Source organism: Ammospiza nelsoni, chromosome 4, assembly GCF_027579445.1.
Source record: "Ammospiza nelsoni isolate bAmmNel1 chromosome 4, bAmmNel1.pri, whole genome shotgun sequence".
Classification (NCBI taxonomy): Eukaryota; Metazoa; Chordata; class Aves; order Passeriformes; family Passerellidae; genus Ammospiza; species Ammospiza nelsoni.
The window spans coordinates 16291216-16408124 of NC_080636.1; the positions used below are offsets into that span (position 1 = coordinate 16291216).

Genomic DNA, 116909 nt, shown 5'->3' on the forward strand with positions numbered 1-116909 from the left:
CCTAAGTTGAAAGTAGCTAAACTCATAATGATTTGTGCTGGTTTTAATTAGTATATTCTATAAGAAGCTGAATTGGAATAAAATATTAATAGATATTATTTTCATTGTTCAGCAGGCATGATAGGTTTTTATTTCTTAAACAGTGCTAAAACTTCCATCTGATTTAAGTCACACTTCTTGACAGCACAGTATGCAGATTTCAAAGCTTGTGTCTCTGGGAAAACAAAACAAAATTAAACAAAGCCCATGCAAATGAGCATAATCAGCAATGAAAACTTGATTTGTTACCAGTCAAAACCTTTATAATTTTTTCAGTAAATTTTTGTACCTCACAGACAGACATTTTTTTGCTATATGCAAATATCACATTTCTAATCAACTTGGAGAAAATGAGATAACTTCAATGGAAAGGAAACCAGAAATACTAATAAATTTGATCAAAGTATCCTGGTGTAAAAATAGCAAGATTTATTCTGGTCAAGAAAAATAATTCTGTACTGCAACCTCACCTGATCAGTAATTAAGCAAAGGCTCCCATAAGGCTTCCCTGGAATTATGGTCTTTTAATTTAGCTTTGAAGAAGAATACCTTTGGATTAAAAAGATATGCTCTAACCTCATTTTTATTGACAGAGTTGATCTACTGCTGTAGAGTCTGGGACCTTGATAACACATACATATTTTGGATATGGACATGATCTCCATTCAAAAAATTGCAGAGGCACATTGCACAAAGAGCTTCCCCACCGGATACACCAGCCTTATTTATATTAGCATTTCATACAGGAGGTTCTGGCCTTGTAAGTGACACTGAGGAATGTATAAAAACAAAATTGAGAAGCCAGCAAAATGCCTTTTAAATAGAGGGGCATTCTTTGCTTTTCAAAGCAGTATTATGAGCAAGAGTACGGTGAGAACTGTCTATAAGTGATTGAAAAATCACCTTCCTAGAAAGGTTTAATTACAGTTCTGTAATACTACAAGCACATTATTATTGCTTCAGGGAAGAGATGCAGAATAAACATGTTCCACATATACTAGAAATTCCATTATGGATTTACCCATAAAAGTATCCATAATCAAAACATAGCTCGGAAAAAAATTGGGTGAGCAAATATTGTGGGTTTTTTTCACTGACCAAAACACAAGGACAATGTCTGTCAGACAGGATGTCATCTGTAGGGGCAAAGCATAAACAGTGTATAAACAATAGGTTTTGCCCTGCTTTTTACTAATTCCTTTCCTCAGCACAGGGTTTGGATGAACCCAGGTAAGACAGGAGGTTCCTGCTAAGCACTCATGCTTTTAAATATTTTTATAACTTTTCACTGAAATTGGAAAAACAAGTTTTCATTCCATTTATCTCAAAGCTGAGTTTATTAATCATCCAAATTTTGTTGTAAAAGCTGTCTTTTTGTGTATACCTTCCCATTATGATTGTATTGTTAGAAAACAAGTTTGGCGTTTCTGACATTTCATCCTGTGCTGGTGGCTGCCTGTAATATTTAAGAATGTGAAGGATATTCCCATGCTGTCATGACTAACAAGATAATTAACTAAACAGAAAAACAGAAGATGCAGAAATTAAATGAAGTAAATTGGAGATTTGAATGTAGGACATTTAATTCTTCATCCAAGAACAAAAGGGGATAAATAGAAAAGAGAATGTCTTGCAACTCGGAAGAGTCAATGTTCTCCCAACCAGAAAAGGCAAAGTAAAACCCATTCTTCTCTCTGCCTCATAGAGAAAAATGATCTTTGCCTTTATAATTCATGAAAGGGCACTTCTATTGGCTCTGTCAAGCCTCAGCTCTTCAGTATGGGAGAGCTGTAAGGGACAGGAAGCCTCCTTTCCAGCACAGGGGAACTTGCAGGTCCAAGGCTGCCCATGGGCACTGAGCCTGTCCCCAGGCAGCCTGCAGCTCCACCAGGGCAGCCACGCAGATGGAGAGCTGGCAGGAGGGGAACCATGCTGTGTTTACATCTGTCCTGGGATGCTGCACTTTCAGAGGCACAAAGACACAGCCACTGAGTCCCTCCACTGTAAACGAGACATTTTCCCACAGTGAACAGCTTGGGTATTAAAGCAGTAATGTACCATTTACCAGGCAAAGTACTACTGATGTTAATTATAAAGCTAAAACAACATTTTCTGAAGAAAAGAGACTTTGAGGGACTTTAGAAGCTAACCATTTCCAGACCCTTAGAAATTTTCTAGGGAAGTTAGATTTTTCAAATTCCTCTCATTGAAACAGGAGGTCAGCTCTTGCACATTTTAGCTTTTATCAATGTCTGTTGCTGGAATGCTGGTTACACATTACCTTATTGTTCAGCCATATAAAGGCACATATTTGTCACAAACATTTTACATAAAAAGTCATTCAGGAACATTTGTTCACTTGTAATCAAAAAGTTCTTTTATAAATGGTACCTTTGTGGCCTTTCTGAACTTAGTCTAACAAATGTTTAATATCAAAAATTTCAAAACAAATTGTCTCAAAATGGCTGGGTTTTTTCCCCCACTTTTTCTTCAGTTGAACTATTACTGGATCCCAGTGTTAACAGAGTCTGCAAGCAGATGTAGATGAACTGAAATTATTTTTATCAACAATTAAAGCAAATAAGTCTCAGCAAAAGAATACCACAGTCATGGAGTCATAAGCATAGCACAAAAACACTGTCCTTCAGAAACTGCCTCACAGCTCCAGAACTTTCTGTTCTGCAAAACATGAGCAAGAACAGACTTGTGGAACAAAACCAAAAGTCACATTATTACTGCTTCAGCCAAAAAACAGACAAAAACCCTGACCTGAACACAAACCAAGCAGATCTGGAGGCACTTCTGCAATATACACCACAAAGGTCCATCCTGCAGCAGACAGTGTTGGTGTCATCACTACATCAAAAGTCTTCCTAAGAATTCCTGTACTTACTCCTCCTCAGCAGGATGGTAAGGACTCCCCATAGCACAGCAATAAAAGGAAGAAGAAACTTAATTTGCAGTGGTGTTTTACAAAGGAAGCCATAATGTGCATCCTCATTCTCTAACAACAATTAATGAGAATAATAGGACTCATGTTGACTCCAGTTTATGCTAAACTGGCACTCTGCAGTTTTACAGACAATAATTATAAATGTGTTCATTTACCATAATGATGGTTCCATGCAATATTTTAATTACAATATTTTATTTATGCACAGAGCACTCTCAATGTTATGGCTTAAAATGTTTGCATTAAAAATCCAATTAAAAATATAGTATGCTTTGCAAACACAGAAAAAGTATCTATTGGTTTGGGAGTCATAGGCTGCTTTGATTAAGAATTGGAAATACCTACTCTATTTTTGACTGATTTCTTGAATGGAAAGCATATTTTCAGATAAAATACACATTTTTTTTCATGAGAAACCCAATAAGCCAGTATAAAAGCTGTTGAAAGGGAAGTAGCTTACAACAGAGGTATTTGTTTCAAAAATTCTATCAACAATGTTTATTGGGGCTATACTGTTAGTGGCCCATGCATTCTAGATTCTGGGCTCTCTAAAATGCTGCCAATGTTCTTGTGCTGGGCACGATTCCTGTATTCTATGGACTGATGTTTTCAGGATATACATTTTTTTTCCCACAGCAACACTGACATTTTTTACAAAATGTTATTTTTAGTAGGAAAAAATATTTAATGAAATATATCTTTAGAAACCTCATACATATTTTCTACTTACATATTGGTCTTATGTTTTAAAATACAAGGAAAAAAAATTCTTCATGCTCTCCAAAGTAATCCTATACATAGGCACAAAGATTTTCTGAAATCCCTTGAAACCATGATGTAAGAATAAGGACATTGTTCCCAAAATATTAATTTAGTTTTAAGGAATAGATAATGAAAATAGTCAAACATACCTTGAAATAATATGTAAGCTCTTTTAAAAGATTTAGAAGTTGAGAAAATTTAAAATCAGGAGATATATTTTTCCCCATTAAAAATAAGCAGCTGCCTATTGAAACAAAAAATTTTTCTGTGTGTTAACATTTGAAATGGCTATTGCCACCCAGATAGAGCTGCTGAGTATGGGTTAAGGCAGATGAGAATGAGAGAGCATGTTGTCTGTCTTAGCTCACTTTGAGGTAGATTCTTTGAGAGGAAAGGATGAATATCTCACAGAGCTGATTGGTGCCAGGGCTGTTGTGGCTGTCCACAGGAAACTCACCAAAACCCCACAGAATATTTGTCCACTTGCACCATTTCAACCTACCAGTGCCTCTGATCTTCAGAAAGCTTTGTGGAGCATTTAGCAAAGCTGCAAAAATTTGTTTTACAGGGGAAACCACCTGGGCATTGTGCTGGCTCCAAACCCACGCTCCGTGAAGGAAGAGCTCTGTGAGTTGCCTTTGATTCTTCCTGTGCTCTTCTGCTTTTAAAAGGTTTCTGCTGAAGAGTTTTATCCAAGGGATTAGCTTGTGTTCCATAGTCTGGTTTTGCTCCAACAGATGCCTATTATATCTTGAAACCTGTGAATGTCATGGGATGAGGGTCCTAGAAAAAGCCTGACACCTTGGGTGGTGGCTTTTGCCTTGTTTAACAGTTTTCTTCTCAGTTAAGAAAAACTATAGAGCCCTTATTAAGCAACTGTATTATTTTTGCCTAATTGCACCGCATGTTTTTTCTGCATTGCTAATTTATGTTTCTGGGTGAAAGTTAGATATTAGAACTGCATTACAAAGTTACACTTAATAAACCAATGCAAAGAGTTTCCTTAATAACTGTCTAAACAGAGAGCTTTGGCAGCTTCTATTAGAGATATATTTTGTTACTGTGAAGCTTCTGGTTACATTTCTGGCAAGATCAGGAATCAAATTAATGTGCTATTAAAATAAATTGAGCAACATGCTAATTATTGCCAGAAACGAATTAGTGAAGCCAGATTGTGTTCATTTAAATCAGATAAATAAGTACTTCCTCCTACATGTAACTGCTTGTTGTTGCTGTAAAGACAGCCTTTGAAAAAAAATTTTGACAATGCCTTCTGACAACTGCTTTTCACTTGCTGGTGAAATGACTATTTCAGTCTCTACCACTGTTTCCTATTGTACCAAATACAATTGGTCTGGTACTATAAAGTGCTTCAAAATGAGATTGAGCAGCATAAAAATTAAGCTTCCCAAGAATTCCCACACCTTAACTGTAGTCTAATTTTTCTGAACCAGAAATATGCTCGTGTCTGTGGCAACTCCTACTCATTTCCTTTAATCATTAATGAGATAATACAGATAGCCAAATAAGCAAGAATACCCAGTGAAAAGTTTCCACAATGCCTCTGTAGTGTCAGTCTCAGCATGAAGATCTGGGCCCTGGCAGACATTTTTAGCTATTTATAGGTTGAGTTAATGATATACAGAAGTGAAAACCAAATTCTTCAGTTCTTCCTTCAGAAGTACTTGACAAGGAGTCCAGCTATGCTGTCAGTAGATTTTCAAATCCAGTTTTCAAAGGTGTCTAAATGATTTTAGAAGGCTATATCCCATTTTCCGTTTCAGAAGCAAGTTACTTGTTTGTTAACTCACATTTGATTGTAAGAAAACTTGGTTTTTTTCTGCATCAACTCCATGTAGGCTTGGTTTTGGTTATTTCCTGTTGGGTTTGGGTTTGTTTGGAGTTTTTAAAGAAAATGTAAATGTCCCCAAAAGCCTGTATATTTTTTTCTTAGTCAAATAACAGTGGCAAAAATCCTTAAAGCACTAACAAGGATGTACTGTCTAGCAAGATATTAATAGAACAAACTTGCACTAACTATCCAAATCAACAGAGAGAGGCCTTCTCAGTTATAAAATGAAACATTTTAAAATGCTCAGCTTTTTAATATACTGGGTCACCCCGAGGATAATGCAGGTTCCTCTGATTTGCTCCAGTCTGATGTTTGGACAAACAACTCATGAAATTTCCTGCAGGGCCCTGAAATTTGTTTGCACTGCACATCCCTCTTCTGAAAGTAAAAGCCCCAGGAAATCTGCTGCCTTTTGTGCAACAGAGCTAAACTAAAAGCAAAGTTACACATCTTCGCTTTTCCCTGACTTTCATTTTGAAATTTCATTTAAGTAAGTATAATTGAAAGGTTTTGATTATTTTTTATTGTTCTTGGCAAGTAGTGCTTGGCTGAATTTTTAACTGTGCTTCATATGTTGACTAGTCAATTTTTCAGACAGCACATAAAAGCTAATTCCCATTTTCTCATTACCCTCAGTTACGCTTTTTACAAACTCTTGGTGGCTTGGGGCCTTTTATTTTTCTTGCTTCTTTTTAAGTTGCATAGAAGCACTCCTCCTGAGCCTAGTTCATGGGAGACGGGATTTTTTTGTTGTTGTTATTTTGAATAAGATGGTCCTTTAAGGACAGGGGCATGACTGGCATGTGCCCTGCTTCAGTTTGCTTGGCAAGGGGCCTCTGTACCACAGGGTTTTAGCCAAAAGAAACAGCCAATCTCCCCGACTCCTGCACAATGTGCTGCATGTCCTTGTGCTCCTGTGTTTGATGGGCAGAGGGAGAAGGGCAGTGCAAAGCTCATCATGAAGTCCCAGCATTTTTCTTGTCTGCAAAAGACTTTGTGTTGCTGATGAAAAGCAGATATACAATTAAGATTTGTTGTCAGTTCTCCGTTCATCCATGGAACATCTACATTTACACCTGGGCCAAGCTTGCTAGTTTAAACGGTTGCAAAACCTTTTCTTAATCAATAACAGGCGTGGTTGGTAGTTTTACTAGTCATATTTATTCCAAGGATTTTATTTCCAAAGGCCCCCACACCCACAGTAAAGGCAGACATCCAAACTCAGTAGGTGTAAACTGCTAGAAAAGTCACTTACCACAACACCTGTGTAGAGAAACTTAGTGCAGTGTTACTTCTGCACCCTGGCTGATTTCCAGCTTGATTAAGATATAAGAAATAAGGAGTTATGTCTGTGATCCAGTGAAATAGGAGTTCTCAGTTGAATCTGCCAATTTATTCAAAGTTTTCTCCCTACTACATTTTTCATCCCCTCTAATGACAACTTCAGTCTTTTAATACTCTCAAAGCAATTTAAAAAAATAAGGGTCTTTTTCATGTGAGTTTTCTCTTTTAGTCCCCCTCTAACATAGACCTTGTCTTTTAAGATCCAGTCTCCATCAAAATGCCCATAAATTTTCCAAAAAAGGGATTATTGAATAACTATGTAATTATTAAATTCATAAAAACACACACATTTGGAATATTGTGAGTTATTAGTAGTTCACAGTTTGGCTCATGCCATCTTTGAATACTTTGAAATAGGTTCAACAAGTGCAAAGACACAAAGAAAATGCTGGCCAAACTGCCTCAAAAGCGATCACACATTTGATAGCAAATTTTCAGGTAGCTTTTTTTTTAGAATACAAAGGGCTTTTCAGATGTTTGAAGCATAATCTTCAATATTTAAGGCAGGAAAAATAGCCTTCATTCTTGTAGTATGTGGCAACACAAGTCTACACTCGTTGCTGAACTTTTTTAAAATAAGTTTTTTTGGGGAAAGTGCTGTTTCTTGCATATCTTCCAAAATTTTAATTAATTCTTAATTTTAAAAATTAATTAAGGAATTATTTTTCTCAGATATCCATCTGCTTTACCAACACTGGTTATCAACACTGTAATTCACATGTCATCATTGGTAATTTCCATTATCACAAACCCATTATTGTGAGTTCAGAGAAAGAACAACCTGCTCTAGAACTCTACTAAGAATACCAAAACCACAGAATAAATACAGAACAACAGCAGGAGAAAATTAACTGTAGAAAAATAAAACAGTTTGGTTCACTACCAATATGATTCAGCGACAGCTAAAACTGGGTTAAAGCATTTTAAAATAAACTGAATGTGCACACTTATGGGTAAATAGAAAGCTTAAGAATTTTTGTCTGTAAATGTATGGCCAATTTAAAAAGAAAATGTAAAATAGGGTGAGGATAATAGAAAGATCAGAAACAGTTGATATGCATACAGTTGCAAGTCCCCGGCATTTGACAAGTTGCTGCACATTAGGAGAGCAGACAATAAGACTATTTTTTACTCTCACTGCAGTTATTAAGCTGAGAGAAAGTAATGGCAGTGGACAGTGATAGAGACAGAGTAAATGGAAAAGTTATAAATTCCATTTTTATGTCTAAATTATGTGACTACTGAGGCATCTATTAGGAAATATCAGGCAGAGACAAGCAGACAATTGGAAAATTGATTGAGTCATCATCTTAAAAGTCTTGGCAATACAAGAGCTGACAACTCTGAAACAGCTTTTAGAATTCTAGATTTCTTCAACAAAATGGTAAAATCAAACTTTTGAAAACTGTAAGTCTGTGTGTGTTTGTTTGTGCATATACATAAGTATTTTAATTCCCTCTTTTGTGACGAAGGAGTTTCACAGACCCATAGTGTTTAGATTTGGCTTTCAGAGATACTTTTCAAAATTTATGCTTGGTTTTTAAAATTGAAATTTCACTTCACAAATTCCAATATAAATGCAGATCTGTATGTACAAGTTCCATTAATGACTGCACAGACAGTAATGGTAGAACAATGTGTGCAATAACTGAAAATTTGTCCATGTACAAATAGAGATATGAAGGCCACTTTTAAAAACATTATCACAGTCATTATCATATCTTCAAACACCTGTAGATTTACACCTGCCAAAATTGAAACATTTTCTCCTTAGAATAGAGGATAATTCAAGATAAGTTCTTTTCTACTTTAGCAAAAATTCTTCTGAAAAAAAGATGTAAAATTACTGAAAATGAATACATCTAGATTTTTAAGTCTCTAAATGAATAGTATATCTATTTTTTCACCACAGACTATTTGAATATGTGCATTTCCCTGACTCAAGAATCATGAAGAAGTAAGTACTGTACTTGAATGTTTGTCAACCTCTCTTTGCCACTCAATACTTGGTTGTTATTGCATTCAACTATTGATTATTGATGTTAATTTTATGCTTCCCTCATGCTAAGGAGTACATGGCATCAGTCACAGTCTTTCCACATCTAATCTGTTACTGCCTTCTACTTTTATCCTTTCTGAAACTGCCATGTCCTACTTTATCTCCTGGTTCTCAAATCACCTCTCCAGGATGATTTCTGAAGGGTGACTTTAATCCCACTACACCTGCCTCTATATAAACTGAGCATAAACCTCTAAGGATTGAGTATATAAACTTCACCTGTCTTTCTGGGAGGGCATTTCAGGGCTTTTAAAGAAGGCTAAAGAGCCATCAGCCCCATGCAACTCATCCATTGAGGGGATGTGTGGGAGGAAGGGAAATCACAAACAAATTTCACACATGCAACTAAGGATCTTCCAATACCTGAGAAAAACAGATGTGGGACTCTAGACTCAGCTTGTAGGGCACCTTTTTCCCCTACTCACCTCTAGTAGGGCAAAAAGATGAGGCTTGATTTTGAAGCCAGTTAAAATCCATTGAATGCATGACCAGACCCAAGCTCATACAGAGACTCAGTAGCATATCCTGTCAAGGACTGCAAGCTTTCCAAATCCCACTTGGTTGTCCTTCCCTGTGAAACACTGCCTCCTGTGTTTCTTTTCAACTGGGGCCTTTGAACACAAAGTTTTTCAAAGCAGTTCCAGAGTCATATATTAGTGGATAGCTTAAGAATATCTTTTTAATAATCTGGAGCCAATGGATTTTTTCCATGGGTAATAAGTGGACTTTAAAATTATTATTGTGCACTTTATCCCTAAAAATACTTCTCGTGTATAAGTATCCAAAATTAACAACTCATCTGGGAGATGGACTCAATAACTTTTCACTTTCTTCATATGTTTTTATTTTTTCTTTTGCATACTTCTCCAAATTTATGTCTGCTTCTTGCAAAAATATTAAGACAGAAATGGAAGGCAAAGACTGAAAGCAACTTCTGTGTTTGCTTTGAGATATTTTCCCCAAAGGAGATCTAATTGTCTAACAAGGTGACCCATTTTATTCTACTATGAGGCATCTTGTCTTTTACCCACAATGAGTACCTGAACTTCTGCTCAGGTTACCTCACTTTCACCACTTACACTGCTGTTGCAACACTGTACCATGGATGCAATCCCTTTATCTTCATTTTAGGGTGGCTTTGCTTCTGGGTAGCATCACAAAATTACTGTCCATTTGCTGCACTTAGCCATCCCCACCCTCTTCTCCTCTGTAGCAAACATCTAAAGCACACTGACTCATACCAGCTGCCTGGGAAGGTATGTGTTGCATCAGGATTCACCAGCACACCCAGAAAGGAAATATTCAGCACTGAAATATATTCCCTCTGCTGCAAACCAATTCAGTTATAAGGAACAGAGCAATTCATAGGCTGCTGGGAATGTGTGTTTTATTTCAAAACATGTCTCAGGTAATTGAGAGCAATTACTAAAATTGACAAAGGAAATAACTCCCCAAATCTGTCTTTTGTTTTAGATCCTTGTGTCTCAGACTTAAAAGCTTTACCTTCTTTCTCCTTTATATTTCTCATGCCCTACCCTTTGACTGTCTTTCCACGTGCCTCCTCTCCATGGGTTTTTCCACGTTTCCTTCAGTGCTCCCAAGAGATGGGAGCCCACCCCACAAGGCCTTCCTTTAAACACAGTTTAATTCCCTTAACAGATCCTCTGATTACTAACACAAAAATGTATTTTTGACACGTGGAAAGCTTTAATTTGATGTAATATTTAAGTGAACAAATCAGAGCATGGTTGAGGTTGGAAGGTACTCTGAAGTACCTCTGGAGGCTACCTCGTCCAGCCTCCCTGCTAAAGCAGGGTCAGCTATAACAGCTTGTCCAGGGTTGTGCCAGTTGAGCTCTAAATATCCTCATGGATAGAGACTATAAGAAAGCTGTGCCAGTGTTTGACCACCCTCAGAACAAGGACATTATTTCTTGCATTTAAACAGAATTTCCTGTATTTTAGTCTGTGTCCATTGCCTCTTGTTCTGCCACTGCACACTACAGAGAAAAGCTTGGCTTTCTCTTTACTCCTTTCTGTCAGGTATTTATGAACACTGCTAAGATCCCCCCAGGCCTCCTCTTTTCCAGAGGGAACAGTACCAGCTCTCTCAGGCTGTCTTTGCATGAAAGATACTCTGGTCCTTTGGTTATCATCATGGTTCTTTACTGGACCTGCTCCAGCAAGTCCATCTTTTTCTTTTACCAGTTAGCCCCAAATTCCATACTCAGGGGGAGGCTGCACTGGTGCAGAGTCACCATCCTCAGCCTTGCTGGCAACCCTGAGGGTACATCTTGCCTTCTTTACTGCTTCGTGTTCAGTTTGGTGTCCACCAGGACCCTGAGTCCTCCAAGCTGCTTTCCAGCCTCAGCACGGATTGGTGAACAGAGTTGTTTCCTCCCATACACAGAAGTTTGAATTTCCTCTCTGGCCATTTCTCCACCCTGCCCAGGTCCCTCTGAATGACAGTACAACTGAGTGCTGTATCAACAGCTCCTCCCAGTTTTCCATCTCCTGAAAGCTTGCTGAGGCTGCACTCTGTCACTTGGGCCAGCAATGAAGAAATTAAAGAGTGGTGGCCCCAGTATGAGCCCCTGGTGTTCACCACCAGTGACTGCCTCCAGCTGGAACTTGTGCCACTGATCACAATCCTTCAGGCCTGGATATTCAGACAATTTTCACTAGAATCATATATGTATATGGCACATTCTATTATGCTGTAGCTCTTTTTTCCTATTCTTTTCCCATTCTTCTAACATCATGTTAAAAAGGATATATTATCACATCCTGCACTTACTTTAATGTCCCTGACGTTCCCCGAGTGGGGCTTGATAGAGCAATGCCTGTGACTGGTGCAGTTTGGGGAATAGTAATTTTACTTCAAGTATTGAATTTTGCTAATTTGCAGTTTTCTTCCAGAGGCACAGCCACATTTCACTTTTTTCATCTGCTGGCTTCAGGGAAGAGCTCAAATTCACAGGGAACATAAAGGAGGCCATGTAATTTCCTGCTTAAAGGTTTGCAAAACCCTCAGGTTTTGCATGTCACAGAGGCTACAACAGAAGCTATACTTCAGAAGTTGTTATTTTTGGCAGCAGCAAGAGGTCATAGTTTGGGGAGAGGGTGGGGTTACTGAAATCTTTTAAGGTATGGCACTCTTTCATCCCAACTTGGATTCATCACACAGAATCGCCTCACAACATTTCTACAGAGAAGAGGGGACCTGCAGCTTCTGCCTACCACCCTAACAGGAATTATAACGATCTGTGAAAAAGTCTAATTTTCTGTAAAAAAGCTCAGCATCAGCTTCATTTTCTCTTATGGTTATTTTTAGGCACCCCTGACACCAAGAAAATGTCACTGCAGAAACATCCTACAGCTACCATGACTTGTAAAGAAACAGCTAATTCAGCTTAAACTAGACAGCTCACTGTGGAGAGTAACATAACGACAGCAGCTCGCTGCTTGATGAAAGCAGTCTTGGAGGATTTACCTCCATGAACACAAAAGGCTCTCAGTTCAAAACTAGCTCTGGCAGATTCACCTTGACTGAAGTCCCTCTGGTAACTAAATTAAAGATATGGAGGCAGGTTTTATGCATGAAGTTGAATTTGTGTGTGTGTAGGAGCACTGACATAAAACCTAGTACAAATTGGTGTTCTGGCAGGTAACAGGGTTACCAGCTGATCAGCTGGTCAGCTCCTTACAGAACAAAAAAATAAATAAATAAAAAGGTTTGTGTACAACACCCAGTATCAGGTAATTCTGTCTGAGAAATGATACCTATGCTGCACTTGCAGATATTTTTCTTCAGATGGGGAAAGGGAGTGCTCGGGTTTAGTTAAATGAACTAATTCATAAATACTAATTTTTGAGCTATCACAAAAAATATACTTCATTTTTAGGATGTTAGAGTTTCATGGGGCACTGGACTTACAAACAAGAAGGGGCAAACACAAATTAAAAAATTAAGAACCATTTCTGAGGTACTGACACGTTTATGTATACTTTATATAGATGTCAAATATGTAACTAGACAGCTCTCCATCCTAGCTTACCCTTGTTTTTTAAACTGTGATCCCTGTGGGTCCCTTCCAACATAGGATATTCTATGATTCCATGACTGATGAGTGGCAGGACTCACCCAGTGTGGGTCTATAATTTTGAATGCTTAACAAAATCCAAAAGAATGGTCATGTGCTAATTTACACCATGACACACGTTCTGTAAATACAGAAATGTACTAATCACTGAATGAACTACTGTAGTTCCTTCAGCTGGCAGCAAAACACATGGCTGTGGACCTGCCCAGTATAACTTTGGTGGAAAAATCCCATGTGTACAAAGTCACTTAGCATTTATCATATCAGAGTTACAGTCAGTAAAATAATACAAAATAAGTGATGCACATGTTTTCTCTCCTATCATAAGAAAAATAGGAAGATACTCCCAAAACCTCTCAAAACCTTGCTACAGTCAGTCCTCTGGTACAAAAAGCAAAGACATAACCCATTATTCCTGACATTTTTAATTAAGACAACAAATGAAAATAATATCTCAAGCGAAACTTTCTTTGTACATCATAAAACAACATCAAAGAGCACAAACAACCTTTGTGGTTCACCCTTCCACATACTCTTGCTCTTGCAGTGCCCTACAGAAATGGGGTTAACACAGGGTTTCTGGAACAGTGCACTCATCCTCCTTTCTGTTTTTTCACTTCATTTTCTCACAAAGCTGACCAGAGGGAAGGAACACAGTGCTGCGATTACTCTCTTCAAGGTCTAATAACAGCCGTGCAATATATCACTTTAAAATACATTTTTTTAAATGAACAAGTTGCCCTCGAGCCTGAAGACTGGTGAAATCTCCCATGTTAGATCAAACCAGCGCTTCTGGTGTCAGCCACAGCCCCTGCTGTGAGTGCTCCTTTGAAGTGCTCACAGGTAGGGGCAGCTCAGCAGAGAATGCCCTGCTGTGCTAAACCAAGGAGCTTGAACCCAGAGATCTTATTTTCTGCTTCTTCTGGAAAAAAATCCCGCTGAGCTGCAGGCATATGAATTCAAATAGGAGGCCTATAGGTACATTAGAAATATTGCAATTGATTAAATGACATTTTGCATGGGAAAGGAGCTCAGATTTAAGCCAGGGTCTTTTTGTCTAAGTATAACATAGCTATAAACTGAATTTCAACCTGTTTTTTAAAGCTGGTGGCTTACTTTTGCTGTGGGAGTGGGTTTTAACTACATCTGAGACTGAAGATGTGGCATCACCTGCCTCTAAAGTAGATACAGAGATGTCTCTCTGCATTGAGAAACAACTCTTCAAGTCAAGTTCCAGCTAAGCTACAGCAAATGTAAAGCCAATGTTTTAAGACAGTGTATTTCTTTGTCTGCAGAGAGGAGCTTCAACCCCAGCTGTGAGTGCTTCAAAGGCATAGATTCCACAGCTGGTACTAGAGCTAGAATTAAGATGCCAGCTTCAACATATGCTAGATTTCATGATCTGAAGTTTTTCATCATCATTTTTATCAATGTATACATTTTAATAAATTGGAAGACATCTCTAACACTAATTTGCAATTTTAAATACAGCTAGGCTCAAAAATATTATTTAGACGAAGGAGACATTTTAGAATTTGTGAATTATTTACATTTTTCAGAAGTTATCCTTTTCAAAGGATCAGACATATACCTCCTGTAGTTTGGTAAGGTGCTGAATGTAAGAAAGACTTGCCTTTATTAGCACATCTAGGTAGAACTTTCCTATGATCAGTCAAGGCTCTGAAATATTTATGCCATATACTGAGGAATGATTCATATCCTAGCCAAGTACAATGTTCAAACTGCAAAAAGGCCAGTGCTACTATACAGAAAGATAGCATTATTTCCCAGAATTTGTTCTGAAATAACTAAAACACTTCAAGCACACAGCTTGGCATGTGAAGGGAGAGCCAAGAGTGAGAGTGCAGCTTTTGCCACCCTGTAAGAGTGGCAAAGCAGGTGAGAACAGGCTCCTCATCACAGAGTCACTGTATCCAGGGAAGCTTGGCTCACGCTGGGCTAGAGCACAGATTTCAGAATATTGCTTAATAGAAATTCCACTGATACATGCTTCAATAATATCTCCTAGACTAATCCAGAGACACACCCCCCCTCCCCTTATCCCTGACCCACAGATAATGTGGTTCTGTCGTTCTCCATCTCCTGAGTGTGGAGCCTAAACAAAGGATGTAGAGGTAGGCAAGGGACAGAATAGGAAAACTCCTGCTGGTCCATTGTCTACAGTGTGTATTGAGCCAATAGGACTGGAAAAATATGTTAAGAACTGGCTTTTTTGGAGGCTATCAATTCCATTTTTAGTCATGGCATTCGTTTCATCTGAATTGAAGCGTACTTCAGAGTTTGCCCTTTTATTTTTAATGAAAAATCTAAGTCAATAATTTACAGCCTTACTGGCAAAAAGATATCTTAAAAAAATCCTTAAGGTTTTCTTGGTGAAATAGCTTTATTTTGCCTTGTCTGAATTATTTCATACACAAAGCATTCTTGTGCATTTGGTTTTGTTTATGTGTTTCCTGTCCTTCAAAATGAAATTAAAAGGGACAAAAATGTAGAGAATGAGATGAAATCAGGAACAAAAGTGAAATTAAACTGGAGGCAGCTCGAAGCTTCCTGAGAATCCTTTCTGCATACTCATTACACCTCCCATTTCCTCCCTCCTTCTCTAGGCAAGAGGGAGCATTCCATTTTATTAGCCCACAATGAGAAGCAATACAATGTTTGCTATCTGGCCAGGCTGGAATTATTGTCAATTCTGCTGCTCTGTGCAAGAGACATTAAAGAGCATCTCTTGTTCCATACTGGGGTCTACATTTTGTCTGCAGCTATGAAGCTTTTCCAGTCTTTTTAACAAGGGCAGTACAATGTCTTTGGAGGGATTATATGGTTGCCCTTTTCTTACTGCAACTTAAAGTATAATAGAGAAGCATGGAGTAACTATAGTGCTGTAATTAACTGGAGTGGCTCTGCTGATGTTATTAACCATGAGCATATAATTCAAGTGACTTCTGAATAGCCATAAAGCCCCAGGAGTGACATACAGCTGCATATTCACTTCATAACCATCTGTTATTATCAAAATATGTTGGATTTTCCAGTTTATGGTGAAAGTTTTAAAGTAATGCTCTCTGTGAGATGTTGGAAAATGCCAGACCATTTTCTAGATGGTCAGTGACTGGGGAATTAGGCAAAAATTATAATACATTTGTACGAAATATTAGTTTTTATTTTACTCTATCAAAGCAAATACATGCTTGTAATTCTTATTATCCTTTTTTCCCTCTCCAATGCAATATTCTTTTTCATTCTAATTCTTCATTCTGGGCAATTTACGTACATCTGACATAGCTGTAGCCTGCATTAGGGAGAAGTGGAAAACACAGTTCAAAGCCATTATGACTCTGCCTGCCCTGTGGTGCAGAGCTCAGCTTGTGAGAGTTGTCATGGCTCTATTAAGGTCAACATTCCAGCAACTGGTAGAGCATCTGATGCTCCTATGGTTTTGATCTGAACACATTCATTATGTCCTTCCCATCTGCTTTCCTTTACATGCTAAACATTTCTATTTCAATAACTATGTGCCTAGAATTTTACCTTTTAATTCACACAAGCACTTAAAAGTGGGACACAATCAGATCTAGGACTGGAGTTTGAGCCTAAAGTAACCAGAACTGGTTTATTACAGGTGTCTGAAGGGTGTTTGAGGTTAAGTGAATGCTGCTGCTGCTATGGACAAAGAACCTGTGTGGTTTGAGGCTGTATTATAATTATTACCAGAATCAGAGTTAGTGTAAAATTCTCAGAGAGTAAGCAGTAAGAAGATGGTTGATGAATGACAGTGAGACCCATAGGGATGACAAATGTGACTCTACAAATGGATATGGTTTGTTGAGACACAGTAGTGTCTGGGGCAGAGGTAAGGAATTAAATGAGCATGAAGTGAATTAAATATCATGGTAAATTTTATTGGACTGGTAGAGCTTGGATAAAAACTGCCCCAAGGGATGCAGAATCAGGAGTCAAGGGAATTTATAGAACTGCCAGAGCACGGGCTTTGCCAAGCAGTGACAGCCAGATTCAGGGTCCAGATCAGACAAATTCATGGCAGTGAGGCAGGGGCAGGGTTAACATGGGGGGTCAGTTTTCTGGTCAGGGTTCTGACCTTGTCTGATGGGGGTAGGAAGGGTCAGACACAGCACCGTGGTTATTGGGCAGGATCAAAATCATGCTGGGAAGTCCTTTGTAGGATGGGGTATCAATCAACAGGGTCCATGAGCAGACATTGGCATGGCCTTGGCTGAGCTGGAGCCTGGAATTTCTGTGAATTCATTGTGCAGGGCCTGAGAGCCCCCTTGGACTGAAATGGGATCCTGGGCCAGGGTGGTGGGCTGGTCAGAGCTTTAAAGGACTATCAGTGTGCTCAGGGTCCTGCAGCAAAAGATGAGTGGTGGCAAGAGCCTCTGACAAGAACCACCTTTTGGCTTCAGAATTGGGGTTGAGGCTAAAGGCATAGATTTATGAGATAGCTTTAAACTGTGTCAGATAAACCCCCAGAATTAGGATGTGGGCTGACAACAGTAGCATGGTGGTTAGGTCTATGAAAGGCTTCACTCAAACACAGTTAAGGCTAAGTTTCACTCAGGGAAAAAATAAATATAATAAAAGGCACAGTTTATTTCTAGATCAGTATACACTAGGATGAGAGCTGTGAATTAATTTAGCTGCCTGTTGGGTTGCACAACAATGGCAAAAAAGAAAAATGAAGATAGATTTCTTGAGTTTTTTACTTCTGGGCTTGAACAGGAATAAGTTGCAGATTGATCTAAAGCAAGGATGAAGGGCTTACCTAATCTTCTTCCTTCAGAAAAATAGATGGGGTTTTGTTTGTCAATTTAGCATGGGCAAATACTGAACGTGGATCCCCCTTCCAAAGAGGTTTTGGTTGTAATTGACATTATTGAGTGTTAGATATTAGTAATACTATGTTTGAAGCTGACACCAAAGTGTCAGCTTTAGCAAATCTGTTGAACTAGATGGAAAATTATCCAGTCTTTCACAGGACTTTTCTGAAGCCACCCCTTTGGGCACACAATCACAGTAAGGCCAGCTGGGTACAGGAGCAGGGATCTTGGCCTCGAGAGTAAATCAGCTGGTTTCATTTGGAACAGCCTCAGGGACAAGCAGCAGAGGCTGCACTTTTACTGTGCCAGTGGGTTAGCTGAAAGTAGGACGAAGAGTGACACATTCATGGACAGTGAAGAACCTCTGAGTCTGGTGTGGTAATAGGCAAGGCAGAAGAGGATAAATGGTGCCTTCCTTTTGACTCTCCCAGATGTCTTTCCCTAGGTTTCGTCCCATATTTTAATGGGAGAAAGAATACCAACAATATTAATATTGGACGTATATTGAATGAAACTTTCAATTTTTTGTAAATGGATTAAGTTTGACTCCAAAACAGAGCATAACTCTTTTCAGCTTTCACCAAAGACACTGGTGAAGTATCTTTTTTCCTGCAGTGGAGCCTATCTGTTCTCATTTGACCGACTTTCCCAGCATAAGTTTCTATTTGCAGATATTTTTCACACACTTTTTTGACATTGCATGGATGAAGTCCCAGGAAGCCAGGAGCTGGGGTAGCCAGCAGCATGAGCAGCCGTGACTGCTGCAGCATTTACACCTCCAGAGCCACAAATGTGGCCAAAAGTGAGGAGAGGCTTAGTCTGGGATTAGTCAGGAGCAGATGCCACTTGCAATGCAGGACAGGTCAGGAACATGAGCTTTTATGACAAGATGGATAATTGAGAGGGAGGAAGGGAGAATTGTTCTGAAGAGGAGGACTTTTGTGGGTTTTTTATTTTCAGAGGCACTTAGCTACAGCCAGAGAAAAGCTACTCTTCTCAAACATGAGTGCTGACACTGAGTCAATAGCAGGTTAATTCAGCCATGTAATTTATATTTTAAGACCCCCAGCCTGAGTGATATGAATGTTTAAATAAGTAAATATAATCTATTCAGCAAAGTCTCTTCACTTCCTCCCAAATTAAGCCTTTCTCACATTTGATTTTTCAGTGTGAGTTCTACAGATTGCTAGATCAAGACATCAAAACACTATGAAATTTACATATAATTAATAAACACAGTTTTCCGGTCAGAAATCCCCTGCAGAAACCTCTGGCTTATGAGTTGTTGTTCTCCCCAAAGAAATTTGTGTTTAGGAAATGCCAGCAGCTGTTTTTCTAAAAAAAAATACAATGAGGTAATTTAAAAAGGAAAAATAATAAAATTAATTATTTTTGTTTGTGTTTTGCTGATGATCCAAAAACTCCATCAATATGCTTATTAAAAAAAAAAATGAAACAGCTTTGAAGGTACTTTCTTGCTTTCATTTCTACTTGGAAGAGTTCCCGCTATACTTACCTGTAATACAGCATGGGAGCCATTCCTGGGATAACACTTGAAGCAATCATTTTTATCCTCGCTTAAACTGGATTTCATTGGCAACCTGTAAATACAGTGTGACACTGTTGGACGCACAGATACTAAGGATGTGGATATAGGTTTAGGGGACAGTAGCTGTGCCAGTGTACCCTGCTCTTTTCACTAGGCACATATTTCTCCCCAACCTTGGGCAGGGTAATTTTATTCTCCCTGGACACTAAGAGTCACATTCTAGGCTGTGTTCTGTGTCTGTGAGGGAGGGATCAAGGACTTACATTATTACATTTATATGCAGATTAGTCCACCTTGACTCAGAGTGAAATTAAATTAAAAGCTGCTTACCTGCTAGCTCCTTCCTGACAGCAGGTAGCAAGGAAGAACAGAAATGGCATTTTCTTCAAGTTCTGCCTCGTTACTTGCCTGTCATATGCAGTAGGTAGGCTCAGGTTGTTTCATGATTTGCTGTGGTAGAGAAGCAGTAAGCCACCGACATGATGGGAATAAGGAGGGAGTTTTGATCCAGGCACTTAACTCTAAGCCAGTGTCTGCGGAAACAGTAGGTTTGCCTGGGGCTGTGGGGCAGATTGCCAGACTCTGGCCTCTGGTATGTGCTAGAAAGATCTATACATGTAATGACAGCACCCCTGAGGTTCCCTGGCGCCCATCCCCTGAGACACAGTCTCATCTGCTGACTTCTTGTTTGCTCCCGGGATGTCGCTCATCCATGGAAGAGGGAGATAATAAACTCCTCTGACTACTGAGGCTGGGATTCCTGGGTATTCCTTAGGTGGGTGAAAATAGTAGAAAACTAGAAGGCTTCAACTTCCATTTTCACATGAAGCAGTCCCCAAAATGTCTGCCAGGTCATAACTGCAAGATTTCAAGGACTAGTGAGAGACTTAAAAAGTTAAATATTTTTCCCTCTGATTTCCCCAGGTCATTTGGGGATTTGCACCCTCCATTACAAGATGCAGGGACAGAGATCAGTGATATACTCTACTGTACAAACTTAAAGAGTAAAAATAACTTGGCAGGTTAGAAACAGAAAAAGTCTGAAAACTGTATGAGAGGGACAAAACAAAAAATAATTTAAAATACATATATGACCATTCAGAAAGACATACACTGTAGGTAGAATTATCTTTAGATGGCATGTTTTCAAATTTTTTTTGTGTCTTCTGAGACTGCTTTTTTTACAAGGATCTTCATGAAAATTAAAACACATTTGTTGCCCATTCACATCTTTTCTCTTCATTCCAGAAGAAATCCTCTATGATTTAGATGTGAAATATCTCAAGGGTTTGCACAGAAGCCAGGGAAGGCAAAAATTAGTGTAGTCATAGTGATGCAACCCTAAACCTCTACAAAGTGTTAATATCATCCCAGGAACAAATTCAGACGAAGCATTGTAATTCAGTGACTTCCATTTCTATGATCACAAACCACCAGTTCTTCAAAGGCATCTTTTTTGTTGTTTTTACTGTTATTATGTTACTATAAACCACTTTACATGCATAAAGAATTCCCTCGGTCATGTCCAGTCAGTTTAGTATTTACCTGCTTGGACTGGAAAATGTGAAAACATTGTCCATATGATAGATTTGGTTCTTTTGTAGTCTTACTCATCTTCTCATAGAATACATGATTTCCAATGAGTTTAGCAAAACTTACTGAGAGGCAATTTTTATTCATTCTTAATAAACATTTTTCTTTCAATCCACTGTTTGCCTAATCTCTCTGCTCTATGCTGTGCCATGGCAGAGCTGTTATTTTAGATAAGAAAGTGCTTGGCATAAGAAGCACAGTAGTACAAACAGTAATTACAGGTACCCAGGCCTCCCAGCAGCATTCTCCCAAGTGCCAAATATCTGTGGTTACCTTTCAGGTACCCACAGACCCTGTCTTGCCTGACATCCCTTCAGCCAGCCAGTCACTGCCTGACAATCTACCAGTAGTTCAGACCTTTGCAATAAAGCAGCTGAGACTCAGTTTATTCTTGCAGAAAAGTCCCTTTCTTTATTCACAAATCTCCTATTTATAGGAAATATCAGAAGGCACTGTTAGACCCAACTGGTTAGCAATGACGCTCAGTTCATTGGTTGGTGAATGGCCAGGGCGTACCTCTGTCAAATCTCTCTATATTTTTAGTTTGTAGGGGGATACAGTATGGGTAAATGAAGGTGGTATAGAATGTAAATCTTATCCCCCAACGAGTTGCAGCTGGACCAGTTACTAAAGATTAGGAGCAGGCCTGATCTTAACAGGCCACACCTGTAGCCAATAAGAACAGTGGTATAAAAGAGTGGGTTGGTGGGATCCAGAGTCAGATGGTGATTACTGTAAGGACCAGGAACAGGCAGTGCTTAGAGGAGCTGACTGTGAGAAACATTGAGGAGGTATGAAACTCTGGTGATATGGAATCCTTGCACTATAATGATAGTAAAACTCTTGATATATAAGACAACATAGTTTATGTGTTTTGTTCGCTGATTCCCATGGAATAGATTTCTTGTTTACAGGTGCAAACAGTTTTCTTACCAGAATAGCTTGTTGTATTAACTGCTTTCATTCTTATGATTTTTCACATGGGAAGTTAGCTAGCTGCACTTAGAAGAAGTAACAGGCCAGCTGGTAATTTAGCAGAGTAAGGCCTGATTTTATAAGACCTTTCTTTCTATTTGTATGCAACATCAGGCTATAGGAACCTGACTAAATTTGGGTTGTCCTGTGGTCCAGGAGTTTAACTGGATCATTCTTGTGAGTCTCTTCCAATATGCTGTGGATTCTTTAAAAGCAGGTTGGTCTCAAATGTATGGACTTGAGGTGAGAGATGCTGTCATTAAGCAAGTACATATTATGAATTAAGCAATAATACTGTCTTGTGCAATGCATACCATTAGGGAAACACACAGGAAGGGTAAAGCAAGGAGGGGGCAGGCTCATTGTTCTAACCACCTTATTCAGAGGCAAAGTTTTCATGACGCACCTCCCCAAGAAATCTGTGCCATGTGGTTCAAATTATATTGCAGCGTTTGGCTTGAAATGACCCATACTATTCCACCGCTGTGTGAATATGCTTTATCTTAATCAGTACAAAAGTTGTGGGAAGAAAACCATGCCAAACACTGAATCTTTTCCTGGCATTTCTTTGCAAGGCATGGTGCCATGCACAACAACAAAACCAAATATCGGTTTCAGAGGAGCAATGGCCTAAAGTGACATTTTTCTGTCAGAATTTGCAATTGAGACTGAGTGAAATATTTTCCCCTCCTGGAAGATTTCAGGCTTTTGGCTTGAAGCATACCTTGTAGAGAGTCAACCTTTACTTCAGCCACGATGGCTTACCATTTGTTCTCTTTTTCTCTCATCCAATGCAAAGTCACCTGTCTAGGATTCATTACAACACTTCCACGTGAGATGATGCTGTATTACAAAAAAAGTGTATTCTGTGCATCCTAGCTGTCAGCCTGAATACTGTCCTAACCAGTAGTAGAGAAGTGGCATTCATAACATTCACCAGGCACTTGACTCCCTGATAAAGCTAGTTTCAATGTCTTCTACAGTTGTGTATGTGGAAGTAGAGTTCTGCACCCAGCTCTGGAGTCCCCAGCACAGGAAGGACATGGACCTGCTGGAGTGAGCCCAGGGGAGGCCTCCAAGATGAGCAGAAGGATGGAACCTCTCCCACAAGGAAAGGCTGAGAGATTGGGATTGCTCAGCCTGGAGAAGAGAAGGCTTTGGAGTGGCCTAATTGCAGCCTGATGGAGCCTACAAGGAAAATGGAGAGAGACTCTTTACAAGGGCATGTAGGAATGGGATGAGGGAAAATGAAATGGCTTCAAAGTGAAGAGAAGAGGTTTAGATCTGAGATTAGGAAGAAATTTTTTAGTGTGAGTGTAGTGAGGCACTGAAATACATTAAGTATTTGTGGATGCCCAATCCTGGAAGTGTTCAAGGTCAGGCTGGATGGGGTCCTGGGCATCCTGGTCTAGGGGAAGCTGTCCCTGCCCACAGCAGGTTGGCTGGCACTAGATAATCTTTAAGATCTCTTCCAATCCAAGTGAGTCTGATTATATGATTCTTGCAAGGAGTTGCCACTTTGCAGTTTGGTACTACAGTATCTTGTTTCTACTTGACATTTCTAAAATCTGAATTTAACCATTACAACAATTAATGGCTGTTCAAAATGTTTATGTTTCTGTGGAGTTATCTGAACTGAGGGCATGCAGATTGGTTTCTGTATTTACATATAGCATTGTAAAGGTTGCCAGGGAAACCCAGAGCACTCTTTTAGGAAGAAGAGAGTAGAAATTAATTGTGCCAATCATAAATTCTAATTAGTTTTGCAAGTGGTCAGTTACATAATTTTGCTAACATAATAGAGCCTTTAATATTTATTATTGTGTTCCTAGCATTTACTTTAGGTAAAAAGAACAGCACAAGTGTCCTCCAACATGGCACACAGAGGTCTGTAGTAGTTTAAGTGTGGTAATCAGAAGAGCATCTGTTTTACAGAGTATTTATTGTAAATCCCAATAGTGAGTACAATGTTGCCATGGATGATCTTATTACTGATTCATAGAACTGACCTTTAAAAATTAAAAGAACAGAAAAAGCTCCATTTTAAGGCAGTAGTTGGGATTATATAAAAGTGGTCAGGCCTTTGTCTTGGACCTGGATGATATTTTTATGCCAGTGTCAAAACTGTGATCCTGAACCCTCTGTGATCAGCTGAAAGGTCAAATGGCTCTTTCCCTCCTTTCCTGTAATCCCTACCTGCTGCTGTGCCTGCAGCAGGCTGCCCCTGGCTGGGGAAAGATGGAAAGCAAATAAGGAAGCTTGTGGGCTGAGATAGACATGGTTTAGTAAGTGAAGGAAAGAAAAAGAAAAAAAGCCTGAAACAAAACAAGCGGTGTGAAGGCAATAGCTGAGCAGTGGCTGTCTTCCAAAAAGAAAAAAAAAAAAAACACTTGTTGTTTTGTTGGTTTTTTGTTTTTTGGGTTTTTTTTGTTTTGTTTTTTGGGGTTTTTTTTTGTTTGTTTGTTTTTCTGAGTACATGCTGCGCAGTGTGGGATATCCCTGCAGACTACAGCCAAAAGAGAGTCTGTTGTCAACACTGCTCTGGTCACAGATCCACAGTACAGCACCCAACACACTGCTCTCAGCACAATTAACTCCATCCCAGCCTGAGCTTGTACAGCAAAAAACATCTGACATACCTGGGGAGGTAACTGTGCCTCTCCAAAACTCTCCTGTTGTCCTCCTGCATTCAGTTGCAGCATTCAGGAACAGGAATATTTGGGCTCACCTTTTGGGAGCTGCAAGCCAGAGGATGAGGACTGCAGGGTATTCTGGTGAGAAGCCTTCATCACCTGCCTAGGCACTGTGCAGGAAACCTCCCCTCCTCCATCAGCACATTAGCAAACTGTAAGGGAAGATCCAAGGGGTGCAGGAGCCCACACTGGGTTCCTGCACCTCTTTTCAGTGGACACCAATTAGCTAAGGAAGACACAGTAACAGTCACGGTACAAAAGCTAAATACCTTCTCTGACTACTAGATTATTTCATACAAAAGATGGTGGATAGCTGTCCTTCATTTTTCCTCAGAGGAAAGTGTTTCCAACGCTCCCAGCTGTGTACTGCAGGCACTGGCTGCACCTCCTCTGCAGCCTGAGCAGCCACCAAGGCTCATTTCAGGCAGCTGCTCTGTGCTGACTGGAGGCAGGTCCCTGTTCAGCAAGCTTGAGATTTCAGACCCTGCTTTGAGGTGTCCAAATTGACAGGCACCAGCCAAAGAAGTTCAATCCAAGATCTGGAAAAGACCTACAGCCCTCTTGAGCAGCATCTCAGGCCAGGCAGGATACACCAGGCGCCCAAAACAGAAAGGCACACCTGTGTTCAGCCAACTTTGAAATCCAAGCTCATCAAGAGTGACCTAGCCCAGTGAAGCCAGGTTCCTAATCTCTCTTACTTTCAGGTATCATTTTCAAAAATGAACCCTTTTCTATGCACTTCCTTAGAAGTTCTTGACTATGTTAACTGTTGTTAGATTTAAACTATTTCAAAGTAAATTCTTCCCTCCTGATTGCAGTTTTGCTTAACCTGGTCCACAGCAAAGGTGGCTAAACCTCCTCCCAACCCAAACCCTGCTATGAAGTAAAAGCATCTACAGATATAGATGTGACCAGAAGACAAAATGAACAGTACAACGCACTTTCAAACCAACTGAAGGACCTTGTGATTGCCAAGTGGCCCACAGTCCAATCACACCAACATATATGGTACACGTATCACCTTCAGTAGCTGTTTCTGAATGAGAGCATCCCTTAATAGCCACCCTGGTAAAATTTATTTAGAAAATAGCTATAAGCAATGGATTGGTATAATCAGAGTGCTAAATAGTATGATCTTTTTGTTGTTTTAAGTAGCCCATAAAATATAATATTGATCTCTTTCAATAGTAGTAATGGAAATGCAAATATGAAATACAAATGTGGTTTTCTCTCCACAGACCTGAGAGGTGCCTGTTTTTCAAACTGGGGACTGACCCCCTTTAGATGTCTACAGTCAGCACAGAGATGCATACTCCTTGCTTTATTCCCTTCCTTCTAGAAAAACTCCTTTTACCTTCAGCTTGTTGTTTTATCTCCATTTTTCAGTTGCATCCACCTATTTTCCCTTGGTTTCTGAATCCTTTGGACGGGGACTAATTTTACAATTGTGCCTCATCTGTCACAGTAGGACTGTTCTATGATAGGAGCACTCAAATATATCTGCAAAACCAAATAAATATGCAAATAACTGTAAAAATAAGTAGCAATAAAACCAAATAACCAAAATGATGTTTAAGCAATTCTGGCTATTTTGGGCCAGATTAGGCAATTTAAAGTCTGTCATGAAGAAGGATTTGACATGAATACAGCAGAGCCTTTGCAATGTAGCAACTGATTGAACAAAACATCAGGCAATATTTCAGTGTTTCATGCAGTCAGAGGAGAGCTAGTAAATATGATCACTACTTTTCTTCTTGTTGTTTCACTGTTGAAACAGAAGAGAGACAATCAAAATAAGAGGAAGTGGATTTTTGTCTCTTTTTATCATCTGTACTTAGCCAACTTTTATTCTTAACAAGTAAAATTTACTCTGGTAACAATCCCCTTAAATTCTGTGAAATAAATAAAGTTTCAAATTGAGTATCTTAAAATTTACCTAATAACTTCATGGTTCTTGGAAATTATAAGATCTTTGAAACAGACACTTTTATCCAATCAATTCATCATAAATTAAGCATAACATTGCAACAGAACAATAAAGATGAATTCAGTTGACTTAAATGTAAATGTTATTTCTGTTTCTCTAGGTGCTCCATAACAATTGGTCAGCATTTAAATATGAGTCAATCTTGGCCTAAAATGAAGTCTGTCCTCACTTTTTTGCTCCAATATTTCTTCTGGCTATATATAATGTCATTGAATCTTGAGAGGAATGGGTATTGTTGCTCTGTCTATGCCTCTAGTGCGCACTATCACAAACACAGCTTAGAATTTTGTATCTGGTCAGTCTGGTATGAGTGTCATAAATGGAAAAACTTATAGAACGTACCCAGCTAAATGAAATTCTACATTTTAAGTAAAAAGAGAGGAAAGTGTTCTAAATTGCATTAAAGAAAATCCCACATTTTTGCAGGAGGAAATAATGTTGCTGTGGTGTTGACCAGAGAATGAAGAAAATTCCATGAAGGAAAGATGCTTTGACCCTATAATTAGGGGATTTTAAAAATGGCATAACAATATTCCAAATAAAAATGGTGAAAAATACTTCTTTTAAAGCAAGGTCAGGATTTTATTAACATCGAACATGCAGAAGGTCCTAAATGTCCTCATGGCCTTAGTCATGAGAAGTTTTTGATAAATCCTGAGCCATTTATGTTACTGGTCACCAGTAACATGTGTGTATTTCTGACAGACTCACAGAGATCTCAGTCAAACCTCAGTGCTGCATCTCACAAAAGACAAAAACTACCAAACAGACCAAAGGAGCTCCCTGCTGCAGGCAAAGGAGAACCTGCAGAAGGTCACTCTGCAGGTACATGTTGGGAAATTTGCCATAGGAAGGGGCAGAGAGGAATGAAGTCAATTCAAACACGCAAAAATTATGTTCACCGTATGTATAATACTCATGCAACGGCCTTTTGCAATTGTAATACAGACTGCCTTGGGGGAGCTGCAGGAAGTGTTTTGCAAGGAATGAAACTGTTCTTTTAAAAGACAAAAAATTATACATGAATGATAAAGAGCACTGAGATGACAGAAATCAGTTACCTGTTCATATTCGACATGCTCCAGAGGCATATCACTGCAGTACAGATTTAACCACTAATACAAAATTCTCTATAGCTATAGCAACTGCTCAGGCACACCTCTCCTGCTAAATCCACAGCTGAAAATAAACATATCTTGTATTTCTTGTAAAATTTGCATCTTTGCATTTAAGCCCTTTAGTATTTCCATAACAAACTGTCTAACATGACAGTTAAAAAAATTCATTAGCAATGTGTGCATTTAAATATTGATTAAATTGTGTGTGGGTGGATGGTTTTTGTCTGGTTGTTTGTTTCAAATAGGTTTTGGAGCATGTTTGGAAAGAAAAACTGAAATCTGACTTGACAGCACTGATTATGGGATCTATGAATTTAAATGAGTTGGGTAGGTCCAAAAGGACATGACCACCTTTGCATTTGTAGGAATAATTTGCTGGATAATCCTAACTCTTTTTGCTGAAAAGACTCAAATGTCCAGTAGTCAAAAGGTAAAAGCAGAAATCATCTCAGTTTTTGTTTCAAGGATTTATAAATCAGTATTATTTCATCTGAGTAACATAAGGAGTTCTGTTTCTAAGAGAGGCTCAAGGGCAATCAGAACCAGAGAGGCCAAGAGAACTGAGCTCTGTTGTTTTGGTATCTACACTGCTGGTGTTTAGCAACTATTTTACCAGCAATAGAGATCTTGGATAGGTGCCCCTGGGTTTTAATTCCTATTCAGTTGAATTCAATAAGTACCCTATTCTAATGTAACCAAAACAGTGGATGCAGGAATTCAGTTTCCAGCTTTTCATTCCCTCAGCAGGAAATCATTGCTCTTTTTTCCAAATCGCTGAAAAGAAAAAAAAAAAAACATCAGGAAAATATTCAGAGAATGAAAATGTTTGAAATAGAGAAGAAGGAAATAATTTACATATGTGCATTGAAAAGTTTTGAAACTTAGTTTTGGAGCTCTGCTTGCAGTTGCATTTCTTTCCCACTTACTGTTGCTCTCTAACAGCAAACTTTGTTCAATTCTGTCAGAGCCAACAGGAAAACAGTAGAATATCACCCAGCAGATTCAAACAGCAGGAAAACATCTTTGCCAAAAAATAAGTAAGTAAATAAATTATTTTTTAAATCACTGATAAGTAATATAAATAGAAGTTTTATTATTGATGTGTCCATGCTATTATCACACACTCTAGTACACAATCTTGTGTGGTTTACAGCTTGTTCACTGAGCAGGAAACCATTCAGCTTCACCCTGAGCTCAAAAGCTGCTGCTAATCTAAGTTATTTTGTAATGGTAAGAGTGGGCTAGTTGAAACTCTGAGATTTGTGGTGGTATTTCCCAAACTTTAGGCAATTCCAAGGGTGGATGCTTAGCTATAGCTAAAATGAATGTGCATTAATGCAGTCTTAATGCGATCCCTGGCCAAATCTTTGTTGCAAAATAGCTTTTGATGTTGCTTCTGAATACTAAGTACTGCTACTGCAGTGATCCACAAATATTGCTGGGCAGGCTGATACAGAGCTACAGTCTGGGTAAATTCCAGGGGCAGTCTAGCTACAGTCCAGTGGGTAAAGAGGGTCATGTTGAGAGAACCAGCACCAGAGTAGGGCTTATGTGGTTCTTCCACACCCAGTATATCTCATATATTCTCCATGGCAGAGGAATAAGAGGATGCAAGAATACCACATCAGGTCTAGGGAAAGTGTTATACTTATTTGGCAGAATGGGAAGGGAGCCATGTGGAGCAGCACAGCTGCACATGGAAAGAGAGTTTTAGCTCCTATCTCCCTAAGGAAATTCATCCCTCCAATAATACACTGAATATGTAAAGCATCAATAAGGCTGTTACAATATTTATGTCTACAATGAATGTTTGCAAAATGAGTAGAGCTCTCTGCAACAAACTTGGAGCTGTAAGTGAACATAAAATGTAAGGTTTGACCCAAGATTGTTGAATTTCCAAATCTGCAAAGTCATTTCTCAAATGCACTCTTTATCCTTGCAACTTTCACTCATTAATTTAAACTGGATTCTTTAGAAGTTTCATAGAACAATGGAAATTTCTAGTATTTAAGGGGATTTTTTTTTCTGTTTTTCTGTATTTAGATCTTGGCCAAACATACATGAAGTAATGAATCCAAATAGACATCGGAAAGGTAAAATTCGTTCACTGCTGTAAAAGGAAGTACTGTAGCCTGTTTCTTACTCAGAGCCAGTAAAAGTCTGTGATAGATCTGAACATTTTAATATCATAAAAATTAAAATGAATTGGTAGAAAAAATGAAAAGTAATGGATATCCACTAAGGGGATACCCACTAATGCAGACAACTAAAACATGTTTGCTTCCACTGTGCACCAAAAAATGTTTGGCTTCATGATGGTATACACTGCAAAAAACTAGGAATAAGTTATTCTCTTCATGCAGACTGAAAACATTAGCTTGGCTGATGGCTTCTAGAAAGAAACTGAGGGAACTTTCTCTTTTCCCTCTGCTGCTACCTTTGAAAGTAGGTATTTTGCTGTTTGCTGTTCCAAAACAACAAGACAATGACATAGGATCTCTAAACCTGTTTCCCTGACAGATTATCGTCAGTAGCAAGCATGTGTTTAAACTACATTAATTTCAAAAGCAAATCACTTCATTTACTTAAATTCTTTGTAAATGATACTGCAGTTCACAACTGTAGCTGAGCTGAAACATTTAATGCAAAGCATATAACATTATCTAACTAAAAAGTTAGATAGCACAGCTAGCCAGATAAATTTATTTGATGTACCATATCTTTATAGTGCTAGTTTGCTTAAATGCATTCAATATCCATACAATATAGAAGATTTAGGTTTATGGCTGGAAAAAGGTGTTCTTGGAAAAATAAAACCCAGCAATCAATCATCTAACTGTAAATCTTTTATTGTTGTGGATAGCTGGCCTTAGCCCAAATGCCCACCATAACTGGTATTTATTCACACGCCTTTTTCATGTCTCTGAAGTGAAACCTGCCTAATCTTTTACTTGGTACTCCAATTAAACCTGTATTATTCAGGAGGCTTGTTTGTCTAGCCCCTCTTTATGCTTTAGGGAGATGCCTGCATACCTGAGCAGGACAAGGCTTTGCATCATAATTTTGGGCAAGACAGTAAAAAAAGTCACTCTGAAAACATCTACACAGCTCTTCCTTGCAGCATTTCCAGCTTCAGGGTTTTTTCTGCTGAAGTGGTTAGGATACACCCTTGCAGGATCACAGAGTTTATTAAATCACAGCCCACAATTCTTTATCCCTTTCTGCCACTGACTGAAACACCACAGGGACTAAAAAAAACTGTGCACTCATAGATTCAGAGAAGCCAATGGGAACAGATTTACCTTCTGCTTTCCCACTTAAAGGGTCATATTTTTGATGTTGGATTTTTGTTTTATTCCTAACCTGCCACCCTTTTAAACAAAACTTTTTTAGGTTACCATGAAACGTTAATGTTCCCACAAAATGCACACACTGTTTTATTACATTGCAAATTAAAGGGAAGATAATTTTTTCCATTTTGTCCTTTGACTTCAGGCATTCTCTGTCAACTGGCAGAAACACACCCACATGTGTGCCTCAGAAATATAACATCTTACTATTATTATAAGTGATAGTCTCTATATATCAATTTCCCAGGCAAAGCAATGAAAAATTTCCAGACTGAATAAAATATGAGTCCCCTATAACTTGAGGAGACTCTAGCCTGTGCCAGCTTTAAATATTTAGCTTGCAGTGAAAAAAATTATGCCAGAAGGTCCAGCTGATTGCAGCTACTATCTTCATAATGAAAATTATATTCTTAAATAACAGGAAGAGTGGTTTCTCACTGGTTTGCACTCCTCAGCTAGCACACAGCAAATATTTGGGCAGTTACCTTATGTAGAGGGCAGACCCATGGAAAAGCAGCACCAGGGCTGCTCCCTTCACTGGCCCAGTGCAAAGCAGGCTTAAGAAGAAAGAAGGCAGATGGAGTTCATCCCATCTCCAGTGATTCATGCAGAACAGAAGAGATGATAAACTGACCTGGACATCAAATTGTAAACTGATATTGGCTAGCAATACATCACCCCACAGGCTTGTGTTGAACAGTCCCTTTTTAGCATTAAGCCATGAAATGCATGGGCAATAGCATTGATGTTTATCACTGTAACTCATTTTTTATTGTTGAGGATAAATCAGCCACACTTGTTTTATGAACAGAAGTACAAAGGCTACAAATTAAGACACTGCATTTTTATTATTATACTGGTATCACCTTTAACTGGGTTTACTTCTGATTAGCACCAGTATAACTGAACAGAAAATCAGACAAGTAGCTTGCATGAATAAGTCTCCTTCCCCGTCACCCAGAAATGATCCTGCAAGCAGAGATTAAAGTACTGCCTATACTGAATAAATGAGCATTCAATGCCATCTGCTGGGGTATACAAAAATATGCAGTACCAGGCTCACAGGACCAGAGGGACAAATGCAAAAAGGGTGTTTAGGCAGAAACTTGCTTCTTCTAAAACACAGCTGTAAGGGAGGGTTGTGGGATGCTGGCTGTCCTTAATACCCTTCAGCTATGGGGTACAACCCCTGGACAAGAAGTAATTCTGATTTTAACTCTCTCCTTAGCATAAAAGTGTTTCAGGGCACAATTATCCCTTTTTTCCTAAGCATTACAACATGCGGTAATTATTTGTTATTGGTTGATTGTGATAGAAAGACTTTCATGCTCTGCTTTTGAAATCAGGTCATTATCTAGCCAGAGATTCAAGATTTGTGAGGTTACAGGCAGGCTAAGGATTGAAACAGTCCAGAATGAGAGCACATACTGGGCAAGGTCATACCCATGGCTGTTTTGCATTAAAGAGTCACTGGGTTAAATGTGTAAATCAGGTGAAGTGCAGAGGCTGGGAGTCTCTGTTGAGCAGCTCTTTGGCCCTGTAGCTCATGCTCTCCTGGCTGTACCTTGGGACAGCTTCATGGGCACACAAACACCACTGAGAACAGTTTGTAGCCTGAGAGCTGGAGCGTTCCCAGATTTGGGATTTTCTTCTGCTTCGAAGAGAACAAAACACGTTTCTATTCACAGAGGGATTTCCAGACCAGGGGTCCCAGAGGTCTCAAAGTTCTGCACCAAGAAGCAAAACTCAGGAAAGGGACAGGAGTTCAAGCACATCCTTTTTTGGGTGTTTCTGGGGGGGCGGGCTTAGATGTGCTCATGGTTGTGAATCCCATTTCCACGCAGCTACTTCCTCATGCACTGTACAGGTCCACAAGCCCCTGGGTGGACCTGCTTCATGTCCTTTTTTCCATATCTCTAAAATATTGTAAATAAATACTCTAAAAACTGCAGTTGGCAGACTTTATTCCTTTATATAAGTTACTAGCTACTGCTATAATTTACAACAGAATGGGACCTGCTGACAGCTTTTCTCCTTTTTATACAGAAAAGAGAACTATTCCTGCTAACACCTTTAATTCTGTAAGTACCACATGTTTTTCCTAAAATTTTACTTTTTTTTTCACTTCCTGATGTATGTTAATATCATCTTGGCTATAATACTAACAAAAATGCAATCATCACTGGTTTTTAATGCAAAATAAGGCATAAGAATTTTAAATTATAGATGAGAACTTTTACCTTTTTTTAGTGGAATCTAGACTGGTGAAGTGACTCACCAATTCTCCATTTATGGGCTGAATCTAAAATACACCTTTATCATAAGATCAGGTAAAAATAACAGGAGTCAGGCTGAACAAGGATGTAAGTCATAAATCTCAAGATTAAATATGTAAGCAATACAAATGAAAGCTGAAAAGCAAACAGAGGACATTTCAATATCTTTCCATTTGTATTTGAAATCTGGGTTTGAGTTTCAGTTCAGGCGCATATGAAAAGACTGAAAATACCTTTTAAATCACAAAAATATGAAAATAAAGCACTGTAATTTCTGTGTTTTCATAAGGAAGTTGGACAAAGGATGACTAAAGAAGTTTGATGCAATCAATACTTATCTTCAGATTTCACAGAATGATTAATAACAGTCAGATGCTCTATGGCATTAATTCCGAATAGAATGCAAAAACAGCACAGAGCAGAATTAGGAAAGAATGGTCAGGAAATTATTTACTTATGCTAAGACACTTAAAGAATTATTTAAGAAATTTCTGAGATATTAATTTATTCTCTTTGGGAATTCTCCAGAGTCCTGAGTTTCTAAAATTATGGAAAAGAACAGTGGTAACCACAATTTCTTCCAAGAAAGAAAGCAAATGCTGAGGATTTATTTGGACCTGGAAAGATTATTAAACAAAGTCAATCTGAAAGCATATTTTGGAAATAATAGGTCTGATTATGTAAAGAATTGTCAATATGACATGAAGAACATCTCATCAATTCCTCAAACTAAAAGTAATTTCCTTTCCAGCAGAAATACGACTACAATAATGAGAAAGAAAACAGTAAATATTATATATATTGCTTTTTATCAGGCCTCTGAAATTTCCCAGAAGACATTCTCACAAGTACATGCCTGGTCTAGATGAAAGTGATTTCATCTAGATGAAAGTGCTCGCACAGCTGATTGAAAAAATAGCCACTCTCAGCCTAGCTGACAGTACTGATATTGAACTGGAAAGAGTGGTGCAGAGAAGAACCTGAAAACCCAGGTACCTGCAGGGTCTGTCCAGGGTGTGGTGACATTTTTGTGTACTGTGATAAAGACAAACCTCACCCTGCAATGTACTGTAAAGAACACTTCTGGAAGGTCTGCCTCATGTTGTAACAAAGATGTTTACAACATAGAGTGTGCTCACAGGAAAGTAACATTGGGGATATGAGATTCAAAGTCTTTTAAGTTGGTTGACAGTCCAGGAAAGATTTAAAGTATATTTGCTTAGTGAGGATAATAAAAAAGTATATAATTATAGGCATTAGTATAATAAAATTTGAAATAAGGTGGATAGTAATCAATTTATTTCGTGTCCTTGGAGAGTAAAACAAATTGGCTTCAATTCTAGCACTCAAGAGAAAAAGCATGAGCTGAAAGGACAGTTAACTGAAGGGTAGAAGGTACATCAGGAAGATATTGATTCCCCATTATTAATGAGAATAAAACAAACATCAGGGAATAAATTTGAGAATCAAATAAATTTGAAAGGTTCAATGAAAAACAAATTCAGAAGAAACATCAAAGAAGACCCAAGTGCATGGATGCACCTACGCTGTTGGTAACAAAATGTGACTTGTAGAGGCATGGGGTACCCCCAGTTGAGATTCCTCAGCAGCAACATTGGCTCTGTGCTGAAGGAAGGCAGCAGTTGTGTTTCAGTGAGTGAACAGTGAAGATGAAGGATGCAGCAGCACTCCATAACACAACCTTGAACAAACCTACACAAGTGTAAAGACACATCCAGAGACATCCTGAGTCACTCTCAGCACCATATTTCCATGGACTCCACTCTTCAATACATAACTCACTATCACTATCACTTGAACTGCACATTTGTTAGCACAAATTCCCCAAAACACTGAATGTTTTTATTTTGAAGTGTGACATTTATTATGAGCTAGTTAAGATATTCTTGCAAGTAACATATGTAAACAGTCAGTACAATACAAATACCACATGGATAATATTATAATAAAAGATACAGTTTCAAATGTCTGCAATGATCATAAGTTAAACACTCTCATTATATTTTCAAGAGCAGAGAGGCAAAATTCAGAGAAACATTTAAGCTGTCTCCCAAATGGCAACTTCATGAATCTAAATTAAAAATTGAGGCACTCAAACCACTTCCTCAACCACTTTCCAACCTTTCAGTTTCTGTCAGAAAATTTCCCATGCACCAAAATGTCTGGTTATGGCAATGATGTATTTCCACACTGAAATCAATCTTGAACTTAGATCTATTTGTATTATCTGTATTTCTCCTCTTCTCTCCAGAGTGAATACTTGACAATGAAGGGCAAGAGTGACTTCCAGCTTTCCTCTGAGCTATCTGAGGAGGAAGACAATATGTATGAGACTGTAAATTCTTCAGTGCTGGAGGCTGTTCACTCTTTGAGAATCCTTCCTGCCAAACCTCTACAAGAATCTGAATATGCAGGTAACATTTTCTGTCTGGGGAATCTCAGCAAAACCTAGAGTTGAAGAGGAGCAGTACAGACCTGGAGTTTTCTGTCCAGATTTTTTTTTTAATTAAATGGTTCAACTGGAAAATAACACTGGTAGGTGGAAACATGGGAAGAGCTTTGTCTGCTTCTTCATATTCGAGTTACCCTGATCTTCATTAGATTATGCTAAATTAATAATTACACATTGCTCTTTAATTTTAATATTACCTTCACAAGATAAATTCTATTGTCCCATTCCACACCGAATGTGCAAAAAACTGGCTGATCAGACCCACAGCCATTTCACAAAATCTCACTGCTATTTAAGCCTGGAAACCTTTAAGATTGAAGGCATATTAAAGAACACACTAAACTTTCCTCCAGATGATAATGTAGTATCCTTTCTAAAGGAGTTCTCTGATGCTTTAAATAGCAGTAATAAGCAATTACTGTGAGTGTATTTCTCAAGCATTCTTAACTTTGTAAGGTAGCTGCTTTAATCACCTTCTGGTTTACTGAAGATTTTCTAAGTCACATTTAATGCCTAAACATACAGAGGCAATTAATATCCCATTTATGGAAGTGAAATGTCATCCTGGCTGTGCATTGCTCCAATCCAATATAAACACTCTAAAGGTTTTAAACAGATTTAGAAAATAGGGGGGAGTCCTAGATGAGAAAGACTGGAAACCATAAACCTGACAGCTTGCTTCAGTTCACATCAAACTCAGCAAACACATTTTCTACTCATTTTTGTGGGAGTTTGTTTGATGTCTAAACAAATAGATGTCTTTTAAAGTGAGTAAATTCATCAGTGTGTGAAAGGACCACAATCAGTCTGAAAAACAGATATTCTACATTATGTTCCAAGACTAATTTGTCCATTTTATTTGGAAACTTGAAGTAAATTCCAAATACAGTTTTTATCTTGGTTAGAAGTAAAAACCTTCATTTAGCAGTCAGCATCTTATGTTGTTTATGTAAGATTGCCCTGAACTGGCCAAAAGGCATAGTTCTTGTTTTGTGATTTAAGGTAAAACACATTAAACAAAAAGCTACTTTTTGCCTATGTATTATGCCCAGTAACTATAATGTGGCAAGATACAGGAGCGAAGAAAGGACTGAAAATATTTTTCAAAAGGGTAAAATTCAATGCTAAAATTTTTGCCATCTTTAGATAAATACAAGTGCCCTTGAGATATAAAATTAATGACTGAAAAACACATGTTAGCATACAACCTGAGCATTTCTTTTTGATGGCCAGGGATGCAGTTTTTTATTAAAAGCTAAAGTAAAACTTGAAATACTACCTAGAGAATAAAACCCCTACAACCCTCACAAAACCAGAACATCATAACAGCATTGCCAAGAGCAAAGGTTCAAATGAAAAACAAATTCAGTAATCTAACCACAGTTAAGGTCAAATGTCTGCCTTAACTGTTTACCAGCTTATGAAGGCTTTTATTTATAACCACAGTGGGGACATTAACCATAAAGCTGTTACCAGGATCACGCTCATGTTCTCAATATAGCTGCTATAATGGTTGTTAAGTTCTGAAAAAAAAAAAAAAAAAAGCTGTATAAATGATGAGACCTGACCTGAAAAACACATTTTGAACATTGAAACCTCTCCTTCTTCAAACATTATATTACTGAATTACTCAGGCTTGATTTTTCTTCCTCTTTTGCAGATACACGGTGCTTAAGGCCTTCAGGTACCACTTCCCCAGCGAGTGAGAACCCATCTCAGCCCCCTCAACACCCAGCTGTAAGCAAAGATACTAAAATTTTTCCACAAACAGATTTCCCCTTTTCTGTAATATCCCCCAAAGTGCAGTCCATTTAAAGTGCTGGCCACATCACGTTCATGTGCAGCAGGCAGCCCAAGTTCCTGTGAGCTGTTCCTGTTTCACTTTGCACAGATGCCCCTGTCTCTTCCTTTCACTCCTTGGCTGCTGGGCTAAGACTCAGAGGCATCCCAGCCAGGAGCAGCACCCTTTCCACTGGCCACAGCTTCTGGAATTATGGCTAACATCACACCTTTCTTTTGGTTTATTAACAGATTCACACATCTGATCCGGAGGGGAGAACAGTGCCAAATGTAAGAGGTATAATTAAAAAAAAAAACCTCACCCATTTCTGCGAACAGAAATAGTAATTTCTACTTCTATAATTAACTTTTGTACATAGGCAGAGATTACAGGTGACAGAATGGACACGGTTTTCAGAACAGCAGCTGGTTTCCAAAATAATCATCCTGCAAATTTTGCAGTACTCTTTCAACTACCTGACACTGAAGTAATTATTTACAGAAGGAGATCTATTTTATCTCAGGAGTTGTCTGCTCCTATGAGGGGAGAAAAAAAGGCCCTTCAGTTTAAAATCAGATTTTCCTTTTTGCTATGTTGTAAGGACATAAGGGGCAGGGAGAAGCCAATGTCTCCTGAACTCTTTCACCAAAAGCCTGCAAGATGTCCGCTGGGTTTTACTTCTAATAACATAATGATTTTTCACTCCCCATCCTTCTCAGTGGTTTTCCATTAATATATTGTAAAACATAATCTAATAACCAATTTTAACCAGTAATACCAAGTTTACCAATTCCCACTAGGGATTTACATCCTAGGGTGACTACTTACAAAGGCTTTTGGACAATGTTCTGACCTACTCAGAATATGCCAATGGTGGGGTACATCACCTAGCTTTTTTTTTTTTCTCTGCTGTTTAACCTTCAATCCTAAATTTGCTTCAAAATTCTTTAATTTACAGTCAAAAATGTACCTTTAATTTTTGTTCTGTTTCTTGAGGTGAAATCAGAGAAAGGCAATCTTATTCTTCAAGAACTTCATGAAGTCTCCAAATATAAAATCCTCTGATTGACAATTTCACTCAATTGTAGGATTGTTTTAAAAGTAGGTTTCCGTACACTTTTTTGCATTTCATTTACTTTGGCTATAGCAGTACCTCATGAAGTGAGCTACTGAAGGATTAAATATATTATTATCTTTGAAAAGAAACTCAATTTTTTATCTTGCCATTTTCAAATCTTTCAACACAAGGTAATATGGTTCAAAAATTGCAATTGCCAAGCCAAGAAAATGTGATCCTTTTGTGTTTGCTGTAACAGCTGATTTTTAGAAAGTATTATAATTTGACCAGCCAGAAAAATAACTCAATGTAAAACAGCATTTGCTTCCCCCCCCCTTATTTCACACTGTAATGCAAAATGTAGAGAGTAGTAATTTCTACAGATGATGAGAAAGCACTTTATAGGTTGAAAATGAAAGGTTAGATTGATTCTTGTGAGCAAATCCCCATGTAGCCTGGAAAAAAGCTGAATTGAGATAAATTCGAGTAAGCAAGCTTCAAAATCTGCAGAAATCAGTAGGCAAGGACAGTTTGCCAGTTTATCTAAAGCTCTGAATTCCACCAGGATTTAGTAGGTTGGATTTACATGTCTCCATGTGATGTGTGCTGGTGTTAAGATGAGCCAAAGCCAGTACAGGAAGGTAAATTAAACTCTGGTGTTTGAGAATGCAACTGATACATATTTTTAGTACTTCTTGAGTGAACAGTGCTTATAGAGATCACTGTTATTTTTACATAATAGTTACACTGTTTTTAAATATATCCAAACATTTTTTCATATGCCCAGTGCTATTAAGTGGCCTTGCCACAAGATGGCATAAATAGCACAGAAGACTTTTTAAAACAGTATTTTCTAGAAATGTTGAACATTTAAGGTATCATTATTTTATTCAGAAAAATTTGTTATGGTTTATTTGAAGGAGAGCTCGAGATCTGTTGCATGTGCCTTGCATTATTTAGGATTTCAGCATGTAGAACTTAGAAAAATAATTTCAATATAGCAAAAATAAAGAGATTTTTTTTAGTAGTAAGATGCTAATTAAATAATAAGTCATATTTTGATATATTTGAAAAAATAGAACTGAATTCATTGGTTTTCAGTATTTTTATAAATTTCTATACAAAAATAAAAACAGACAAAAAATGCATCCCCAACTCAATAAGCATATATATATACATATGCATATAAACTCTCTGGAAAATATTTAAATTTACTATAACTGAATAAATATCACCCTCAAATGTTTAATTCTGAAAGCAAGAGCAGAGTTCTAGAGGTAGAGCCAGGGGAAGGCAAGGAATGGGGTTGGACTGCCCATAATAATTACAACAATACCAGAATAAAGCTGCAACTTCATTTGTGAATTATTGGGTAGCACTCTACTAAGAATTATTTGCAATTATTCTTAGGAGGAAGAATGAAACTACATGGATACCAGGTAAGCAGAATCTCTCATCAATTCAATTTTTTACTGGTTATTTTGCCATTTAATAGATTTTTTAAAGCAAGCTGCCATTTTGCTAGCACTAGGCAAAGGAAAAGAGAACTCCTGTCTACATTACCTCACTTGCATGCACATGAGGATGTCTTTTGCTCCTCAGTGATTTTAAAATGCCATGTTACAGAATGATGTTTTGTGCTGTAGAGCACATAAACCCTTTGACTCTTGACACAGGCATGCCTACTTAATCTAAATTCCCCACATTTCTCTCAGGTAAGCGAAGTGGGGGTGAAAAAGCTTACAGAGATTTTTGTTTCCTCTCTTTTCCAGGAGCCAACACCTCCCCCACGGTAAGAGCACATCAGAGATCACTTACCTGTGCTCCCCGGAGAACTCAGTGCTAATGGAAGCTCGCATCCATCTGTGCTGCTCATGGTAATGAGGTGGCTGGAAGTGAGCCAGCATCCTTCCACTGCTGGCTGTCTTTGGACTTAACAGGTTCTGATGTGGAATTAGGGAGAACAAAACACGAGCTCTGAGCATTCATAGCAGGAGCTCAGGCCTGCGCCTTCAAAACCAACCTGGCTGTGCCTGCAGACAAGTCAAAAGCCCAGAAATATTGAATCTGGTTCAACCCAGGTATAAATTGCTGGGGAAAAAAAATATTCCACCAATTGAATTCGTGCCTTAGGCTCTGTTCACTGTGATAATATTGACTTCATTCTCACTTAAATCAATTTGCCTCTTTTTTTTTGCTACATATCTAAATCATGTATGGAAATCAACTGGAATATTTCCATTACTCCCACAGAAGACAGATCAAGCCTCATTCCACAAATATATTTTTCTATATATATTTGTGGAATATGCCCACAAATAAAAAATTAATTACTTCTTGATTTGGTCAAACTCAAATAATAACTGCTATAATTAAAAAATCCTTTCAAAAGGTCATCTAGGAATGGCAAGTTTATTCCTCCATGACCACACTGACTGCCCTAAAACATAAAAAGAATTTTAAAATATTATTAGCATTACATATTTATATTTGACTCTAAAAATATGAAATAGCATAAAAGGGCAGTAAATCTTCACAAATTCAAAACCGTATTAATGCAGGAACAAGAGCATTCTCAATCCATTATTCTATAAAATTTCAAAAATTTGTTTCTGTTTGTATTACAGTGGCCAGAATGGTTCTTAATTCTCTCACTTGACTTAATTTGGGTAGGTACTGTGCGGGCACACAAGGCTCCCTCCCCAGGAGCCCACCACTGAAGGCAGCTCTGCCAGGCGCTTTGGATGCCCCTCCAGTTCTGTCCAGCCAACCTCTCCATGCTGCAGCTTCCAGCTGGAGCTGGGCTGTGGCTGCCTGGTCTCAGAGCACAGACAGGGCATGTCCACATCCCTCAGAAAACACCAGGCCATGGCACCTTTGAGTTTTCTGGGATGAAGAACATTTTTTCCTCTGCGTCTGAAACTGGATTGTGTTCCGTGGACCATACACAGAGCCATACCCACCTGGAAATATCCACACTGCAGAGCTGTACTTGGCACACAAGAGCACTCTTTAGTGGCACACACACAGTGCAGTAATGTCTTGCAAATGTAGAATATTATCCAACATTACTGTTGCTGTTGAAGGGCCCTGAAGAGCTCCTGGATCTGAGCTTGGCTCAGCACAAATACATGGAAATACTCTCAGAAAATTCCAGTCTCTTACTTCCAGAACTTGTGCTTAAAACACAGTCCCTGCACCTCCTTTTTTCCCTAATAGCTCTTCAAGGTCTCTTTTGACTTCTCTAGGCCTCTGAAGATGCTGCCAAAGCAGTATCAGCCCCTTCCTCCAGAGCCAAGAATAAGCAGCCAGGTCTTACCCAAGAGGAACACGCTCAGCCGAGACCCCACCTTTCCAATATCAGCAGAAGTCACAAGGTACAGTGCATTCCTCACTTTGTTCCCTGAGAATCAAAACACTCTCGCTGCTCAAACCACAAAATTTTACTTCTGTCATACCTCTGCTTTGCTTAAGAAAGTTATTCTTTAGACAGCTGTGAATAATTGAGAGAAGTGGTATTTAGTGTAATGTGACGCTGGCATTTTTTTTTTTTTTAAATGACAAAATAATGGTAAAGGAGTAGAAAAGCACACAGAATTTTCATGAACACTTCGTTTAAGATTTTTTTCCTTAATAATATTTAGAGGTCTTGCAACCACGTTTAAGTACAAAAATGCTATTTACTTAGCACAGTTAGTGAATCAAGTGCTGGGGAAGCACACTGACTGCTCCAGAGATACAGAAACTCACTCCACATCCCAAAGACATTACATGCAGCAAAAGAAATGACTCATCTGTAGGCAGAAGTCTTCAGCCCATGGGACCAATGAGTCCAAGCTACAAATCACTTCTTGCCCTTTGCATTTTGTACTCCTCAGCCACACAACACCCGTGGGCATTCAGCATCCTTGCACTTGCCTATTTTTTTATAAAGACCTGGCAGTGAGGATGAGCCACCTGAGGCACAAACACGCGTGCCCAGCTGTATGACCCAGCACATGCTCATGCCAGGCTAGGAGTCCGGTTGCTTTTTCCACAAAACCCACACCTGGCCAGATGAGCAGGAACACACTCTGCTCACTGCCACACAAGCAGATGCGTGCCTGCTGTGTGACCAAAATTCACATTCAGTGTTGGACATGCAGGGAACAGGCATGACACAAATCCAGGGGTTATGATGCTCAAATGACTCCTATAGCAGCCAGAAGCTGTGTCAATCTTGTCCATCCTCCCTTAAATTATTTCAATTTCAGCTCATCAGGATGGAATTTTGCTTCATTTTACAGACGTCACTTCAAATCCTTTGGGGGGAAAATAAGCTTAGAAATCAAGAAAATAATCTTTGGCTTAAAGTATGTATTTAATGAGTGAGCTCTAATTATGGGTTATTGGGTTGTGTTTTTTTCCTGAATGGTGCTTAAATTTTTTCATGGCTTAGGTTCCAAAATATGTTGTTTGCTAAGACATTTTATTAATATGAAGTAGCTTCATATTCAGATGCAAGACCTGACATAGAGCTGCAAAGTTCCAAATCCCACAACTGATCCCCTCCCTTGGTAGGGCAGCACAGATTGAAAGCTTTTTGAGAAATGTTACAATCCACGCTGCCAGCAGATATCAGTATGCAGAGCACTTGGATTTAAAAGGTCCTATTATAAAGCCAAATTCTGTAATATAAATACAGGTCATGGCTGTTGTACTAGGGAGTTTTATTACATGAGTAAAACAGAAGTGGAACAGAATAAGACAACACAATATCTGGGGAAGGCACTTGACAAATTTCCTACAAGCAGTTCACTCAAAATATTTCTCACCCCTCCTCAGTCCAGTTACAGCTTTGTAAGGAGAAAACAGACCCATGAGCTGCAGAGGGAAGGACAATGGCACCACAGCTTACAGCCCTTTGCTAGACTGAAAGCAAAGCTGTCCCACCAAATATGTGATTTAGGAGTGCAAGTCTTGTTTTCCAACAAAAATTGGAAGACTTATAAGATTTAACACATCATTATTTATACACTCTAAAAAATAGCTTTATAAAAAAATAGGCAAGTGCAAGGTCCTGGAATGTATGTTAGAAGCTCTGATGTGATTGAAACTTGGATATGCCTGCGGCAAGCAAGCCATGCAAGGGCCATGTCCCTTGGAGGTGGAGGCCAGCCCTGCAAGCACATCTTTAATGTCATGGAACTTTACCACACACCCAGAGTCCCGAATATGAGCTTTCACACACTAAGGAATGGCCCTGGAGACCACACTAACAAATTGAAGAAACTAACACAAAAACAACTATCCAAAGCAAAACAGTTCCTCTCCTTTCTCCTAGCCTTCTTGAATAGTACTGATAATCTCCAAATTTCTTGCCTCAGGCCTCCATGTTGGTTGATGTTTTCAACACAGACATGAGGAAGAGAGCCCTTGTCCCTGTTGAAAAATAGCTCCCAGGGTTTCCTATACCAGATCTTCCTTTTGTCTTCTGACTGATTTAGCAAAATATCTCACTGTCATATTTTTTCAGTCCAGGAGACAGGCTAAACAGGGACTAAATCTCAGAGCCTTCCAAAAACTACTAGATGCTTATTCACACCTTATGTTGCTAAATAGCTTGTAAAATCTGGTACCCTGCCTCTTTCATTAGGAGATACAAGCTACTAAAAGCTGCCATAAGCTTTCATCATAACCAAAACATCTAACAGAATTTGTCAGACTCAATACCTCATCCATTTTTTTTTTGAAGGAGAATATTTCCTTCCCAGGAAAGGATACTTCTGTTGATCAGGCATATCAGGAGAAGGCAGAAAAATACCTTAACACCTATTTAACCAGGGCCATGAGGAACATTCTCCACTCATCTTTCCCTGTTTTGCACCTCCTTTCCTCTACACTTTCCATTTCAGCTCTGTAAATGTTTCACTTTTTAAATTCTTCAGTCTTTAAGGAACTTACTTCCATTTATAGCTGACTCTAACATGTGTAATAAGACTTTTTGGCATGAGATGAGAAGTGCTGAAGTTGATACTCCTCTTTTTCCCTTCCTTTCAGTATAAATCCTTAACAAAGTTGTCTTTTACCATAATGAATTCAGTGGATGCTATTCTTTTTTTAGGGAGGTCCAAGATAATTCTCCTGAAAATAATTCATGTAAAAAATAACCAGCCTCTGAACTTCTCTAGCAATAGCAAAATCCTTCCCTTGTCAAGACGTAATCATCACTGATGATGTACTCAAAGTGATTTTTATTTTATCATAATTAAATATTTTGTTTTTATTATTCTTTCTTTTCCAGACATTCATCTGTTAGGAAATCAAATACAGTAAGTATTCATCTTTGTATGTATTAGGACCATAAAATCCAGACACATTCCATGGCTATGTATGTATATGTAATAGTATTTTAGCCTATCAGGTTAAAAAACCTGTAAGAGTCACATTAGCTTTGTGTCATAAAAGTGTCCATCTTTAATGTGTGTTGCAATTTCAATACTGCTACTTCCTGAATGGATGGGGTCAGTTTCTGAATTTGTTTGCAGAAATAAAAACAAAGGTACAGTGCAAAGCTCCCTGTCCAACTATCCACATAAAGCATCTCTTGTAACTGCCTGATGGGGATGCCTGTGAAGAGGGAGGCACTCTCCTTCAGACAAACAGAGAATCCACATACATTTTTACAAGCAGAAAACTGAAATTATAAGGTCAATAGAGGAGTATAATAGCATTAATGTAATATAAATACTTGAAATATAAGATGACCCATTTCAATATGAAACAAGAACGGACAAATTTTAAATCCAGTTTTAACAGTGCCTGCTATCCCCCAGCTCCCTTTGGCCTCTCCTTCCCCACTCACTTTCTACTCAGACCAATGAAGTAAAGCAGAGGTTTTTTAGCAATAAAGGAGTTTAGTTATGACAAGTGGTTTCCTATAAAACTTACTAAGAAATACAGTCCCTACAACCATGCAGAGTGTTTGTAAAATTTGGAAAGAGGTTATCATTTATAGCATTTTGTGCTTCTTACTGAATGTTTTAGTTGCTGCACTAATGTGTTCCTACTGAATTGGTTTTACTTTTCTCTCATTAAAGGGAACAGAAGAAAGGAATCTAGGGTAGTTAATCCCAACTGTTTCCTTCTACAGCACGTTGAAGCACAAATCTACAGACTTGTCTAAATTTTAAATCCATTGAGTTTTCCCTCCCCGCAGCTCTGACTGAGAGGCTGTCCCAAACCTCACTCCTCTTGGTTAGAAGCTTTAGTTTGAAAGATGGAAGATGGTGACAAAAACATGGTTTGATAGCAATATTGTAGTCAACACTTACTGCTTAAAAAAAATGATATATTGGAAAAAAAGACACCATTTAAAAAAGAAAAGGTTTTTCTTCTCCTGGATGCTGACTCATTACAAACCAAATATGAAAACACTCCCAAGAAAAATAAATATCTTACATCTGTAATTAATATTTCTGGCTGAACACTGTACAGCTGCACAAATACTTCAGCTCTTAACAGACTCTTAGTTTGGTTACTTCTTAAGGAGAAATAGTGTGTCTCATGACACAGAAAAGATAAAATTTAATTTTGGTCCCTTCCCATTCCTATAGATATGAAGGCCTAGACAGTTTCAGTGTGACCTGGAGAAGAGAGTGTGCCCTTGTCAGGGTTTCAAACAGCAAAGAGCAGGTTTGAGAGAGGGACTGCCCCTCACCACAACCCAGCCAGGCTGCAGGAAAGGGTACTGAGGGGCCTCTTGAAATTGGAAAGAACAAAGGCAAAATGCTACCCAAGAATGAACTAAACCTTCTGCTCAGCTCAGAAGGACCTGGGGACCAAAGGCTGAACACGAGCCCCTGGTGTATCCTGGATAAAGGCCAAGAGCATACCAAGCTGTGTCAACAGAGGCACTGCCAAGAGAACAAGGGAAGGGACAATTCCCTTTTTACTTTACTCACCACTCACTGGACAGCACCTGCAGAACTGCTCAGAGAGGGTCAGCACAGGGTCTCCAGGACGTGCAGTGCCTGTGGAATGAGTCTGGTGGGACTGGGCTGCCCTTGCCTGGAGAGGGACGGCCCTGGGGGAGCCCAACAGCTGCCAGCCGGTGTCTGAGGGATGGTTGTCCAAGGCAGAGCATGGTGCACCACCGAGTGCACAGGGGAAGTACAAGAGGCAACAGTCTTGAAATGATGAAGGTTTCAGTCAGAAATAGGGGAAAAAATAATTATGAGGGTATGGAAAGAGGTTTCCCAGAGAGTTTTGCAAGACCTGGTTAAAGCTCTGAGATCCCAGGTCTCATCTCACAGTTCTCCCTGCTTTAAGCAGGTCCTTGGGCTAGGACCTGCCCAGGTCTTGTTCAGCCTGAATAAAACTTAAAATTTCTAAGTAATCAGTAAACATTATTGGGGAAGTAACTTATAAGGAAAGTTCAAAATGCAGTACCTACCAAAAAAACTTTTTTTTTCTCTTTAATAGTTATGCATTATAGTCTTAGATGCATCAAATTAACAATCAAAATAATTTATATTACCATTATTTTTATCTGTGAATCAAAATAAAAAAGAAATACAGTGAAAGTTTAGGAGCCAAACTCCAATCTTTAGAAACCTATCATTCTTAATTTTAACATAATGTGTTGGATTAAGACTCTCCACACAGTGATTTTGAATGAAATACCTGCCATGACAGTAAAATAATTGTGCTGTCAGTTAAGGAGCCTAAAAAGAAGTGACTGATTTTAATCTTTGGGTCTCTCCAGTCAGCCATAATCAATCTCAATTTAATACAAGATCAAGGAAGGAAAACCATATTGTAAGTTGAATTGATACACAGTAGCCATCATGAAATAGTGATCTTTGCAGTAAACCACATGTTCACTTACACCCCTAAAAAGCATAATTCTCATTGTTGCTAGCAGACTGAGATCAGCATTCAGCCCAGGTTTTTGACAAAGTGATCAGTTATTAATGATTGAATGTCTATAAATGACTTAAAACTGGTGGACAGTTGGATCTGTAGTTGGGGTAAATTCAAGTTACAAATCCAAAGAAAAATATTTACTATGTTATCATTTTATACAGGTACCTGGAAGACAGCAAGGTCAGTATTCAATATTATTATAATAATTTGTTGTCTTTTCTTTATATTCCAAAACTAAAATATTATATCATTAAAATTCTAACTGAAACAAGAGACATTCCCCAGATATACATCTGCTACGCATGGAGAGAGTTAGAAACCTCAACAGTTGCTGATAAGCAGCAGAAAAAAGGAAACTTAACTTGGCCTTAGCTACAGCTATTTGGGGAGCCAGGGTAACACATTTGTCCTAAGCAAATGTCTTATGGTTTTGGGGAAAATAAGAGTGTTGGTGCCTAAAAAAAACTCCAAAAGAGATCTGCACAGAGGACATCACCCTTCTGATAATCTTGCTGCTCTACCATTATTTGAGGGTGAGAATTTTGGAATAAAGTTTTTTAAAAGCTTTAGGCTTTTAAAGCTAATTTTTTCTTTTAAAATTTGAAACCTCCAATGTTTTAAAAACATGTCAATTCTTTAAATGTACATACAGGTTTGAAGAAAAGGCTTAAACCACTCACTGTGTCCACATGCACAAAGGTCCATGACAAACAACATTACTCCAAAATACTTTGAAGATAAATACAGGTTACATGGCTTTCATGCTGCTTATACTTTGTGTTAATTTAATAAGTTCATCATTTCCTCTGGCTTTTCCTTTTGTGGATTAAGGCACCATTTCCTGATTTTCAGCAAGAAATAGAATCGACTGCTTTAATAAATTCAATGCCTATCCTGTCCTATAAAAAGGATTGATGAACTCTCCACATACTTCTTGTTCAACATTCTACATTATTTACTATTATGTGAAGCCATATTTGGCATCAGCAAACCCTGTAATGTCCCCCATGTAACATTCAGTCCTAGTCCAAATGTTTCCCACTGAAATCATTAGCTGACTCATTCAAGCCAGACTGATTACAGCCCTTTAAGGTTTTCTATTGAACTGCCTCACCCTGATGTACCCTGAATTTACTTAATTCATTTCACAGGAGATGCTAGGTGCTCTCAGTTAGACCAAAGAGGAAATACTAAGTTCTTATCCTTTTTACTAACAGTTACAAGTTTGGGGAAGAAACCTGAAGTACCTTTTCAAGCACAACATCGTCCTCCTGAAGCCAGGTAGGAATAGAAGAATTTAATCAGTTTGTACTGGATGCTTCAAAGACTAAACATTCTGCCCTAGAAAATTGCAGTTCACTGTGCAACAACAGCAAAATGATACCACTTTCTGATGCCATGCAGTGATATCTTTTGCCCTGATGTATGTCAAGAACATCTTTGGGAATTTCTTTCAAGCCTTTGTAATTGCACAGCCAATTTTTACCTTTAATAGCATGCTGCTGTATTACATTTCTGCTGCTATTTCTGTGATAGGTTGTTAAATATATTGTATAAAGAAGTTCTGCTATCTCCAGCCTCAGAATTTCCTCTCCCCCTCATTTTCTATTTTTATTTACAAAGGATACACACCTGGCTCTCCAAAGGCTGATTATTCTTCCACAGAAATATTCCATAGTTAGACCTACTTTGTTTTTCTAACCTATACAAATCTTTCCTTTCTAAATGTCTGTAATCTCTATTCCACTGAAATATGCAACAAAACACAAAAATATAGGAGACAGCATAGGAAGTGTATGAATGATTTAACATCCTCCCTAGACAAATACAGTATCTCTCATGCAACATTGTTTACAATAAAGGCATTTCACTGGGATAAAATTACTGTATGGAGCAAATATGACCATATTTGTGACCCCTAGCATTCTCTTTTTTATGCTTCTGTTGTGAGAAGTTATTTGGTCAGTATTCCTCCTGGTGTAACACAACAAAATACTACCTGGCCAGCCACTCAGGAGTGGTCTAGAAAATCAGAAGAGGCAGGGAGGAACTGCTCCCTGGGCCTTCCTATAGAGGCACTGGGAACATCACCTGAAATTAGCACTGCTTTACTACACATGCAGTGTATCCTTTTATGAAGACTAAAAACCCCTAAAACTCTATGCAATTTGGAAAAGTGGCTCAGAAAATAAGGAAAATCTGTCAAAAGACACTAAATACAAAATTACCACCCAAAACCTGGGAAGGCCCAAAGCTGCCATCAGTAAGAGAAAGGGGTATTCTGGGGAAGCACAGCTATGCATTGCTCTCTAATTTGACTCTTACACTGCCACTATAAGAAATATTTTTCTGACATTATTTTATTCATTGCTTTTTCCTAGCCCTCAATGTACACGGAGCTCTAAAAACATTTGCAGATCAGGTAAGAACCAGAGATTGCTTTGAAAGCCAAACTAAACATGGAAAAATCAGAATAAGAAAGAGATTCAGGTTGCTATGCTTGTATGTCTGCACTGAGGATTTTCAATGCACTTCCTACTGCCCTTGACTACACAGCATACTTTTACTCTCCTGTAACTGTCTCTGCAAATGTCCTTTTTGATCAAAAAAAATAAACCCCTAAGCTGTGCCAAGAACCTATGATTGCATAACACAAACTTATGGTAAAAGCAAATACCACCAAGAAGAACCTATGGACTGCATTATGTGTTCAGGTCAAGTAGGATTCAAATTAACTGTGGTCACTGCCAGGCAAACCAAGCCCAGCTCCCCCAGCTTTGCTTCACAGGCCCCAGCTCCCAGATTCTGGAGGGCTCCCTCCATTGAGCCTCTTCCTTCTTGTGCTGGGGTGCAAACACACTCTCCTCTGGACACCTAAAAACCCTTCTCTGGACACTAAAACCCCTTCTCTACAGAATCCATAAAGCACATCTAGGTGTCTGTTTGCTGCTGCCACTGCAGACACTTCCTACCGTCCTTACCAGGGCTTTTGCTCCTTTAGGCTCTCTGGGACAGCAGAGTATCTTTTTTCCTCTGTCAATTCCTTGCCCTCCTAAAGCAACAGGGGGAGAACAAATAAGTAGCCTTTCCCCTGCTACTCTATAATTGCCTTTAAAGTCTATATTTGGCTTAAAGAATATTGTAAGAACAAATATTAATTTTATTAAATCTTATTTCTTGACAAGGTGTCGTTAGCTCCCTCTCAGCCAGACTTGGTACATAAGCATTGCAAGAGAATTTTAATTTTACCCTTCTTATCCCACACCTTAAGACACACCAGGAAAAAGATCTGCAAAAAATACACAGCACAGGTCCAAAGCAACTATGGCTCTAGCAGAGGGGTCTCTTTAAAATAAATCTGGGGATGCCAGCCACTAAAAATGCAATGCAAACAAAAATGCAAAAATCATGATCCAATAAGCTGAACGGTAAGAATATACCACATTTTGACAAGTCAAAGTGATTGCAGAAACAAAAGGTTGATGTCTGGTGCCAGGCCCTTTGAACAGTGGTTTCATTACTGAACAGACTGACTGCCTGCTAAAGATCATGGCTCTTTGTCTATTGCTATCTTGTTTTAAAAGCAGAAGTAACACAGTTATAAATCAGAACAGGGAACAAATATGAACAAATATGAATGGAACGGTGAAAGGCAGTGAAAACCACTCCCCCTCTTAAAAGAAAGTCATCCTAGTAAAATTTAATATTGCTATATGCTACACACCAGCATAACAATAATAAACTGATAAAGCATGAGCAGATAAAGCACAATGAAATACCACCCTGACAAACAGCACTGTCTCTGGTGAGAGTAACCAGAAGGAAAAGATGGAAGCCATTGATAAACACATTTTTCTCATTTACTTTTAAAATAGACACTGGATCATTTCTCCCACAAGCATTGCATGAAAAACACAAAACTGTTTTCCGTTATACAGCAGAATATGGTGGTTTTTATCTTCAATTAACAATTTTTCCTCATGTCACATATCTGAAAATTACATTTGATCTTTACATTGAAAGGAAGCCCTTGCTTTTCTGAGGCTGTTTCTGCATCCTCACAGTCAGCCCAAGCCTCCTGTATTACATGACTTCTTGTGCTCCTGACCCAACCCCTGCATTTCCTTAGCTCCACAGAGACCTGGGTAGCTGGGTCCAGCTTGTAAAGACAGCAAATCACATTTGCTGTGGGAGAAGGATTTCAGCTACTCCAGGCCCCTGTGCCAGCAGCACTGCATGGAGAGGCACACTCAGCCAAAGACCAACAGCTTCTCCTTAATGTGAGAGCAACCTCAGCCCTTGGTACTGAATTTGTTAACTCAAACAAGTCACAGAGAAAACTGAAACTCAGCAGCATGGCAGAGCTTCTGAATCATCTGAGGTTTCAACAGCTTGGTAGAAACAATCCTAGTTGGCAATGGAATAATGGGAGGCTTTCATATGATCCAATGTAACAGCAACTGGGATCCAACACAAATAAAAGGACTCAAAGGTGAAAGTAGAACAGAATGAACCACTATCCTTGTCCTACATTTAGTATTTTATTTAGCATTTGCTGTTTCATTTACAGTTTATTATTTTGCTATGTCCACGATAGCCTGTCAGATTGAAGTCAATTAAAAACCATCAGGAATCTTATGTGTTAAATCTCTGGGGGCATTAATCTGAAATCATTGATGCGGCATTAGCATAAGACCACTCTTAACAGACAGCTCTAAATTTTAAAGGTTAATATCAAAATACTCTAAATTAAAAGTACTATGCTCAAAAATACTAAGTAAAACATAGTGTAAAATTAAATTATAGCTTTTAAGAATGCAACCTTTTTCCTTCTGAATTTACTTTTACAGGTTCCACATTAAGTGTAGATAATTTGACAGTGAAGAAGCCACCACCTCCTACATCATACGCAGCATGCAAAAACAAATCAAAACATTTGCTTGTAGAACAGGAAATGCAATCTCTTACCAAACCCACTGAAAAGGTAAAGAGCAGCTTTGCTACATAAAAATACAAGTCTTTATGAAACAAGATTAACACTATATGGAAACACCCCTGATCCCCTCTTAAAGCTGTGGGTGTTCAGCATGACTGAGAAAGTCCAATATGAGCTCTTGAAACAATGGATAAGACTGTAAATGTCTAATTTAATTAACAATTCCTAACAGGACTTCTCAATATAGATGCATTACCATTATATACTGTGCTGCATGTGCTTTAAATGCAGATTAGAGAGAATCTGGTTTTTATTCTGCTTGTTGTTAATTTCTATACACTGATTATGCTATCTTAAAATTAAGGATTTAAACAAATGTGAGTGGTATGTTGGAGAATACGATCGCCATAAAGCAGAGAAGATCCTGTTACAGAAAAACACTGTAAGTACCATTTATGTCAAAACATGGGATGTGAACTCCTGGGGGAAAATTTCTGTAAGCTGTCCACAATGGCATACAAGTTTTGTTGTGAACTAATCATACAATCTATAATTTAAATCTGTATCATTCAGGATGAGACATTCTTGGTTAGAGATTGTTCAAAGAAATCAAAGGCTGAACCATACGTGTTGGTTGTTTATTATGGAAGAAGAGTATACAACATTAAAGTACGGTTCCTGGAAGAGAGCCAACAATACGCCTTGGGAACAGGGCTCAGAGGAGAGTGTGTAAGTAAAATCCCATCTGCTGTTACAGCCCATGGCTTTTATGTTAGACTTCACAAGTTCTTAATACTAAATATTAGTTACAAACTCTCCCACATAACAAACTTGCTGTTTCATTAAAGTTTCTTTTACAATACCCGAATTTTAAGTGTCTCAAAATTCGAGCAGCTTCAACATAATTTAATACCAAATTTTGCATACCATGCTGAAATTCATATTTTCATCAATTTTAAAATCTTCTAAGTACTTACAATACTTCTATCTATTGTAAGTAACACCTGCAAACTAAAAAGGAAAGAGAAGTTCTATCTTTTCTGGTATACATATTATTTTAGCATATTTTTAAACTTGTGATAATTTAAGCAGGCATTTTCAAATATATACAGCTCCACATAATCTGACAGCAGGACCTAGTGCTATGAAGCAATAGGATAACAGTTGTCATGGATATTCAGAAGCAATTAAATCATGTGGGTCCCTAGCAATCAGTCTTTCAGATATGGTAAATTTCAATTAGAAAATCCCTTTAGATGAGCAAAGCTTCTTTACATAATTAAATTCAATTATAGTCATGATAAAAGTCTAATTCTTATTCTACATATATGGTTAAATGATAAACACTGTATCTTCAAGTCTTTCACACAAGAAAAAATTCATTAAAACTGAAAGTCAACTCTATAAAAATGTGATACTTGCAAAACAAAACAAAAGAACCAAACAAAGATTTTAAAAAAGACAAACACAACGTAAAATTTAAAGAATGCTCAACTACAGACCAAAAAAGCAAGGCAACAAACTCCTATGGGTCATTAGCTATGTAAATCACTAATAGAAATCCAACTCAGGTGAACCAGCAAAAACTCTGCAGCTGAATCTTCAATTATACCCTTTTCATGCATGTAAACACTTTTCAGAACTTACCTTTTGTATAGTTAGACTTTAAAAAGCCTGAAATCACAAGTGACCTGAGATGATTTAAGGCATTTGATGGGTCCAAAGTTTATATTAGAATTTTTATTAGAAAACATGGGATAGGATCCATAAGCTTTCACAAGAGGAACAATGTTTACTGGCAAGTTGTTCTTCGGGGACATTAATGATAAAGGAGGAAAAATCCTTCATTAGGCAAGCACAGTGAAACAGTTTGGAAGCTGGAAGGTTGCACAAATCAAGACCTGTACTGCATCATCCTGGTGCTGCTGTAGTGACCATCAGTATTCTGTAAAGCACTGGCTTCATTAATGAACTGAAACTCCCAGATGATTTCCTGGAATTTTAGTATGACTTAGGAGAAAGCAAGTTTAGTTTTCCATGGTTCTGACATTGTTTAGTCTTCCTGTAATGGCTCTAATACAAACAGGCTCAGAACAGGCACAATGACACAAATAAGGCATGCTACAGCATAATGTAGTATATGTGTATTCTCAGTAGAGAACAAAGATCCAGAACTAAATTTTCATTAGGTTTAACAATTAGGGTAACTGGAAAATTACTTGAACAGTGCATGAACAATTTTTACTGAACTAAAAGGAAAGAGAACACAATCCCTCCCATCTCAGGAAATACCAAAATATATGACTTTGTTGTTTGTTCCAACTTCTGCACAGACAGTACATATCTTAAACAGTGGGTCGGGACTGACTAGTCAAATTGCAAAGTACAGCTCCAAAATAAGAATTCCAAGCATCCAGTTAACAACACACAGAACATCCAAGACTTGGCTCTACCAGGCCAAATCTGTAATCATGACTGCCTACCTTATGCCTTCTTCTTGGAGGATTCTTTCTCTTTAACTCAAATCTTCCCCTGGATCAAGCACAACAGAAAAAATCAGAACTGCTTTGCTGGTCAACTAAGTGTTGCACCAGGGAATCACAAACATGGCAATCTTCCACTCCTATGTATTATTTTCAGCAGTAGACATGAAAATAGAACAGGGCACAAAGGACATATGCAGTAATGAACAACCAGTGGCACCAACATTGCTCAGAAGAGCTTCTTCCTTCTCAGGCATTCTCATAGGGTTCTTCAGAACGGTTCTTTCTTGAAAATTCTCACCTCAATTTTTGCAGCTTATCTAAGGGGTTTTTTCCAAAGAAAGTGACAACACTTTGTAAGGCTGTGAATTACAGAAAATTGCTGCATGTAATTTTTTAGTACCCATTAAAAAGCTTTCCGGAGCATTCTGCTTTGCCCCTCTGCAGGGATATCCTTTGTTACACCACATTTTGCAGTGCAGCCAGACCTTGCTGCTCCATCTAGATTAGCTGAATATTCCCTCTTCAAGCCAATGAGAAAGAAAACTAAACACCAACCAACATGTGCAGACCTATTACATTTTTCCACATTTGTTGATTATATTCAGAGGTTTGGTCTTGCAGTGTGTTTTCACTTTTGAATTAGTCTATTTTCATCCATTAAAAACGCATTTTTCCTCACACATAAATATAATTATTCATAGTTTCTGTATCTTATTGCAACTTCCGATTTTTACTATACAGCCTACAAGTTGTTAACATATTGTATCACCAAATAAGATTTTAAATTAACAGTTACTTTTCAAAATGTATTTCATTTAACTCTCATGAGTGCTTTTATTATTAGTTCCCATGTAGCCCTGTAAGGTCATAAGGAGGGAAAAAAGGGATTGATCATCAGATTTTTATGGTAAAAGTAACTGAAGCTCCATGCAGCCAAATTAGTATCAAACTCAAATATAAGAAATTGAAGGATAAAAAAAAGAAAATAATTTAATCTCTTAGTGGAGCTACATTTTTGCTATTTAGCCACAGATGTTCACACCTACATATTTAATATACCATATTGAGCTTTCTAAAGGCCAAATTACATAAAGCTATAAAGTTCAGATCCCCAAATGACACATACATGGAATTTAGGAACTTATATTCAAAACTGAGCACCCTTTACTTGGCTGTTGCTTTCCTCTACTCCAGACAATGTCACTATTAAAGACCCAGAGATCCCTGTAACACTGGCTTTTTTCATCTGCATAGTTCTTTTGAAAATGATGAAATACAAACCTTGCTCATATTTAAAGCTGATCATGACACAGAGTTTACATACTTTTCTTATCTCCTTTTCAAAACTAGATCTGCCACATGCAAAATACATGGTTTTAACATCTCTGTAGTATCAGTCTCAAATCCCAGTGCAGTGAAAAATGTGTAAAAATGAAAGACAGAAGTAGGCTTCTCTTTATCTTGGTGCCTGCTTTACACAGAAGATTAGAGCAGAGCCTGATGTGTATCTCTGGATCTCCCTATTCCAGCCACAGATACTTTCTCCATCATCACCACTGCATTTGCAGTGACCTTTCATCTTCAAACTGTAAGTCATAACAGTCACATAATTTCACTCAATTAATTTCCATGTGAGCCAAAAGGATTAGCTGCACCCACCTTCAGCAGCCACCAAACTGGCCTGGCCCATGCCAGCAGATCAGGGAGCATTCCCACATTGCCTCCCAGTGACAGGGTCATGTCAACAGTTACTGCAGGAAAAGTGGCACAACAAACAGCCAGGACCTTCAGCTCAGTGAGGTTTACAAGATAACCATCTTGTCCACAGCTTAAATGACAACTCAGGGATGAAAGGTCTCCTTCAGGATGTGCAACATAGCCCAGAGTTACACCACCCCCCCCAACACAATTGAGAGCTACACCTTTCACAAGCAACCTTGAGACCCTACTCCCATCTCCCCAGAACAGTCTGGAGACCTGCAGATAGGAAATTCCTACAGCAGCAGAGATGGGCTGAGTCTCTTCACACAGCGAAGGGAAACCAATCAAATACTGAATTTTCTTCATCTTTATGTCTTTAGGTGTCTTTACACCTAAGAAAACGTGGAGTTCCATTAAAAGAGCTGAGAACATAAAATTCTGAGACATTTTTCACCCATTACCAAAGAGCTAGAAAAATGAACAATGTGGCATTAACCTAGTGAAGCCTAATTAAATTTCCAAAGCAGATGAACAATCATTGTAGACTTTCTGACTTCCCAACCAGAAAACATTCAAACACAGGAAAAGAACAGGCACTGGAAGTGTTAATTTAGAATAAAAAAAAGTAATGAGTACTTTCATAAGGCATGAAATACAGACCACAGTTTTGCCTCAGTTTTCAGTAGCAACAGTGACTCTGAACATAAGCAAAGACAAAACAAATGCATACGTGTAAAAATTATCAAAACAAAACTTGAAAAAATTACCATACTAGCTTTGAGATGAAACAATTTTCATCTTAATACAGGAACAGTTTGCCCAGATCACATCCTTAATCAGATTCTGTTGTTATAAACTAGGTGTCAATCAGGTGGGGGTGATAGACACTACCATGAGACACCACCAAGTGTAGAATGAAGAGCCATGCTTACAGCAAATGTTATATAAATAGGTGATAAGTATTAATGGTCAAAGTAAGCTTTCATTACTGTGTGCAGTTCGGGTGGTTTAATACAATGAGTAATACAAAGGCTAGCTCAAGAGGAAAACACTGATATGATGAGAGCTTTGTGGTGTGATGAGAGCTTAGAAGGTACACACAGGGAACAGAACTCTTAAACTGAAGGACTGCTAATCATTGGAATGGGATTCTTTCACTAGGGCAGATGAGAATAAACACCTTGTGTAGCTTTCTCTTGCTGTTTGATCAGGTCAGCAACCTTGAACCAGACCTTTATCACTTGAGGAGTTGCCTGGAGAATGTCATTATTTGAGCATGAGAGAACATGATGCTTCTTGTTCCATACTTCAAAGGGATTCTATAGCAACTGTCTCAATAAACTGAATGGGAAAACAAAGTGTAATTTAATAAGGTACATTGAAGCTTGCAGTGTAAAATATCATGTACTGCTAATTAAGTGTAATTGGGGCAGGGAAAAAAACTAATAACAATTTATAGTTGCTTCATCATTTCAATATCTATTCTCACATCTGCCATCACAACCTTTTATATGTGATACTGCACTACCAGGGCTTAGAAATGCTTCCTTTCCCTAAGGAGCTAGTTGCTTTGTCCTGCATATGACAGAGACACAGAAAAGAAATATGAGGATCAAAATATGGTGCTTTTTCTTTTAGAATTGCTTTCATCTAATCATAATTCCATGCAAAATGTTACTTATTTTAATACTATCATTTGCAAGTCTTTTACTGTTATAGATTAAACCATCTAGCAACTTCACTTTCAGTCACTGATTACTATCTTTCCCCCCCACAGAAATTTAATTCCGTGGAAGAGATCATTGACTTCTACAGATCCGTTCCCATAACGCTCATTGACGGAAAGGATCAGTCAGGAAACCACAGAGAACAATGCTACCTCACACATCCATTCAAGGCATGCTGACATGGACAATGCTACCTCACACGTCCGTTCAAGGCAGGCTGACCTTTGCCGCCTCATTGTCGCTGATTCATCTGTACAGATATAAACAGAACACTTGAAACGTCTCAAAAATCAGATTCGCCTCTTGAGCAAGGAGCTCCCCATAATATAATGAAGCATTCTACAGATCTACTCCATTTTTTGTTTGTTGCACTTTCACTTTGAGGGTACAAGTAAAGAATATGTCGACATATTAATTCACAGGAAGGCATTGAGACCGACTCCTGATATCTTGACAATGACTGAGCAATTTGCTTATCTTGCACTCTATCTTCTTATTTTCAGATGAAAATGAAACTTGCCCCTGCTTACCTAAATGTCACTTAAACTCTGCTAAGTAGCAAAACCTAATAAAGTATACCACAGTCATTAAATAAATATTCTTGCTTTTAAAAATACACATGAAACACTGTGTGTCACAGTTCTCACTGTCTAACAATTTCATGTGGTGTGCATATGTTTGCTCAACAACAAGCTGTGCTCAGCTGCCACTGAAGTTAGTGTCAGTTGATGCTTACAGGCACTGGAGATTTTAAAGCTAGCTGTAATTATGTAAATTCTATTATTCAATGAGCACTTACTCTCCAACTTAAGCAGCAGATACTTGTGTGCCATACCTGAGCCTTCAAACACGTACATGGTAGGACCATTATGCAGTCACTTTGAATTCATACCATATGCAAATGTAGAGATAAAAATCTTAAGTAGAAAGAGTAGATGTACTTCAAACCCAGCAAGAAAACATGCTTTAGTATGTATGAGCAAAGAACATGAGAATGTGATTATTTTTCCAGAAAAAAATACAGAAATATTTATTCATACAATTCTGAGTTTTGGAAGCCTACCTAAATTCTGTATGTATATGAAGGCAAACTACAGTTCCATATGTACATGAAGGGATTTTTCTGTACAGCATTGATAACCTGCCTAACCACACTAGAAGTTTGACTAGGTTATTGTAATATACCAAAAAAGGTATATTACAATAACCTAGTTACTTTAGAACCTCAGTTACTCTATCCTTTTAGAATAGGAACAAGAAGAACAAAACCACTCAAGCCCAAAACCACAACATTCCAACCCAATTTATGACATAATATGTAGTGGTACAAACTAGCTCTAAAAAAATTCAGCAGTTGATTATTATTTTCTTTGAATCTTTTTATTTCTCAATGCTGAGTCAAAGGGGAAGAAAACATCCACTTTAAATTATTTCTCTCAAACTGATGACACTGTTAAACTTGAAGGAAATTATTCTGACATATTTTTATCTAATAAAAGTAAAAAAACAGAAGCTGCTAAAATGGAGTTTAGCAGAGTTCATAACAAAAAGCATGACATAATCTGCTTTAAGAATTTCATAACCACAATACAATTTAACTTACAAAAGGTTTTCATGTTGAAACAAAAAAAAAAATCTACATTAAAAACCATAAAAACCCCAAGGTTTAACAATTTAGATAACAGATTATGGCAGTGACACACAGAGCTTTGCAGATGTCTACTAAAGTAAACTTGCTTACAGAAGACAAGCATTACTAGTGTACTTAAATCACCCAGGATCCACAAAGCTGAGCAGCAACACTTTCTCCATTTCCCCCAGTACAGCTTTCATGAGCAATGTTCTGATTTTGCCAGTGATAACTCTTACAAAGCAAATTCAAAACTATTTATTTGGTAGCTTCTACAGAAACAAAGTTAATTCAAGCAGTAACCTCTATTGAAGGAATTAAAACAAAAGAGGAATGCTAACCATGGGGTTTTTTGTGTTAACCATTTCAGTATTCATTTTATATGTTATGCTATAATTTTAAAACTGCAACTATTTTCACCATTGAAAGTGCAAATAGCACTGTTAGGTTTGGCATCAAAGCGTATGAAGTGGGGAAAAAAACCCTCAAGTGTACCCATCTAAAAAAATATAATTCCATTTGAATACAAAATGAGAACTGTCATTTCCTTATTATTGATGAAACAGGAAAAACAAAGTTTGTTCTGTGGAATAGTTTAGTCTGATACAAATGATACAAAAATTTTCCATGTGTACACGATGAAAAGATCTGACTTAAAGCACCAGCTATCGGAAGGATTTTAACACTGTATTGCAAAATTATGGGAAAGCAATAAGTGGTTTTGAAAGTAAACTTCAGTCAGATGTAGTTTTAAAATATTTACATTCTAATGTAGATATGATAAATATTTTATCAAAACAATGTATAATCTGCTGGAGTATATAAAAAAATATTTCCAGCTAAACTGTTTACAAAAATGCACCATCAGTGAAAAGATTTAGGGACTACCAGTTTACCAGAGAAGTCCCAGTTCAAACATAGAACACACATCCAGCATTAGAGTCAGTATTGATTTTCATATTTTTAAAACTGTAACACATTATTTTAATTGTAAGTATGTGCTTCAATATACTTCATTCTATATGATTCTAAAATGATTTAAAATTGACAAGATGAAGAGAAACATCCACAGCTCACATACAGAAACAGTAACTTCAGTGTCATCCATCCCTCTTTTGTCCTAAAAAGCTGTCATTTGGCCCTGATTTAGAGAAGTGTTTAAGCAATTGAGCAATGTTTACACTGCACTGAAGTCAGTAGACATCAGACATAATCTGTAACTAGGCACATGCTTGTATGAATTTGAGGCCTACAAAAAATAAATTGTAACAACATCTAAATTCTTAAATACGATGAAAGATTGCACTGAAAATCGGGTTCAACACTGTCATGTAAAAGCTGTGCAACGTGGCTTTTCAGTTTGAAAAGTCTTCAACAAGCTCCCTAGTAAATCAGCTCACCAACTAGAGTTCTAACCAAATACTGAGTCTGTAAATGCTTCTATCACACACAAGGTGGTACAGAGTTTATGTCTGGCTAATACTATTTTAGAACAGCCTTGAGGCCATTTAGAGAAGTGCTTTTCACTATCAGCCCAAGCGTGAAGGTATCTCTGGCTTGATGGCACCGAATCCTCCCGGTGTTCTGCTCCCTCTCATCTACACAACACAGTCTAGGTAAAGACTCAGTACTAAACAAAAGTAAATTTTTTGTGCTATCTGATCTAGCAGGAGTAACTGATTCCATAGATTTTTTCATTTACACCCTTGTACCTCCTCTGAAGACAGCAGAAGTGTTTTTATTCCACTGAAACACAGCACTTGCATTTAAATTTTACTTTTTATGTGTAATGCTTAATTTGCCACTAAAACCTATGACTTACACTTGCTGTCCATGGAGGACCAAAAGTGCATTTCCATACAGATGTGCTCGATCTTTGAAACACCATGCTGTAATAAAGCAAACTAATCCTGTTAAATTTACACAGATCTCATCATCTAAGATTTTAATCCATACAGACCCAGCACAAACCACGTACAGCATAGTATCCTAAGGTAACTAGAAAGATGTTTGCATAGCAAATCTTCTTCAAATTTTTCCTATGGAACAGATGAAGCTGGTCTCCAATACAAATTTCAATCACAAGAGTGCAAAGTGGTGCTTAATCCTCACTATCAGCTTCTCTATCTCTCTGTACCTCTACTCTCTTCTTCACTTGGCTAACAGCAGAGGACTTTTGGCAAAATAAAGCAGTTATTTCCATCCTCCATTTTAGGCAAGTTAGTGTCACTCATTAAAAGCAAGAGGGGAAACCTCCCCTAGGCTCTCACTTAACGTTTTCTTGCTTGAAGAGAAAGAACATCCCAGCCCTTGGTTGCCTCTATTAAGTGTCTCTGTCCATGACTTATCCATTCTTCTTGGTCCATATATACTCTCCCACAAAACCAACACTTAAAGAGACACCTAAGTGCTTCAGCTGGTGAAGTTTCCACCACTTGATAGTTGTTTTTGTGGGTCTTTTTTAGCTTCATTTTTAGCATACTCCGCTTTTTTGCTTGGTTTCCTGTCTCACCATCCTGAAGAGTAAGACGCTTTCGATAACGTTTGACACCAAGACAACTACTTGTCCTTTCTGACAGAACTACTTTCAGGACTTGACCTTTATACTTGTTGATAGTCTTCATGACATTAATTATCTCTGGTGAATCAACATCAGGATGGTTTAGTACCACAACTGGCTGATTACGACGAGGGCATTTTATCAACTGATTCGTTTTCAGAGGAAGAAGTCGAAGACGCCTTGCTGTCAACAGATATGACATATCAGAACTTGAAGTGGTTTCTGACTGAGCTCTTGTTTTCCTCTTAGGAAGTTCTCTGAATCTTGTTTGTCTTGCCTTATTTTTGGGACTTTTTGAATAGGGCTTGCTTTGCTTGCTCACATCACTGCTTTTCTGAAATGCTACACTAGTTTGCTTGCTGTTATTTTTAGCACTTGCCTCTCGCTTTGGTCTTTGCCTGAGTGATATAGTTTGGGACTCAGCACTTGGTTCACTCTGATTAGGCAAACATGGGAAATTACTGCTGAGTGTCTCAGAAACACTGATGGGGACTGGGCGAGGCAGGAACATTTCATTGTGATGCACAGGAGCTGATGTTTCACCCCTGTTTTCTATTCCACGTGAGCTTTGACTGCTGGTAGCATTCAGCACTCTCAGCATTGTCCCTTTGGGGATGAACACCGGGGTAGCAACATGGGAATTTTTAGTTACCCTGTTTTTAGAAGTTCTTGCAAATGTAAAGAGCTGATCTTCACTGTGTTCTTCACTCATCACACTTCTTCCACCATGTGCTTCAGACAAAGTTGCAGGCTGTTCCACTTCAGTGGCACAAACAGCTCCCTCACAGCTTCCTGAACTTTCTTGAGGCAAAAGTAACTTTTTACTAGAAGCCTGACATCTCAAGGGTGCGGATTTCATGTTAGGTTCAGCAGCAGACATGAGCTGAGCAATCTTTCTACACAGCAATGTTGCTGATTTCTTCCTGCGTATTGTGTCATCCCATCTGACATCCTCTGGAACATTTTCAGTCCCAGAGCTAAGAGAAAATACAGATGAAATAACAGGTCCTTCAAAAGGACTGCCTTTATTTTCCATCTTCTGTAGTTCAAGTGATTCCAGAAGATGACTACTCTTTTGGCTTATCGTTTCAGTTCTCTTTACTTTGCTCAAGCCACATGTTATATCCTCAAAAGCTGCAGTTTTAGTAATGTGGAAGTTTTTCCCTCCTTCAGAGGATGCAATAAATTTTTTATCAAAACCCTTTCCAGCTATACGTGCTTCAGTAGAGCTGACTGGTAGATTCCTATGTTCTTTGTCAATCCTCTTCACAGACAATGTATCCTTTTCTTTATGGACAGCAGAAAAATTTTTGCCCTCCTGAGCAGCTTCTACTGAAACAATCTTGGAATTTTTACCTTCAGAAACGGAAGCGTATTTTGGACGGTATGTATCTTTGCCTTCTTCATAACAGTACAGATCACTATGCAAGTTATTTTTTCCATCTACTTGCCCCCTTGAGGATTTAAGATCACTTTTTTTTTCAGCACTGTTCTTCACCAGAGATTGAGAACAAAGTTCTATAACACCTGAATGGACATCAATACCTTTCACCAAATGAAAGCATAATTTTGATGTATCTTCCCTCTGTACAGATATAGAGCTATAGCCTGAGAGCTGAGAATCAGAAGAACAAAAACATTCAGAATTCTTGTCATGTGTACTATCCACATTAAGCTGGTTACTAACACTAGATAATTTGTTTACATTCACTTCCATAGTTAGTAACTCATTTTGACAGACAGAAGATGTTTTCTTTACTTCTTCAGATTGTTCTATACTTTGACTCTCAAGCTCCTCTTCTGCACAGTTCACAGATTTGTAAGTTGCTTCTTTCATAGGAATTAGTTTAAGAACCAGCTGTTGTGCTCCATTCACTATTTTTAGCTCTACTATCTGAGCTAAACAGTTGGAAGGAACTACAAGTTCAGATGGTGCAATTACTGTTAAAGGCATCCCAGGTTGTAAAGGCTCTGTTTTTGGAGAATAAACCTCAACCTCCACACTTTGATTCTCACATACACTCAGTTCAGATGGCTCCAATATTGTCTCATCCTGGATGGATGATGTGTTTATGCTACATTCTACATTTTGAGATGAGCAGACTGTTTTAGTAGCTTTACTTGGAATCTCACAAACCATATTTGAAGACAAATTTGAAAGTTCATTTTGGAAAAGAATTTTATTGTATTTCTGCTTTTTACATAAAGTGCTTTGACTCTGCTTCTTTTGCTTGTGGTTCATGAGAGTACTTGACAGGCGTTTTCTGGGTGTTTCATGTACTCTTCTCGTATGTTTAACTATATAGTCATGTCTAACAGCACCATATTCACAGTGCTCACACTGATATGGAAAGGTTCCAGTGTGCTTCACCAAATGTCTCTGGAATTCTCCTTTGGTGTAGGATACATAACTACAGTGGGAACAAAGAAATTTAATTTCTTCATGTTGCCCTACATGCTTTTTATACTGTAAAGGATCCTTTGTTGAAAATCTGCATTTATCACAGTAGTATTTGCCTGGCAGAAAATTTTTTACTTTAAACATTTTCTGGGTTTTACTTGGGGTTTTTCTTTCATGTTTTTCGTAGTCTGCAGCATTGGCACCTTCAGGAACAAAATCGAAAGCTGGTGGTTCAATATGACTGCACTTCTTGCAGATGAAATTTCTGTCTTCAGTCCACTCAAGCTTCTTATGCTTCTCCATATCTTGCATTGAAATTTTTTGAACATTTCTGCACTTTATACAGCTTATCAGTGACAACTTACTGTTCTCAGCCTCAGTTCCTTGGTAACAGCAGTTCTGGTCATCTGCCCCTTTTGATAGATTTATTTTATCATCAGATTGCTTTGGGGATGTAGTTAAAGAATTATTTTTATCATTAATTTGGCCAGAGTACAATCTTGGTAAAATTTCCCTCATTTTTTTCAACTGCATTTCAGATGAAGCAACTCTGCATCATTTTCATTAAACACAACATCAACACACTGAATGTTTCCTTGGTATTAGTCCTGTGTATAATTCCTTATCAATCAATGATTCAGGCTACCAATCTGCAGAATACAAGCTTTGGAAGAAATTATGTTCAAGCAACTGCATCCATATTATATTCCATGTTCTTCGTCGATTAGCTTGCAGCGCTAAAGAATAAAAAGCAGAACATTAAGTCAATTAAGATTCAATGATCACTGAAATACAATGAACTAATAATTGAACTATTAGTGGACTACAACTGAATTACAGAGTGCAAGTTTACTCTCAATATACCACTGATTATATGCTGTATATACAACCAATAACTCTAAAACATACCAAATCAAATAATCCTTTAACATTTGCTCTCATTCAAAACATTCCCAAATTTGTGTAATTACCTGCTATCAAAACCTGAAGAGTTTATGGTATTTCTCCCATGTCATGAAAAATCTTACACTTAAGAAACATATTTATAAGCCAAACAAGATACTTGATAATAGAACTGAGCAGCAGAGTATGATTTCAGTTCATATATAGCCCTCAACTCAGGACAAGATATCAAGAAACATGCAATTTCCATTTTTATGTGAATTGCAGGGAAAGAGAATGTGACTAGGATGGTTACTAGAAACACAGAACTACGAGTCTGTTTTTAAAGAAAAGAATTTTTAAGCTAGCATGGAATTTCCCGACATACAGAAGGAAGTTCTTTTCTAATCAGTGCCAATGTTTCAGATACAAACAGTCTTGAACACTAATTTGTAACAAGATGTGATTTATGCTTCACATGTTCTCAAAGCAATGAAGTCAAAACAATCTGTGGCTGCAAAATTAATCACTTTTTCTTCTATTAATATTACAGTGTAATCACATCTATATATGTGGACAAGCATATAAATAATTCACTTCATCCTGATAAAACAGAACGTCAATCAAGCAAAATAAACAATGCAACATAAGGCAGAGGGAGTTCAGTAATATCACTGTAAAACACCAAATTAACACGTGCAATATGTTTGGCCCACAGGTTCCAGCACTCTGTCTCTCTACTATATTTAGCAGGAAGAAGATCTCAGCCTTTAAGCTTTTGGCAAGACTAAGAAACTACTATTATTTAGAAAATAAACAATCAAATTAGGCTTTTGGGACATACATGAAGTCCAACCAACACCTTTCTTATTTAACCTCATTAGCTATACTGTTGCACACACTTGCAATCACAAACAGACTCAATTGCATGAGGTTACCTCTGTTTTCCAATACACCCTACTGGCTTGTGCTCCTGAAGTCCAGACCCTCACCAAGTGTACCTACATAGACCAGGGCCTGACTGCACTCCAAAAGCACAGTGCTGAGTTCACTTAAAGCAGCTTCCCATCACAATAATCATATGGCAATCAAGAAATTAAGCTACAATACTGGAAAGACATTGAGGTGCCTGAGCGAGTCCAGAGAAGGGCAACAGAGGTGGTGAAAGGTCTAGAGAGTAAATCTTACAAGGGGTGGCTGAAGGAGCTCGGGGTATTGAAAAGGGGGCTCAGGGGAGACCTCTCTGTAGCTACCTGAAAGGAGGCTGTGGCCAGGTGGGTGTCAGCCTCTTCTCCCAGGTAAAAAGTGACAGGAAGAGAGGAAATTGCCTCAAGTTACATCAGAGCACATTTAGATAGAATATTAAGAAAAATTTTTCATTGAAAGGGTTGTCAATAATTGGAACAAGTTATCTATGGAAGCGGTGGAGTTACCTTCTGGGGATGGAGTTAACATCCCTGGGGATATTAAAGACATGTAAAGTGGCACTCAAGGATATGGTTTAGTGGTTAGCTTGGCAGTGCTGGGTTAAAGATTGGACTTGATGATCTTGTAGGTCTTTTCCAGCCTAAATAATTCTGTGATCTCCCCAGCGGCTTGACAGGAGTAAATATCTGATCCAAGAAGGTTTTCCTGCATCTTATTTGCTCACAACCCAGAAAGCAATCATACTATGGCATCAAAAGCAGCCTAGCCAGCACATTGAGGGAGGCAATTGTCCCATTCTGTTCTCATGAGACCACACCTGAACTGCAGCTGCATCCAGCTTTGGGGCCCCCAACACAAGGAAGATGTTCAGTGCCTCTCCTCTGGACCCATTCAAAGCTTATCACAGAGCTGAAGCACTTCTCCCACAAGGACAGGCTGAGAGAGTTGGGGTTGTTTAGCCCAAAGAGATGGCTTCACAGAGACCTTATAGCACCTTCAAGCACTGAAAGGGGGCTTCCAAGAAGGCTGGAGAGGGACTTTTCACAAGGGCATGCAGTGATAGGAGAAGGGGAAATGGCTTCAAGTTGAAGAAAGGTAGATTTAAATTTGATATTAGGAAGAAATTCATTACTGTGAGGGTGGTGAGGCACTGGAACAGGCTGCGCAGAGAAGCTGTGCAGAGATGCTCCAACCCTGGCAGTGTTCAAGACCAGGCTGGATGGAGCCCTGAGCAATCTGGTCTAGTGGAAAGCATTTTTTCTCATGGCAAGAGGTCTCTTCCAACACAAACCACTCAGTGATTCCATGATCTTCCTTATACTTCATCAATAACTGCTGTACCAGTGCTGCCCTAAATACAGGGCTCTTCAAAGTGTTCTGATGTCACAAACATCAGCAAAAGCAAGTTAGAAAACTGGTTAGGGACAACATAACAAGCTTTTCACTCTTAAGCAGATGGATGGGTGTACACTAAAACTCCTCAGTGGGTAGTTCCAGAACTGTAGTAATCTTGTCTCATTGCAATGCAGACAGCTGTGAAAATGCACACAATTTGAAAAATAAATCAATGGCAGCCTTGCAGGAAGGAGGAAAGTATACCTGATTGCTGTATCATGATCTGGAGAATTTTCTTCAAGCAATTCTAGCGTGGACAACATTATGTGCTCTATTACCCTGATTCTAAAGAAGACTGAAAAGCAAAATGTTTGTGGTAGTTCAGATGGAACATCCTTCCCTGGCTAGTAACACTTTCTAGACTTAAGACTAAACTGCTGACACACAAGTGTGGTGGTAGGCCTATGTTCAGGACATCCACTGCTTTGTTTCAGGAGAAAGATGATAAGAGGGTCTTGATAAGCTCAAGATCCAGACCAAAGATGCTTTATGCATTTCTATACAGCTTTAAGAAAGAAGTAACATGGCATTTGAAAGGAAATGGGGAAGCTATATCAGTATTTGCCTTTTTCTGCTGTTAACATCTGTCCATTAATAATGAAACTGCCCTCCATGTGAACTAACTGAAAGCAAAGTATAGGAAATTTGTGCCATCAGCATCCTTGACCACAAAAACAAAGTACAAACCCAGAGAATTTTCTTGTATTTTTTAAACTCAGTAGATTTCACTTTATGGGAGAACATGAAAAAGAACCCACAACCTTTAAAGGGCAAGAAAGTACAAGAAACAAGGTCCAACATTTTCAGAAGACTTCAATTTAACAGTTCTGGGCTTCTCAATCCAAGACTATGCCAGAAAAATTTAACAGAGGCAATTCAAAGAACAGCTTTGTGCCCTCCCAATCTCTTGCCCACCCCATGGCTACTCAATAAAATGGGGGGCAGAAGAAAACCTTGACATTGTGCAAACATTGTTCAGCAACAACCAAAACACCAGTGTGTTATCAAGACTGTTTTAGCCACAGCACTGTACAGGCTGCTTTCAAGAAATTTAACTCCATCCCAGCCAGACCCAGTAAAAGGTAAAAAAAAAGAACTGAATAACCAGTTGATGTCAAAGTAACATCTCTGCTGTCTTCCTAGCTAGTTTTTCACCATGTACCCTGAACACCAACCTGTCAATAACAAAGGTTTTGATACAAACAGCTCCAATTTATATTTATTTTGGATAAAACAAGCCCAAAATTATATTGTAATTTCATGCCTGTATTAAAAAAAAACATTCAGAAAGCCAAGATCATAAATGTACACATGGAGGTGAACATTACATACATTCACTCCATACCACTAGGGAAGGTGGGGGGGGGAGGAATTCCCCTAAAGATTTGTTTTGGTATTTGAAGGATTGGCAGAAACATGCTTCAGAAGATTTAATTAAAAGATAATCGATTTTTGAGTTATAATCATATGCAGTGCACATAGACCAACCAAAAAATATCATTAGAGGAAGACCTCAAAGTCTACAAAGAGTCTCAATAGAAAACAAGGGAATGGGATGGATGAAAAATTATCTAAGTGACACTAAGACCGACAAAGTCAATTCCAGTTAATGTCTTCACAGGAATGAATTCAGAAAAAGAAAAAAATGTATTAAGAAATACAACAAAGTACCCAGATTAGGAAACATTAAAAAAAAGAGAATCCAGTTTGGAGAGGAAAAAAAAAAGCACATGGAAAAAAGACATCACAAGAAAGATCAACCAAATTTTCCCATTCACTCCTACCGAACACCTGCAATTCAGTGACATTAAAAGGTCAGACATTCAACAAAACAAACATTTCCACCTTTCACACGACAGTATCATATCTTGAACTTTGCTGCTCAAGACACAAGAGACTAACAGATGCACAGAAATTAAAAGGCATTCTAAACTCTGGATATCCCAGCTACATAAAGGTTAAAAAATAAGGATGCATTGAAACAAAGGAAAATAGGACGAAACATCCTCTGCAGCCTGACTAAGCCAAATTCAACCAGTACAAGGGTTTTTGCACTGCAGTAGGTTAAAAACCACTGATGTGGCCATGGTCAGACTGGAAATTTCTATTTACTTCAAATACATCAAAAATTTGTTCATCATTTCAAAGAAGAATAGGTCCATTCCAAGGCTTTAGGTTCCTTTAGTTCAAACTACATGCTGCTATCAATGAAAAGGGTGCGATGAGCAGGATGTATTTAGCCCATGTGAACAAATAAATGAGCCCTTACTTCAGCAAAGCACACACCTCTCATGCACAAAGATCACAGACTGCAGCCAATAATCAGGGTGTGCTTTGGTACTGAAAAGCCATCCCCAAGAAAAACAAGTTTAAACAGAATTGGAGGACACTGTGCATCACTGCATCAGGAGGATGCAGTGTATAAAATTTGAGCCACTGTGAAAAACGTCAATCTCTATGTATGCATGCTTAAAATTACCTTGCCTGCATTTTGCAATTTTATATATATATACATATACACACTCACATATACACTGACTCTTTAACATCAACTACCTCCGTTCAGCAGAGTTAACTGTTCTACTGACCCAACTACACAGCTGCCAATTACCAGTCACTAATTTTAGGCCTAATGACTGGGAGAGAGCCAGAGTGCTTCACTCAAGTATTACATATTGCATTAATTAAAATAATTAATTTTGTATCAAAAACAAACAATTCAAATGCACCAAAGAAATTTCGCCTACAAGTATTTCTTCTTAAAAAGCCATTTTGTCTCACAATAACAGCTCATCACACAGTCGCAACAGTTCTTGGTTTTCAGCTGAAATTCACATGAGGTTTTTCAAAGCAAAATGAATGAAGAGTGACAATGCAGACAAGAAGAGCAATGACCATGCACCAAGTTTTTAGAGCTCATTTTTATTAAAAAATATACAGTTCTTTCACTCTACAGAAAAAATCAATTACACTTAAAATGTTTATTGCTTACAAAGTCATGCAAAACACCGATTGAAAGGAAATCACTATTTTTTGAATGCATAAGTGAAAATTTGTCCAATCTACTAACATTTTTGGCATTGTATGGATGCAGGTACATGTATGTACCATGCAGCATTCTACTGAAATGGAGGTTGCTTCCCTGCGGCTCAAGGAACAAGGCCTAGCTTTATTTGTATCTGAAAGAGACACATTTCTGTCACATCATTCAACTGCTTGGTGGTCTTCCTGCAAAAAGCTAAACAAGGCACTACCAAATAACTACTGTATCAAAAGCAGTATTCTAGAGTGCCCAGAGACATTTGTAGAGTTGTTTATCATTACATGTATGACCAATTTTTTTAAATCTGTGCTGTTCATTGCATCATTTCACACAATTTACAATGATTTTCAAAGTCTTGCTGCATATCCAGAGCATACTGACTAGTATAAAGCATTGCCCTACTCTGGAGCTCTAAGGCCTGCAGGAAATACAGCAAGGAAGTATGGCACTGAAGAAAATGGGAGAAGAGGGGGAAGAGTGCCATTAAAAGCACATATCCCTCCATACCCTCATCTCAAAGCACTCATGTAGATGTTAAAATTGATTTCCACAGATTTCATTCCTGATAAAATCAGGCACATACGGTTTGTACGTGCAAGAAAAGAGCCTTGACTGCAACCACCTACTGCAGTAACAATGCACAACAGACTGCTAGAAAAATCCTGTAAAGCACCACTAGTCTTCTTAACTATAAAGCAGACTTTTTAAATTAAATGTACATTGCAGGACATTCTGGCTACATATACGATAACACTGGATTATTTTTTAGAAGAAAAATCGGTTTATATACCTAAATTACTTCAAGTGTCCAACGTAACACTTTTCAATGACAGACTGTCTTGCAACAAAATTCAATATGGGATTCAATTAAGTCAATCTTATGCCCAAACACTCAAAAGAATCTTATCAGCACACAAAACACAGGACGTTCTATTTAGCTCATGGATACATTTACTAACCCGAGAGCTCCTTTTCTTCAGGATGACCAAGACGACAAACCTGGACAACAGCTTTAGTCCAGACGAGTCCAAAGCGGCCTGATGGCGTCCACGAGACAGCGAGCACCAAAACCCTCCTTTTCTTGGGCATCCAGCCCACGCACGCACCGGCTCCCCGCGGAAGGGAGGCCTGCCCCGGCCGCGGGCAGCGCGAGGCGGCCCGAGGAGCGCGGCGCCGCGGGGGATGCGGAGCGGGGCGGGCGCTGCGCGGGCCCGAGCGCAACCTCCGCCCGCCGCCGCCGCCGCGCACTGCCGCGGCCGGCCCGCAGGGGGCAGCACCGCGCGCCGCGCCCGCTCCGGCCCCGCGGCCCCGCGCAGGGAGGGCGGCGGCAGCCGCGGGCCCGGGGCCTTACCTGGCTCGGAGCGGGACGAGGGGGATGGAGGAAGGGCAGCGTCCCTGGGCGCTGACCCCGCCAGCCGCCGCCGCCGCTGCCGTTGTCTCCGGACACAGGAGGAGCGCAGCGCCGCCCCGCGTCCTGCGCGGCCGCTGCCGCCCCGCCCTGCGGCGCTCATTCCGGCAGGGAGGGCGAGGGAGCCCCCCGCCGCCGGCCCGGCCCGGCCCCCGCCCGCGCGGCGGCGGAACTGACCTCAGCGCGCCCCGCCCGCCGCGCGTAGAGCTCTACCCAGCGCGGCACCTGCCCGCGGCCCGGCCCGGCCCGGCCCGGCGGCACCGGCCCTGCCACGGGAGAGCACAGCCCGGGAACCCCTGTGAGGGGTGCCGGCTCCGCTTGGTGCCCGCGGGCCGCGCTGACACAGCAGGCCAAAGGATACGCTGTGCTCCCAATGTAACCTCCCTACATCCCTTCGATCCCGTTGGGTTTCGCTAGGGTATGGTGTGGGCACACACTTCACGGGCATCACTCAGTAAAGTGCTGCAATGACGTGGTTGTGTATTTTCATGTCCTTTCTATGGAATCCAGAGGATTTAACTGACTGTGTATTGCCCTATAAAGTACCTTTGATGTCACTGCATTATCAAGTCACCGCATGTTAAAAACAAACCATGCCTGACTCAGGGCCCGAAGTCTTGCCAGAAGAGGTCTTTGGAATGAAGCTTTTTCGTCTTCAAAGCTGAACACTGTTGCTGTGACACATTTTCCAATCTGTTCTCTACTGGAATGATTTGAGAGTGCTTAATCTTGTCCAGGCATGGACATACATCCTCAGGGATCTGGGATTTTGGGATAGGCTCTTCAGAAAGGGAAAATTATATACAGGGAAGTCTGGGGGGAAAGAATCCTCTCAATTATATTTGTTTTAGTTCTAAAATGAGATCTTGCCTTCAAGAGTCTGTTACATCTTTTGATTAGCCATGTAAGAAAGCATTCTCAATGCCAGTTTGTAACACTGTAGTTTACTGGATATCTTTAAACTTGTGAAGAAAGTTTTCTGGCTGATAGAGCCTGTTGGGATTTCTAGAAGGTTTTTGACAAAAACTGTCAAAGAAACAAAACTGTAATGGGCTAAGACCAAGTGTCTTCCATGAGTAGCTGTTTAAAAGTGGAGTGATTGTGTGGTCCTTGTAGCATAGAGATGAGGGGTGCACTGCTGGATCAATCTCTGCTTGGACCTGCTCAACATACAAGTGACTTGAAAAGTGAGATGGAAACTCAGGTGACAGCCTTCTGATCATACCAAGCTATTGAGGGACCTGAGGACAAAAACCCACTAAAGATCTGGGAAGGACATTGCTCAGATGAATAACTAGAAAGTAAAATAGCAGATTAGATTTTGGATAGATTATGGTGTTGCACAATGAAGAAAACCATCCTGACTTCAAATAAAAAATCAACTCTAAGATGACTAGTACTGTACAGGAGCAAAATCTTGGCCTTAGAAAAAGATTCTGTGAAAATCTCACTTCAGTGCTTAATTGAGTTGATAAAAATAAGCCTTATGCTGAGATTTGAAAGAAAGCAGAGAACAAAGCAGATTAATGCTGCTGTGTAAACTCATGGTTAAACACATTTTAAAGGCTCTTTGAGTTTTTAAGTTCCCTCAGCTCAGGAAAGACAGAGTAGTCATGGAAAAGGTTCAGTGAAAGGTAAAAAGGATGATCAAAGGTACTTCACTCTCAAGTTCATGAAAGGAACAGCTAAGGAAGCTTCTACCTGAAAAAAAAAGAAAATAAGAAGATTACTATTGATAAAGGGCTAAAAATCATGAGTGATCACTGAAATTTTGAGCAGTTACAGAGTTACAGTTGGAAGTTGTGTGTGTGGATCCCATGAAAGCCACCAGGGACAATTTGCAATTGCTGACTGGTGTCAGCTATCCTGCAGAGGTGATTATGTAGTGTTATGAAAGTTTACTTCCCTGTTAAATCAATCAGTCTTTGTAATATGAACATGTATTCAATTTGTTACCATGTATTAGTTCACAAAGTACAGTGAAATGGAATGAGATGGTGGAATTTTACTGGAGACTTTGAGTTTGTTCATACTCAAGTAAAACAAAATAAAGGACAGCCCAGCCCTGGAAATAAGGACTTTGCTTCTTGGAAGCATAGAACTGTCCATGAAAGATAAAGGACACCCATATACAATCCAGATAAAGCCAGAATTCTAGTCACTGTAATATGTCTTTGAAACCCTTCCAGTGTCATCTGGCAAAACTGACCCCAGGGAGATTTGGATCAATAGACAAGCAGCCAGAATGCTGCAGAAATACATTTGCCTGGCAAAATCTTACAATTATTAGAAATTGATAGTGTGGGTCTTAGTCATTAGTCAAATCATGTTCTACTGGAGTGTTGAAGGGTATAGGAATCATGTGTAAAACCACATTCAGGGTGACCCAGTTTGGCTGGGATACCTCACGCACATGAACAAATATTTACTCTTGTAATTCTGTACTTTGTTTCCTGGCCTCTCAATCGGTCAGCACCGATTGTTGCAAGTTTTCATAAAAGTGACCTACGCTTAGCAGATAGGTTTTTTCAAAAACAGATAAATTAGGAATGTTCCTGCGCGAGGGCGCGCGCGGCCCCAAGTCCGGCTAGCAAAAGGGGAGAAGAGGCCGACACCCCTGCACATCAGAAGCCAGCCCCCCTTGGCGTCCTGGCCTCGGGCTGGGCTGCATTGCGGACTTGGGTTCATGCAGGACGAGACGAGTGAGGAGGTGACCACTTGCTGGGGGTAAAACGTCGGTTTATTGAAGAGCCCACAGGCAGCAACAAGGGCAACCAACAGGTGGAAAAACCCACAGCAAATGGCCCCAACCACGGGGGGAGACAAAGTTTTTACAGGGAAGGGGTGGAGAAGGGAGGGGAAGCCCAGCTAACCAATAGGGGAACATGTGGGGCTGTACATAAGAAAACTGACACAAGAACTTATCCAATAAGCATAGAACAAAGGAGGGGCCCCAGGACGCCAGCCAACCACAACCCCCAGAGAGAAGAATGTTCTCGAAAGCAGGGAGGAGTGGGGGGTGATTGGGCCCAGGGGGGAGGAAAACTTTACTTATATGGTGGGATAAGGGAGGAGCAGTTATGTAACTTGGGAGATTGACAACTAACGGGGGCAGGGGTAACCATAGTAACTCAACTGTCAGGGCAATAGTGGCGGGAAAACTGGGAAGAGAGGAACCATTTATGGAGAACAAAGGGAGAACATACTTAAAATGAGGGAGCAAACTGAAAAACTTAAAAACACACTACAACATGTTCCTAAAATACAATATTATAATATTTTACACAATATTTCAAGAAATAGTTTGCTGGCCAGCAGGTTTTCTCACCTCATCTATCTGTATCTGAGAAAGTCCAGACTGCAGTAAATATACTTCATATCAGTAAAATGGAATCAGTTATCTGTTACTCAACACTGATTAAGCACTTTCACCTCTCTTCTTAGATATGTGTAGCTACCTAGCTCTGAGGTTAGAATGACAATTTCCTCTAACAAATGCAAATAGAGTATTCAGTATTTAAATAAGGCCAAACAATGTCATCCAGAAAAAAGCCTTGTTATGGAATGCTTGAGAGACAATTTGCATCTTCCTCAGTGTTTTACAGCTACATAAATTCAGTCCCTCTCCTGCAGTTTTCTAACCTTTAATTGTTCAAAGTGACTCGATTTCCCGTGAATGCTCTCTTCTTTGCAAACACAAGTTGGACCCGATCAGATCAGATCCGATCAGAGCTCCTCTTTCTTACTTAGGCTCCAGCCCTGAACTGAATTAGAGCACCAAGCAGGGAGTTTCCACCTTATCTGTCCCCTTTGGTTTGCCATGTCCAAGCCAACTTTGGTGACCTCTGAATTCCCAGATCTTGCCTGGTCTTTTGTTCCTTCTCAATTTGTCCTGTGATTCAGCCACCCACAGTGCTGGTTAGGTGTTCTTGAGCTTTCCTGCTGGGGCTCCAAAGGGAGGGCTTGTTACCTGTTGAAGTGAGGGGGAGACGACCATCCTATAATGCATCGAACTCCGATTTATTGATTGATCAGTCACTTTAAATAACAGTGTTAATTAACTTCATGCATATTCCAAAATCCAGGTTTACGATAGGCTAACAGAGAAAACTCTAACCACTCCTTTTGTTTTACAATACTGACAATTGTTTACACAAAACAAAACCAGTGTTCCCACTGTGATATGAAACGTTCCCAAAACTTCCACATCTGTTCCCAGGGTGCCATCTTTTCCCAGAGAGGGTGTTTTGCTTGTTATGGGAAGACTGCCTGAGAACCTTATTGTTTATAGAGTGATGCCTGAGAGAGTCTAATTGTTTATAGTAATCAGGCTGGGAACTGCTTTTGGAACTTGCTTCGCAACTACCTTTTACTTTTCTCTCAATTGCATGGCTCCATGGCCTTTTTCTTTAAGCCATGCTTGAACTAAACTCCCGACAGTTACCCAAGGCTTGTTACCCAAGTAGGAAATGCTGATGGCAGTGCTGCTAATTGGCAAACAGAAGCAGCATCCAAGCAAGAAGCCTCCTTAACTTCTTGCATCCTTTTGCAGCATTCCTGTCCATGAAATTGGTCCTGTCACCAGGAATTCATCACAGCTCCTCAGCTGACTCTGCTTCTCCTGTTGCCATCCTGCATTCCTTTCCATCCCCTAACAAAATTATCTGATATGAAGTGCTGATTGTTGCTTGTGGATCCATAAGAACCACAGGTAGACAGAATCACAGAATCACAGAATGGGAGGGACCACACTAGGTCATCTGGTCCAATCTCTGTGCTCAAGCAGAGCCATCCCAGAGCACATGGCACAGGTCATGTCCAGATGGTTCTTGAATATTTCCAGTGAGGGACGCTTCACAACATCTGTTCCAGAATCTGTTCCACTGCTCAGTCCTCTGCACAGAAAAGAAGTTCTTCCTCAATACTCCTGTGCATTGATTTCGTTCCATTGCCTCTTGTCCTGCTGCTTGGCACCCCTGGGAAGAGCCTTTTTCCATCCTCTTCATGAAGCCTCCCTCCAGATACTTACAGATATTGGTGAGGACTCAGTTGTCTCTTCTTGAGACTGAACAAGCCCAGTTCCTTCAGCTTTGAAGCTCAACAACAAAACCATAAAACAGCTGTGTTTAGAGAAGGTTAGCAAAAAAAGAAAATAAAGAGGATGAGTAAATGACCTACAAGATGAATCAGGTGCTCTAGGTGCTTCTCTTGGAACAGTTTTGCTTTGTGTGTTACTAAATTCACAAGCTCTTCTGTCACTGAAAATGTTGGCATAAATCAAACTCTCTAACACAATTATTAGTACTAGATTGCAGGCATTATTTTATTACAGCACTGGAGGCATGCCAGCTCTTTCCCTGAACATGTGTAGCCCTTTCAAGACTTTTCACTATTTGAACATTTTAGCAAACAAAGAAATTAATGTTTATTGGCTGTAATTTATATAGTTCCCTTCATTACTTATTATTCTGTCTTCTCTTGGTTGTTGATTGATTTGCTTCTCCTCATGCTGATTCGCCCATATTTTCAGGTTTTTTATTATCTTTTTTCCAGGTAAAGAGAGTTTCAGTACAATTGCTGAATTGTCTTTGTTAGTTTCGTCTTTATCTCAGGGTTCTGCAAAATGTCCTCGTGGGTCATCAATTCTGCATTCCTAGTGTCCAGTTTCAGCAATGTATCTCTTGCCCAGGTCTGAGATCACTGAAGCATATCAAGGTTGATTACAGTTCTTTTAGCAAAACTTAAGGTTTCAGTAATTTTCCCCAACCATGTCCCCACCAGAGCAGCTAGTGGCAAACCTTGTTGTGTGAATCAGTGCATAGAGGTAATCACTAAGGTGATTCTTCACTAAGCTGAAGTGCAAAGAGTGGATTTATTTCACTGAAAACACTGGGTGGCAGAGAAACAGGCTCTGTCAGGCTTAGCTCATCCTAGGAAAGAGAGGCACATGGGGACAGTGCTCTGTCAAGCTTAGTTCATCCTCAGAAAGAGAGGCACATGGGGACAGGGGCTCTGTCAGCCTCAGTTCAGCCTTGCAGCCCATGAGGATGGGCAGCAGCTCACTGCCTGCCCTGGTGCATCAAAGGGCTTCACACATACACAGCTTATCCCAAGGCTGTGCTTCCATTATCTCCCTCTCCCAGCAGGAGGCTCAAGTATGTGTATGAGTGTGTTATCCCTACACAGCACTCCTACTTCCTCAAAACAGGTAAACAACACCAGGCATAATAAATGGAGTTTTCCCACACTGACATCCTGAGCAGAACTATTCCCTCCTCACCAAATCTTCCAGTTTTAACCCCTTCCTCCCAGCATTTGCTAAATGCTGGCTACAATGGAAAATTACATATACAAGAGTGGAAAATTAGACTTCTTATGATTCATTGAAACAATTAATTATAAAAATGAGTTAAAACAATTGGAAAAGTTATTAGGAAAGTTATATAATTTCCAACACTCCTCCCAGAAAAGTAACAAAAACAATGTGCTGGAAAACCAGTGGTGATAACTCAAGTTGAAAATGAAGAAGGGCACTTTTTTGAGACAGAGTTTCTCTCAGAGCCAATGCAGTACCTTCACATAATAGTTTCTCCTGTCCCCTTTCAGGACACTGATAAAACTATAGCCAAGTGAATATGGGGGTTTTTTCACTCTATAGGCTGCAATAATGCAGTAGTACAGTCTACTAAACTCAGGGAATGCACTTTGTACAGCTAAACTTTTTTGAGTGGAACATTTTGACTTCCAGGTTAGAAATGTACCACCTGGTAAGCATTCAGAGCACTTAAAGAGAAATACAATCTTTGTTTTCCATAACGTGCACACAATAGCACTAGTCAGGATTTCAAACAGCAAGAGCAGAAGTTTCAGCTCTTGAGTTTCCCAGCCCTGCATATTGCATGCTTGGACTTTGAAGGTACCAGCTGAGTTGATGCTTTGCGTTTCTGCGGCTGCTGTTGGTGCAGTTTGATGCGTTCCCTCTTCAAGTGGCGGAGCAACGTGCGTACAGCATATGGCGCATTCTGGAGGTTTCTTTAGGCACAGCTCGCTGCTGCAGAGCAGATCTCTCGCTCCTACCCCGTGCTGGGCATTATGGCCGTGCCGAGGCTCCGAGCGGCTTTCGGGCTCGGCTCGCGGGGCTCTGCTGCCCTCCAGCGGCCGCCGCCGCGCGGCGCGCCCGGGCCCGGCCTGCCCGAGGGAATCGATCCCGCCTGGAGCGCCGCGGGGCGGGAACCGCGCGTCCCTGGCGCTGCTCGCTCCTCTCGTGCCGCGACATTCCCGGGCTTTCCACCCGTTCGTGGTGACCTCACCACCGCACCGACGGCATCTCCTCTCCCCCCGAGCGCGCACGCAGGCACAGCCTCGGCCCCGTGCTCCTGAGCTACGTGGCAGCGCCGCTGCTGCCTCTAGCCGGGCAGAACACGCTGGCATGGCATGGCATGATATGGCACGGCACGGCACGGCATGGCACGGCACGGCACGGCACGGCATGGCATGGCACGGCACGGCATGGCACGGCACGGCACGGCACGGCATGGCATGGCATGGCATGGCACGGCATGGCATGGCACGGCACGGCACGGCACGGCACGGCATGGCATGGCACGGCACGGCATGGCACGGCACGGCACGGCATGGCATGGCACGGCACGGCATGGCACGGCACGGCACGGCACGGCATGGCATGGCATGGCATGGCACGGCATGGCATGGCACGGCACGGCGCGACATGGCATGGCATGGCATGGCACGGCATGGCACGGCACGGCACGGCACGGCACGGCATGGCACGGTATGGCACGGCATGGCATGGCATGGCATGGCATGGCATGGCATGGCATGGCATGGGCCGCTTGCCAGCGCTGCGGGGCGGCTGCTTGGACTGAGTCATGGCCACTCCAGCAAACAGCCTGGTTTTACAGTCTTACAGGAAACACTCATGTAGACCTCAGCTCGTTTATTAAATTGTTTGATTTGGGAAATAGATTTAAGCATAGGGGTGAAGGCTGTGGGCTGTGCAGTCACATAAGCCTAGTATGGAGGGGCTTGACAGCTGGCCTGCAAGCAAAGCTGAATTAATAGAAGAAATAACAATTGATGATTTTTGAGTGTATCCATAACAAGGAAAACGACAAGGCCGTCAGCATGGAAATAGATTAGAAAAGATACATGAAAATTTTTGTAAGCTAGACTACGTGCATAAGTAGATGTGTATACCTGCCTTATTAAATTTCTGTAAAACTTTTGCCAATTATATTGACACTAATTGCTTTGCAACAATGAATATAATAAATTATTGTGATGTGGTTAATGACTTAAGATCATGCTTTGTTAAGAGTATATAAGCTGGAGAACATGCAGAGTAAAAAACTTTTCTTCTTGGACCCTGATCACGTGTATGTCACGTCCAGCCTAACAGTGACATTCTTGATCCTTTGGGAACTCAGCAGATGAAAGTCGAGCTGGAGAAGGAAGAGCCAGCTCAGAGTGTGGTCAGGGCAGGAACTGGGATGAGGTTCTGAACTACTGGAAACTGGAACTCCTGCAGTGGCTTTGCAGCAGACAGGCTGTGGGCAAACATTAATTTGGGGGTAGCTTGGACACTTTTTGAAGGACAGTAAGCAATGCTTACCTGAGAGAAAGAGACCCAAGGTGAGCTAGAGACCCTCCTGGCACCATGTTCCCTGCCGGTGGCTGAGCTAACAAAAGCCCTTGGGTAAGGGCCTGGGGACTGCAGCCATCAGCCAGACATCTCCAGGGGCAGCCCCCAGGAAGGAGGACAATGGGCAGTGGTGAGCATTCCTTACCGCTGCCTCAAAGAGAACGGGGAGTGAGCAAAAAAAAATTAATATCCAATCAGTTAGATTAAAAACACACCCAGTTACAAGTCAACAGTTCTGCCTCATCAGTTATTTTTGTGATTCACAGCTATTCCTTAAAAAATATTTGAAACTACCTAGGCATAGGATAACAGTCTTAAGCATGCAGTAAAATGTGTTCATGGTATGATGTGTCCTGTAAACCAATACAGCAGGAGAAATCTGAAATAGAGTCTGCATTTTACACAGAAATTAGAAAACTAGTGCTTAGCCAAATACCATTAGAAAGTCATAATACACTTTTCAGACCTTTCAGATTTCAAATTTCATTGCCTTAGATTTCTCCATTGCAACTATTATGAGAGTATTTTCAGATAACTGCCCATTCTGTGAAGTTTTGTTTTGCCATCTATGATGAAATTAGAGACAGGAAGAATATTATTCCTCTTAAATCTCTACGTAGCTAAACCCTGTTAAAGCTGTAGAGGTCATAAATGACATTCTTTTATTTAAAAGAACTTTACTATGTGACTTTTTCTAAAAGTATCTTAGTTAGATACTTAAAAAAAAAAAAAAAAAAAAGAAAAACAGTAATGATGTAAATCCAGACTGCTCAATGAGTGCCTTTTTCTTTAGAATAATGAGGAAGAGCAAAATACAATTTGGGGGCCATTTTTAGTTTTGTTTTTCTCCAATAACTCAGAAATCCGAGACATCATTATCACTTGTGTTTTACTTTTGTATCTATGGATTTTAATTCCTGAAGAAGTAAAGGTGAAGAATTAGTAGAAGCAAATGTTTTTTAATCATTGTTAAGGTTCTAAAATTAGCAAATACATGTTTCAGTCAAGCCTGAGAACAGCATTTGCTTTTGGCTGCTCAACATCCCAAAGCACTGGAGCTGCTCTGCCAGCACAAAGCACCATGAATAGCATGAGACATACTTTAAGAAATGTGAGCCTTCAGTACAACCCTGTGTCATGATGTGGTATCAAAAATGCCTCATTTTGGATCAAAATCATATTAAGGGACATCTTTTAATTTTTTTTATTAATTTTCTTCAATTTGTCTTAAAAAGAGAAGAGAAGGTTAACATTTTTATAGCTTCTGGCTTACATTTTTTCTTGCACCTGTAGATGCTGTGAAATGTTTCTGACATCTGATAGTTAAGGGTGCCAATGGTGTACCTGTTCAATTTAAGAGAACAATGGAGTTTTTAGGACAGTCTTCCAGCAAGACTATTACTATGAAAGTTATTTCCCAGTTTATCATTTGAAGCAAAAGAACCTAAATTTTAGAAAATGCTGCAGAGTCACAAATTTTCCATACTTAAGACTGGTTTTTAAGTTTCCTGCTGCTATGGCAGCCTTAGCAATAAATGCATTTTAAATATCCCTTTGATGAGTCACAAGTGTCTATTGAACTCTCTTTGTGGTGAACTACCATTTCATTCCATTCAAAGACTCCCATTTCTTTTTTTACATCAATCATTCTCTCTCCAATCTGATATTAAGGAAGAAAGAGGTAATGTTTCATATTTGTACAATCACAAAAGAAATCTTACCAAATTCCTTGATCTTCTGACACAGTCATAAGCATAGTGAGAGGAAACATTACATCACATTACCAAGCAGCTCCAAAACAGAGCCTCAAAAACCTTGGGTGCTCACATATCTGAAAAACAACTTTGTAAGCATCAGGTACAGCACACTGAATGCTATAAACTCAGGATTATCATCTCTGCTGTTTATCAGAAATGATATCTAATAAAAAGTCACACTTGTTCCCTGTACACTACATCTGTAGATATTTCTATTTTGTATCTACCCAGAAGCAAAGGATGATAATAAATTACTAGAGGTGAAGCTTAAAAATAAGTCTCTTTACTATAACCACATATCCCAAGTTAGCCTCTTTCTTTAGGAGCTTTAAACCTCTTCAGTTCTACACACAATCCCAAAAGGCCAGAGATACCTGGTGGTCTGGGGAGCTTACATGAGTAATTGGGGAGGTCTCTTAGGCTTCACCATTTAGCTGTGACTGGTTTGATGGCATCAGTCTGGACAATTCAGAGAACAGCTCTGGAGAAGAACTGTGTTGGGAGAACTGTGCTGGCTGAATATTAGACACTGGAGGCTTCTTTTTGAGGACTGGTACACCTAATTTCTTCTGCAGCTTTTACAAGCCACATTGGAAGGAAGTAGATACAAACAGCTTATGGTGAGGAAAAACATATATATGTATCCTGAATTATTTTTTTATATATACACATGTTCAGTCTTGTAATCACCGCTTAAAAATGTGCACTGTTGTAGAAAGGATTTCTATTTTTAAATAAAAGTCAGTTAATTTACTTTGAACAGATAATGGATGCAGGTAATCTTTTGAATACACCTAATGAGCTTATTTGGCTTTTTGAAGTCAATTTTATGTCTCAACAGGCATTTTTAGTGATATTTTTAGTTGCAGTAAATAATTTCATAAAATAATGAGGTTTTCAAGAGGGAATTTAGTTAAGCTAGAATCCTAAGACTAGAATACATTTCTTAGCAACTGCAGATTGGCATTTTTTTTAAGAGAGTACAGTCTTCATCTCCATTTCTGGAAACTATTCCACATAAAGGGAACTAATAAAATTCCAATGGAGACGCTCCTTAGGCTGTTACTTTACTGTAGTGCGTTTTAATTTGCATTACTATTGCTAAAACATGGCCTGGAGTTAAAAATTATTAAATTTACTAAGTCCTTAAAATTAACTATTTTTCTGCTTAAAATCTTGAGTTTAGATTTGTAGCTTTAAACAGCCATTTTATTCTAGAAGCAAATGAATAGTCTGTTTTCATGTTATTAATGAAATTTCTGAGAGTCCTGCTTAAATAAATCGCCCCAAGACCCCATCTACCTCTTCAAAAGAACTTTAAAGCACTTGCCCAATCCACATCACTGACCTATTTAATAACACAGGATGCTGCATGGATTGCTAGTACCTTTAACTATATTTTGTCATAATTAAAATTAAGAAGTGCAAATGGCTCCACTTTTCCACTGTAATGCAATTTTACCAATATTAAAGTTACTTAATTCATGTTCCTAATTTTTTCTAACAAATGTTTATCCAGACACTTCATAACACAATTAGAAATATCATGAGATCTGTGTTCAATTCTGTGTTTAAAAGTCAGTCATCAACTGTCTAAAACAAAATATGGATTTATGATTCATTCTTTTTATGCCCAGAAGTGTTTTAATTTCTCACTGTCATCTTTATTCCAAGTTTCAAAGGCAGGATTCAAAATTCACTACAGCTGATGGAGGTATTTCCATTGATTTTCACTAGGCTTTGGTCAAGCCCCAGATGTCGATGAACAAACCGAAACTCACAGAATCTCCTTGTTTACAGAAGTGATGAAGCAGGTCAAAATCCTCATTTAATCTCACTGTGGGGGATAGGCCACTGATGAAAGAGCACACTAGCAAAAGGCAGATTTTGAAGAGACGGACCTGAAACAACCTGCTGTGCAAGTGCCATTTAATTACCTTCATTCTCTGATCTTAATTCCTCTTGATACAACCTGCTACAGAGTGAACATTTCAGAATAAACATAAGGCTATTTCTGTTCCCTTTGTTTTCAGTTACCTTTGATGCTGGCGTAATGGCTGAATGTACACGATGTTGTAGAGTGCAGTGGGAAGCCTGAAGAGAGTTTTGCCCCATGGGTGAGACTGTGTGGCCCTGTCAGACCACCCAGGGAAATCTTTGACTCCAGCTGTTTCCCTCTGCCCTAAAGCCCAATGTTTTTGTGCTGCCCTTTCCTCTCATGGACATCCTTCTAGGTTTGAAATCAGCAGCAATTGAACTGTCTCAACTTTTTCTTTCTACCCCAACATGTACATATCTTTCTTAAAGTGCATAGTCAGGTGGATTATTGCATAGGTTGTGTAAAACTAGATGACTTTTAAAAGACACCACCAGTGTTGACTCTGCTAGTGGCCACATCCATCAATCATCATTTAATGAATCTGTTCAGAGGGTGAGTCTGAGCCTCCATGCACAGAGGAGGAGATCCCAAACTGCAGGATAAGCACAGCTGACAATATGAAACAGACATTGCATTGCAGGCATACCAGTTCTGAAATGTGGAGTAACAAAGGATGAAAAGTCAAGCTATTACCTTTGCACACTTTTTCTAAGAGAAACCATAATTCTCACAAGTTCACAAACCTAGATGAGACTTCAGGTGAGAGACCTGTGAGAAACCAGCACAGCTTTGTTGTCTCCAGATCAGTGACCATTTACATCAGCTGTCAGTCCAGATAGGTGACCCAAAACTTGGGACAGTCAATTCCTCTGAGGAATTTACTTCTGCACCATAGGTCAGTATAGAAGCCTCATGTGGCTCTAGTTGACGTTCATCTCCAGGAATATTATCATAACATTTGCAAGTAGAAAGTGTTTGGTGGTATATTCATAACCCCAGCATGATCTTCAATTAACACTCTCTTTCATGAGGGAAAGACCAAAACTTCCCAAGGCCTCTTGTTCCTCCTAGCAGCACACACACACACAAATTCTTCTATTGCAAATATATCTGTCAGCACAAAAGAAGAAACTATTCTTGTCAGTGTCGGTTACCAAATGTATTTCTGTGTTTAGAATTCAGGGTAATTTATTCTAATGATTTTCCTAAGAATCTATACACACTGTTTAAATTTCTGTTTGTTCTCGTATCAGCTGTTATACCAGATAGGGTCTAGACATTTACAAGATAGGGTCTGCTGATTTTAACAACTGAGTGCTTGGATGCAAAATGAGCAGACTCACTGAAGCAGATGAATAAGCCTCTACAGAACACCCACAACATTACAATATTTTCCTCCATGCTACTGCAAGAACACAAAGAAGAAAAACAAACTCAAATAGAATATTTGACAGTATTAAACAATATTCATTCTCTTGGGATTGTCTGAATCAGAATTCTAAGTAGCCTGAAACCCTGAAAACAGTTAAATGGAAAAAATATACTCGTTTAATAGTGCTGTGCACCTCCACTGGAGTACTGCAAGTAGAGGAATTATATATGGTCATAAAAAAATTAAATCAGTTCAAAACCCTTTTTGCTACCTCTTTCGCATATAATTTCACAGAAAATCTGAATCAAGTATAATATTGTTTCAGTCTGTTGACTCTTATCCACAACCTCAGGACAGGAAATATCTGCTTTTTTCTTCTCTTCTCCCTGTTGAAATACCATGTGTTGTGCCTTCAAAACTGTTGATAGCCCTTTTCCCCAGAGCAGTTTCTTTAATGAATGTTTAGTTCTATCACCAAGCAGTTAATGGTGAATTTTTGGTCAGAACAGAAGGTGCTCTTCATGGAAGAAGACAGGGCAAAAAGGGAAAAAGCCTTTGTTGCAATTTCCAGCTCTGTGGCACTGACAGAAGAGTCTTTGCACATCCATATGCTTAAGGCATTAATGCACAAGATAGGCAATGACAGCAGAATTAGTGTAAATATAGCATATTATACAGGTCGGTGAACCCTGCATTGCCCCAGATTCCTGAATCTAAAAAAAAATATTGCAGCATGACCAAGTGCAAGTTGTCAAATGACAATGTAAGTTTTGTAAAAAGCAAGAATCTAGAAAATATGGACGTGTCCTACCTAGTAGATTCCACATGGAATATGCATGCTACTGAAGGAAAAGTAGACAGTTATGAAGCATTTTCAATCACAAAAGCAAAGTGGAAACAGAATAAATTATGATAGACCTAAATTTATGAAAAAAAAAAAAAAAGATACTGATAGAAATCTCTTTAAGGAAAAAAGTATAGGACATTTTATTTTTTAAAAATAACTACATATCATCTCAGGTAGAAATCTTAGGACTGTCTTGTGTGATGAAAACTTGGTTGAATTAAAATATGTCTCTGCATAAAAAGAGGGGATATTAACCTTTCCTATTCAAATTAGGCATGCCTTTGAAAGAGAATTTAAATTGAGTAGTAGCCTGGAAGCTTTGATTTACATCAAATAATTGGATATATATTTCTAACATGTAAAGCAGGCAGCAACTGAAAATTATCTGAATCAAAACAAGATTTTCAAAATCATCACTGAATTATTTGGAACAAAGGCCATGAGTATTGGGAACAAAACCAAGAGTGAGAAAAATATTAAAGCACAGATGATTCATGTAGGAAAATCTTCTATGAAAAAATAATAGCCTCTCTGACTGCTACTGGAATTGAAAATTATATTGCAATATCAACTAGACAGTCAAGTGCTCAGGTCAGAAAAACAAATCAAATGCTAGAAATGACAAAGAAAGGAACAGAGGACACAACAGGAAACTTTTTTTTTCCCCCCATATGAACCCCATGTGCCTGCACCTTGGCTATTCTGGGATGTAACTCAGAAACTAGAATGGGTTCAGAGAAGGACAGCAGGGATGATAAAAGTCTGGACCAGCTCTGTGAGGAGCAAGTGCCAGCACGAGAAAGAAACTGCTGAGGAGGGAATACAGTGGAGGCCTCTGCAGCCATTAGCAACAGAGAGAATAAAGGGAGACCAATTGTGTTTTACAGTTCAAGAGCAGCAGTATTACTCTCAAATAAAGCAAGCAGGCAGCAGGTGCAGAAAAAATAACAGGAGGTGACCTTCCACACAATGAGTGAATAAGATATAAAAACTCTTGAGATAGTGTTGTTCAATGCAAAAGAGTATTTGGATTCAATAAGTGGTTGGGCAAATGCAAGGAGAAATATCCACAGGTAACTAAGTTAAGGGGCATCACTCTCTGAAAACACCACTACGTGATCACTGGGCTTTGTATTGTGCACCAGACATCTGCTGGTTTTTGCTAGATTTGTGCGTTAGAAGGACCACTGGCTTAATGTGTCATTTTTATACTCTTAGGTTGCTGTAGTTTTGTGCTTCTGTCTTAACAGATTTTATTTGTATTGTGCATTAGGTTGATACACAATGCAAATTATCTTCTACCTCTCAAAAAAGACAGGAGCATCAGAGAGCTGTTGCTAGGGATCTGTAAACTAGAATTAAATAGTAAGTTAGTGATAGTGATTTTACCATCAAAAACAGCAATAAGCATTTCTTACATAAAGGCAGGTTTGTTGCCACACAAGCAGAAGGAATATTAAAAAGTGATATAACAAGATTGCTACTTAGAAATCTAAAGGCATTTGTGGTGCTTTAGCATATGGGAATTTAAGTTACCCATTGATACTTGGCTCAGATTTCAGAAAACAGCATAACTACTTTTTAAATGTTACATAATATGAATATTTAGCATGTCTTTTTTCATATTATCCCTTTAAAAAAAATTATAATCCATGAGAACTGATCAAAACCTTGGAACACTTTCAATGTTAGATAAGGTAGAAGCTTAGAGACGAGTGCTTAACTAAGCACAGAAAGGAGCAACAGTGTAAGAACTCTAGGAAAGAAAGCTATGAATAAGGTGAGAAAAGCTGTCCAAAACCATCTTTCAGCAGTAGCAGCAGAATGACCAATGACTGAAAACAGTTAATCCAAACCTCTCTGTCCTTTAAAGGTGCTTCAAGAACCCCTACAAAACTGTTGTGAAACTACAGCATGACCAGCCCAGAAAACTCACTCCTTTGGTTTTACTGGGATTAAAGTGTGTCCTTCAAGTATTAGTGTTTCTCTGTATCTTCAATAATTGCATTCAGTTTCTTGGCTGAACTAGTTTAGGGGAGAATTTACTGCCATAGAGCCTGTCAGTGCTGCTCAGCAATCCTGCAGTGATTGCTCCTCCTGCAGTGATTGCTCCACACTGCCTGTGCAGGGCTGTGGAGGCAGTAGCTGGGGGATGATGGACGTGGGCTGCATATTCAAAGGCTGATATTACCTACTGAGACTCAACATCTTGGGCTTCTTCTAATATTAACAGCCAGAGCTGGGGTCCTTCAGAAAGAGGTTCAGGATGAAATTCTGATTTCACCACTTTGAATTTCTCTCTGGAGTGCTTATCTCTCTGCACTGATGTGCAGAGAGCTAGGGCACTGGGCTTGCTATGCTAATATTGAGCTTTGGGACACTCTTGCCCTTTGAAGATCTGTCACTGCATGCCAGAAGCCTGTTGGATTTTGCAGTAGCATCACAAAGCCCCTGAGGGTGCCAGGGAGGCCGAGAGCAGAGGCTCCAGCTTGGCTGGAAACACAAACCACAGAAGGTCAATGACTGACGGGTGCAGGAATGCAGCCTTGGGAGCTGGGAAGAGCTGGTTTGGGGAGCTGGGCACGGCTGGCTGGGGAGCAGGGAATTGCAAAGAGAGCAGAGATGTCATTTATGTATGTAAATCATCCTGCCCATAGTGAAAACACAATATAACAGGCAAGTGTAGATAACAGACACAGTCCCTACTAGGGGACGAAGGAAGAGCAGAAATTGCTCCAGCACCATCTCTTCCAGTCACAGAAGAGTAATGTCTGAGCAATGTCACTGCTCCATCATTGCTACCACCTCCCTCACTTTCTGTAAAGAGGGAACACTTTCTGATTTGCCACCCCCTTCCTTTTGCTCCCATGATCCAGCAGTTCAATGTAAAGATTTTTCGTTTATCAAATCCTCAGGTTAAGTAAATAAGTACATTGAAGAGCAGCTTGAAAATCTCTGTTTTCTGCTTCTACTTTCCCACAGGACAGTGTGATTTATTACCCCAGTGATTTATTATCAAACCAATGTGAAATTGGGTTCAGGAGTTGTGATAATGTGCATGCATTGGAAATGTTTAACAGTTTAGAAGTGAAATTAAAATTATGAGATGGCAAAGTGAACTGTGAAAATACCTGTTATATGAGAGAGACTAAGAACCAATGGCTCAATGAATGTCACTAGTTTTTCCATAGTGTTTAAAAATGACACTTGAATACACACAAAAAGTTGTTTCCAGAGTAGATAACTGAATCCTACCTATTTAATTTACAACACTTAGCAATGACTGCTGACCTGAAGAACTGTCTCTTTATTCCTTCATAGATGGAATAAGACATCCCATCGCTAAGTGGACTAGATTTGATTTGTCTCCCTAAAAGGCTTTATATGTTTCAGGAAAAGTCCTCCAGATGAAGTAAAGTAAATCTTATTTCCTCCTGTGTGACTATTCTGACATTAGAGCAAAATAGTCACTAGAACAATGACACACTTCAAGAGCTTTAGTAGCTAAAGTCACAGAAATCCATGCACTACCTCCTTTGTAGCTGCCATCATAATTTCTCTAGTTACCTTCTTCATCAGGCACTCTGCCTGATTTACACCTTGGAGCTTGGTGCATTTGAAATTGCATTGTTATTGCCACACCTTTGAAAGATAGAATCTGGAGTTCAGTCACCACAATGCAAATATCACCCCCACGTAGGGGCCTCCCACACTGTTTGTTCTCAGCCAGGTGCCAGTGATGCAGTGCCTGTGTGAATCTCATTTGCATCTTTGTATTAAGGATGCCTGTCAAATACACAAATTTCATAGCTCTCCAGGTCCAGACTTGGGAATGTTTACTTTTTGTTAATAACCAACATAATAGAACATAATAAAGTGCAGGATGAATAAATGGGCTCTGTTGAAAGGGGTGAGAAAGTCCTTAGTTTAGGGGAGAAGTGTCACACCAATCTCCAAGGATGTCAGAGATGGAGAACTTCTAGAAAGGGACCAATAAGGATTTTTTTTTTCTGATAAATGTAATCTCTGACATAAAACCTGGGTGAAGAGAGGGGTTCCTGATTTTATGGGCCAGCTTAGAGACTTTATGGGGTTTTTTTGTTTTTTACTTTTTGGTATGAAAATATAAAAGAACAATTTTTTAAAATTTTTTTCACTGATGTCATTTATGAGACTACTCATAACTGTGTAGCTGTCCTGGGTGTTTGTGAAGTTGTAAACAAATACTTTCCACACCATCTATCTTAATCTAAATCAAGTGAAACAGGATATCAGCCTTTGGATAGTATTACACAACTTTTGTCGTTAAAAGTAGGAAACTGAAATTTTCAATGAGGACATTTTGTCCCAGCAAGCTGTTTTGGGATATTCAGCTGGTAATATGTTTTTCCACAAAGGCTGCTCAAATCAGTTTGAGATGTAGAATCATATGAGTCAAGAAAGATGTAACACACTGAGGGCTGTGCCTGACACCCAGCAGTCCCCAGGGTATATTAAGCAATTGTCACTTCTTCATACAGCTTAGCACATTTTTTTCATTAATTGTTAGAAAGCATTAGGAATTCCTCTCATACCTTCTATCCAGTAATCATTATTACAGTCATTACCAAGTTAATTGCACTGAGCAGTCATGATTTTAATACTTTTCTTGTCACCTGTTTAAAAGGAGTGTATATAAGCATTATATAATACAGCTACTTAGTGACGGCATTGGAAATGGAATTCAGACATCCAATGGAATTATACTACTCTCTAAGCTCACAGTGTTAAAACAACAAAAACCAAAATAGGAAATTGGAATGAAGGCAAAAAACTTGTTCTGTTTTAATTAAGGAACAGTTCTTACAACTTAAGTTAGACTAAAGGCATGCAAAAATATAAACCAAGATAAAACTTCCCATTACATCTTATTTTAGCTGGAACTGCAAACTGAACTAAGAATATGAACAAAAGATCAGAGCATGTGCCTCAAAGAGGGGTATATAAAAGAAAGATAATGGGCCAAAGAGAAAAGAACTGTGTTAAATTGAACTGACAGTTGTTTTACATTTCTTAATGTTGAATGAACTACCTCAGAACAGAAACAAAATCTAAGAAACATTACTGTTCAGGTGCTTTTATCATGTTTAACCCTTTTTGCATAGATGAGAGAAATGGCTTCTTGAAAAGAGACAGTTAAATAGGACAAAATCCTTCATATGCTTTATATTGAAGAAAAATCACCAAAGTTCCAATAGTTCATAAGAAGAATACAGTAATACATTATAAACTGCATACTAATCATAGGAAAAATATTTGAAAGTATGAAGGTCATATCCAGTCAATCCACAGCCCAATCCCCCTGGGCTTTACCTTGTATTTTGAATAGCATAAATAAAGTTACACAAATATTTTCATTTGAAAAACAGCAGGAGAAATGGTGCAGAGTGGTAGTGGGCCAGGAGGACGCTCCGTGCCTGCACCTCTACCTGTGTCCTCCTTCCACTCCAGGCTGTTTGGAGGACAGTGGCACTCTGAACCCATACCTTTTGTTCTCTGTCTTCTCCTGTTTTCCTGGTTCTCCTGCTGCTCTGATGATGCTGCCCAGCCCTACTCCATCAGCTCCAAGTGCAGGGCTGAACATTGTGGGGTGAGATGCAGTGCACAGTGTTAACAGAGCCACTGAACCATTGAATTCAGTGAGATGCAGTGCACAGTGTTAACAGAGCCACTGAACCATTGAATTCAGTGAGATGCAGTGCACAGTGTTAACAGAGCCCCTGAACCATTGAATTCTGTGAGATGCAGTGCACTGAGTGTTAACAGAGCCACTGAACCATTGAATTCTGTGAGATGCAGTGCACAGTGTTAACAGAGTCACTGAACCATTGAATTCAGTGAGATGCAGTGCACTGAGTGTTAACAGAGCCACTGAACCATTGAATTCAGTGAGATGCAGTGCACAGAGTGTTAACAGAGTCACTGAACCATTGAATTCAGTGAGATGCAGTGCACAGAGTGTTAACAGAGTCACTCAACCATGGAGTTCAGTGAGATGCAGTGCACTGAGTGTTAACAGAGTCACTGAACCATGGAGTTCAGCGAGATGCAGGGCACAGAGTGTTAACAGAGTCACTGAACCATTGAATTCAGTGAGATGCAGTGCACAGAGTGTTAACAGAGTCACTGAACCGTTTGTTATGGCTCCAGCTGTACTCCTTGCTGAGAGTTTCCTGCCAGCAATACACTGCAATAGTGAAGGCTACAAATGTATTGCAGCTGTCAGCCAGCTGTAAATAACAACCAGTTGCATTCAACATCTCAGACCAACGCAAGAATAGAGCCTGAGGAGTCTATTTTGTTTGGAAGAGAACCAAACCTTAGCCATAGTTCTGTCCAAATGATTAAACTGAAGCTGCAGTGCACTTGAAAAAGAATTTAGGATTGCTATTAAATAAAGATTGAGTACTGAAAATCTTTTTGATGAGGACAAAATGTCAGATTAATGTACTTTTGCAGTCAGGACACAGCTGTGGAAAGTTACCTCAATTTAAGTCACTGATTGAGGTGTGGGAAGTAAAACAGTGATTTCAGTTACTTCCTCAAAGAGGAAACTGGAATGAGAAGTCAGTATAACAAGTCATTTGTTTACTCCCCGACTCCACCAAACATGGCTCAAGCATGAGGCAAAATTTGCAGTTAATTACAGATGATTGAAACAGTAAAAAACAAATCTAAAAGAAGCAGAAACAGAACACAGCATTTGGGGAGGTGGCCAAGAAGATCCAGTTAAGCATCACAGCTCAAGTGAGTGGCAGCTGTAGCAGAGATCAGTAGGTCTGTGGAGGCCACAGATGTCACACTGAAGGGAGGTTGTTCCTTTGCCCAGGGACCTGCAGATACTTCATATTGGTAACAGTTCCTGACAAAGCAACACAACTTTTAAGACACTGAATGATGTTTATAGTGATTATAAAATGTATAGGCTGATATTAGATTATTCTAACATTTATAAGATTTATATCATGCCTGAGCTACTTCTCTGTTATTCTGGCAGGAAATGGCCTTGTCCTGGCAGCAGCAGGATGTGATGCATTAACAGCTGTACTGGAGCCTGCTAAAATAACAGCAAAGATTTTCAGATGCAATAGCTGTCCTTCAGTTACTCTAATAATGCTTTATTAAAATGCCAGCTGGAGACAGCAACCATCTCTTCTGTTGCCAAATAATTACCAGCTTTAATAACGATGGCAAGTTAAAAACTTGAATGGGCATTTCTGGCTAATGTCTATACCTAAATATCAATTTCTTCTATCAAAAGAGGACAAAGTCAAGGCAGAAGTTAGAGTAACATGGCCTTCATGTTTTATAGATGAAGTCCTTCATGAATGTGTCTACACTATAGTTTAATTTTTCACTTGATAAATACTGAATTCCTTCTCTTGCTGGCACATTTGAACTTTGATGAAATGGAGATTTTGTGTAGAAATAACTAAATTACTTAGCAGAGGTGCCATTTTAATCTTAGTGGAAAACAGAAAGTTAAATGGGGTCCATTTTACTGGGTTCTGAGTTTTGACAAGAATTAAAATAAATGTTCTTTCTTTCTGTAAAACTTGCTTGGAGAAGTGCCATCAAATCAAATCTTTCTACATCATTCTTTTATCAATAAATAAACATTTTCAGCATTTAATGCAGTTGACAAACAAGACCAGTTCCTCCAAACTAGGATTCTTTTAAGGTGCGTTTTATTTTTCCACCCCAGCTACTCCCAGCCCATCTGGAACCCATTCTGGTTCTGTCTTCAGGGAGTTAATACAGCTATTGATTAGCCATTTCTTAAAACAGCATCATTTACAAGACAGTAGTGAGCATCATTTCACATAAGGTTAAATGTTTACATTAACTGATTTTTCAGAGTTATCCAGGATAAATTTATCCTTATTTTCTTGGGTATGGCTGTTAGCTTAATTTTTTTCTATAATGCCCCAATTCTTCTGCAATCAACAACACTCAGAGGACTTGTTACACTGCAATACTCAGCAAAAATGCTGTAAAATTGTCCAGGATTTCAATTTCTTCAAGGACAGTATTTTAGTTCACAGTTATGCCTATGAATCTGACATTCACTAAACACAAATGGTGAGATTAAGTCAAAGATAATCTCTGTCTGACCTAAATCACTTCAGAATAGTAGAAGTTATTAGTACAATGTGAGTCTTTCCTTCTACATGATTTACATCCCGTTTTCAAGTCCAGACTAGTCAGGGTGTCTCTATAGCTTTGAAATCTAATCCCTGTCTTTTCATAGGACTGTGGGTGGGTTTGACTAGAAAACTTCTCAGTGATAAGATATTGTTGTAATGAAATTTTATTCTGAAAACACCAAAATTTTTGGCTTAGTATTCCTCCTCTTGTGGATCCTGTTTGACAGCCAAAATTTATGAATTACAATGAGCCTTGTCAATATTGTGTTTTATTCAAATATTTCATCAATTAATTTGAATTTTATTCAGATAATGTGAGGGATGTGAAAGCTAGATCTCTTGTTAGACTGCTTTTTAAACTATTTTCTTGCAAGTCTCAAGGCAATGGACTGATGCCTCCTGGATGTCATTTCAATATCTATTTTCAGCGCAGAAATGAAGCCTGAATTGCATATATTAGTATCAGGAAGAATCATAAATGTTGAAGCTGTGGGAAACAAAAATACCAAATTTGAGACCCACCAGCTGGTTTTTCTACAGACAATGATGCAGCCTGGTTCAGAGCTATTTTCTAAAAGCCCAGCCTGCTATTCCTGTAAATGAAAATAATTTACACACTGAACTTTATAGCAGATTTCTTGTAAATTGTCTGAATAATAATCACTCTTGGGACAGTATTTCTGCTATTATTATCCTTGTGTGCCATGAGTGGATTTCTCAGCATTTCAGTTCTCATATTTCTGTGGTTGTTTACTTACCTTCCCTTTAGCAGAAAGGGAGTGATCATATGCTGTGGCCTCAATATGACACAGACAGAGCATGTTTCAAAAACCACACACATAATCTTTGTGGAGAACTCACACATGTTGCTACAAGGCACAGAAAGCTGGTTTGTTGCTAAATGTCATTTACTTCTTCCACAGGACAGAAATAGAGTGGCAGAAGAACAGAAAAGAATCACAAGCACCTCAGCCCTCTCCTGCATCCTCCTGCATTATTTTGCCATGCCAGAGGCAGGTAGCTGACCCACCTGGGTAGCTCTGGATGACTAATGGGCAGGAGGACTTTCACAGGCCTTGACTGTGCAGATGTTGCAATCAGCTGGAAGAACATCTGAAATTCTTGAACATTTGAGTGCAGATGAGATATCATTGTAGTGCAACAATCAATCTTAAGTCAATCTTAATTGACTGCCCTGTGAGGAGGTCTCCTCTTTCCAGTGCATCTCCTGAGGTGAAACCAATTCCATGCAGGGCAGCCCCACTTGCCAGGGCCTGCAGTCCCACCCTCCTGGTCAGCATTTGCACCCCTTGGCTGCCACTGCCTCTGCATCGAGAGTGAGCTGCCCTGTGCCCTTGGCTGTGTTATGTGTGACCATGGTTTGGCTGGTAAACCTGATCAGGGGGGATTGCTGGCTGCTGAAGGCAGGTAAACAACTGCTGAAATGCCATCTCAGTGCACCTTGTGCCTGTGTTCAAAATGGCCCTCGTTTTAGTGTCAGTATTGCATAAAGGATGTGGCTTAGAGCAGAGTGCTGAGCTCCCCAAAATGTGGGGTGAAAAAGCACAAGTGGAAACAACGCTTTATCAAGTTACTCTAACTTTTTCAGATAATAATTAAAGTTTTTATTGATCCTCCATCCTTGTGAGACCCCTGAGCACGGACTACAATTTCTTAAAATTATGTATTTGTCTTTTTGCAGCCTTTTTAAACTTCACAAGTATCTGTCAGTCCCTCCATGAGCCTCAGAGTGTCAGGACTTGCCATTTAAGAAGTACTGCTGTCCAGAGAACGCAGAGGAAAATGTGCCCCAGGTGTGCCCAGCACTGGCAATGAGCAGCTCAGAGCAGTGCAGGTAGCTCACACACATGGATGGCAACACTGGGCAAGCAGTGTGTGAAAAATGAGCTCTTCTCTCTGCAGCAGGGCATTGTCAGCCTGGTGCAAGGGGCTTGGGCACCGTGGTTGCTGATGCTTGGTACCAGAGTGAAACCCTGAAACTGGGCTCATGTGTGTGTGAGGTGATTATTCACTTTCTCTCCCAGGACACTTAGGGCTGAGACAGCATCAGACATTTAGTATAGACAGCTGTGAGCCTGCATTTTGTGTGCTATACAAAATTATAAGTTTCTTTTGCCATTTCTCTGGCAACCACTTCAATTATGCAGGGAAGACTGCCTTGGCATCTTGAGTGTGAGGGTTGTTAATTTTACAGAACAATCCCTTAAATGGGCAGAAACTCAAATATAAATGCATAATGCTGGATCAACTGCGCCTACCTGAAAATGTACACTAACATCCATGGCAATTATTCTTGAAAAAACAATTGGTTAGTTTCAGGGTTTAAAATATTTATAGTAACACATGCAAATGTAAATCAGGCTGTGCAATCGAGTCATTGGGACTCTATGCACAGGCATCCTGGCAATTGTTTACCTCTCTTATGGCCTTGTTGATGTACTTGAGCAAATCACTTCATTGCTGGTCCTATGTCACACCCAAGAATGTCTGAACTGTTGTTAGATACTACCAGAAAAAGGAACAATGTGTGAGAGGTATCTTAATGCAAAAAACACTGCATCGAGAAACTTTATATCCTTCTAGGAATTACTGATTAGAGTGCCTCAGAGATAACTAATCCTATGCACTAAAACAAAATCTCAAGTTGAAAGTCTCAAAGATAACTCATGCAGGTAATAATTATTCTGCATATGGTGGAGACTTGGCCAACTAAAACAATTCAGTGAAAAAAGTCCCATCAAAATACAGAAAATACTATGTAGGAAAACTTCTTTTGTATAATTTCTATTCTCTTAATGACAGAAACATATTGTACCACCAAGTGTCAAATGGGGATAAAAAGACTGAACTCCTCCAAATTGCTTTAGGGTATCTTTCAAAAATTAAACACGCATGGAGTTTTGTCATTTCTGATCACACCACAATATACAGGGAAGTACAGACATGAATTAATCTACCCATGAAATTCAATAACACATGTTTACATGGTCAAGAATGAGACTCATGGAAACAAACAGTAAATATATGCTTAGAAAATAATTATAGCTACTGTTGTTTTGACTGACAATGAAATCAGTCTTGCAGTCACCTACTGTTCTTACTCAAGCAGGAAAAAGTAAAATTGCAGACAAACTGGCTTACACAGAGTAGTGTTAGAAACAGTAGTAAATAGGCAAATGGGAGAAAATACTGACACAATTTTTTGACACAAAATTGCATAGAGATGAAAACCCTCAACAGACATTACAGAGAGAGATATATACATACAGTTATTATATTGAGAGATATTGATGACCAGATATATCACTTTATGGGTATGGAGAGATATATATGCACTTAAATAAGCCACCCTCCCCAACTGGTGACTGTTTAAAATAAATGTGTAAAATTGTTAAGAAATCAGTGTTCTTAGAAAACTGAAAGTACTAAAAATGTGACAGGGAAAATTAAGACAAGTGTGAAAATATTTCTAGGGCTGTATGAAGAAAGTTTATAGAATTAGTTTAAAAGTTTAACATAATAACTGTGGGTGGGGTTTTTATATCTCTCTGAGAAATTATACTACTGTGATACTTGTACCAAATTCAAGTACAAGATTGACAGCTATAATGCTAATCATTAAAAAAGTTAAGCTTCTGGTTTGTACATTTCAAGAATATTAGATATCATGACCCATAAAGACATGAAAGAGGATTGTTATTTAAAGGCTGAGATTCAGAAAAATAAATTAGTCTGGGAAAAAAAATTGAATCAAATCAAACCTCTTTAGCAAATAAAGAATTCATACATAATCACATCTACACTCTCAGATATAATCCATAGGAAAGGGGTTTGCTTATAAAGAGTATCACATTTTGCAACTTTTTCATAGTTGGAACAGAGGATGAATAAAATGGAGTGTGACACAATGCCAGAATGTGTCACAATAATGGCAAACCTGCAGTTAGACCATCAAGCCTGCTTGAGACAGGCATAGAGACAGGCACGTGTGAGCCAACACTAACCTTGGAGCTCTGTGGTTCTCTAACAGCTGCCCATAACAAAAAGGACATGACATAACTCTGCTACTTTGGCACCTCAATAATTCAGCTTGCTCCTAAAGTTAGGTTTTTAATGATTAACAATATTTTTGGCACTTCTGGTCCCTAAAATACCATTCTTGTTTTGCTGAACTAACAAAACAGGGGCTACCCAGTAAATCAGACCAGTGGCATGCAGTATTGCTCTATAAATCAGCAGTTTTGTTCCTGGATTATCCTGTAGGCATCTGCAAAAGACACTAAAGAGAAAATAAACACATTTTCAGGCTTAAATTGCCTTCAAATAATTCTCAGGTCCTGGAAGAAAATATTTATAGGCTTGTTAATTGAAAATGGTGCTGATGTTAGAAGGAGGTTTCATCATAAGACTTATCTCTGAAGGACTGAATGAAAACTGGAAAGAGGGATTGCAATGTTCTCTATACTTAGAGACATTACACTAGTTTGATGTTAAAGTTGTCATGGGCTACACTGCAGGGTACCACATCTCCAAAACAGGCAATAGATTGTTCTTGGACACCATCTGTAATTGTCCTGAATACAACCATTGACTGCAGTAAGCAGGTGGCAATTATAGCTGTGGGATTAATGACTGTGACAGCTGTGGCCATATTCCTCTTCCAGTTAATACCATTTTATACAGGAAAGATACATTTTTTACGTGCTATAATGTTTAATATGAGGGATGCCTGGGGAGTCCAAACACATATGCTTTGAATTCAGTCATTTTTGAACCTGAGGCTACTAGCTAAATTGTATCCTACTCCACATTGCTCCTGGATAATAACGTGAATTGGGAGTCTGGACAACTCATTAGGGCACAGATGAGCTACATTTTTAAAGTATTGAAGAAAGAACTTGTATTACTTCCTACTCTTTGCTTAGAAATATTTGGATTTTTCCATGTATGCGGTTAGGGCTACTTAGGAAGACAAGAGCTGCTGTTGCAGCAATATCTCTTTCTGCTCATCTGTTATGACAGAAACTGTCTCGGTGACTGTTTATTATCCCAGGATGGGTCCTGATCATGATTTACAAGCCAGTGCCTTATCCTATCTCTTAAATTTGGGTTTTTACAACCCAAAGGCTGGAAGCTGCAGCCACACTGTAGTGTTTGCAAAATGCCCTGCTCCAAGCAAGCATAAACTGGCGTTCAGTTCTTCACTTTGTATCTCACACTTGTCATCTGTGTGCCACCACCAGCTGAGATTTTGTTAGCTGGTATTGGGAAGGAAAAGTATTGTGGGCAACCCAAGTGACTACAATGGCTGGATGAGTTCCCTTCCATTTTTGCTTGGAGGTACCTGGGATCTCCAGAGATGAAAAATTACAACATGAGAAAGACACAGTCAGAAACTCTGAGCCTTTTGAAGAACACATATCTCCACTGAAGTTGTCTTTTGCCCGTCCAGAGTTGTGCTCTAAATATGAAACTCAGATGATGGTGTCATGAAAGAAAGAAGTGGCAGTGGTTTATTTCAGTTATGGAATATTCTCCAGTGAAAATATACACACCCTTCTTGTGCAGCTTTTATCTTAGACTTATCAACCCTAGTATAATTAATTCTCAAAGCACTAATTAATCTGTCATACCTATTTTGTATGGCAATGCAAAACCCCATTTCCCAGTGGGTCAGTATGCAGGATTCTTGCCACATAACCATTTTTTCCCCATGTAAAACAAAAACATTTTCCTCCCAGTGTTGATCACTGATTTCATATCAAATAAATCATTATGTCCACTGTAGCAGTGGGTTTCTGGACAGGCACTAAAAAAGGGCACAAATGAATGAATGACTGTGCTTGTGACTGGCCAACTGCTCCTTTGCTAAGCATTAGGTCCACCTAGTTTATTATTTTCAGGAGCAGAGAGGAATTATTCTCATCCACTCCATTCCTGCTCTAGCAGACTGGCCAAAAATGAAATCAATATTTCATCTCCCAGGAAGAAAGCAGGGATAGAAAGGTGATGTTTGTTCTTGTTACTGCAGTGCTACTACAATGCTGATGCTTAGCAGAAGGTAAAAGAGCCCTCAAGGCTGTGACTGACTTCATGAGATACTTGGAAATTCCACTGTAATTCCACTGTAAAATTCATTGCATTATAGGATTTCAGGCCTTTCTGCTGTCTGTCACTAGTCTGCTATAGCAGTGGTCTCTGTAGGGCTAATTTCCCTCCAACACCCCTTTGAAAACTTGCCTCTGTTATGTGTTATTTTTAAGGAAATAAAAAAGTGTAATGCAGGAAGAACCTAATAATGAAGCTTTTGAACTTTACTGGGCCTAGTGTCACTTATACTATTTTTAAATTTTAGATTTTTCTTGATCCAGATAGGATGAGAATGCACTTATAATTAATTGTGGACATCAACAGACAAGAATACAAGAAATTCCAGTGACTGGATTTTTTCTCCCAAGTAATGCAGAGCTTCAAAAACTAATTGCTGTATACCAAAAGGAAAGTTTGATTTGTCTACAGAGCAGAGAATCTCTGCCACAATTATTTCTATCAAATAATTGCAGACTGCTATTTTTTCAAGCAAATACTGTGACTATTGAACTACAGCAATTGCAATTATGTTTGAGAAAAGCTCTATTACCTAACAATTTTATGGACAGTTTGTTCTACCTCTTCACTAATTGTCTCCACCTATAAGCATCATACAAATGATAGTTTCAAAGCCATAAAAACAGACAATCTTTAATTTCACACTGTGTACCAGTTTATATAATCTAGCAAATCTTCCATGTCTATAAATAAAAATGCTCTGAAAAGGTAAGGAAGGGAAGACCATGTCTTTCTTCCTTGCATCATTCTGGGAAGGTTTGGCACTGGAGACCTTTTGTTTGTCCTTTTCTCAAAACAGAATTTTTTCTTTTCCAAATAGTTAATGACTGTTTACATGGTTCAGAGAATTTGTAATTATCATGACAGAAAAAGACAATAATCTGATGCAAGAATGAGGGGATGTGTGAAGGTGTTAGCATGCAATTCAGACATTTCATTACACTCATTCTTGTATAAGTAGCCAAAAACCTATTGTACATCTTTAAGGAGAAAAATAATTACAACTATATGTCCAATGTTAAAAAAAGCAGTCCTATCTCTGAAAGAGATTATACTATTTTGATCAGAAATCTGTATTTAATAAAAAGAGATATTTTTCTTTTCTATCCAGCTTTCCTTCTATTATTGACAGCATTTTCAAAAATCAGGATTATTTTAAGATGCTTCAAAAGCCTAATGGTTAAATCTTCTTACCCACCCTAACAGATTAATGTCAGCTAAAGGGACTAGCATGATACAAGTATTGATTCAAAAGCCACTCTTTTCCTTGGATAGAATCTCCTGGCTGAAGCATTCTGACAGACAGCCAAGAACCTGCTTCCTTTCTCTCCTTTCAGGCAAGGCACAGAGGGACCCAGCACAGAAACTAAAGAGAATCTTTCTGGAGTGTCTTCCTGACAAGGAAATATGCCTCTGCTTTTGTGCCACCTTCCTTCTTATTTTAAATACTTCCTCTCTTCACCTGGGGAGTTTCTACAAGAGTTCACAGGCAGAAAATAGATCTCCTTTTAACCTTCCCCTCCCCAGCTCTCTCAGTAGCCTCTCTCTTTTTCTGGTCCTTTTGGAACATCAATGGTGCTGCCAAGACAATCTTTGGGGAATCTCTCCAAGCCCTCTCACTGAGATCCATACCATTCTCACTGCTGGAAATGCTTGTCCTGGTATGTTCTGGAGTTACAGTCACCTTTTCCATGGCAATTTAAAATTATATCCTTCTCCTTCTTCCTCTTCTTCTTCTTTCTTCTTCTTTCTTCTTCTTTCTTCTTCTTTCTTCTTCTTTCTTCTTCTTCTTTCTTCTTCCTTCTTCTTCTTTCTTCTTCTTCTTTCTTCTTCCTTCTTCTTCTTCTTTCTTCTTTCTTCTTCTTTCTTCTTCTTGTGTCCTTGTTTGTGTTTGCTTTGCAATGAAACACTGAGCTTCCAGGAAGACTTGCATCTGCCAGACCCTGAGTATAAAACTTTCATTCTGTGCTCTGAATTTCATGCCAGCCCTAGCTGTACAGTGGGCAAGGTTGTTTAGTTCTTCCTTTATGTAATTCTGGCCCTCTTCTGTTTTCACAAAGCATCCAAGTTCTATGCAATCAGGAATTTTCATTTTTAAGCTCTTACTGAGTCAGAGTCATGAGAAAAGATTTCAAACATGAGCAGTCCTAGGAATGATGCTCAAGGAGCTCCCTTGGCCAGTGTTCCATGTCCTGGTACATTCCTTTGCAACACAGCCCACTGTTCCCTCCTTCCTCACCAGTTCCCCATCCATTCTCACACCAGTTCCCATCTGTGATGACCCATCCACAAGGGGAAGGAAGCACCTGATCCACCCTGTGACTTAAAGCCAACTTCTCTGGGTCTCTGCACCATCTTCTATGCCTTAGTTAGTTCTTCTCCATAATATTTCTCCATAGCCTCTGGGCTACAGGAAGGCTACTAGGAGAGTCCTTGATTAATGAAACCTGACAGCATCAATCCATCTAAAATGTAAGGACTTCTACAGAAATGTCAAGCACATTTCACAAAAGAATGATAATGTAGTGTTTACAGAAAGCCATGTGAGATTCATATCTTTGCCTTTCTCTAGAAAAGTGGGAAGACCTATCAGGACAGCCTGGTGCCATCTATTCTGGTATATCTATATTGCATTTTACCCTAATTTCCAGGTAGTTTTATGTCCTCATAATTATTCTTAAAATATGCACAAATTATTTATGTCCTCCATGTGCTTCAAAATTTATGCATTTACTCCTGCTGCAGTAATTGTCCTAATTTGTTTGTTTTATCAGGCTTCAAACCAAGGATGGCTTTCTGAATTAGTAGACATTTTAGCGTTTCAAGAAATCTCCTCAACACAAGCACAGCAGAGCAAGCAAACAAAAATTATCAGCTAAATTTTAGTATATTTGTTTTAGCATCCTTCAGGTCAATTAAGGAATAAAACTGATTAGGCTTGAAAGGATTTCTTTTGATCCACATTCATCATGGCTGCTGCACACCATCCACCAGGCTGAGGGGAGGCAATATCGAATGTGACATGCAAAAGCAAAAGAAAACATTCATTGTACAGATAGATAACAGGCAATAAAGCAGACATTTGATTTTCTTTGCCCCTTTGAGTACGCCAAAACCTGCCTTTTTGCTTCCCAACATGGAATAAAGGCCCAAGAGATTCCAGGAGAGATTCCAGGCTGCAGGGCACTGAGTTGACTCTCTGTTCTTCTCTGCAAGATCCAGTCAGAGCTGTATGAATCTCAGGAAGGACTCTAACATTTTCTTCTGACATCATCAAAGACCCTACTCATTCTGTGGCCAAGAGGAAACCCAGATTTGAACCCTAAGACTCGTCAAGCCCAGAGTTGTGGTAGTGTGTGGGTTCTGGCTGAGATGGATTGCCTGTACAGCACAAGGCCTTCTCTCTCTCACACTCCCCCCACCGAGGAGGCTGGGGACGGGCAAGGGTTTGGGAGGGGATCCAGCCAGAACCCCAGCTCGCCCCAACTGATCCCAGGAACATTCCAGAACATCTGATGCCGTGCTCAGCAATATGAGGTGGTGAGTTTTCTGTCTGAGGGGTGGTTGCTCAGGGGCTGCATCAGCAGCAGTCAGTTGGTGGGAAGTGATTCCTTTTGCATTACTTTGGGTTATTTGGTTTGGTTTGCTTTTTTTTTTTTTTTTAATTCTTTCCTTTTTTTTAAACCCTTTACTTATTATACTGTAGTGTATCTCAAAGTATGACTTTCCTCATTTCTGCCATGCCAGTTCTTTCTTCTATTCCACTGGGAGCTGTGAGCAAGCAGCTCTGTGAGGCTGAGCTGACATTCAGGGTGAGCCCATCACAGCCTTTCCTGGCACCCAACACAGGGCACTAAGTGTTCATGAGAATAACAGATTCGATCCTAGCATGGTAGAGGAAACTAATTCTGTATCTATTTAGCAGTTGCTGGTTACAATATTTAGTAGATTGTTCTTGACACTGATTTGTTTGTTCCCTTACCTGCTCCATACCACATTCCATGTCTTGCTGTACATCATATTAGAGAGTGTGTGGAGGGCTGGTTTTGGCTTTTGTAGTTTGCTGTGCTGTGTATCATTTGTTTACTGGCTATGAGAGTAATCTGGTATTTGGGCCTAGCCCTGCAGTCACCCCTATACCTCGGGCATTGTCATGGAAGCAATAAACAATTAAACCTTTTCCCTTTTTTAATTTGAGAGTTAATTTATGGTCAAGATGAAGAATGGCACCTTCCCCATCTGCAGTGAGATGCTTTCTGCCTTGTTACAATGGCTCCTCAGTCCCTCCAGCATCCTTGGGTAATCAGAATGCACATACTGCTGTGTCTCAAGAACCTGTTCTGACTTTTCCAAGATACACCTACTCAGGAATTTCACACAGGAACACATCCTGAAGCAGGATGGTTATGGGTGTATGGGAGAATGTGGGTAAGTGCCTGGAACAGTTTTCATCTTTGAGAATGTGGCACTTCTCCCCAAGGCAGAAGGATGAGAAATCTGATGTGCACACTGGGGAGAATTAATCTTGGGTGAGATAAGCCATGATTTGAATTACATGGTGCCATTGCTGTATGATGCCCCTGCTGTGTGAGACTGTACATCACCATTAACAGCAAAATACCTTCATGTTAAAAAGGCTGGTTTCGTCTAAAATGAGCAGTGAGCAAACAGTGCATCAAAGAGTGGAGTCTACCTACAGGACCTGGCTTTTGAACACTCTTTAAGCCAAACTGACTCCATGTCTGAGCCATCAGAGCAGTGTTGTGTTTGGGGTGTCCCACCCGTGCCACAGGTGCACAGCTCAGTGCAGTGGTGGGAACAGGCTGGCACCAATGCGGAGCGAGGCAGGGCTGCTGGGGCTCATCAGTCTCTGTGTGCACACTCCTCTGAGAACAGACAGCAAACCCAGACAAATAAAAGAACACAGTTATAAACCTAATTCTCACATTTTCAAAAACCAGACCAGCCTGATGACCCCATGTGCCCAAAAGGAAGTCCATGCCACCACCTGTCCATAAGAAAAACCCATCTGGATCAAGAAGATATGGTTGTTTATATGATAAATGTGTTTACATTGATTGCACAGCTCTGTCCTTCTGCCCCTCTGTCCCACTTTTGCTCACAAGCCCATGCTATAATCCCACACAGAGCACTGTCTGTCTGATCAGACCAAACTAATGACACTCTGGGCTGGCAGGAGAAGCACAATACATATTCTCTCATACACACAGAGTTTAACTCCATGTTTACAGATGGGTTGATTTTTCACAGCAGTAAGAGCATGCACTAAGTACTTTATGTTTTCTGCATTTGTATAATGAGAAAAAAAGGTTTAAAAACAATTCTGGAATGGAGAAAAGAGAAGATCCCTTTGCATCCCAGTTCACACAATTGTTTTGAATTGAAGCTGCATACTCCTAACTGAGAGTGAGCTCCCTATTTTACCCGGTATAAAGTCAGACTTATTGTTCACAATTACTGTCATGTAGCAAACAACACATATTGCTCTGGGAATGCCACTCATCAGGCTGGGAAAGACAGGATTTTATAATTATGTTACAGCAACTAGCAAAGAAAATATTTCATTGCATGTTTACTTCTTTAATAGACATAACTCTCATATATTATAAACTATTTATAATCAATTTATTATATGTACATATACATATACATATACATATACATATACGTATTAGATTTGGGTTCTTCCACATTCATAGCTGTGCACAGTGTTGACTTTCACATCTGTTGATAAAATTCCTATTTATTTCTAAATAAAACATAAATAAAATAGTGTTCATCCAATTTAATTTTCATTTTGTGCTGATTTATGAGGCAACTTGCAGGTACAGGCATATGGTAACATGGGAATGCTGCAGCTAAATCAGAGTGCATTATTTCAGTTTGTGATGGCAAAGTAAGAACCACGTGCAAGTCTGTTTGAACATTATAAGAACAGGAACAAACATTCCTGTTCTGGGGAACAGGAATGTTTTTTTGCTGGGGATTATCAGAATTTTAATATTATGTGGTAGGCAAACCACTACAATGTAAGAAGTGAGAACAGATGGGGGGAACACTAATGCTTTCCTAGACTGCAGAGCACAACTGGATATTGTACTTCAGTTGTCACCAGGCTCCAACATCCATGTACAATCTCACATTCAGCTGATAGGAAAAGTGATGAAAGACAATATTTTAATAAATTAAAATGACATCATTCATGCTGCAAGTGAGGACCATCATCCCTCTTAATAAGTCTATGTCATCAGCTATGAAATTCAGGTACAATGGAAACAATGGACAAGAAACACAAAAGAACTTCACACAAACTTGTAGGTATGTTAAATTCAGGGGAGAAAAAGATCTCTCAGTTCCTTTTCTGGAACACTAATGGAAAAAAAAAATCAAACTTTTGATTAAAAAATATTACCAAAGCAACAGCTGTGCTGTAGGATATTTATTTTGAAATTTGTTCTTAACATCTGCACTTGCATTCCCAACTGCTATCTCAACAGAGCAAGATAAGTCACCCTATACATTAAAAGGGTTGCTTGAGTATACAGTGTAATAAAAAAAATATATCTTGTGTCTTTAAAATTATAGCAATATGTAACCAGGTTTCTCAGAAAGTATCTTGCCAAGCCTGGCAGTTAGGCTCATAAAAAATACCAGAGTCAGGGTCGGAGCCAGCCCTAACAAGCTTGCAGTCCTGCAGGTGGCCATAGGTCAGACAGGGAGATGCCAGTCAGAGATTCAAGCCTTTATACCAGCCCCTTAGCTAAAGAAGTGGTCATGTATGAAGTTATACAGGGTCTGACAGCTTCCCAGAAATATGTCATGAAAGTATGATACCCTTTATGAAAGCTTTGAACCTCTGATGGCAGGTCGGGCTCTAAAAATACAATGTGGGAAAAGTCCTGCAGAGAGGAATAAAGGAAGAAAACAATCTGAAGAAAAGACTGGAGCCATTACTGGAGCAAGGAGAGCAAGGTAAGAGAGGAGATCGCTGCTGAACGAGATGGAGCTACAAAGACCTTCAAGACAGAGATGAGGCTTTTAAAGTGATTGAGGAAACAGGGGAAAGGAGAAACAGCGGCAGATGCTGGAGAGTGTTGTGTTTTGAGTGAGGGGGAGTGAAGAGAGACAGTTCCCAGTGAGACTGCAAGGAAAGAACTTATATCACAGGAAAGATGCCCAGAGGACTGTGGGTATAGTTAAAATGTACTTAACTGAGAGGAGGGGAGGAACAGAAGGACTTTCCCAGCCAAGCCGGGATGTAGAGGAGGGAGGAGTTTCCTTGAGCCGGAAGTCTGAGCGACAGCGCGGAGCAGTGCTCAATAGCGACAGATTAAAGGCAGCAGCGAGAGGATTAAGGGCAAGAAATAAGAAGCTTGGTGGCACCAGTGTGTTACACCTGAGCTGCCAGGGAGCCATTCACTGCCGTGCCAGGGATGTTCTGCATCGCAGCACAGGACACACAGCACAAGGACAGGAGTGGATTCATGATTCCCCAGTGAAAAACTAATGACCGGAATAGCTTGACAAGCTCTCCAGGATTAGCACATAAAGTTCTGTACCACAAACTCTTTCCTTCAGAACATTTGCTCTCTCTGGCCCATGCTGTGGACCAACTCTGTAGACTGCCTGGATTCTTCCCAGGTACCTTCAGTTTTCTATGAGCTCTGGCAAGCATCCTTTTTAGAGTGTAAAACACTTTCTGCAGTTTATATTTAAAGCGTGCACATGTGTGCAAGATCTTCACTATTGACCAGGAAAATGGAGATTGGTCTCTGTTAGACTCCTGTATCTGAGATTTTTGAGCCTTTAAAGTCTTGTCATTCCATACAGCTTCAGCATATTTGATCTACCAGTTTCTTCTCTTATAGTTTTTGATTTTGCAAAATTAACATTAATATTTTCACCTCAAGACTTTTTTGACTTGTATTTTTGTATTAATTGAATTTCAGTCTAAGGAACTCAAAAGCTTTTTTCGAAAAATATACCAAGAATAATGTTAATAATTTTGCTGTGATCCAACTCCCTCTTTTCCTGATTTATTTTCACCTAGGGTCTCCAACATAAGCAAGACAGATTTTGTTTCCTAATATGGCTATTTTATTTTCCTTATAATTGAAAATGGATCAGACACTCAACAGTTATATAGGAAGAAAAGTTACCTGCACCACATCTTTTATATTAAATACTAAGAAAATGTGAGTTACAACAAAGTTCATGAACTATTTTAAAAATTTGAATGCATATAGTAGGAAATCTTATTCTAGGATATTCCAATAAGGCATGTTTTATTAGCTAATAACTAAAAAGAAATCATTTGTTAAAAATAGATAAATGAACAGAATCAAAAAGTCAGAAAGAGAATTAAGCAAACTTATTCCTTGTTCAGAGAAATACAATTAGCAATATTTCCGTGTCCTAATCTGCCCTGTGGAGAGGGTGCTTTTAAGACATGCAACATATAACTAAGCATTAGTCAATATAATCCTAATATTTGTCCCCACAATCAGGCTTAAAAAATAAAATAGTCCCATTCTTTTCAGAATAACTGGGAAACCTGAATTAATTTATAATTAACAAGCAGTGCAATATAGGGAAACACACTTGATATAGCTGTCATTATTCTCTTCATTATGAACAAAGGCTAAACTGACACTTCTCCCATTCCACTCTCCAAATATCAGCCACCCACAGGTTAATGGCTGGCAGCAACAGCCCTGGTTGAGGGGAGCAATCTCACACCTACCTGCAAACAGCACCCAATATAAGAGTTCTCATGACCTTCTGATTGCATTAGGAGTTAAAATGTTTGTGTCAGCAATTTACATAAAAGTATAGCAGATTTTAATTCCTGTGCCAGAAAGAGAGATGGGTTGAAAGTGAGGATAGTGCCAGACAGGGAGAATAATGTCAGATGAATACCTACGTCCTTTTTGTCCTACTAGAAAGAGTGGAACACCAGCTACCAGGCAGTGTCCCTCCCCAGCATGGACCAGGCAGCTTCACACTTTGCATTTAGATTAGCAGCTGCAACAAAAACCTCTTCAAGCAAATCTGGAGCTGCCATTTCCACAAAGGGTGCAAAAAGCCCACTAACCAATAATAGAATATAATGTCATTCTAATAACAGAAATTTTAAAATGCAGCCAGCTTAGTAGAGAAGGCCAACTACTTACAAACACAGTAAAAATTGTCTGTATTGCCTGTATGTTCTGTAAGGAAGAACAATTAACAGCAGTTATTGAGAAATTGTTTCAGAGTACATTTCTGCTGCTTCTTGACTCCTGGAAACCAGGTGTACACTCCTGGGGATACCAGGAATACCCCTGGGAACAGTGTCACAGACATACAAACTCACCAGTTTTGCTTGGTAAGAAGGACAAAAATCCTAAAACTCAGCCTAAGATCCCAGGAGACAACACAAGCAGGGATGAGATTGGCAAGTGAATGAGCATCAGTTTAAAATGAGCATCAGTTTAAAAAAAATCAAATCTACTGGAATGTCTCCATGTCTCAGTAAAAAGGGATACAGACAAAGACTATAAATATTTTATATGTAATTGGCTCTACATTTTAACAGTGACTGCAGCGATTGCTGAATCTTGTCATTCTGAACAAGGACTGTCCCTGCAGACAGGCACTGATTAATGATACATTCTCTGAAATTTGAGGCACAGAGACCTTCAGACTTCAAGAACATTTTAAACTGAATTTATATGTCCTTCCTAGTTCATTGAGTTCACTGTTCCATTGTGTCACATTTGCTTACAAGAGAAGACTTGAGACCATAACTGGCTGACATTTTTCCTGTTTTCTTGTGGCACATTGACATAACATTTGGAAAAAATTATGATTTTGAGCAAAATTTTATTAAATGGAAGTGGTCACTCTGATCATACATGAAGAAAAAGTCTATGCCCCCTGGAGAACTGTATGTCTTTGCCATTGCCATTTATGCTTCTATTTACAGTCCCCATTTTTTACCTGATCTCATTATCAGTGTATCACAGTGGTACTCTATTAATGAGACTAAAATATATCCTCATCAAGAGGCTGAGTCAGATTTTAATGTGTTTTTGAGAGAGATCCCCACAGCCAGATAATTTCCATTGTCTAGGAATGTTAATAAATGACTGACAAACTCCTTCCATGTCTTCATTGACTTAACATGGTCCAAAGCACAGATAATGGTGAGTTCTGAAATCCTGACCTTCTCAAAAAGCCTTCAAGGTCACTGTTAAGGATGAGCATTGGAAATTAGGGTCTCTGCCAGAGGGTTCCAGATAACATGACTCAAGACTATTAAATGTGTTTCAAGTAGATATAAACAGAAGTATAATATGTTGTCCAACTACTATTTTCACTTCTTTAAAGTTTTCCTTTTTACTATTTTTAGGCATAGTCCCCGTAAAGTACAACTCCCAAGAAATTCATGTACTTTTGTTACCAGATCGAGTCAGTCTGACTGGACACTCTGCCCATCTCCAGGAGCAAAGGAAGCAAAGTTATGATACATCAAGCAGAAACTCTTGTGCTGGAGACATTTCTTCCCTTGGCAAGCAAGATAAGCATAGAATCCCACAGGAGGTATCAGGTTTCTGCTGAGTACACAGTAAAAAGACTTTACTGCTTAGACATTTTAAGATAGATATATCAGGTTACAGAGGCTATGGGTTCCCAGCACTCTCTTGTCTTGTGTGGTAGCTCTGCCACTGGAAAATCCCCTTCTTCAGTTCTAGAGACAAAGCTCTCCTTCCTCATCCTGCATGTGTGTCCTGGTTTAGGACAAATTAGGGGAAATCTCCAAAAGGGAGCCCCCCAAAACAAAACAAACCTCCAACCACCCCTCCCCCAATACCGGGTTTGGGAAGGAATTTCTCGGAGGAGCAAAGTGGAAAACAAAACCTATTTATTTACAAGTAACAAAAGAACACTCCCCAACACAAGAAAAGAAAAGAAAACCGACTGTGTTGTGAGGGCGTCAAGCTTCTGTTGCAAGCTCCAGGTGTCCTGGACGTCTCAGGTCTGGTCCGGAGCCGGTCCAGTATCTTCAGGGAAGGGTAAGAAAGAGGGAGCAAAAGAAAAGGAAAAAAACAGCACAAAAAAGCAGAAAGCAAGCAAGCAAAGCGGCTAGCCAAGCCAAGCAGCCAAAAAGCCCAAAAGCAAAAAGACCTGGTCAAACACTCCCCCCTCTCTTCCCCGCCCCGCCGCAGCAAGACGGCCGGGGAGGGGGGAAGAGAGAAAAGGCACAGCTGCCAGACACAACACATGATATTGGGATAAAGGCTGTCAACCCACGACACTCCACCCCTTATCCCATATCGTGAATATACAATAAAAACTTCCATTTCACTTACTCACACCTTTGACACTTACGCATTCCTTTCATCTTACTTGCTCAGACCTTTGACACTTACAGTTTCCTTCTGTCTCACATTCAACAAACAATGACATTCATATATGAGTCTCATCCCACAATCAGGTCTCCCTGAGGCACACACCGTGTTGTTCCATCTTTCTGCATTATCCACCATGTATAACCTGGTCCTTGAGCAAAGACAATCCCACGGATGGGTTTGTCTGTACTCGAGGCAGGGTTGATCCATACTGTCTTTCCCAACAAACCTCTGACGTGGGCCACTGGGGCTTTATCCCCATCTACTATATTAAGGAGCTCACACTGAGCAGGACCCGCTCGGTTGGTGGAACCTCGAGTGTTAACTAACCAGGTAGCCTTTGCCAAATGCTGCTCCCAGTTTTTTAAAGACCCCCCACCCAATGCTTTTAAGGTGGTTTTTAACAATCCATTATACCTTTCCACTTTCCCTGCAGCTGGTGCATGATAAGGGATATGGTATATCCACTCAATGCCATGTTCCCTAGCCCAAGTATTAATAAGATTGTTTTTAAAATGAGTCCCATTATCTGACTCAATTCTCTCGGGAGTACCGTGCCTCCAAAGGACCTGCTTTTCAAGGCCCAAGATAGTGTTACGGGCTGTGGCATGAGACACAGGGTAGGTTTCCAACCATCCCGTGGTGGCTTCTACCATGGTAAGTACATAGCGCTTGCTCTGGCGGGTTTGAGGCAGTGTGATGTAATCAATCTGCCAGGCCTCCCCGTATTTGTACTTAGACCACCGCCCTCCATACCAGAGGGGCTTCACCCGCTTGGCCTGCTTGATGGCAGCGCACGTCTCACAGTCACGAATAACCTGAGAGATACTGTCCATGGTTAGATCCACCCCTCGGTCTCGTGCCCACTTATAGGTGGCATCTCTACCCTGGTGGCCTGAGGCATCATGGGCCCATCGTGCTAAGAATAACTCTCCCTTATGCTCCCAGTCGAGATCTATCTTCAACTCCCCTATCTTTGCAGCCTGATGGACTTGCTGGTTGTTTTGCTGCTCTTCATTAGCTCTACTTCTGGGGACATGGGCATCTACATGGCGAATCTTCACAGGTAACTTCTCTAACCGAGTAGCGACATCTTTCCACTCTTTCGCAGCCCAAATTGGTTTTCCTCTTCGCTGCCAGTTCGCCTCTTTCCATCTCTTCAGCCATCCCCATAGAGCATTGGCTACCATCCAGGAATCGGTATACAAATAGAGCCTTGGCCACCTCTCTCTCTCTGCAATACCTAGGGCCAGTTGAATAGCTTTGATTTCAGCAAATTGACTGGATTCACCTTCTCCTTCAGTAGCCTCTGCAACCCGTCGAGTGGGACTCCACACAGCTGCTTTCCACCTCCGTTTCATCCCTATGACGCGACAAGAACCATCAGTGAATAGAGCGTAACGTGTTTCTTCTACTGGTAACTGATTGTATGGCGGAGCTTCCTCAACCCGGGTCACTGGCTCTTGTTCCTCATCCGCGACACTAAAGCTTTCACCTTCAGGCCAATTTGTAATTATTTCCAGGATCCCAGGGTGATTTAATTTCCCAATTCGAGCGCGCTGCGTAATGAGGGCAATCCACTTACTCCAAGTAGCATTGGTGGCATGGTGGGTAGAGGGAACCTTTCCTCTGAACATCCATCCCAGCACCGGTAGTCGGGGTGCCAGAAGAAGTTGTGCCTCTGTACCAATCACCTCCGAGGCGGCTTGGACTCCTTCATAGGCGGCCAAGATTTCTTTTTCTGTTGGGGTATAGTTATCTTCAGACCCCCTGTAGCTCCGACTCCAAAATCCCAGTGGTCGGCCTCGGGTCTCGCCAGGTACCTTCTGCCAAAGGCTCCAGGACAGACCATGGCTCCCGGCTGCAGAGTAGAGCACGTTCTTCACATCTGGTCCCGTCCTGACTGGACCAAGGGCTACAGCATGAGCGATCTCCTGCTTGATTTGGACAAAAGCTTGCTGCTGCTCAGGGCCCCAATGGAAGTCGTTCTTCTTGCGGGTAACCAGATAAAGGGGTCTCACAATCTGACTATACTCAGGGATGTGCATCCTCCAGAAACCTATAGCACCTAAGAAAGCTTGTGTTTCCTTTTTATCAGTTGGTGGGGACATGGCAGTGATTTTGTTAATAACATCCACAGGAATCTGACGCCGTCCATCTTGCCACTTCACCCCCAAGAACTGAATTTCTCGGGCAGGTCCCTTGACTTTGCTCTTCTTAATGGCAAATCCAGCTTCCAAGAGAATATGAATTATCTTCTCTCCTTTCTCGAACACTTCTATTGCCGTGCTCCCCCAAACAATGATATCATCAATATATTGCAGATGTTCTGGAGCCTCACCCTCTTCTAGTGCAGCCTGGATCAGTCCATGACAGATGGTAGGACTGTGTTTCCACCCCTGGGGCAGTCGGTTCCAGGTATACTGCACTCCCCTCCATGTAAAAGCAAACTGAGGCCTGCATTCTGCTGCCAGAGGGATGGAGAAAAACGCGTTAGCAATATCGATGGTCGCGTACCACTTTGCTGCCTTAGACTCCAGCTCGTACTGCAGTTCCAGTATGTCCGGTACAGCCGCACTCAGTGGTGGAGTCACTTCATTCAAGGCACGATAGTCCACAGTCAGTCTCCATTCTCCGTCAGATTTTCGCACAGGCCAGATAGGGCTGTTAAAGGGTGAGTGGGTTTTACTGACCACCCCTTGGCTCTCCAGTTCTCGGATCATCTTGTGGATGGGGATCACGGCATCTCAATTCGTCCGGTACTGCCTGCGGTGCACTGTTGAGGTGGCAATTGGCACTCGCTGCTCCTCTACCTTCAAGAGTCCTACTGCAGATGGGTTCTCTGATAGTCCAGACAAGGTATTCAATTGTTTAATAGCCTCTATCTCCACTGCAGCTATTCCAAAAGCCCACCTGAATCCCTTAGGATCTTTGTAATAGCCATTCCGGAGGAAGTCTATGCCCAAAATACACGGTGCCTCTGGACCAGTCACAATCGGGTGTTCCTGCCATTCCTTCCCAGTCAAGCTCACCTCAGCTTCCAACAAAGTCAACTGTTATGATCCCCCTATCACTCCAGCAATGGAAACAGGTTCTGTCCCCACGTGTTCCGATGGCATTAAGGTACACTGTGATCCAGTGTCAACCAATGCTTCATAGTCTCATGGCTCTGATGTGCCAGGCCATCTGATCCACACCTTCCAAAAAACCCGGTTCTCCCGTGCCTCTTCCTGGCTGGAGGCAGGGCCCCTCTAAGCCAGATTGTCCTTCTTTCCTTGGGCATATGCCTTAGAAGTTCCTTCAAGGGGATCGGACATGTCATCGTCATCATTATACTTAATATCTCGGCTACGAGCGACCAGAGCTGCTATCCTTTTGGTGATACTTTCTCTTTTCTTCAAATCCCGCACCCATTGTGCCAAAGCAGCGGTGGGTTTTCCATCCCATCTCCTCATGTCTTCTCCAGACTCACGCAGAAAAGCCCATAACTCAGTCCGTGGGGTGTACCTTCTCTCCCCATCAAAGGAGTGCCAGCGTTGGACACCAGGACCTCTAATTTGTACAGCTGAGATTTGAATAAGGTCCTCCTTAATCTCTTCCCGGAGTTTCTTATGATTCTCCTCAATTTTATCCTCTAGTTTCTGCAGTCGGGTTTCCACTGCTGCAATTCTGGCATGAGTTGGGCCATGCACAGCATCTGCATACGCTCGAAGCTTCTTTGCCATATCGAGCACAGTCTCATATGTATCATCCAGCTTCATTATTGCTAGGGCAGAAGCGTATTCAGGTGGCCCAAGTCGCACAAGTTTCCTCCACATTACAGGTGTGCATGGTACCAG

General features: G+C 39.6%; 2 protein-coding genes across 3 annotated transcripts; one reads left to right on the forward strand and one right to left on the reverse strand.

Annotated features, from left to right (window-relative positions):
- The first annotated feature begins 21839 nt into the window (after window positions 1-21839).
- On the forward strand, window positions 21840-59192 carry CLNK (cytokine dependent hematopoietic cell linker). Its single transcript, XM_059469966.1, has 18 exons — window positions 21840-21903; window positions 28851-28922; window positions 29929-29978; window positions 33282-33316; window positions 35784-35946; window positions 37645-37721; window positions 38016-38061; window positions 40232-40260; window positions 40594-40613; window positions 42070-42198; window positions 45105-45132; window positions 47890-47908; window positions 48946-49009; window positions 50110-50150; window positions 52579-52712; window positions 53029-53106; window positions 53238-53393; window positions 58629-59192. Exons 3-18 carry the CDS (start codon window positions 29954-29956, stop codon window positions 58755-58757), a joined length of 1173 nt encoding a protein of 390 aa, XP_059325949.1. The 5' UTR covers window positions 21840-21903; window positions 28851-28922; window positions 29929-29953; the 3' UTR covers window positions 58758-59192.
- A 744-nt stretch (window positions 59193-59936) lies between these two features.
- ZNF518B (zinc finger protein 518B) lies at window positions 59937-72960 on the reverse strand. Of its 2 annotated transcripts, none has more exons than XM_059469964.1 (2): window positions 72768-72960; window positions 59937-65906 (listed from the first exon to the last, which is right to left on the reverse strand). In XM_059469964.1, the coding sequence occupies exon 2, from the start codon at window positions 65701-65703 to the stop codon at window positions 62479-62481; it is 3225 nt and encodes a 1074-aa protein (XP_059325947.1). In that variant the 5' UTR covers window positions 65704-65906; window positions 72768-72960; the 3' UTR covers window positions 59937-62478. The 2 variants fall into 2 exon arrangements, with proteins under 2 accessions (XP_059325947.1, XP_059325948.1); XM_059469965.1 differs by lacking the exon at window positions 72768-72960 and adding an exon at window positions 72376-72523.
- Between the last annotated feature and the right edge of the window lie 43949 nt (window positions 72961-116909).

Coding starts and splice junctions, on each gene's coding strand:
- ZNF518B (XM_059469964.1), bottom strand. CDS start 65,703: ATGCAGTTGAAAAAAATGAGGGAAATTTTACCAAGATTGTACTCTGGC.
- CLNK (XM_059469966.1), top strand. CDS start 29,954: ATGAATCCAAATAGACATCGGAAAG. Junction 40,614..42,069: donor GAGCCAACACCTCCCCCACG/GTAAGAGCACAT, acceptor TGACTTCTCTAG/GCCTCTGAAGATGCTGCCAA. Junction 50,151..52,578: donor TAAAAACATTTGCAGATCAG/GTAAGAACCAGA, acceptor TTACTTTTACAG/GTTCCACATTAAGTGTAGAT.